This window comes from Setaria viridis, chromosome 1 (assembly GCF_005286985.2).
Source record: "Setaria viridis chromosome 1, Setaria_viridis_v4.0, whole genome shotgun sequence".
NCBI classification, from domain to species: Eukaryota; Viridiplantae; Streptophyta; class Magnoliopsida; order Poales; family Poaceae; genus Setaria; species Setaria viridis.
This window is the reverse complement of record NC_048263.2, coordinates 35,948,816-36,063,518: the sequence shown is the minus strand read 5'-3', so window position 1 is coordinate 36,063,518 and position 114,703 is coordinate 35,948,816. Positions and strand designations below refer to the sequence as shown.

General features: G+C 46.0%; 10 protein-coding genes and 3 pseudogenes across 19 annotated transcripts; 6 read left to right on the top strand and 7 right to left on the bottom strand.

Moving 5' to 3' along the window:
* The first annotated feature begins 6,221 nt into the window (after window positions 1–6,221).
* On the top strand, window positions 6,222–12,743 carry LOC117836045 (uncharacterized WD repeat-containing protein C2A9.03). 3 transcript variants are annotated; one of them, XM_034715415.2, is made up of 11 exons: window positions 6,234–6,382; window positions 6,500–6,579; window positions 6,946–7,125; window positions 7,886–8,044; window positions 8,124–8,210; window positions 9,230–9,364; window positions 9,456–9,566; window positions 9,960–10,051; window positions 10,133–10,238; window positions 11,932–12,018; window positions 12,139–12,743. In XM_034715415.2, the coding sequence occupies exons 3-11, from the start codon at window positions 7,033–7,035 to the stop codon at window positions 12,520–12,522; spliced, it is 1,254 nt and encodes a 417-aa protein (XP_034571306.1). In that variant the 5' UTR covers window positions 6,234–6,382; window positions 6,500–6,579; window positions 6,946–7,032; the 3' UTR covers window positions 12,523–12,743. The 3 variants fall into 3 exon arrangements, with proteins under 3 accessions (XP_034571298.1, XP_034571306.1, XP_034571313.1); XM_034715422.2 differs by having other exon boundaries at window positions 6,235–6,382; window positions 6,474–6,579; XM_034715407.2 differs by lacking the exon at window positions 6,500–6,579 and having other exon boundaries at window positions 6,222–6,382.
* A 979-nt stretch (window positions 12,744–13,722) lies between these two features.
* On the top strand, window positions 13,723–23,179 carry LOC117836037 (uncharacterized WD repeat-containing protein C2A9.03). The gene is made up of 10 exons (XM_034715395.2): window positions 13,723–13,883; window positions 14,239–14,417; window positions 18,954–19,121; window positions 19,202–19,288; window positions 20,070–20,204; window positions 20,305–20,415; window positions 21,120–21,211; window positions 21,297–21,402; window positions 22,343–22,429; window positions 22,539–23,179. Exons 2-10 carry the CDS (start codon window positions 14,259–14,261, stop codon window positions 22,950–22,952), a joined length of 1,359 nt encoding a protein of 452 aa, XP_034571286.1. The 5' UTR covers window positions 13,723–13,883; window positions 14,239–14,258; the 3' UTR covers window positions 22,953–23,179.
* Window positions 23,180–23,494: 315 nt separating this feature from the next.
* On the top strand, window positions 23,495–30,762 carry LOC117836068 (ubiquitin-conjugating enzyme E2 5A-like; annotated as a pseudogene).
* A 1,886-nt stretch (window positions 30,763–32,648) lies between these two features.
* LOC117856346 (ubiquitin-conjugating enzyme E2 28) lies at window positions 32,649–33,797 on the top strand. Its single transcript, XM_034738734.2, has 2 exons — window positions 32,649–32,945; window positions 33,098–33,797. Exons 1-2 carry the CDS (start codon window positions 32,658–32,660, stop codon window positions 33,473–33,475), a joined length of 666 nt encoding a protein of 221 aa, XP_034594625.1. The 5' UTR covers window positions 32,649–32,657; the 3' UTR covers window positions 33,476–33,797.
* A 2,916-nt stretch (window positions 33,798–36,713) lies between these two features.
* On the bottom strand, window positions 36,714–41,967 carry LOC117836030 (aspartyl protease family protein At5g10770). Its single transcript, XM_034715387.2, has 2 exons — window positions 41,787–41,967; window positions 36,714–38,565 (listed from the first exon to the last, which is right to left on the bottom strand). Exons 1-2 carry the CDS (start codon window positions 41,881–41,883, stop codon window positions 37,292–37,294), a joined length of 1,371 nt encoding a protein of 456 aa, XP_034571278.1. The 5' UTR covers window positions 41,884–41,967; the 3' UTR covers window positions 36,714–37,291.
* Window positions 41,968–52,175: 10,208 nt separating this feature from the next.
* LOC117836003 (chloride channel protein CLC-f) lies at window positions 52,176–57,413 on the top strand. 7 transcript variants are annotated; one of them, XR_004635993.2, is made up of 10 exons: window positions 52,176–52,808; window positions 53,285–53,687; window positions 54,061–54,255; window positions 54,606–55,060; window positions 55,129–55,233; window positions 55,407–55,637; window positions 55,788–56,003; window positions 56,415–56,644; window positions 56,762–56,954; window positions 57,043–57,413. XR_004635993.2 is itself a non-coding variant. In XM_034715352.2 (9 exons), exons 1-9 carry the CDS (start codon window positions 52,215–52,217, stop codon window positions 56,808–56,810), a joined length of 2,478 nt encoding a protein of 825 aa, XP_034571243.2. In that variant the 5' UTR covers window positions 52,176–52,214; the 3' UTR covers window positions 56,811–57,413. The 7 variants fall into 7 exon arrangements, 6 of the variants coding, with proteins under 6 accessions (XP_034571243.2, XP_034571257.2, XP_034571270.2 ...); XM_034715352.2 differs by having other exon boundaries at window positions 56,762–57,413; XM_034715366.2 differs by having other exon boundaries at window positions 55,788–56,016; window positions 56,497–56,644; window positions 56,762–57,413.
* Window positions 57,414–63,874: 6,461 nt separating this feature from the next.
* Window positions 63,875–65,655, top strand: LOC117843444 (aspartyl protease family protein At5g10770). Of its 2 annotated transcripts, none has more exons than XM_034724028.2 (2): window positions 63,875–64,098; window positions 64,209–65,655. In XM_034724028.2, exons 1-2 carry the CDS (start codon window positions 63,957–63,959, stop codon window positions 65,438–65,440), a joined length of 1,374 nt encoding a protein of 457 aa, XP_034579919.1. In that variant the 5' UTR covers window positions 63,875–63,956; the 3' UTR covers window positions 65,441–65,655. The 2 variants fall into 2 exon arrangements, with proteins under 2 accessions (XP_034579919.1, XP_034579927.1); XM_034724036.2 differs by having other exon boundaries at window positions 63,877–64,098; window positions 64,212–65,655.
* A 2,205-nt stretch (window positions 65,656–67,860) lies between these two features.
* Window positions 67,861–70,343, bottom strand: LOC117842152 (aspartyl protease family protein At5g10770). The gene is made up of 2 exons (XM_034722520.2): window positions 69,594–70,343; window positions 67,861–69,487 (listed from the first exon to the last, which is right to left on the bottom strand). The coding sequence occupies exons 1-2, from the start codon at window positions 69,769–69,771 to the stop codon at window positions 68,229–68,231; spliced, it is 1,437 nt and encodes a 478-aa protein (XP_034578411.1). The 5' UTR covers window positions 69,772–70,343; the 3' UTR covers window positions 67,861–68,228.
* Window positions 70,344–71,276: 933 nt separating this feature from the next.
* On the bottom strand, window positions 71,277–73,313 carry LOC117835954 (uncharacterized). The gene is made up of 2 exons (XM_034715294.2): window positions 72,296–73,313; window positions 71,277–72,103 (listed from the first exon to the last, which is right to left on the bottom strand). The coding sequence occupies exons 1-2, from the start codon at window positions 72,711–72,713 to the stop codon at window positions 71,580–71,582; spliced, it is 942 nt and encodes a 313-aa protein (XP_034571185.1). The 5' UTR covers window positions 72,714–73,313; the 3' UTR covers window positions 71,277–71,579.
* A 124-nt stretch (window positions 73,314–73,437) lies between these two features.
* LOC117835964 (protein-tyrosine-phosphatase IBR5) lies at window positions 73,438–76,829 on the bottom strand. The gene is made up of 5 exons (XM_034715305.2): window positions 76,448–76,829; window positions 75,319–75,418; window positions 74,792–74,849; window positions 74,593–74,699; window positions 73,438–73,999 (listed from the first exon to the last, which is right to left on the bottom strand). Exons 1-5 carry the CDS (start codon window positions 76,688–76,690, stop codon window positions 73,689–73,691), a joined length of 819 nt encoding a protein of 272 aa, XP_034571196.1. The 5' UTR covers window positions 76,691–76,829; the 3' UTR covers window positions 73,438–73,688.
* Window positions 76,830–77,357: 528 nt separating this feature from the next.
* On the bottom strand, window positions 77,358–81,828 carry LOC117835974 (protein-tyrosine-phosphatase IBR5-like; annotated as a pseudogene).
* Window positions 81,829–87,564: 5,736 nt separating this feature from the next.
* LOC117856320 (tyrosine--tRNA ligase 1, cytoplasmic-like) lies at window positions 87,565–91,380 on the bottom strand (annotated as a pseudogene).
* A 3,322-nt stretch (window positions 91,381–94,702) lies between these two features.
* On the bottom strand, window positions 94,703–101,771 carry LOC117855895 (tyrosine--tRNA ligase 1, cytoplasmic). The gene is made up of 11 exons (XM_034738326.2): window positions 101,444–101,771; window positions 101,192–101,296; window positions 100,961–101,120; window positions 99,287–99,570; window positions 99,070–99,163; window positions 98,842–98,947; window positions 98,588–98,670; window positions 97,878–98,023; window positions 97,537–97,642; window positions 96,164–96,223; window positions 94,703–94,932 (listed from the first exon to the last, which is right to left on the bottom strand). The coding sequence occupies exons 1-11, from the start codon at window positions 101,626–101,628 to the stop codon at window positions 94,912–94,914; spliced, it is 1,350 nt and encodes a 449-aa protein (XP_034594217.1). The 5' UTR covers window positions 101,629–101,771; the 3' UTR covers window positions 94,703–94,911.
* Between the last annotated feature and the right edge of the window lie 12,932 nt (window positions 101,772–114,703).

Genomic DNA, 114,703 nt, shown 5'->3' with positions numbered 1-114,703 from the left:
GCTGGCGCAACGCACGGGGTGGCCGAGCTGGCCAGCTGAGTCGCGCCACATGCTTGGTGCGACTCATTCGCATCAAGCAGCGTGGCGCGACTCAGCCCATTACACAACGGTCCCGCCGGCCCCTCCTTTCTTCCTTCTCACTTCCTCCCTTCCCCTCCTAGCCCTAACCCGAGCTCCCTCCCTCCCATGGCACCGCCCCCACTCCTGCCCCTCTAGATCCACTCCATCCTGTCGTATATACATCTATGGGTCCACCAGAAGGTTTGGACAGTCTTAAATATAGGGCTGGACACCGAGATGTATTTGATATGGAGACTAGGCATAGGATGGCGTAGTCTACATGGAAAGATAGGAACTAGTTGAGGATTAGAAAAAGTACTCATAGTAATAAGAGTAGAACTCGTTTACTCGAATCCGACTAGTTTTCTTGTAACCAACCGACATGTAACCCTACCCTCGACAATATAAGGTGAGGCAGGGACCCCCTCCAAAGCAATTCAATCCAACTAACACATAGGACGTAGGGTATTACGCTTTTCAGTGGCCCGAACCTGTCTAAATCGTGTGTCTGCATTTACCTTTGAGTTCCTGATCTCGGCAAACCCCACTAACCAAAACACTACCTCGGGCACCCCCCTCGGTAGGTTGCCGGGTTTAAACACCGACATCTGGCGGGCTAGGTAGGGGAACTCGCCAAGAATCCACTGGCGAACTCGATGACACAAAGCCATCATCAAACCAATTGTCGCGTTCAAAGCAGGCACGACGTTTGTCTTCGGCTCCTGGGTTTGCATCACAGACTGCGCTGTAAATTTCCACCGCCACATTGCGTCAACCCTGGAGAAGGAGCAACAAACCATGAAGGTCCAGCGCCAAGCTCTGGAGGATCTCGTTGAGAATTCTGGCGAATTTTCAATTTCCGACCTAGTCAAAGGCTGGGGGATAAGTCCGAATACAACTAGACTTCTTCCGCCGGTCGGATTGACCTGCACGAGCCGGCACATAAGCCATTGTACGAGTTGGACTACCACCCGAGCTGATTCCCGTTCGGACTCCGTGACACGACCACTAGTTATCAAGCCCAAAACGGATATGATCGAGGACCTCGACTACTACTCGGACCCGGACGAGGAGACTCCTTTATCAGGTCCGCAGCTGGGCCTGGTGATCACATCAACTTCCCAAGGCAGATTCGTCTACTGGCCCAACATGAAGCCACCTGCTCTTGCAAAAAACAACGATTCGCACCTCATCGTCTATCTCAACACTGTCCCATACTAGGAGGAAGCTCCTCTGTCGCCCATATATGCACCACGGAGGTCATCACTTCAAGCTCGGGAAGCTACTCTCCGGAACGAGAACTCTTCACCCTCATTATTGGACAAGAGGACGAAGAAGAAGAAGAAGAACGGGACAGAAACCCACAACATGAGTGTCACCCAGATGACGTCTCACTGGATGAACTCACTGCCAATATTGTGAGAGAAGAGACCGAAGCTCAAAGATACTGAACTCACTCACCCGATTCGAACGGGAAACGAAGGGAAATTGCTCCGGGAAGGTAACTCCCCTACTCTAACCAATTAGTTTTTCTCGATTTCGTCAATTTAGTTGGATTTGAGGTGGTTAGGTTTTGTGTATGATTTGAGTTGCATAGGTGGATTGAGCACGAATCGGCTATGATTAGGTGTGTTGTATCGTGCAAGTGGTCGATGGTAACCCCTTCCTATCGTGTCATTTCTCTTGCGTGGTAGGATTTCGAAGTGTTAATTGTGGGTAATTTTTTTTTCAAAATTCTTCGATAATGCTTTCAAGATATAGTTTTTGTATATATTTGGTAATGTAGAAGTCGCAAGGAAATAGGTGAAGGTCCATATAATTAATTTAATTTGGTGATTGTGTGTAGATGGATCATTTAATTCATTTTTTCTCGGGTGGCATGGTTGATGATAATGGAGAGTTTGTAAGAATGAGGCAACAAGTAGCAAGATTTGATAGTCCTCCAACATTTGATGATATCATTGGCCGAGTTAATTCTTTGTTCAAAGTTGGAAATGACGAAGAGGATTTAAAGATTCGTGGATGGTTTGATGCCGGTGACAAAAGATCTCACTATGTGTTGATGCCTCTTGCATATGATGATGATCGGTTATTTTACAAAGAGTTGGTGAAAGGTTCTCAAATTGCTTGTACCGAGTTAATTGTTGAGTTAATTGTTGATGTTTTTCCTCAGTGTATGCCTCTACATAGCGATGAGCCTATCGAACACTTAACTCAGGAAGATGTGTTACCGGCCAATGAGGTTGATGAGGAAGAGAATGATGAAGAGTCGTGCTAGGCCACGCGGTGCAGCTCCTATGTGAGCCGTGCCAAGTGAGACTCCCACCAGTATCACCAGTATTTATTTTTGACTCAACGTGTCGCGCCAAGGGCCTTGACACGGCTAACTGAAGAGTCGCGCTAAGCCACCCAGCGCGACACCTTGTGAAGAAAATGACTACCGGGAATACTGGTGGGAGTTTCCTTTGGCGCGGCTCGCAAGGTGTGGCGTCATGCGGCCTGGCGCGACTCCTGTATTAGTCGTGCCATAGGAACCTCCCACCAGTATTCCCGGTAGTTATTTTCCTCACAAGTGGTCGCGCCAGGAGGCCTTGCGCGACTAACTTTTTCACTTCGCTTCGACAAATCACTTCGCTCCTATACTTCTACACTAGAGTCTTGACATTTCACACAAGATACATAGTACAAACACATTTAGTTCATGAAATAGTTTATTTAAGGGACATGCACATCACTTAACATTGCACACATCGACACGAAGTCCATCACAAATACAATCACGTTAACATAGGACAACCATGAAATAATCCAAACACATTTAGTCCATAAAATAGGACCATGAAATAGTCCAAACACATTTAGTTCATCAAGTCCATGACATTTAGTTCGTTCTACTACATAAATAAGCCTAAACGATGAGTTTAGCCACTAGAACATGATTGATGCGGAGTGTACGGCTTCTTCGTCGCACGATGACGGCCCGGGTTGGTGGGAGGGGGGGGACGTTGACACTACCAGCATCTGTGCGATCCCGTCCCCATGCCTCCCTCTTAGGTGGTGGACTACCTTGTGTCGGGGTCGAAGCGCCTTGTAGTTGAGAGGGGCCAACCTCCTCTTGGCTGTACGTTGGGTCATCGTCCTCCGAGTTCGTAGTGTCATCAAAATCATTGGCACTATCTAGTTCAGGGGCACCTTGAGGGGAACCAATAACAAGCGCCGCTCTGTGACCACGTCTTCCTTATAAAATGGCAACCATGGAAAATTTAAATGTTGGCAAGATAAATGTGTCGACGTAATCCAAAACTACTATGTATGTCCTCACACCTCTAGATGTTACCCGACTTGTGCTCCTTGCCATGCTTGCACCTCTAGATGTTACCCGACTTGTGCTCCTTGCCATGCTTGAGGACGCACGATGCCTCGATGCTAAAGGTCCAACCTCATCAACGGCAGGTGCCGGTGCCGGTGCCGCAAAGCAATTCATCTTGAAGGCCATTTTCCTACATTCCATCTAAGCCTCTACACACATAAAAAAATAAAACATTTGCTCAAGACACAACCACCTTCACATAGACACACAAGTGACAAGGAAAAAAATGAACCTGCAAGAACCCCCTCAATACACTAGCCTCCTCCGAAGATCCTATTGGAACACTCAAAGCTTGTCCAACCCCATTAGCAAACCTTCCAAGTTGTTGACCCTGAACAAATTTGAATATATCATTATTAAAATAAAATGAATTGAACCAAAGATCCGTTGCATATGAACTTACAATGTAATTCTCAAAAGGACCACGTTCCAGCTGCCTACCACTTCTTGTGACTTCATCATACTTCGGGAAAACATCTTCCAAATCCAAAGGTAGGTCCTCAATTTTGGCAGCATCCATTGCAACCTTGAGCTTCAAGCGTGTGTTTTGTTTCAGCTAGTCCAAATATTGATTGAACGGTCCATCATGGTGTACAACCCCGCCATAATCCCTGTTGTTTGCTCATAAATCCCATGCGTTGATTGCGTGAGTGTGCTTCTCCTCCCAATTCTTGGCACCCCTTTGCTTGCAATGATCGACTCTACATTTATTTAGTAAACCAACAAGGTTAGATGGTTACAAATTAATCAATTTCAAGGATATTTACGGGAAAAAATACGTACCGGTGCAGGTCTTGGCCTGTGTTGTTATACTCTGGAGGGCAAGTTTGAAGTTTTCCAAATTGCCCAATCACCCTATTTGGAAGATGGTACTCGACAATATAGAAGCAAATTAGGGGGCAAACAGAACGTCGGTATTCTTCGTCGATCTTACACATAGGACTAAGCTCCATCTCTTCAACCTCATTCCTACTATACGACTGCCAAGTTACTATACGACTGCCAAGTTACTATCCGTGGCATTCTAGCCGATCTATTGGAAGGCGCTCCCACATCCACAATTGGAGAAAGTAGGCATACCCACCAAGATTAGAATTAGCCTCGGTCCTCCTGCTGGCATCACACATGTGACGATACAACCATGCAAGAGTTGCAATCCCCAGCTATAAGTTCGAATGTTCTCCCACTCTTGCCCAATGATTGGTAGCCACATCTAAGAAATGGTGTTCCCGCTAGAATCGGGGAATAGGAACTCAGACACCATATGCCACAACCATGCACCGTGGTACCTAGCAACAACTCCCTTATGAGTAGTAGCGGATGGGCGATGACCAAAGTGCTGGACCAGCCAAGTTGAACTCACTCCTATAGTTTTCCTATCCTTCACGTCTTGAGGAGGATCTTCAGATCGGACTCCAAGTAACAAATGCACCGTGTCCCTCCATCCAACTAGATTTATGTTCCCAATTACCGCTCGCCCGTCCACACGAAGTCCAAAAAGCATGGATATGTCCTCAAGTGTGATTATCATCTCACCGAAGGGAAGGTGGAATGTGTGTGTTTCCGACCTCCACCGGTCGACTAGCGCTGTTAGGGCAGCCCCGCCTTCACCAATGTTGTAAGCGAGAGGAAACCCACCCGTTGAAGGTACGGGGCGTACCTATCATCCCACTCTAGAGGAGTGTGAGTCCAGGTTGTAAAGGGTTCAAAACCTGCAAAGAAAAATTTATTGTCAACACATCATTAATATCAATTTTCCATGACAAGATTAACTACAACTTCTAAACTTAGAGCTCACATACTTCTACATGTGCTCATCGTAGAACATCTCAAGGAGTGGATACCGCAGATGGTGCCCCATTGTTTTAAATCAAATATCAAAATAAATTTTAGAAACAAAACTTCGACCATATGGCACAATTCATAACTTCTACATTTTCATTAATATCAACCAACCTATAATCACTTTAACCAATTCATAACTTCAAAATCTAAGCATTAATTTTATATGAAAACATGTGTAGTAAGCAATAAGTATTTCTAATATGCTACATCTTTATCAGCAAATAAACTCTCCCATTACTAACTTCTAAATTTTCATGAACATCAATCAACCATTTTTGAATTATGAATACATCCCCAAAGCTACATTTCATTTATTCATGACCATCAAAATTTAAACATGCGTTACAATCGATCAATGCAACGATACAACACACCTAACAATGCCCGATTCGTACTCAAACCACCATTCGAACCCAAAACCTAACCTAACCCTAGTCACTTCAAATCCTACAAAAATCACCAAATCTAGAAAAACTACTTGGTTAAAGTGGAGGAGGTACCTTCACGAAGCAATTTACCCCCGGTTTCCCCTCGAATCTGGTGAGGAATGGGGAGGATCTAGAGGGGAAGTGGGAGGGGCGGCGCCATGGGAAGGAGAGAGGGAGCTCGGGTCGCGCAGAGGGGAAGGGAAGAAATGGGGAGTTAGAAAGAAAGGGGCTGGCGAGCTCAGCTGTTATGTGCTGAGTCGCGCCACGCCGTCTGGCGCGACTTAGTCGCGCCAGAGCATGTGGCGCGACTCAATCATGGCAGCTCAGCTGATAGCACAGCCACCCCGCGCGCGCCGCGCCAGCGTGGAGGGCCGGTCGTGCCACATGCTCTAGTGCAACTCAATTATTAGTCGCGCAGGATCCTGCGGCGCGATCAAAGGGCTACTCGTTAGAATTTTAGCTTAGCCGAGGCTGTTTTTAAAATTTTAGATTCAAAGGGTTAAACTAAAAAAAATCGCCAGAAGGAGAGGAGAAACAAAAGGCAAAGAGGGAGGAGGAAAAGAGCGTGGCTCCCGTGTCTTCGTCTCTTCCGACTCTTCGATACCACCGGGAATCCGTTTCGTCTCGGTCCGGGCGGCGTCTGAGGCGCAAGGTTCCAGCTCCACTCCTCCGGCGGCAGGTTCGCCGCGTTCCTCGTCGACGTCCAGTCTTCTGTTCCCCGTGTTTTCGGGTGATTTCTTTCTTTTTTTAAAAAAATATTCCTGGTGCAGATTTTGGTGACGCGTGCTTAGTGCAGGGGTTAGGTCTAGATGATTGCGGAGGATTGCCGGATTGGTGATGTATTATGAAGCTGATTTGATGAAAAACCGCGTTTGTGTGAGGATTTACGGAAGTATTTTTTTTATGGCGATGATTGATCTTCTGCTTATGATGTGCTCTTAGATCTTTAGTTATGCTTCTGAATTCAGCTCCGTGTTGACTGTTACATTTTTGTGCGGATTTTGTCTCCATGTCAGAACTAGAAAATCGTATGCGCTCCCTGATTTGCGATTGGAATGTACTAGGATTGGGTAGGACAGTAGAGGTTGTAGAGGTGCTGCTGTCAAATTTGGGAGGGCGATCCTCACTGTGAACTGACCGTACCCCAAACCGACCGGCGGGCAAAGAAAGGGGGCGGGCCGGCCGGTCAGGGATAGTCGTTCACGGACTCGACTCATGGTGGTGCGTTGTTTCTATTTGCAGGCAGGGGACGATTCTCTCTCTCTCCTCTGAAGAGGATAAACGTGCAACTATCACGGCAACCACTTTGAAGAGGAGGAGGATTACGAAATGAAGGATGATCCAGCTGATGACATGGTTGGTGAGCACCACGAGCAAGGGGTTCTGGACTCCAATCCAGAGGATGGTGATTACTGGCAAGCGGTAGGTTTGGACTCCTTTTTTTTTTTAGAGTTACTTCTTTTGTTGCCTGTTGCAATCTGCACAAAGCTTTTATGATTCACAGTTCTATCGTGTGGGTAGAGTGTTATGTGGCTGATAACTAGAAATGTTTATTGTTATAAATGCTGCTCTAGCTTATCCCTTACATATCCCACATGCTACTTGTAATGGTAGCACTATATGCTGCAAATCAGTTGAGATCTTGAGATCTTTATTTATTCGTTGGTACCTAAAGCCACATCTGACATCTCTAGTAATAGCCTTCTCCATCATACTAGCGAAAAGAATGAATTGGGAAACATCTATATCCATCAAGAGTATCTTGTTGTCTCCACAATAATGGCAATGACTGCACAGCAGGCTTCATTAGTGTTCTTGATGAATCTATTGTACCGAGAGAAGGTTGGTACCACACTCTCCAGTTATCAAGCAACTTTGGTTCAGAAGTGAATATGGTCTGTTAATCGAGCCCATGAGAGGAGCTTGCACCAGAAATAAGCAAATGGTATTGGTCTTAAGGAAGAGGAGTAGGGCAGGTCTTGCTCGAGCAGTCACAATATAATGCATTGCAAAAAAATCGATCATGAACAATTTACACTAGAATTCATCCGAACAAAGCTTCACTTCACAGTGTACCATCTGCGTTTCAACTTGAAAATCGGTCCGGTTGCTTTACTGATTACTTCAATGCTCTAATGGCTGTATTCTTTTCTCTCTTTTTGTTTCTGCTCATAATGATAAGGTCCCAGATCCTTCATCAGCGGAGGCGAGAAAAGGAAAAGACATTCAAGGAATAGCCTGGGAGAGGCTAGCTATAACTCGTGAAAATTATAGGCTGGCCAGATTAGAAGAGTACAAAAATCATGAGAATGTACCCAACTCTAGTGAAGAAGCAATAAAGGTGTGCCTCCTAATCTTTTAGGAAGTTCGTCCTTGTAAAATTTTCTGTCTTAATGCGGTCGACACTTGTCATGGAACAGGATTGCAAGCCAACAGAGAAAGGTGGAATGTATTATGAGTTCAAACAAAATATTAGATCCATAAAATCAACTATTCTACATTATCAGGTGAGCTAATTCCCTTTCCCGTCATCTTTGGCCTTTGAGATAATATGCTACAGGTTAATTATCAGGTGCAGTTATTTGGATAAAAAGTTGACAGGTGTTACAACTTTCTGGATTTTTCCTCATGAGAGCATATTCTAAACTATCATAAAAACCAACTTCATACTTGCCAAGTTACTTTATCTCACAATATCTTTTATTTTTTCCTCTTATAATACATTTTGCCAAGCTTTTTTAATATTAACATAAGATGATAAGTTGCTAGATTTCCTCAAATTGTGGCTTTGTTGGTCTATTACAGTCAACTTCACTGTGTGTGATTACACATTCTCACTACTAATTCGTATAAAAAAGCTGCATATACATTGAGGCATGCTTTCAACTGTGTTGGTTCCTTGGATGTATACTAAGATGCTTTAAAGTTCCTAAAATATGAAAAGTTACCTGCACTTTTCATGAACAGTGACACTTATTCCTCATGGTTGCTTGTTGTCATGGTGGAAGGGAAGAGACCTACAGAAGCTGCTTGAATTTCTTCTTGGTGTGAGAAGCGTATTTAGGAGCAGATTTGTGACGGGAATCTGATATCATAGTCTGTCATGCTTACTATTCAACTTCACTTTAGGAGCAGATTTGAGACATTTAATTTTACAAATGCTATTGTACAAGATTGGATACTCTTAATTACTGCTGCAGTATAAAGTAGCACAAGGTACACGACTACGAATACACCTGATAACCATGTAAATGAGGATTGTGTTGCCTTTGGTACTAAGTCATCTCTTAATTTGGAGATGCTCTACTGAGGTAAAGACTCAATATGTTTAGGGACCGGGGGTTATCTGCATGGGCTGATTATGTGGTTCTGCCTATGTCCTTGTTTCAAAACTAAGCTAGATTGTGCTGCATTTGAGCTTACCTCTTGCAATCGGTGTCTAAGATCGATATCCTTCCTTTCTTATGTGGTTTTGATGTGTAAATGTGAAGAGTATAAAACAATGTGTCTGTTTTTGTGCATGCAGCTGAGAAATTTGGTGTGGGCTACTTCTAAGCATGATGTCTACTTTCTATCAAATTACTCAATTCATCACTGGTCGGCATTGAGCAGCGTGGATACTGAACTTATGAATGTCGAAGGACATGTGGCACCAACTGAGGTATGATGCATCAGCACATTTTTTTTCTGTATCAATCTCCCTATATTCTCTTGTTATTCAACTCATATCAGTATTGGCCATCATTGTACAGAAGCACCCGGGAAGTTTATTAGAGGGTTTTTCTAAGGTTCAAGTCAGTACCTTTGCAGTCAAAGACAATTTGCTGGTAGCTGGTGGTTTTCAAGGAGAGATAATCTGCAAAGTAAGTTATGCAAAATGTTCATTTGATCTGAGGTGCTGATGTGCTAACTATTGGCACTGCACTAGCTTTGGCATGACCCCATTATTTCTGCTCTTCAGCATGTATCGGTTTGCTCTTTTACTGGATGCTCACCTAAAGCTTGTAGTGCACTACTTATTCTTACCACTGGAATTTTCTCTTGTGGAAATTAGGATTTTATGGCGAATGCCAATATTAGACCATTCTAATAACTGATTTGGATATATATAAATGAACTATCCAATGACAATCATTTTACTACCAAAATAACAAACTGATGTTTCTTGTGCATGTGTTCACATGGTTATTCTGTTTATGTTTCCTAAATAATGATCTTTTGTTCAAGTCATTATCTTGTTTTGATGTGGATTGCAGCACCTTCATTGGGAAGGAATTAGTTTTTGCTGCCGAACAACTTATGATGACAATGCTATTACCAATGCAGTTGAGATATTCAATGCCTCTAGGTAACTTTCTATCTTTATCACTAAAGAAGCTTAGCTCATCGAATATATGTATTCACTTTTGTGCTGATTTTACACCCCCAGTGGCGCGGTTCACTTCATAGCATCAAGTAACGACTCTGGTGTGAGAGACTATGACATGGAGAGATTCCAACTCTGCAAACATTTTCAGTTCGAATGGCCAGTGAATGTATGTTCCTTTGGCTTCTTTTACCATGTGCTCTGTTTGGAACATCTCATGGATTCCATCACTACCATTGAATTAGAGATGCTTTTCCACATGTTCTCAACCCTATTCTTTACACAGTTTATTCCCTTTTCATGCCTATCCATGTTGATGTGCTTTTTTATGATCGTCTTGTTCTACATTCTCAGGCTTATTTCTGGCTTTTTTCTATCGGGGAATCTAGCAAGATTAGGATATGAACATAGAATTGGTCTATAGAGCAAATTCAAAATATCTTGCATTTTTTTATTAACAAAAGAAAGAATGGCATTTGACCCACTGGTACCCTTCAAGACACTTGCACATGCCAACAATAGAATCCTTTACTTTCCTCTTTCTTGTCACTGTCTCTAACATAGCGTTGAGAATAAATTTTTCCAACACCAATATTAACTTGATAGATAATAGGTCAAAATTCAGTGGAATCCTTCAGTATTTATTATTACTGTGCCAGTTCTTACTTGAGAAAATTCTCTATTTGACACTCAAAAAATGAGTGGTTCCTTCCTTGACCCTTTATAGTTTGAACTTCCTTATTTGACACTATGTGTGAATTTTGTTCCTAAAATGACACTCCTGTCAATTCTGTTAGTAATTTTTGTTAACCCTTGTAAGTTTTGACACACGTTGACTAAAATGCCCCTGGTTACGTGTGCCTGAATGAAGGAACAAAAACGTTCTACCCCAGTGTCTCCCACCGTTCATCTGTGTCTGCCTCCTCTCGCTCTCCCTCTCGCGAATCCAATCCAGCCCAGGCAAGCAATGGCGGCACAAGCAGGCCAGGTAGGCATGGCCCCACAATGCACTCAGGGGAGGCACAGGCGATGAAGGGTGCAGCTCTTTGCCATGGAAGCTGCACAGCGGCAGCGACAGCGGTTATGGACGGAGAGGGAGCGAAGGGTGCTGGTGCGCGTGACAACCTTGTTTGCTAATCCTCCTCGCCAGTCAACAGGCACTGCTTGATCCAGCCATGGCCTCTGGCACCGTACCACCTCGCCCGCCTTGCTGGTGCTTGCCGTCCTCTCGTGCCTGCATCTTGCAATCTCGCCCTCCTTGACGTGTCCCATCTCCCATCCCATGTCCCAGCCCTCTGTCTTTATGCGGGAATCGATGGCAGGAGGTGAGGCCGACGGCTATTTTTGGCCTGATTCCACGGAGCAGGAGCTGCAATGCCGGCTGTCGGGGTGAATTGCTTGTACGCCGGTGGATGCAGGAGCAGAGCACCACTCGTAGAGGTCCTGATCCGAGGTGCTATAGAATAAAAACAAAGTAGCTGCTAGTATGGATTTGTGAACCTGATGAGGCGTTCGCATAATTGGCTTGAAGTATTAACAAAATGAGCTGCTAGTATATTACCACACGGCCATACGGGGTCAACATAATAAGAAAAAAATGATGCAGAAACAATACTCTGAAAAGTTCCTGCTTTGGTCCTATATTATTTGTCATGCTAAGGGGTAAAATTGTCTTTTCACCCTCCACTTAATGGTGTTACTGCTGAAAAGAGATGGTAATGTCATTTTGGGAACCAAATTTGGGACTGGTGTCAAATAGGGAAGTTCAAAATTTCGAAGGCCAAGGAAGGAACCGCTCATTTCTTCAGTGTCAAATAGGGAATTTTCTCTTCTTACTATGTGGTTATACTTTATTGATGCAGCATACTTCATTGAGTCCTGACAGAAAGGTGGCCATTATTGTGGGAGATGACCCTAATTGTTTACTTATCGATGCCAAATCCGGAGAGGTATACCATTGTCATGAAGATGTTAACTAAGCTTGGATCAATTGACCCCTCATATTAAATTGCTGGTAGAGAGTAGAGATGCTTGATTAAGTCAGCTCACAATTTTATTTCTGGATGCAGATTCTTCATTCGATGAAAGGTCATCGGGACTACTCATTTGCATCGGCTTGGAGCCCAGATGGGCTAACATTTGCCACTGGCAACCAAGACAAGACGTGCCGGATTTGGGATGTGAGGAAGCTCTCAAAACCCGTCCATGTTTTGAGGGGTAACCTCGGAGCCATCCGGTCGATTCGCTTCACCTCGGATGGCCGGTTCATGTCTATGGCGGAACCAGCTGACTTTGTGCACGTCTTTGACGTGAAGAGTGACTACAACAGAAAGCAGGAGCTGGACTTCTTTGGTGAGATATCCGGCGCGTCTTTCAGCCCGGACACCGACGCACTTTTCGTCGGGGTCTCGGATAGAGCGTATGGCAGCCTGCTTCAGTTCGGCCGCCTGTAATTCCTAAAAAAATGGTGAGTTGTGACTGGTGAGGCTTGAGGTTGTTCGTTGCTTCTCAAAAAAATATGTAATTTATGACCTGTTGTATGATCTGGAATTCTACTTGTCAATTGTAATGTTGTAAATTCGTAGCTCCAGCTCAACTCAACGGTGTTATTGTACGTATTGTGACTGTTATATTACACTATGGCCGAGTTCATATCAATCATCATTTAGATTAACAGTTGCCTATGGTCAGAGGAACGAAACAGATGATTCACCAGCTTGTGTTCAACCGTCAAATGCTGTGCTTGTAACTTAGCAACAATTGTTGCCATCTTATTGTCGGAAAGTGATTCCACAGAGTTGCAGTTCTCCGGGAACTATTCTGTTTGACAAGGAAATTGCGAGGAGAAACGCGGAGGTATTCTCCTTCTCCACCGACAGTCACGGCAGCGTAATCTTTCAGTATTTTCCTATCGGTCACTAGGAAAATGCTGGGCCCGAAATGTCCTGGAATCCTTATCCCTGGCTGCTGGTTCGTGTGTGAATGTTATTGGCCACCAGGGACTCGCTGGTCACGTAGCTCTGTTGTGCGCATCCCCATCCCTGCCTAGCCGTGTTAGATTGCTGATACACTGCAAATGCCGTTTGGATAGAGATGTGAAAGAAATTGGATTATGAGGTTGGAAAAGTTACGATGGGTCCCTTTTCCATATTTTGGTTCACCTTGGTTTTGACTTTTGAGTTAGGATTGTATGATAGGACCCATAGAAAAATAAAAATAAAAACTATATCGAGTGGCTTCAGGGGGCCGTCGAGCGGGATGAGTTACGGATACGTCGGGTTGCACGATTAGACGATATGCGACTTCGGTAGACGCTGGATGCGGCAAGATGTGGTTTATGCTTCTAGCGTGACGCACGCAGGGTAGGCTGCGGCACCGCCGGCCGGCACGAACGAGTGCACTGTAACCCACAACCCAGAGCCCCGCACAGCCAGGCGAGCGGCGTCTCTTAAGCTCCGACGACATTTCTCACCCAAACTCATCCCCTCGTCAAAATAACATCGTTCAGATAGAAACTTTTATTTTTCATTCTCAATTTCAGAGCATATCTATTTCCCAATATCCAAATAAGAGTTTGGGTCACCTTATTTCCCGTTTCCCAAACGGCACCTGCCATAGAGCGTTCGAGACGGCCCGAGGCCCGAGCGCGTCGCTGCGTACGCGTTGCCTGCGGTGCGCCGCCCTCATCCTTTTTTTATTTCCCCCGTTCACTTTCTCCCTCTCTTTCGGCCTTCATATCCTGGCGGCGACGACTGGGCGAGCGGCGACGCCCGCGGCTTCGCTGGGCCCTTCGCCAGGGACGAGCGCCCACCAGGTATGCGCGCCCCTTCTCTTCCCTCTTCCCGCTGTGCGAAACGGAGCACCCCAATCCCCAAACCCTAACGTAAAGCTATTTGTATTCGGATCTGACCCAATTACAAGTATATGCATTTATTTTACCTACTAGCTTCGACTTTTTTCGCAAAAATTATTGGGGTCCGCCTCTGGTTACGTGCTATCAGAAACTTAGAAGAGCGCATATAGATTTTTATGATTGGAAAGTACTGTGGACTTGTGGAGTGGATTAGTTTAGGAGGTTGTAGAGATGCTTGCTCTAATGATATGCAAATATGCAATTTATGTCAGTGAGGGTATGGTTACTCATGGGGGTGTGTTGTTTCTGTTTGCAGGGAAGAGTCACATCTCTCCTATGAGAGGATCGATGTCCTACTATCACGACGACCACGCTGAAGAGATGGAGGATGATTATGATTACGACATGGATGATCCTGTTGATGACGTGGTCGATGAGCATCAAGATCGAGGTTTTATGGATTTTGATTCGGATGATGATAATTATGCCCACTCGGTATGTTTCCGTTCCTTTTTTCTTTTGTTGCCTGTAGCATGGGTGAATAGTCTGCAAAAAACTTTTGTGATGCACGCTTCTTATTGGGTGATTAGAATGTTATGCGGCTGACAACTTGAAATGCTTATTGTTACTAATAATGCTGCTTTATTGTATCCCTCATATAGCCCATGTACTACTTGTAGTGGAAGTACTGTGTGCCGTGAACCAATGAGATATTTAATTATTCTTTTGTTGCATGTTCAATCAATTTTATACAAAACTTTTTCTCAGACACTACTCTTATTGGCTGGGCTGAGTACAATAGGGTGCGTTTGTATGCTGGCCCTAGCTTGCCGAGCCAAATATTGGCCGTTGACTGACATTGGCCTAGGCGTTTGGTTCAGCGCCAAATTTTGGCGTGCCCTGACGTCGCAGTTGCCGCAGGGCTCAACGTACGCTGACGCACGGCCAAATTCTGCGCCAATATTTGGCCGGCCAACCTGTTGGCAGGGCAAGCCGGCGGCAGCATCCAAGCAGGCCCATAGTTCCAATGACAACTATAAACGCTTATCATCGTGAATACGCCGTGCTGTTTCACTGACGTAGGTAGGACTGAATGCTGCGAATCAATGATATCTTTCTTTTTTTGTCGCATGTTCAGTTAAGTCTATACAAAGTTTTTCTCATACACAATTTTTATTGTCTGAGTAGAGTAGTTCCAACAATGACAAGAAGCGCTTATTGTTAGTTAATTGCTCAGCTCATTGCTTCTCTCTTCCTTTTGCAAAGTCAATGGAGCAGGTAGAGCTCCTTGGCCGGCTGTATGGCCTGTATGGCCACTGCCTGCCGTATAAGGCAGCAGTGCCATGAGTAGTGGGCAGTAAGCCCTGTCATGTACATAGTACTAGTAGTTGGTAGTATAGTTGCTAGATACATTCATAGCTTTGTGTACTCTTCTTTGACTTTGTGCTCTATAAAGAGTAGATGAGCAGCTGCAGCTCAAGCAGTTCAGTAGCAACAGAGAGTTGTGTGTGTGTGTTGTGCTCCTTCTCATATTCTTCTACCTCTAGCTCTATGTGTGTGTGTGTGTGTGTGTGTGGAGAGTGAGCTCAGGGAGCTTACCTTGGCCATTGCCAACACTTATCATCTTAATTGCTGCTGGAGTGTTTCACTTATGTAGTCTACATGTTATTGGTGATGTAGCAATATATGGTGAGCATTGACCAGATGAGGAACCAGACGATCGTCGGGATGGCGCGCAGCATGCTCAAAGCCAAGAAGATGTTGGCGGCATTCTGGGGTGAGGTGGTGAGCACGGCGGTGTTCAATTTGAACCGCTCACCGACGAAGAGTTTGAAGGGGACGACGCCATTTGAAGCATGGCATGGGCGCAAGCCGGACGTCTCCTTCCTCCGGACCTTCGGCTGCGTCGGGCACGTGAAGGAGACAAAGTCGGGGCTGAAGAAGCTTGACGATAGGAGCAAGCCGATGGTGTTCCTAGGCTATGAGCAAGGAAGCAAGGCCTACAGGCTCTACAATCCTCAAGCACGGTGGGTCGTGGTATCGCGGGATGTCGTCTTTGACGAGGCGGCCAGCTGGGACTGGGAGTCCAGCGGAGGAGAAGTGGTGGGCGGTAGAGGCACCAACTTCACCATTGAGTATGAAGAACACGCCGGCGGTGAAGGAGGGGCGGCGGAAGATCGAAGAGTTTCCCCTGTTTCAGGAATAGGGGAAGCCACGCCGCCGTCTTCCCTAGCGGGATCCCTTGTTCCAGGAGAAGGGGAAGACGCAGGAGGGCAGGCGGAAGGAGGCGGCACACCAGGACACCCGCCGGAGGTGCACAATATGTCACTCCGGCGCCCGTGGTGTCCCCGCACATCGACGCTAGCTACGACGGTGAGCCGCTCCGATTCCGCTCCTTGGAAGACTACATCGGCGGCACGGATGCTCCTAGCTTGGCGACGCGCGAGCTAAAGGAGCAGGAGCTGCACTTGGGCAGCGCAGAAGAGTCGGCCACATTCAAGGAGGCAGAGCAAGATCCTCAGTGGCGGCGGGCGATGATTGAGGAGATGAATTCAATCGAGGAGAACGAGACTTGGGCGCTCGTCGATCCACCGGCAAATTGCTGGCCGATTAGGCTCAAATGGGTCTACAAGGTGAAGCACGACGAGCTGGGCAACGTCGTGAAGCACAAGGCGAGGCTGGTGGCGAAAGGATTCGTGCAGCACGAGGGGATCGACTTCGAGGGAGTTTTTTCCCCGGTGGCACGGATGGAGTCCGTGCGGCTGTTGTTGGCATTGGCGGTGACCAAGGACTGGTGAGTACATCACATGGATGTCAAATCCGCCTTCGTGAACGGCGAGCTCCAAGAGGAAGTCTTTGTGCAACAGCCGCCGGGGTTCGCCGTCGCCGGAGAAGAACACAAGGTGCTCCGCCTGCGCAAGGCGCTCTACGGCTTGCGGCAGGCCCCGTGCGCCTAGAACACCAAGCTCGATGAGAGCTTGACATCCCTCCGCTTCACCAAGTGCGCCACCGAGCATGTGCTCTACATCCGGCGGGCGGCGTGCAAGGCTTTGATCGTCGGCGTCTATGTCGATGGTCTTATCATCACCGGCCCGGAGCAAGAAGACATTGACGCGCTCAAGAGGGAGATGACGGCGATGTTCCGCATGAGTGATTTGGGCCTACTTAGCTACTATCTTGGAATCGAGGTAGAGCAGAGCAGCCACGCCATCACCCTCTGCCAGAGCGCCTACGCAAGGAAGCTCCTAGCCAATGGAGAAGCTGAAGCTGTCAAAGGACAGCATCGCGGAGAAGGTCGACGCCACATGACACCGCAGCATCGTGGGCGGGCTGAGGTACCTGACGCACATGCAGCCGGACATCTCCTTCGCCGTGGGCTATGTGAGCCGATTCATGGAGTGTTGCTGCTGGAGTGTTTCACTTATGTAGTCTACATGTTATTGGTGATGTAGCAATATATGGTGAGCATTGACCAGATAATGAACTAATGAGAGCCCTCTTCCAGTGGCAGTGACTTGCTTGGTTCACTTATTGAGGGTGCCTGTGTTTATACAGGATATATTAGATATTTTTCCCAGCCTATCCTGGCCTTGCTGGGCAAGGATGTGTTTTACCTTACTCGCAAAAAAAGGGATGTGTTTTAGCTGCCTTGAAAGGTTGCTTTGCTGGGCAAGCTAGCTTGTCAGGGCAAGGAAAACCTTGCCAAGGCAACTGAGCCATTTTGCTCCCGGCCTGGGCAAGGCAAGTTTGCACATCGATGGAGAACTACCCCTGCTAGGGAATAAGCTTTGAGTGCTAGACTGCTGCACACATGCGTCTCTAGTAAATGGACCTGGCATCTGTTGTCCTATTATCTAATTTTTTTTTGAGGACGTCCTATTATCTTATTTGAGATGCATGTCATGAATGTTTGGGTAGGAGTGCTCCAAGTTCCAAAATTCATTACCTGCTGCTGCTCTGGTTGAGGCACCAAGCAAGCTTGCTCACTCAGAAGAACAATCAAACAACTTAATTCTCTTGTCGCCTCACCTTCTCAGCTAGAATAGCCTAACCTTGCCCAGCTTGCCAGCTTAAGCAATAGAACCAAACATACGCTGAATCCATGGAATAGATCATTGACACAGTTTCTTACCGTATCTTATATGGTTGCACAATGTCCTTTGTCTGCTATCAGTTTTAATTCCGTAAGTTCTACTCCTGTATCTTCCCATAGCTTTTTCCTTAGTAACTTATAAAATTTGATATGTAAATATTTACGTTGTTTGATCTACTCTGTCCTACTACCAGATGTAACGATGTAAGTCACTGTTAATTTATTTGTTTTCTGAAATTGTAGTAGTATCTGAAATAATGCTTATGTCCAGTCTCAAATCTATAAGATTGCTCTTTTAGCTGTACTGACTTCTGTACAAATGTGGTTTTCTATTGTACCAATCATTGGGCATTTGATGTGATGGAATATTTAGGTGCTACTTAGTGCAAGGAAAAATAGTTTATTATCATCCAAATTTATATCCATGCTCAAGGGAAGCCTCTGCCATGGAGCAGAATTTGAGAATGGTTGGTACCTGAAGCCACATCTGACACGTCTATCCAGTAATACCAATTCATGTCTTACTAGCCCAGTAAAGAATACTTGGGAAACATCCGTATCCATCAAGAGGATCATGTTGTTTCCACAGTATGATGATGATTCCCTGGGAAACTTCATTAATACCCTTGATGAATTGATTGTATCAAGAGACAATAGGTACCACACTCTTTTGAGTTATCGATCAATTTTGGTGTGGTAATGAGTCCATGAGAGGAGCTTGGGGCAGAAATAAACATTAAGGAGCAGGAGTGGGGTCGGTCTCGTTCGACACAAAATGATGCATTGCAAGAAAATCGATCATCTACAGTTTGCACTAAATTTAATCTAAAAAATCCTTCGCATAGCATACCATTTGTGTTCAACTAGAACGTTAGTCCGGTTGCTTTACTAATCACTTCAATGCTCTTATGGTTGTCCTTTCTATTTTTTCTGTTCAGAATGATGATATCCCAGATACTTCATCAGCAGACGCGAGAAAAGGAAAAGACATGCAAGGAATACTCTGGGAGAGGCTACCTGTAACTCGTGAAAAATACAGACAGACCAGATTAGAACAGTACAAAAATTATGAGAATGTACCTAACTCTGGGGAAGAAGCAATAAAGGTGTGCCCCTTCTAATCTTTTAGGAGGTTCATTCCTGTAAAATATCCTCTCTCATGCGGTTGACACTAGTCATGGAACAGGATTGCAACCCAACAGAGAAAGGCGGCATGTATTATGAGTTCAGACAAAATACTAGATCAGTAAAATCAACTATTCTACATTTTCAGGTGAGCGAACTCCCTTTTCTTTCACTTTTGGCCTTTGAGATATGCTATATGGTAATTATCTGGTGCAATTGTTTAGATGTCGTGTTAATAGGTGGTACAATTTTCTGGATGTTTCCTCATGGGAGCATGTTCTAAAATTTCATAAAAACCATCTTCGGACTTGTCAATGTGCAATCTCTCAAATTTCTTTTCATTTTATTGTTATAGTGAATTTGCCGAGTGTTGAATATTAACATAACATAATAAGTTGCTAGATTTCTCAAATTGTGGCTTAGTCGGTCTATTTCAATCAACTTCACTGTATGTGATTCCACATTCTCACTACTAATTCATACACAAAAGCTGCATATACATTGAATCGTGCTTTTAACTGTGTTGGTTTTCTTGGATGTATAATGAGATACACAAAACTTATTGAAACATGAAAAAGTACTTAAAACTTTGCATGGATACTTGGAATTTGGCTACTGACACTTATTCCTTTTTGGAAAGGAATACTAGTTGCACCTGATAACTGTGTAAAGGATTGCGTTACCTTTTTTTATTAATTCGTCTCTATATTTTCTGGAGATGTTCTGCTGAGGTAAACAATCAATATATTCAGGGACCTGGGGCTATCTGCATGGTCTGATTTGCCTATGTTCTCTTTTCAAAACAAAACAAAGATTCCAGCTGACCTCTTGCCATTGGTGTTGAACTCCTTATTAAATCCATCCTCTCTTATGTGGTTCTGATGTGTAAATGTTGAGGGTAACCAATGTGTCTGATTTTGTGCCTGCAGCTGAGAAATTTGGTGTGGGCTACATCCAAGCATGATGTCTACTTTACGTCAAGTTACTCAATTCGTCACTGGTCAGCATTGAGTGGTATGAATACTGAACTTATGAATGTCGAAGGACATGTGGCACCAAGGGAGGTATGATACATTGTTACGTTGTTGCATTTCCCTTTTCTGTATAAGACTTAAGTTCATTCTTTTTAGACGACTTATATTATTAATGGTCATCCTTGTACAGAAATGCTCGGGAAGTTTATCCGAGGGTTTTTCTCAGACTCAAGTTAGTACCTTGGCTGTCAAGGACAATTTGCTTATAGCTGGTGGTTTTCAAGGAGAGCTAATCTGCAAAGTAAGTCATGCAAAATGTTTCAAGTTCATTTGAACCAAAGCCGCTGATGCACGAGCTATTGGCACACTACTAGCTTTGACATGATGCATTATTCTCTGCTATTCAGTAGTATCAATTTGCTCTTCTACTGGATGCTCATGGCACACTAAAAGGTTGTAGTGCACTACTTATTCTTACCACTGGAGTTTTCTCTCAGGACCCGTTTGGATCCCTTCATTTTGAAGGAATTGGAATCTACTTAATGGAGTAGGCTATTTGTCTTGGAATGTGGCATTCCACAACTTTCCAGAGTTTAGATATAAGTCTATCTTAAATTCATGGGGGTGGGAGATGGAAATTGATTCTATAGATCCTCATGCTATCTTTCTAATGTGCAACTTATAGCATGCTCTTCGACTCGCTTCCCTATAGCAGAAGTGCAGCACATAAGTATCTCTCCCATATGACAAACAATAATATACAAATATATTCCACATACAACTATATTAGCTTAATTAATTTGTGTCTAAATTATGATTATTAGAATGGAATTCAATTCCAAGGATCCAAACGGGGCCTCATGGAAATTGGGACCTTATGATGGATGCAAATATGAGACCAGTATAATAGCTGATTTTGATATGTTCATATGGCTAATCTGCTTGTTTGTTCTAAATAATGATCTTTTTGTTCAATTAATTATCTTCTATTGATGTGAATTGCAGCACCTTGATCGGGAAGGAATTAGTTTTTGCGGCCGAACAACTTATGATGACAACGCTATTACCAATGCAGTTGAGATATTCAATACCTCAAGGTAACTTCCTATTTGTGTTACTAAAGATGCTATCTGTGAATGCATAACACATGTATTCATTTGAGTTTTCATTTTACACCCCCAGTGGCGCCGTTCACTTCATAGCATCGAATAACGACTCTGGTGTGAGAGACTATGACATGGAGGGATTCCGACTCTGCAAGTATTTTCAGTTTGAATGGCCAGTGAATGTAAGCTCCTCTAGTTTCTTTTACCTTGTGCTCTGTTTGCAACATATCGTTGGTTGCTTCACTACTGTTGAATTGGAGATCCCTTTTTGCTCACATGTTGTCAACACAAATATTTACAATTTTTATTTATTGGAATAATTGGTTCTATGACACCCAAGCTGGTTTTAGAAATATACCATCAAACTGACATGGTAGCTTTGATGCCATTGCAAGGTCATGCCGTTCAGAAATATACCACACTGTCCACTCCCGTACAGTCTCTGTGCTTTTTTTTCAATTTTTCTTTTTAGGCTGGGAAAGGTGAAATGCTATCTTCCCCCTTGGAGATCTGTTATCATTTGAGAGGCCACAATCATTGAACCAGGCTACTCTTCTTGAATAAACTGCTGTATTGTTCCTACCACTGATGCCACCTCACAGAAGCTCCCCTCCTGAGTGTGGTTGCTTTAGATCAGAGTCAGCAACCTAAACCTGGTAGGCCGCATTGGCAGCTGAGAATGGTGACTTGGCAAGACCTTGGCAAGCATCGCAGCGGTTTGCGCCTGGCGGCAAGCCACGGGGACCACGAATCCATTCGCTCCGGCTGGAGCCTCTCACCCAGGCCCCAGATGAGAGGGGCAATGAGCGAGTGGACGGACATTGAGAAGAGAGGATGGATGGGGCTAACATGTCGGACCCACATGTACAGTCCATGTCAACATACAGTCATGCCACGCAGGCAGTTTAATACAAATTATGATAATTTGGACCTCACGTGATGCAATTAGCAAGTTTATGGACCTAAATCTGCATTTGGAAGTTTGGGGACCTAGATGACAACACACTCGAACAAGTTTAGGGACCGGCCATATATTTTACTCTAGGTTAAATATAGTGGAATGCTTCCATATTTTTATTTCTGTACCTGTTCTTACTGTGTATTTTTATTTTGTCGATGCAGCATACTTCATTGAGTCCTGACAGAAAGGTGGTTGTTATTGTGGGTGATGACCCTGATGGTTTACTTATTGATGCCAACTCTGGAAAGGTATTCGGTTGCCATGAGGATGCTAACTAAGCTCAGATCAACAGATCCTTGCATTAATTTGCTGGTAGGGTATATATGATTAAGAGAGCTCACCATTTTATCTTTGCAGACTCTTCATTCAATAAAAGGTCACCGGGACTTCTCATTTGCATCGGCTTGGAGCCCTGATGGGCGAACGTTTGCTACTGGCAACCAAGACAAGACATGCCGCATCTGGGACACGAGAAACCTCTCTAAAGCCGTCCATGTTCTGAGGGGTAACCTCGGAGCCATCAGGTCCATCCGCTTCACCTCGGATGGGCAGTTCATGTCGATGGCGGAACCTGCTGACTTTGTGCACGTCTACGACGTGAAGAGTGACTACAACAGAAGGCAAGAGCTGGACTTCTTTGGCGAGATATCCGGCACGTCCTTCAGCCCCGACACCGACATGCTCTTCGTCGGGGTCTGGGATAGAACGTATGGCAGTCTGCTCCAGTTCGGCCGCCTGCACAACTACTCGTACCTCGACTCCTTGTTTTGACGCGGAACCAAACGGGTGTCGGGCCTGATGTACCCGCAGCTTCGCCGAATGTTGTCAGCATAAAGTCCGGGTGGTTAATCGTTAAATCAGAACTCTAAGTTGACCTGATAATTGAATTAATAAGTGCTGTACCGTGCTCGTCGTGTATAAAAAGAAATGCACGGATGACTATATAGGTCCGCCTTCATGGGTATGAGGCGCACGTCAATGTGTTGGATTCCGGTGAATTGCGAGTCCTGTTGGCGTGACTGTAGTTCCTCAGATCAGATGCGAAGCTTCGGTGGCAACTGTACTCTTGCCCTCGTTGCCTCGCTCTGAGCTGTCCGGGTGAAGAAATGAATTTCGTGAGACGTGTGCTATGCTGGGATATAATTAAATCTGTTACATGTGAATTATCGGTTGTTACAATAGCATGCAGTAATCTGCAATGCACAGTGAGCCCACTAGAACCCACGGCCCGGACTGCGACGTGAAGACCGAGCAAGAAGACGTCGTACGCTGGCGGTGGACACCGGAGGGTTGTTACACAGCGAAATTGGCGTATCCAATGTTGCATCGGGGGGAAGAATGGCCTTTCAGGGGGCAGAACTTACCTGGAAGACATGGGCATCTTTTAGAGCGAAGTTCTTCTGGCTGGCATGCAGGCGACGCATCTGGATCGCGGCCCACGATACCTGCTTGGCTGCTTCCCTTGTGATCAGGACATTGAAACAACGGATCATTCTAAGTAACGTGCACGGTTGCGAAGGAAGTTTGGTGGTTGGCGTTCTCCTCTCCTGGGCGCGGTGCTCCTGTATCTTCGGCACAGCAACAACTACGCAGGACTGGTGGGAATACCTGATGTCGATCCAGCCAGCGGACAGGAGGAAAGGGGTGTCATCGCTCTTCATGCTCGTAGGCTGGCACCTGGAGTATGCAAGGAGCGAAACGCTCGTCTCTTCGACCAGCGCTCGGCGTGTATGTCCATCATTCTAAATGGGATCAGGCAGGATATTGATCTCTGGATCGCGGCCGGGGCGCGTAAACTAGGTAGACTGTTTGGTGAGTACTCCCTCCGTCCTAAGATAAGTGTTCGTTTAACCTTCAAATTTTGTCCCACAAAGAGTGTTCATTTAGCTCCTAGTGAGACTTATCTAATTAAAGCAACACTCACATCAATAAAAATAACATGTATTGAGAAGTGCATAGAGCCAATAAAATGATTAATTGATGCTTTTTCTCTTGTTACAATGCACATCCATTTATTCAGGATTTAGAAAACCAAAACGTATGCACATCTTTCAACCATAACTAATATGAGTAATTAGGGGTAGCATGGTCACTTCTCACAACTACTAATGTGTCCAAAATTTCCTAAACCAACACTTATTTTGGGACGGAGAGAGTAATCCGCATGAGAAACCGCACGGAGCGTGCTGTGTAATCAAACAATCTTCTGCCTAATACAAAGATACGCAGTGTCGAGTTCGAGAAAAAAAATGGTGGGAACGAACTTCTAATTACTAAAGTTTATCAGTGCCGAGTTATTTTTCCTTGGGCAAGTTCGGTGATTGCTGGCAAATGGTTGCTTGCTCGTTTCCGACATCGTACTCCGTACCTCTGAATCATACCCCACGTTCCTTTTTCCGTGTATCCAAAGTCGTCTCGCGAAAGAGGGACTCCACAAGTCGGAGTCGGACACGGAAGACCGCTTATATATTGATCTCGAGGGTTGGACGCCGTGGATTCCAGCGATCTCTCCAGCACTACCACGTTTGAATCAACAACGCAGACTTCGCCTCAACGAACAGGGATTCCCCGGTTCCCCCACAGGCGCAGGCGCGCAGCACCCGTGACACGGCGACTGATCAGATCAGAGCACACCTGGGAGGGAGGGAGGAAGGACGATGGGCTTGGAGCCGGACATACGACGGATCCGGAGCGAGCTCCGCAAGATATGGGTCGACCCGCCGGCGTTCTGCCGGCCCGGCGCGTCGCCGGTGACGGACCTCCTCCACTGGGAGGTGGTCATCGACGGCCCCGACGGCAGCCCCTACTTCGGAGGGACGTTCCCCGTAGACATCGACTTCAGCATTATATTTATCCCCTGAGTCCCCCAAAGATCACCTCAAAACCAAGGTACTTAATTACTCCAGCAATTGTTTCCAAAAAAAAATTACTCCAGCAATTTTATATGGATTAGTTCATCGTCTTTATCTCGCTTCTTTGCAATCAATTCCATGGTCTCTTACCGTGCCATTGCATCTGTTTCTACCCGCAGGTGTACCACCCGAACATCAACTCGGATAGGGAGATGACGCTGGGCATCTTGCACTACGAGGACTGGAGCCCGGCAACGACCATTCACGGGATCCCTCATCTTCATCGTCTCCGTGCTCTGCCACCCCATGCTCGACGGCCACCGGACCAACGACGAGGTCAACGACGTGTACGAGAGAGACATCGAGCTGTACGAGCAGCTGGCCATTGCGTGGACCTGGAAGTACTCGGCGCCGATCGTCTCCCACTACCCGACCGACGAATTAGACGAGCGGTGGCTGGACCACTGCGACGCCGTCGCCTTCCAAGCGTGCTGCCGACGAGGCGGAAGAGAGGCTGCGCCGCTACGAGGAAGAGAGGCGGCGCCACCAAGAGGAGGAAGAGGCATTGGAGCACCGCGCCGCCGCGTCGTCTTGGCCTGCCCGTGCAAGGAGGATCGCGTTGCTGCCCCGTGTGACGTGGAAACGGGTGGTGGCGTTTCTTCAGGGATGGTCCGTCGCCTTGCCGTTTGCTACCTCTATGAGGCGCTTTTCTTCTACCGTGCTGCTCCCTTTGTCCAATTATACTGGACGCGCTTGTTTTTAGAACAGAAACCAATTTATATGTTTATTAACGTGCATAAAAGTGGATTTGTATATATTTCAAGGACATCTCACATTGCTATTGTAACTATTATATTGCATGAGAAAATGATTGTCTAAATTTAGTCCTGACCATGTCAAAATAAAACACACTAATATATACTCCTTAGCCATATATGATGTTGAGTTTGTCTTAGACAATAATTACAAACTTTCCATTTTTTACTTGGATATTTGTAAATGATACCGGTGCACTTGTCTTGAAATGCATGTAGTTTTATAATGAGAGTGAAATATATCGATTGGTTGACAAACTTGCTCAACGTCATAAGCATGCACGCCCCCCCCCCAACCCCACCCTATTATTATACTTACTATCGTCATTCGAGAGAGAATGCTAAGAAGATGATGTTGTCACGACTCCTAAAATGCACATTGAAATTCCTATACTTACTAATTGGTTCACCTGATTATCCAGGTCCCCAAACTTCTAAAATGCACATTGAAATTCAAATCCCTATACTTGCTAATTGGTTCACCGGATATCCAAATCTTCATGACATGGGTTAAACTGCATGCGTGGCGGGGTGACTGGACAATGAGATGAACATGACGCGTGGATCCCACATGTTAGGCTAATCTCTTTTCTCCAATGCTCTCGTGGCCCACGTTTTCTGATTAAAGAAATAAGAAAAAAATATGTCACAGTATGAACTATGATTACCAAGGCCTTCTGCCCGCCGGCCTGCGACCATTGGCCGCCCGCGCCTAGCCTTGGCTGCCGCCGTCGTTCGCCCACACTAGCCGCCCCCGTCGTTTGCCGCGGACCCTGCTCGTCCTGGCGGCGACCACCGCCGTCTACCATGCTCCCTTTGTCCAACTATACTGGGTGCGCTTGTTTTTAGGAGTGAAACAAACTTTATATGTTTATTAGTGTGTAGTAGAAGATGTAAAGGTGGATTTGTATATATTTCGAGGAGATCGTACACTTTATTGGTATTGTAACTATTATATTGCATGAGAAAATGATTGTCTAAATTTAGTCCTGACCATATCAGAATAAAACATGCTAATGCATACTCCCTTCAGCCATGTTTGTCTTAAGATAATAATACAAACTTTGCATTTTTTTTAAAATTTGTGAAGCTTGGATATTTGTAAATGATACCGTCACACTTGTCTTGAAATTTACTCACTCCGTATTGAAATCTTTGTCGCCGTTGAATTTTTCTTATAACGTTTGACTGTTTGTTTTATTCAAAAATTTGTTGCAAATATAAAAAAGATAAGTCATGCTTCAAATACCTTTGATGGTAAAGTAAGTTACAAATGATACTTGCATAATTTTTTTAAATAAGAATGGTCAAACATCATGATTAGAAGTCAACAATAATAAATATTTTGATACGGAGGTAGCATGTAGTTTTATAAAGATTGAAGTGCATCGAGTGGTTATCAAACTTGCTCAAGAGTGTCATAAAGGTCCGTGCAAAGTTTGCGTGCATGCCGCCCCTCCCCTTTATTATTGATTGTGACGCTTGATGACCACGGCCTGGTTTGGTTCACTTGCTTAAATTTAAGCACCCGTCACATCGAATGTTTAGATACTAATTAGGAGTATTAAACGTAGACTATTTACAAAATCGATTACATAAGTGGAGGCTAAACGGCGAGACGAATCTATTAAACCTAATTAGTCCATGATTTGACAATGTGTTGCTACAGTAAACATTTGCTAATGATGGATTAATTAGGTTTAATAGATTCGTCTCGCTGTTTAGCCTCCACTTATGTAATGAGTTTTGTAAATAGTCTACGTTTAATACTCCTAATTAGTATCTAAATATTGATGTGACACTTGCTTAAAAATAAGCAAAGGGAACCAAACGGGCCCCACATATCACTAGTCAACAACTCAACATATACTTGCTCATGTGCCCTGCTACCATGGTCATCTGAGAGAGAATGCCAAGAAAGATGATGTTGTCACTGATATGTCGGAATTTTGAGGTGAAATGTATGTCACGTCGATGCCAAGAGCCAAGTAGTCTGGTCAACGCTAATTAGAGATGTTTGGACCTTGAGTGAAGCACTTGGCAAGTTTAGAAACCTAGATCGATAAACTAATATTTCATGAACCTAAGCGACAGCTTTGAATAAGTTTACGGATGATGGTGTATTTTACTCTTTCATAAAAGTGTGTTTTTACTATTGTTTTACAAGAATTGAGTACAATATGCATTGGGGGTTCTTTAACATTTCCAGGACTTTCATCTAGGTTAGTAGATCCTCCATCTGTGAGTTGGACCTAGCTGAGAATCCCAGTGTATTTTGCTGTTAACATTTTGGAGCTTTGTGTCGATGTCCAAATAAACGTCACTTGCGAATGGAGAGAGTATCCATTTACTGCAAATGCTATAAAAACTTGTTTTGGGACCCTGCCAAAAAATATTGGGAGGAAAAAAGACTCCTGCTCCAACAGTTCCCAAAATTAGTTCTAATAAAATAATTTAATTGCTCAATGCTTATCTGTTGATCAACGCCTTAGCCTCCATTAAAAAATGGCACGAGCAAAGAATACCGGATGAATTAACCATTAACCCTAAGCAGCCACGATATAATTCCCAAATTATCCTCACCTCTCACCCCTCCAATCCCACAAAGAAGCTGCCGCCGCTCTTCTCCATGACTCCATCCTCTCCTTTCTTCTCAACGAAGCAAATCGGCAATAGCTTGATCTTCCTCTCCTCCCAGCCGGCCAACACTACTCCCTTGTCCCTTCTCTATCAACCGAAGCACCCAATTGGCAGCTAGCAGCTATCCTCCAATCCTCCCTCTTTCCAATCCGAGCTCCACATCCATGCTCTCCATGCGCCACATCCGAGCACCATGCGCCACCTCTCTCATCCCTCCTCTCTCCGCTCGAGCAAAATAGGCAGCCAGCAGCGGTACTATTCAAGCTGCCCCTTTTCCACACCTACAAGCCGCGGTGGTCAACGCACCACCGTGCCAGCGTCGCCTGTGGAGGCCTGGAGGGCTTGGCGCCGTATGGATGGGGAAGAGGGAAAATGGCGCGAAGGAGAAGAAACCGCGCGGGAGGAAGAAAAATCGGCGGGCTCGGCTCAATCTTCGGCGATTGGAAGTGTGAGCGACGGGCGCAAAAATGGCTCGGATTTCCGTCTGAATTGTGCGCGCGGGAATATTGGGCAACGGATTGGACCACTGTTGGAGCAGGTATTCTTGAGTTTGTTCCCGCCGTATTCTTGAGTTTGTTTCCAAAACAAATTTTTGGAGTGAATTTTGGGTATTCTTGGAGATGCTCTAATAATACTAGCACAAGAAGAATTCAGCGATGGCAGCCCAAACATTCAGCGGGAAATAACAAATGGCAGACGCCTTTCCACGTCACACCAGGTCCATTGCTCGATGCTCGGCCCGAAAGCCCACAAGGCCACAAGCTCTGAACTCTGAATTGAACGAAACTACAACGCTACTAGTCAGTAGCCAAGACGGTGAGTCGGTGACCCACATGTCAGCCACGGCGGCCTCCACGGGGACGCGGTCGTCCATCTCCTTCGCCACCCGATCCCTCGAGCACTAGCAGTTATTTATACCGCGCAGCCTTTCCACCTGAGCAGAGCGCACAAGGGTTCAGACTTCAGAGCACAGCTGCGTGCAGGCGGGGCTCGGATGGGCGCCTCACCGTCGTCCCCGACCAAGGCGGAGCCGTCCTGCACGCGGCGGATCCGGAGGAGCTGTACCGGCTGTGGGTCGACCCGCCGGCGTTCTGCCGTCCTGGCCCGTCGCCGGTGACGGACCTCTCCACTGGGAGGTGATCATCGACGGCCCCGACGGCACCCCGTACGCCGGCGGGACGTTCCCCATCGACATCCGGTTCACCGCCGATCATCCCATAGAGCCCCCGAATATAGCCTTCAAGACGAAGGTATGAGTTCTAACTTCTAACCACTGTCCGCTCGATCCGCGATTTCTTGCACGAATCCAGCATTCTCATGTTCATTTCAATCGACCCCAACTTAACAAATTTCCCTCCATTTTACCCCGCTTCCTTAAATTTCAATCGAGATGCATCGATGATGAACTGCGCCATATCCACGCGCTGGTGTTCCACCCAAATATAAACTCGGAGGGGCAGATGGTCCTCGACATCTTCCGGGAGAAATGGAGCCCGGCCCTGACGATCGAGAAGCTCCTCCTCTCCATCGTCTCCGTTCTCCACGACCCCATGCTCGACCACCCGATCAACGGCCACATCGCGCGCCTTTTACAAGAGCGACATCAAGCTGTACGAGAGGAAGGCCAGGGCGTGGACCCGGAGGTACGCCTCCACGCCGGTCGCCTCCTACTACTTGGAGGAGAAGGGGGACGAGAACTGGGAGGACTACTGCGACGCCATCGCCGCTCACAACGCGGAGCTGGAGAAGAAAGAGAGGCGCCGGGAGGCGGACAGGCTCCGCGCCGCCGCCGCTGCTGCGTCGGCGGAGGCGCGCCGCCGCAAGGTCGCGTCGCCACGTGAGAAGGGAGTGAGCCTCCTGTGGAGGAGGACGGTGGCGTTTCTTCAGGGACGCCGGCCCGTCGCGTCGCCATCTACCGTCAAGGCCGTGTAGGAGAGTAGCAAAAGAGGGATCATTTCTGTCTAAGGTAGCTTGATGGTCTATAGCGTACGCAATTGAAGTTGAGAAGGAGACGATGGCTACTTCATAATTGTGTCTCGTTCAGTTGCAGATTCAAGCTGGTGTGCGTTTACTTCTGATTGGTATGGCACTATCATGAGATGTTGTCATGATTGGTATTATCTTGTCATATTTGGATGTTGAGATTTGTGATGATGACCTTTCCCAGGTTTGGGTTAGTGTATGTAGTGGTCAGTTATACAAGGCCAGCCGATTCCTAACATTCTACTAGACACGAAATCTATTTCGAGAGAATGATGTGAGGTTTTAGTGTTACTGTTACTTCTGGTCTACTGCCTACTAAATTGAGCTCCCTTTTTGTTGTTAATAAAGTTATTTGACTCTTGACACGGCATAAATTCTTCAGTTGAGACGGGATATTTTTGCAATTGTTTATCAGGTTAGAATTTTGTTTTGTTCATGAATGTTTATGATATCATGCTGTCCATGCTTACTTCATCTGGCTTATTAATTAGATGCAATTCTTCATTTGTAAATTCCTCATTTTTCTTACTCTTATCATCCAACTATGTGATCGAAATTACTCGTGTACTTGTTCTGCAACAATCGTAGCTTTAGCTAATCTTCAGGTTTTAAATTATGTCACCTCCATCTTGATCAGTGAGAGTATTTCTAGGATTGCATATGCATTGCTCTCAGATCGAATATATCCCTTTAATTTGATTTAAAGTTTATTTCGGTGCTTCAAATCCATCTACTTGTTGCTTCATAATTATGTCTCGTATTAGCTCTTGATGCTTCGAGGAGCCTTGGTGATAGTGTTCAGTTGTAGATTCATCAGATTGGCATGAATAATTGCTTTCATGATAGTGTTCAGTCATCACGTTATCCTGTCATATTTGGATGTTGAGACTTGTAACGATGGCTTTTCCAGGTTTATATTTGCAAGTACTAGTGGTTACCTTTTACTTATGTACGTACGTAGTTAGTGGTCAGTTATACAAGGCCAATTCCTTATATTCTAGTTTTAGACGAAACCTATTTCTAGAATGATGTGAGGTTTTAGTGTTACTACTGGTCCACGGCATACTAAATTGAGCTCCTTCTTAGAAATTTAGTTGTTACGGTTATTTGACACTTGGCACTGCGCAAACTCTTCAGTTGACATGGGATATTTTTGTGATTGTTTATTACCGAGTTGGAATTATTGTTCTGTTTGAGTTTGTATGCCCACCGTGCTGTCCATGATTACTTAGTTTATCTAACCTAGTTGGATGCAATTCTTCATGCGTAAATTCTACCCTTGATTTATGATTATACGTTGTGCTTTGACGTCCCTAATATAATATAAATATATGAATTATGATCGAAAAGCTATCAAACGAAATATGGCCGTACTTGTTCTTGCAACAATAGTAGCTTTAGCTAATACTCCCTTCGTTTCAAATTATAGGTCGTTTTGACTTTTCTAGATTCATAGTATTTTATATGTATGTAAACAAATATATATCTAGGTGCATAGCTGAAATTATGCATCTAGAAAAGTCAAAATGACCTATAATTTGGGACAGAGGGAGTATGTTTTATATATATTCTGTCACCGCCATCTTGATCATGAGAGTATTCTTAGAATTGCATATTCTCTCAGATCAATGTATCCCTTTGATTAAAAAAATATTGTTCGATCTGGTGCTTCGAATACATGTGGTACATTTCTTTATGCAGTACGCATGCCTATTCCATGAGTTCTAACATATAGTGGTATAGTGGTGTATTTGGGTATTGCATATAGTAAATGGTACTCCCTCCGTTCCAAAATGTAGTTTGTTTTGACTTTATTATATACATAAATTTTGCTTTGCATCTACATATAGGATTATGTCTAGATGCAAAGCAAAATCTATATTACTAGAAAAACCTCATGCAACTACTCGGATGGATCTGCGATCAATAGATGGATCGGATGAGTCTCCTCGGCCAATCACGGGATCACGGCGTGTCACCACGTACGCAGTGCTACCTAGCTAGAAGCCCACAAGGCCACAACTCACAACCACGGCCAGCGTAGCGTGTAAAAGGCCATCTCGCTCCATTCCTCCCTCTATATATGGGCATGGCCTCCTTTCACCGGAACCATCTCTAGGCTTCTGGTCGTTGACTCGCCACTCGCCAGCCCTGCAGCTAGTTAAGGCAAAGGCCAGCCGGCCATCATGGCTCCCGGCGGCGGCGCTCTCCGGCGAACGACGACCACGGGAGGCGCGCGGCCTGCAGACAAGTCCCGTCGCTGGGAGACGCGGCTCGAGAGGGAGCTCGAAGGGCTCTGGGCGGACCCGCCGGAGTGGTGCCTCCCCGGCGCCGACGCGACGGACCGCCTCCGTTGGCAGGTCGTCGTCGTCGGCCCCGAGGGAAGCCCCTACGACGGCGGGGTGTTCGCCGTCCGCCTCGAGTTCCCGCGCGACTACCCCTTCAAGGCTCCCAAGGTGTTCTTCGCCACAAAGGTTCGTACGCGCGATGCCCATGATCGTCTCGTCTCCTCCTGCTCCCTGCTGCAGCTTGATTGATCTCTCTGATGATTGCCGAATCCTTTTCGGTTTTGTGTTGACGCCTGCGTTCTCATGTCCTGCTGCTCTGAACCTGCGATTATACACAGGTTTACCACCCCAACGTGGATCCGAGGACTGGGCTGGTGTGCCTGGACTTCCTGACCGACAAGAACTGGTGGACGCCCGCGTGGTCGGTGGACAAGGTCCTGCTCGTCGTGGTCTCGCTTCTGCACGAGCCTGTCATGGACGGCGTCGCCATCAACCGGGAGGCCGCGTACCTCTACAAGAAGAAGAGGCTCGTGTACGAGGAGATCGCGAGGGCCAAGACCCGGGAGCACGCGTCGGCGTCGGCGTCGTCGACAGATGTGTCGTCGTCGTCTTCGTCAGATAATAAGGAGCGCCTGCGCCGCCCGTCGTCCCGGGGCGTTTCCCAGCTGTGCCGTCGTCTCACGAGGAGGGTGAAGTTTCTTCGGACTTCAGAATAGGTGGCAGGGGCCTGCAGCGCTGCAGGATGCCCTTTCCTGCTGAAAAAATTTCTGCGATCGATGCTGGCTGGAGCTGGACAAGTAGGTGACGAATTCTTCGTCTTGAGCATTGAGGCCGTTCTATGCTTACTACTAGGCTTACAATACATCATTCTAGTTCCATTAGTGTTCAGTTATGGAGAGATTTGTGCGTTCTTTGGATGGTTTAGAAAATGATTATTGTATAAATGGTGATAGACATGGATCAGCTTCTGCTTACTAAACGCTGTCAATGCCGATCGAGTCATTGTCCTTGTGCAAGTATGGTGCTTGCTATCTAGTATTCCGAATCAGATCCATTTTTTCTCATTCCAGTGCGTTACTTTCGCGAGGAGGATTTGTTGGGACTCGCGACAATGGACTGTGATGCAGTTATCTTTCGATCGTACGCAATTATCTTCGAGGCGACGTACTTGACCTGTTTTTTGAAAGGTGGAGAGGTCCAAATAAAACAGGTTGGGGATGTGCCCAAACGTGACGGTTGAAGTCAAGCTTTTTTTAGAATTCTAGTTATAGGTCAACCTTGTGCACTAAGTTTGCTCTAGTTTCTACTTTAGCAGTCCCTTTTAGGGAGAAAGATTGATGCCCAAAAACAATGGAGCTCCCCCTTGAGTCCCCCCTCCATTTTTTAGGATAAAGGAGGAGGAAGAAGATGGAGGAAGAGGGAGGAAGAAGAAGAGCTTCCCTAGGAATCATGGCTGGCTCCACCACTGATTAAGCTAGCACGTCGGTTGCTTACAGCTGGAAGGGCAGTTTGTGTTGAGTACTGCAACCTAACTTAGCCTTGTTTAGTTGCCAAAGTTTGGAGGTGCCAAATTACTGTTACAGCACTGTAGCACACTGTAGCGTTTCGTTTGTATTTGTGAATCATTGTCCAAACATTGACTAATTAGGCTCAAAAGATTCGTCTCGCAAAGTACAACAAAACTGTGCAATTAGTTTTTAATTTCGTCTACATTTAGTACTCCATGCATGTAACGCAAGTTTGATGTGATGGGGAATCTTCTTTTTGCATAGTGTCAAAGTTGGAAGTTGGAGGTGAACTAAACAAGGAGCTTAGGAAAAGGCAGGTGCAAAACGCGAAAGAAATAGTAATATAGCTTCATCCAGTAGTGACTGCCTCACGTTTGATGCAAACAGAAAGCAGCAGAATGGAGCTACGCGGGAAACACACGCAACTGCTGAAAATGGACCGTATGGGGCTATGGGCCTGATCAGAGAAAGCCAACGCCGGTTCTCTCGGAGCCCAAGAGCACCAACAGGCCTGTCTTTTTTGACAAGGCCCCGAGCCCCAGACCAACAACAGGCCGCGCGACTTCGGCCCTGGAAACGAACACCAACAGGCCTGTCTGACAACGCGTCCGTCCGCACCGACCGACCGACATCCAGTTGGTCCGCGCAAGTTTGTTCGCCGACATGGCGTAACGTACGCTGCACTTACAGCTGTGTGCACAGTACCCGCCGTTTTTCTCGCCGGCCGAACGATACGCACAGTATAGAAGAACGTTCACAGTGCGCACAGCTGAAAACGCCGTCATTCCGTCGATGACGTACCGACACCGACAGTCATGGCTGGCGCCTCCGCTCCGCTCGTCCTCTGATACCAAAACCGGCAATCGTACACCAGGATATTGATAAGCGCCCCCCGTACCGCCGTACCCAGGCCGTAGCCAGCTCCGGGTCCGGGACGAACGAATCCGACGGTCCCAACCTGCGAGGCAGGTCCACCCTGACGGAGCCGCGCCCCGCGACAAAATCCGGCGAACGGGCCTCCCCCGGCACCGCGTGAAGAAGCAGCAGGAGGTCGATGTCGATCGATCAACTCCGGGTCCCCGGCCGCCTCTTGCAGGTTAGCACACCTGGGTGGAGTGGACGGCCTTCAATGCGACTCCTTTCGGCACAGCTACGCAGATCGCCCCCGGGCCCGGGGGGGTCCTGCGGTGGGGCCCGGCGGGCATGGCGGGAGAAACTGACCCGCCGTGTCGTGCGCGGGCGTTTGCGCTGGACCAACCAGCGGACGCCGACGGAGTACCGAAAGAACTTGTGCGTCGACGAGACCGCGCGCAGCTAGCGCATCATCCGTCACCCCCCACTCCCCCCAGAAATACCATGAACTCATGATGAGTCCGCGCTGCGGCCCGTCGCGAACGAATCCCATGGCGAGCTCGACGCCGCTCGGCATGCCGCGGGCGCGCACCTCCCTGCCTGCCGCGTCACATCCGCACAGGCCATCGCCTCCCCCCGGCCGCTAGCACAGGCGTTGCTGTGCCTGCGCCGGCGAGAAGTGGGGGTAAGCATGCCCGTCGCGTTCCGAATGGGGCCACGTACCGCGCCCACCACCAGCAGCGGCACCGCCCAGATGCGGGGTGCTAAACCACAGAGTGCTAGTGTACAAGCTAAATAGCCGAGTACGTAGACGGCTCATCAGCCACCATTGGCACGGTTAGTTAAGAGAGGCGTCGTCTGCCACTTGAGTATTGAGGCCGACCCGGCCGGGCTTCTCGTAGTTCACCAGTCCACGTCGGAGAAACAGTCTATTAGAGCTAGCGCTCTACAGAAACGTCTCAAACTCTCAATGCGCACAACGATAAGCGTCTGTCGGTCTATCCCCACGTACCTACCGTAGCCTAACAGGTCCCTTCAGATGGACCACCCCAATGCAATTGCAACAGGAATACGGTGAGCAAGAAAGAGTGCGCAACTGTGCAGCACTCAGATCGGTGCACTTGCAACAAAAAATATCTTTTGAGATGTCCGAAGGAAATGGCCATCATCGTCACTTCGTCAGTGGGCAGTGGCCATGGCGGTGGCGCGAGGTAGTCTGGCTTGCAAAAGGTTCCTGAAGTGTGTCGCGGATGCGCGAGTCTGTCGTCCTCCCTGGAATCTCGAAAGGCAACCGAGATGAACATGCTTCGACGTAAAAGAATGTCACGTTCGGTATCTTTCCGGCTCATAACGGAAAAGCACTAGCGAAAGCCTACCCGGCCTCGCTTTTAATTTTTTGTGCTCCAATTATTGGAGACACAAACATTCGAACAACTAAAGCTTCTCTCTTTATTCTCCTACTGGTTGTACTACTGTAATCCGTACATCTTTTGCTAACCACTTGTTCGGCCGGCCCATGGCCGATCGTACATGGTGCAAAAAAAAAAGGTGCAGGGCAAATTTAACAATGATAATGATAATTCTTCCAAGGTAATAAAGTCAGGAACAAGATATTTTTCATTTTGTTAATATATCACAAAGTAAAATGCATACAGCGCATACATATCATATACCTCCCGGTTACAATATACTCCCACTGTGTACAAGGGAGGAATGATCCTTGGAAGTTGTAAGAAGGAAATCAGAAATATACATAGTCCTTTAATTTACCTACACAAAGTTTTTTTTTTTGCCAAAGAATCACATGCTACATGCTATCTGTTGGCTATTGTGCTTTTCACTTCTCACATACCTGGCCTGAACAATATCATAAATATCCTAGTGCTCCTGTAATACTGTTTTATGCGTTTCTTTTATGTAACGAAGAGGTAATTAATAAACATGTAATGTACACCAAGCTAGGTGCTTGAGCAACGCGTACTTCCTTTAATCAGCTTTCCTGTACCTCACCTTTCTCATGCGTGTATTTTATCCACGCCACATGCATGCACTGTAAGGAGCTGAGCTTGCGTGGTCGAAATGATGAGTTCAGACGAAAGCAAGCGGTAGATGCGCTGCTCATTAATTAATTTAGTTACCAGTGCGAGCCCGTCCGTGTGCGTAGCTTCCTTCTCAGCTGCAGCCGCCGGCGGCGAACCCGATCCTTTTGCTCTTGACGTCATAGACGACGCTGAAGGTCTGCTGCTGCGTGTTCCCGATGATGGCGGCGCTCCGTGCGGGCGCGAACGCCAGGCACGTCGTGGCGCTGTCCACGTCCACGAGCAGGTTCCGCGCCGCCAGCTTCAGGGCCGCGCCGCCGTCGAAGGCCATGCTGACCGCCGGCGCGCGCAGCCGCGACGCCTGGCCCTGGAAGCACGTGTCGAGGATGGAGAAGGCCGACGCGCGGGGGGTCCCCTTCATGGCCGCCGCAACGGCCTTGCTGAGCGCCGAGTACACCCCCGTGGGCAGGCGCGTGATCACCGTGCCGGAGTCGATGATGGTCGGCAGGCTGGAGTAGGCCGACGACGACACGGAGAGCGGCTTCCCCGCGACGGTGATCCCCGTCAGCTTGATGAAGTAGAGCGAGTCGTCCAGCGAGTTCGACGCCATGGGCGTGTACGAGTACTGCCCCGGGTTGTAGGAGCCGATGGACAGGTACCCGGACGACGACGACGACGTCGGCAGGCAGTAGGAGAAGGAGTAGCCCAGGGTGGGTGCGAGCTGGTACAGCAGCGACAGCTTGTTGCGCGCCAGGCCGATGAGCCCCGCCGAGCGGCCGAAGAGCCCCTCGTTGTCCTGCCCGCACCCATAGTAGAAGTTGGGCATGCTGCTGGAGCCCAGCGACACGGTGTCCTTGCTCAGGTACCCCATGGAGAAGGAGCTGTCCCCGTAGCTGGCCTGGTAGACGCAGACGTTGGAGGTGGAGCAGGCGGCGGGGTTGAGCGTGGCGGAGGTGAGGTCGCTGCACTGGGGCTCGGAGCAGGAGACGGAGGCGTAGGAGCTGGACGCCTTGGGGTTGAACACGGGGCCCGACTGGCGGTGGCACGACACCACGCAGGGGGAGCACTGGAGCCAGGTGAGGGAGGACCCCGTGTCCACGACCATGACGTAGGACTTGGCCGGCGTGCCGAGGCCCATGCGGGTGACGTAGTTGCCCACGCCCACCGAGGTGCCCGGGCCCAGCGGCACGGACGCGAGGGACTCGTCGGGAGACGACGACTCGTCGAGCGCGGTGGGCCGCGAGGACGGCGTCTTGGCGAGGCGCGCGGCGAGGGAGGCGATGCGCGCGTCGTCGTGGGTGAGCACCGCGGAGAAGGGGAGGTCGGCGGGGAGCGGCGCCGGCGAGCAGGGGCTCCGCGGGTGGTGCAGCGTCAGGTGGATCCCGGAGCTGTTGAGGTGCGGGAAATCTGTGCAGTTCATCAGCAACAAATTAACTTTTTTTTTTACCTCCGTCCGTGCCAAGTTAATTACTGCCACCGTTACAAAAGTTGTAACGTTTTTTACGTTCCTGCTGCATGTCACGCCTAGAAAAGAAAGGCAGCATGATCGCGGGCACGACACCCGAACACGTACGCACTGCACGCACTAAGCCTACCGCACCAGTTTTTTAGTGGTGCCATGATTAGATAGTGATGCATAACGTATTGACGTCTTACCAAACGTAGCAACGTGGCCAACATATATAAAAAAATCGATATGTGTACACATTTCCATGCTATTTTTATTTATTGTTTTTCTAATAAAGGCTTGTATTCGTGTGTTACTGTGAAGTGTGAACTTGGACTATATGTTTTAGACTGTCTTGGAACATGCACTGATGCGCAGCAGTCACCAGTGCTAACTTAAATTATTCCCAAGAGTTCTGGATCACATGATCAAACAAAAGCTTGCAAGAATACTTTTTATTTTACAGGTTGGGACGGCTTCGCGAGCGGCAATCACATGACGTGATTCAGCCATATACGGGGGTATGTGCACCATGTACACATCAAATGGTTGTAATCGTATTAAATTCCACCCAAGACGTGTTAGAGCCTTAGAGGTGGTTGGCAGAGAAGCTATTCGCTCTGTTCGCTTCAGCTTATCAACCACCGAATAATATTTTTCTCTCCCAACAAATCAGCCGTTTCAACTTTTCAGCCGGCTTATAAGTCCAGCCGAACAGGCGGATTATTGACATGGATTTAACAGTACGATCCATATGTTTCATGAGTAACAAGACATTAAATGTGTCTTAATATATTTTCACATGTACATGTACAAAGTGAGTCTATCTCAACTGGTTAAGTGGAGGTGTGGTCGTACATTCTAACCATCCAAGTTCGAATCTCTTCTTCTTAATGAAAAATCGCCTAGTTCCTATTGATCTAATTTTTTTTCACATGTTCATATGTACATGTAGAAACAGTAGCTTGGGGACAAATTGAGCAATCACGTGTTAAGCTTGAGCACATGCTCGATTCGTAGAACACATATTAGCTCTAGCCACCTACTAGAACAGTCAAGTTGTTGGTACTCTTTGGTAACTGAAGATTAAATTTTCACCTCGTTTGAGCGGATGTTTGGTTCCACGGACTAAAGTTTAGTCCCTGTCACATTAAATATTTAGATACTAATTAGGAGGACTAAATATGAGCTAATTATAAAACCAATTGCACATATGGAGGCTAATTCGCGAGACAAATCTATTAAGCCTAGTTACTCCATGATTTGACAATGTGATACTACAGTAAATATGTGCTAATCATGAATTAATTAGGCTTAATAGATTCGTCATCTCGAATTAGCCTCAATCTGTGCAATTGGTTTTGTAATTAGTCTATGTTTAATACTCCTAATTAGTATCTAAACATTTGATGTGACAGGGACTAAACATTAGTCCGTGGAACCAAACACGTGAAATTAGTCCATGGAACCAAACACCCCGTGAAATCAGCACTACCGAAAATGCAACACGAGAAAAAAAATCCGAAGCGAATGGGTTTAGTTGGTAGTTAGCAAGATATTAATGAGATCCTAACAGATAAAGAAATTTAAAACAATCCCGCAAAGAAAAAGGAAAAAATGTTATACTAAATTGCCAACACCAGGATAATTGGAGTGGTTGTCGGCTTGTCATCACAATGGACCATCCGTTTGGAAACGCTTTATGTGACTTTTGCGCCCAAGTACAAACCATCCAATCATATTGCACACCTCATAAATTTTTTTGTAAAAAAAACAGAAAACACCACCAGAAAGATATTTTCCCAAAAAGAAGGACGAAGACTGTGTGCTGCACCGTCACGCTAGACCATTGGAGGACCCATTTTAGCGGCTATTCTCGATCACTTGCAGGAGTATTTTCGAAAGGAAGCAGGGCCACTGCAACCCCAGGGACGGCTACTACGAGCACAGCACATTTCTGGCAGCCGTGATGCCGTGTGGGTACACGCAGGCACGGGGTCGTGGAGAGGAAAGGAGGACGGCATCTTCATCGCGATCGGCATTGAAAACCATGCCTGTCCGGCGGCATCTCTGGCGCGGAGCGAGTTGGCTGGCACGGCTGCCCATTTCCGCGGCCATCCTTCGCTTTGCGGACGTGATAGCTATGGTGGTTGGCGGTGGGAGAACGGTTTGATTGGTTTCACGGGGGAAGATGGAGGACACGCTTCATCTGAACCTGAACTCTGCAGTGCCGTGGATCGAGTGCAGACATCATACGAGCTATGGCAGTATGGCACTGAATGAATTGCCATCAATTCCACTGGGGGAGGCGATACTGAATCCAAGTCTAGATAGGCTTCATGTTGTCTCGTCTGAATTCAGGTCTAGATTTCATCATTTCAGTGCAAGTTGAAATGGCCAGTTGCCAGAGAACTTCTATGCATGTCGGCAGACGCAAACAAACCGGTTGATTAGCCTAGGAATGGTACCAAAGTCGGACGTACGGCGTGTCGTCTCCTCCACTGTTTTGAGTCAAAGAAGAGATCCTATATTCCTATGGTCTGTGACTCACACCAGCCAGGCTATCAGCAGCGGGCACAAAGGCTGAGAGCACCAATTGGCCGTCAGAAAAGGGAAAATACACGCACCTAGCTGGACGCTTTTTTCGTGCTGGTGGCGATGGAACCGTGAAAGTATTCATTCATAATCGATCTACGGATCGTATATATACGTGTACGGTGTACCTAACATGCTTTTATCCTGTTGCCGATGGTATTTTTTTTCCCCTGCGAGTTCTGGAAAGATTCGATCTACACCGCGAGTGTCCTTCGGCTCCCACCCTAGCTGTGTGTCACCTTTCATTCAGTTATTACTCACTTTATGCCTGTCGTGGACAAGGCAACAGGTTCAACCTCCCCTGCTTGAAATTAAAAAAAAATGTTTTGCTTGCACACGAAAAACTGAGCTCGAGCTACGATTTTCTGCCATCATAGTTTCAGGTTCTACGTAGAGATTATGAATCTGCTATTCGGGGGCGCTGGTAATTTTCCTTGGAAAGCTCAGTTACTGCTAGATGCTATCGTTATAAGCCCGATCGATCGATCGATCAGTTACACGCAGAAACCATAGCTGACTGATGTCAAGCAAAAAATATGAAATAATCAGCAAAGGTATATAACGAGTTTAAGGCCAGGAGCAGTACCCTTTACTTGAGACGAGCAAGCATCGGTGACATCCCTGATTGGAGTGGCCACAGCGAGGAGCAGCGAGAGGGCAAGAAGCCGAAGGAGCAACGCCATCTTATCTGAAAGGCAGCTTCCTCTCTCCTCCTTCCTTGGGTGTCTGTGGCCTGTGGCTCAGCTCTATAGCACTAAGCCCGGCCACCTCTCGGTCCTTTTATAGGGATCCCGACGGAGCGCCCTTCCTGCTTGGGAATCCCAGCGGACAGCGGTAGCTTTCAGTACTCTCGGGCTCTCGGCGGTTGAAACGCGATCGTTTTAATCCAGTCCAAGTGTCCAACAACCACCTGATCACTACCCTACCGCTGCTTCTATAACTATTTTTTTTTCCTGCTATAAGGCTGCGTACAGGGATTCAGGCATCAATTTCTTTTCAAAATTCCATTTCTTTTAATCTCTCTGCTTGAAAGAAGATTCAGATGTCGAGTGTGTACTTGTACTGGTATCGTTGCCTTCAGAATTAGGACTGTACGTTGCTCTCTGATGTATGCAGCCAGATGGTAAGGTAACCAAAGCCAAGGTAGGTGCACAATAATTGTGGAGCCGGCTTCTGCTAACCAGGGCCCGATTAAGCTGGCGGTTAAGCGCACCTGTCAATCTAAATTCCAAACAGAACTCCCGTCGACTATAAATGGCGGGCAGCATCAGTCGTACTATAGCTTTGACAAATGGTGGACCGATCGAGGTGGTTACCACTTACCAAACGGCAAATGATATGCGTTGTTATCTCTTGGTGCTGGATCGGTGCATGTTGTTCGTACATCAGAACCCTCCGTCCTCGCCTGATTGAATAGGCAGAGCTCCTACTCCTACCACATTCGTGTGGGATAGAAAAGAAGAGGAAGATGATGTAGCGATGTAGGTTTGCCACTAGCAGATGTACAGGCTTCCTGATGGTAGATAGCCACTTGGTTAGGGTTCCAGTTACTTATTCTCAGGGTCTGTTTGGCTCTCCCTAAACTTTAGCCGCTATCACATCGGATGTTTGATACTAATTAGAAGTATTGAACATAAGCTAATTATAAAACTAATTGCACAGATGGAGGCTAATTCGCGAGACGAATCTATTAATCTTAATTAATCCATGATTTAACAATGTGGTGCTACAGTAACCATTTGCTAATGATGGATTAATTAGGCTTTAATAGATTTGTCTCGCAAATTAGCCCAACGGTTCTGCAATTAGTTTTATAATTAGCTCATATTTAGTCCTTCTAATTAGCATCCGAATATTCGACGTGACAAGGGCTAAACTTTAACCTAGTATAGCCTCACTCTCGCTTCTTCAGAATCAGATCGAGGAATAAGAGAAAGTGACGTGCTAATCTTCATATACCGGCACAGCACATTATCATATCACGTCATGTCATCGTGTTATCATGTTCCTGCAGCACTAACCAAGTTTCATCTATCATAGGGGGTGTTTGGATCTTTAGTCCTGACTAAAATTTATGTCACATCAAATATTCGGAGACTAATTAGGAGGACTAAACATGAGCTAATTATAAAACTAATTACACAGATGAAGGCTAATTCACGAGACGAATCTATTAAGCCTAATTAATCCATCGTTAGCACATGTTTACTGTAGCATCACATTGTCAAATCATGGACTAATTAGGTTTAATAGATTCATCTCGCAAATTAGTCTCCATCTATGCAATTGGTTTTGTAACTAGCTTATGTTTAATACTCCTAATTAGTATCTAAATATTCGATGTGATAGGAATTTTAGGAGGTGCTAAAGAAACAAACAACCCCATAGAAGGGGGTGAAAAATAAAGAGAGAATCTAGCTAGCCAGTATCTGCATCTGATTAGCCGGTGATGGAATCTTTTTCCTCGGAAGCTTCAGCCTGACGCCTCCGATGGGGCAACACCACCACCACCAGCAGCAGCAGCACCCGAACGGCGGAACACGCTGCCTGCTGCCTGAAAATGATAGGGGAATGATTCGAAGCAGCAGAGCAGCAGGCAGGCACGCACCAACCGGCGACACGAGCACCAGCAACGGAAGCGGCCATCTCACCAACCACGTGAGCTGTTCCGCCGCGCGCGCGGGCGCGGCCTCACCGACCCATCCGCAGCGGCCGCTCGATCGGCCGGCGATAAATAAAGCCGTGCGCCGAAAATTCGTGGCCGCCCATCAAAGGCGAAGGAGAAAAGGGTTGCGTTTGATTATCTAAGCGCTGCTCCTTTTGGGAAAGAATCTGGGATTCTGAATACTCCTCTGGCTGGTACGGGCAATGATGAGAACTGAGAAAGCCGACGAGCTGCTTGCTCCATGCCTCCATTCGCGCGCGCGTACGTGAGGACATCGTCCTGAGTTTGATGAGGTGCGTGTAGTGCTGAGATGTTTGGGCATGGTTCAGATGAAGAAGAATGGAGGCGCGTGGGAAGAGAGGAAAAAACCCAGCTCTGTTTCTGCCTAGCTAGATTCAAGTAGCCTTCTTCAGTTCTTTTTTTTCTTTTTTGCTTGCTGAAGAGGGGGGAAAACCCAGCTCTGTTTCTGAGGAAAAATCAAATTCCAATGAGGCAATCAAAAGTTTGGGACGATTACCTTTTGGCCCAAACTTTCCGCCATTTGGGCTATTAGTACCTCTTTGTTTTTAGAGGACTCGGGCTATTACATCTACATAAAGGCCGAAAACTAGCTGGCCCTCTATATGAGCCGAACCACTTGGGCCCATTTAAGTATAAATAAGGCCTAGCAGCCAACCCCACAGTCTTGGCCCGTCTTGATCGATTGATCGTTTCTTTTCTTTGCGCCGACAGTTTGGAGTTGGTACTTTTGAATAACCAACCACCCCATGAATGTTTCTATTCTATATAGGCCCTCAGCTTTCAAAATTTTAAATATCCAAATATTTGGCGCCAGTGCCGATAGGGATGGATCTACTTTAGTAACTAGCTAACCTTTTCAAACGTTGTAATATCCATGGATCACTTCATGCCGACCGGTCCTTAGGCGCCATAGCCGCCCAACAAAAAGAACAAAAGAAACATTTTGGTTGCCGGGTGAGTGCCTGAGCGGTGGTGCAATTTTTTTATGAGAAAGGTGATGCAAAATTAATACCAAGAAGTACTACTAGTAGTTTCTCTTCTTTCTTTGATAATACTAATGACTGCTAGTAGTTCTCACGTAAGTTAACGACTCCCTCTCCCTAGGATTATTTTCCAGCAATCAACTCGCTGCCCTTTTTGTAATGTTGTTGTGGTCAGCGTTTGTCTCACGAGCGAACAGGATCAAACACAAACAAAGTTGTAGAGGAGTAAGGCGAGGGCGTGAGGCACACAAGATCCGGTCCGTTCCTTGCTGGGAATCTCACTCACATCGCCAGATTCACACACGCCGTCGCAGCTCGCCATGGGACGGGACGGCAGGCGCGGCGCGCAGTCTGCTGTCTCTGACTCCTCCGTTTCTGTGCGGTGCTTGACTGCTTGTGCTCGCGCTCGCACTCTGCCCCTCGTGGCCTCCTGCCTTCCCGCGTCGGCGTCGCCGCCGTGCGCCCTCCCTCTTGCTGCCCGGCGGCACGAGCCCGGCAAGGTATGACCATTTTCGTGCCGGGTCTGATCCGGCACTACCCCACTGTCGTGCCGTATCGTGCTGATTCACGAGCTGCACCAATGGTCTAAGCACGGACCCGCAATGTTTTTTTTGTGCCGACCTAGCCCGCAGAGCACGGCCAATTGCACGTGTCGTGCCAGCCCGCAGCCCGTGGATGGTAAAAATCCTTCACCAACTTCAAATTCAACATTGAGCTTAGATATAAAGATCAATTCAACAATCAGTTCATCACACAACACACATTCACAGAATCAAAGTTCATCACACATTCACATTTCACACAGAATGACAAAATTATATAGATAAAGCTGTTACTAATTCAACACGTGATCTATGTGATCAAGTGTTGGCTGCCTCATTAGAAATCTTTCTAGATAAAAACTCACACCTCGTAAGAAAATCCTAGGAAGAAAAAAAAAGTACAGCTAGCTCAGAAAAGTTCAATGGTCCAACTTCAACATTACATCACATGATCATAAAGGCACAAGATAAGATCAGTTGGCTTGCTCTTGATCAGTTGGCATTGGCAGGGGTAGTCCTAGGAATAAAACATTAATCATGTTAGTATGTTGCTCTAGTAGAAAGAATCAATAAATCATGATAGGCAATAAAAGAACAGAACTGAATATGCACACATCGTTTTCCACTAGCTTGCCCTTCATCTTGCTCTGGGTAGGGGCTGCTGAATATTTCCTCAAGTTCATTGATCTCATTCTCAACATCATGTTGTACCCTTGCATCTTCCAACTCCCCGTGCTTGCAGGTCAGCATCTCCACCGTCTCTGGCAACAACCGTCAGCGCCACTCCTCGATCACCCTGCCGGTAAGACTAAAGCAAGATTCCAAAGAAACAATGGAAACTGGAACAAACATCACATCTTTAGCTAGTATGGACAGAATATGATAGGATAGTTTGTGCTCGTGCCACCAACTAAGTATGTTGAAGTCATCCTCATAGCAAGTAACAATGTCACTGTCCAACAGCAGGTATAGGAGGTGTAGATGCAAGAATAGGAGAACTACCTGAACCAGATGGAGCACCAAAGATCTTAACCTATGCAGTTTTTTTCATACCAGTAGTTCTTGCAGTTTGAGAGAGTCTCTGCAACCTAACTGCACCAAACTTGTTTTCATACTTGTTAAACAGTTTATATAATTCAGTACTTACCTCACTGAAATAAGAAGAGTAATCAACACCAATTGTCTGAGAAAGAATCTGAAGAATATTATGAAAACCTCTCATTTTGGCTCTAGGATCCAAAATAAATGCAAAGGAATACAACAGAGATATGTTTTGACAATACTTGATGAACTTTAGCTTCATGGGAGCAATAATATTTTTGAGCAATGCCTCAGTCTCTTGACCATGCAAATGACCAGCAATCTCAATAATATGATGCAACATCAAAGGACTCGTTGGATAGTAAATACCAGATAAAACAACAGTCAAATCATAAAACATTTCAAGGAACTGCAAAATTTTCCCAGCAACTCTCCAATGGCCATCACTCAGTAGTGGCTGGCCATTGTGCAAACCATAATGACGTGAAATAAAGACAAAAAATATGCTCTTATATGGTAGTAGATGTTTGAGCATGAGATACATAGAATTCCATCTCACATTCATATCCGAACCAAACTTACGAGGGATACCCCCTTAATAATGGAGAAGTTATGGAAAGCAGCAATGCGTTGGTTAGAAGAGTTCAGAAAAAAGATTGCAGTCCTAAAACCATCAAGATGAGACTTGATTCTCTTCAAACCAGACTTGACAATAAGGTTAATAAGATGGCATGCACAGCGCTGATGCAAGAGACCACGCAATGCTTTTATCTTGTCATCCTTGTCAAGTGGTTCAGGGTCTGTACCAAGATAACCAACAAATTTGGAAATGAGTGTGACCATGGTAGAAGTGTTAGAAGAAGCATTATCAAGTGTGACAGAGAAAATCTTATCCTTCAAACCAAATTCAGAGATCACATCTTCAATACATTTAGCAATGTTAACACCAGAATGTGAGCAATCAATTAGTCTAAGGGCAATGACTCTCTTCTCTAATTCCCAATCAGGAGAAACAAAATGTGCAACAATACTAAGATAGTCTTCCTTAGCATTGCTAGACCAAATATCAGAAGTAAGACAGACAGAAGACTTCAAACATTCAACCAGGGAAGCACGACGCTCAGCAAAGTACTTGGTAAAATCTCTAGTAGTGGTTTTCCTAGAAACTTTATCAAAACGAGGATTATGAGCACGCTGAATGTACTCATCAAATGCCTCTGTCTTATTAAAGCCAAGAGGTAGATCAAGTCTACCAATTAAATGAAACAATCCTTACGAGCAACATCAGGTTTATATTCCCAATTATTGACCGAGCCATTAGAATTGAACTGAAGTCAAGACTGAACTAGAGTAGAATGATTTTGTTTAGCCAAGCATATCTTTTGGTGTTGGAGCAAATGCCCAGTACCAGCACAAGAATGCCCAGTGAGAATAGAAGAATAGTGAATGCACTTGGCAGCATATCTCACCTTCTTACCGTTGGCACCTTCCTGAAACAACTCCTCAAAGTTGTTCCATGCAGCAGATCTCCGCTTGGTACCCTTGTGGACGCTGGTGCCAGTTGAGGTAGTTGGCGTCGAAGATGGGATAGAAGCTGGCATCGGAGTCGCAGACCCGCCTCCGACAGCATCACTAGCAGAAGCACCAGTATCCACATTGATGGGAGCAGGGTCGGCCCTAGGGGGAGGAGGCAGGGTGTGCGGCCGCCCTAGGCCCCAAAATCCCAAGGGCCCCACCCCAGGTGTCAGGTGTGCTTATTGCCCAAATCGCAATTAGATCCAACTCCGTACTCTACCATCGCCCAAGGCCGCCACCGTGTTGTGGTGTCGTGCGCGTCGGCGACCTCAGGCTGTTCGACTGCGCCGGTATCCAGGTACGCTACTCGATCACTGTGTACGCGCATGCACATAGCCCCGACGATTGTTACCGAGCCGGGGCACGCGCTCCGTCGTCGTTTCCTGGAATCCTGGTCTTGACCAACCTGCGGTATGCGTGCATGCATGCAGTTGCACATGGTGAGTAACCACGAGGTGGTGTTCCTGAACGAGCGTGGAGAACCCCTGCGCGCTGCCGGTTCTCAGCTTGTGGCTTGCGGACCTTGCGGTTGGCGCCAATTCACTTTTGTGATCAGGTGATTCGATTGCCAATTCCCCAATTCTCCATACCATTAATTATTAATTCACTATCACAAGTTATTTAATCTCAACTGTTTTATAACTATTGTATATTTAGAATAATTTCAGCACTATGGGATACCATGTCGTCTAGGAAATATGAATCAGGTAACAAGAAAAGGAAAAGAAAAAGATATGTGGATGAGTTGGTAGAATCATCGAGAGGAGTTATGGATAAATTTTGCAAGAGTAATCAGGGCCTTGAAAGTAACACGGGCGCTTCAACGAACCCAGATGAGTTGGCAATAGTTATTGTGGATGAACCAACTAATGGGAATCAGGAAGAAAATGTTAACATCAACGTCGATGATAACAATGTAAGTGACTCTGAGAACACAGTAAATGCATCAGGTGCACATGCACAGTCTGCTAGTGTTGATGAGCAACCAATTTACACTTAAGATATTTATGATCCAAAAAATTAGGTTAATCTTGATAATAAAGCAAGAGATATATTAGTCGAGAAAGGGCCTGCAAGAGAAAAAAAATATCGAATTTCCTCTAGATGCTGCCTCAAGATATTTTTCATATGCTCATTATTCTAAAAATTTAAGCAATAGAGAGGTACATGATAGAAAATGGTTAGTTTATTCGAAGCATGTTGATAAAGTTTTTTGTTTTTGCTGTAAGATCTTCAAATCTGGCACTAGCAAGAGTCCTAGTTCTTTTGCAGGTGATGGGTTTAGAAAATAGTGTCGAGCATATTAGTAACATGAACAGTTGGAATGAATTGAGAGCTAGATTATGGAAAAAGGAAACAATTGATAAAGAATTACAGCAACAAATCACAAAGGAGAAAGAACGATTGAGGCAAGTTTTGTTAAGAATAACAACCATTATGAAATTTCTTGGTAAACGTATTTTGGCTTTCAGAGGAAGCAGTGAGCAGCTTTATAATGATAATAATGGTAATTTCTTAGCTTGTGCTGAGATGATTGCAGAATTTGACTTAGTAATGCAAGACCACCTTAGATGTATTCAGAACAAAGAAATTCAGTATCATTATCTTAGTCATAAAATTCAGAATGAGTTGATATCTCTTTTGGCTTCTGATATCACAAGTTTTATCATAAAGGTTGTTAAAGAGGCCAAGTATTTCTCCATTATCCTAGATTGTACCCCTGATGTCAGTCATCAAGAACAAATGACTTTATTAGTTCTATATGTTAATTTGTCTGATGTCAAGATAAAAATTGAGGAATACCTTTTGGAGTTCTTGAAGGTGGATGACACATCTGGTTTGGGACTTTTTAATGTATTGCTTGAATCTATGGAGTACTTTGGCCCAAATATTAGTGACATAAGGGGTCAAGGCTATGACAATGGTTCTAATATGAAAGGAAATCACCAAGGGGTATAAAAACGGTTAATTGATATCAATCCAAGAGCATTGCATATGTTATGTGTGTGCCATAGTCTAAATCTTACTCTTTGTGCTATGGCAAAATTTAGTGGGAAAGTTGTTTCATTTTTTGGAATTGTTCAATGCATATATGTATTATTTGTTGGTTCTACGAAAATGTGGAATGTTTTGCTTAAACATGTTCCTAGTTTAACTGTGAAATCATTGTCCAATACTCGTTGGGAGAGTCGAATCAAAAGTGTTACAACAATAAGATATCAAGCCACTGAGTTAAGATCTGCTTTGTGTGAGTTACATCATACTTATGAAATTTAACCTAAGGATAAAAATGATGCAAAAAAATTATTTGATGCACTTGGCAGCTTTGAGTTTCTACTTAGTATGGTTATCTGGTGTGATATTTTATTTGTTGTAAATAAAGTGAGCAAGAAGTTGCAATCATCAATAATGTGCATTGACTCTACTTTGAAGCAAATACAAGGTATAACACAATACTTTGAGAATTACAGAAATGAGGGATTTTTTTTCTAGTCTGATCACCACCAAAGGTATTGCAACATAAATGGGTGTAGAGGCATCATTTCTAGAAAAACATCGTGCTACGAGGAAGAAACAGTTTGATGGAAGTAATTGCCAAGAAGAAATTCTTGAAGCTGAAAAGGCTTTTGAAGTTAAATATTTTTTTTATTTTGGTTGATATGACAATCACTTCTTTGAACAACAGATTTGAAGAACTCATGGTGTTTAAAGATATATTCAGATTTTTATTGAGCTCAAGCACTTTGAAGTTATTAAATGATAATGAACTTGAAGAATGTTGTACTAAATTTGTAGAAACTTTTTCTTTTGATGGTTCATCTGATGTTGAGGTATATGATCTTATTTCTGAATTAAAGATTATGAAATTCACTTTGCCAAATGACGTAATGTCTGCTATGGATATTTTCGAGCATGTTAGAGATGTGGATTATTATCCTAATATTTCCATTCCTTACCGGCTCTATTTACTGTGCTTGTGACTATCGCATCGGCTGAAAGAAGCTTTTCAACGTTAAAGTTATTGAGGAACTATTTGAGGTCAACAATGACTCAGGAGATGTTAAATGGTTTGGCAACATTATGCATTGAGAAGAAATTGTTGGATGAGATTGACATCAACTCTATCATAAGTGACTTTGCATCGAGGAATGTTAGAAGAAATTTATAAGGTAATATGTATAAATAATTTGATATGAATATTGCTTTTAGATACATTTAATTATTTATTGGTAACATTTTATATATATTTATTATAATATTTATATTAAAGGACCTCGAGCTTTACTTTCGCCCCGGGCCTCCCAAATCTCAGGACCGACCCTGGATGGAAGTAGCAGAGCTACTGAAGATTGCTATAGCTCCGGCATCCAGGTCGTCCTCGTCGTCGCCTGGCAGCCCACAAGCCCTGAAGTTGTCGTTGATGGTGTAGTTCTCGTCCATCACGATGACCTCGTGTGGCAGGCTGCAGCCCTCCGGCATTGATATCGTCGCCTCAGCAGCTCCGTCCCTCAACGGCGCGCGGCCCCCATGGAGACTTGGAAGAACAAGAAGGAATGAGAGGATCATAACTCAGACACCGTAGATCTACGACTACGAGAAAAACATCAGGATTCGGGATCAAGATCTAGGGTTAGGGTTACGGGTTACCTGCGCAGCCGGAGCCCAGAGCCGGAGAGGATGACGGGACGAGATGCCGGAGGGAAGACTGTGAGAGGACGAAGACTAACGGTGGCAAGCGAGACCTCCACCGCTTCGTGGCGCGGAGGACGAGACAAGAGAGCAGGACCGGGAAGGGGAGGAGGAGGAGCTGAGGACCCGAAGATCTCACCGTCACCGGAGACGAGAGGGAGAGAGGTGAGAGCGAGAGCGGCGGGCGGGGGGTGGCGACGGAAGAGCTGAAGTCGAGAGCGAGTCAACGAGAGGTAAGGGAGGGTGGAGGCCGCTGGAAGGAGATGGGGGACCGGAGGGTAGGGTTGCGAGGGGGAGGCTGTCAGCCGGGGGAGTTATATATGACTCTCTCGACTAGGCTGGCGCCGCCGACCGTTGGTTTACGAGTCAGCTACGGGCTGACCATTGTATGCGGGTTGGGCCGTGCCGCCCGTCATGCCGAGGTGCCGGCCCACGCCCTGCACGAGCCACCGGGTCGGGCTAGGGCCGGGCTAAAGAAGGGCTCCGTGCCGGGCTGCATGGTCAACTATACCTCGTATAAGTGCCGCCACCTGAGCACGCGCGCCTTCGCACTCGTCAACCTCTCCACTTTGCCTCCCCGGCTCGCATTCGCAACCCCTCCCGGCCTCCAGATCTCGATGCGGCGCCCCCGCTCCCCTGACACCCGACCACGCCACGCCACCATGTCCGCCTGCGACGACGACCACGCCTCGCTCCTCAGATCCCACGCGCCGTCGCCGCCCTGCCCCTCGCCGCGCGGGGCCGGGCCGCAGCAGCACCACCACGCCGACGTCGAGGCGGACGAGGCCACCGTCACCGCCTCTCCGAGGCGCGCCAGCGGCGGCGGCGGCGTGCGCGGCCTCCTGCGCCACCTCGAGCGCCGCATGTCAGCGCGCGGATCCGGAGCCGGGCGACGCCAGCACCAGCACGGCTACCAGCAGCTCGACTGCTCCGTGGTGGTCGAGCAGCCGTCGCAGCGGCAGCGGGAGAGGGCGGAGGCGGGGGAGGACGACGAGCTCGGGGACGGCGCGCCGCCCGAGTGGGCGCTGCTGCTCATCGGCTGCCTCCTCGGTCTCGCCACCGGCATCTGCGTCGCCGCGTTCAACCGCGGGGTGAGTCGGCGCTTTCTACTCCTAATTGGGATGCTGGACATTGCAGTCGGAGTAGTACACTTACTGTAAGTTGGTTTTGGTTGCTTAGTCGTTGGGTGGGTGTAACATTTTAGCCTACTTTTGGAATGTGTAACTGCTATGGAAAAGTTAGATGATCAGGTTCACGACATGCTGCAAATTTGGTTCCATTTATGTCTGCCCAACAAACATTTCCGTGCATCTCACCAGATAAGATTGCTTTTTTTACTTTAGTAGTAGTACAAAGAAACTAATGTGGAATTAAGTGACTGTTATGGCGACTGAAGTGATGGATCTCCAAACACAACAAATTTTGTTTAAAACCCTACCACATCATGCTAATGTGGAATAATTATCTTATCTCTGACCCAAACACTTCAATTTGAAAATAGCCGATGCTTTGTGATTGCATCTTGAATAACTGATTCCATATACAGCTGCCTTAATGGCTTTGCTAGGTTCATGTCATCCATGAATGGGCATGGGCAGGTACTCCAAACGAAGGTGCAGCATGGCTCCGCCTGCAGAGGCTTGCAGATACCTGGCACAGGATACTGCTGATCCCGGTGACCGGAGGTGTGGTTGTAGGAATGATGCATGGGTTACTCGAGATATTTGAGCAGCTACAACTTGTGAAATCAGGGCAGAGGCAAGGAATCAACTTTCTTGGAGCCATCTTCCCAACCGTAAAGGCTGTCCAGGCTGCTGTTACTCTAGGGACTGGTTGTTCGTTGGGGCCTGAAGGTCCTAGTGTGGATATTGGCAAGTCGTGCGCTAATGCATGCTCAGAAATGATGGAGAATAACCGGGAAAGACGGATTGCCCTTGTTGCTGCTGGTGCTGCTGCTGGAATAGCTTCAGGTATAGTTTTCATTCAGTGACGGATCACAAAATTGCAGTGTAATGACCTGGTTGTTGGATATGGGGAAAGAGTTAGATGCTATTGACATGCCAACTTTTATTATTATTTTTATTTAAATCGCCTTTGATTATTCAACAACTATATTAAATATAGTAAACATAGCTTTGCAAGCATTGTAGCAAGAAACCCCCTAAAATGGAATAGCTAATGACCATCAGTCACAATCCCGTCCAATAGCCCTATCCCTCAGTTTTGACTTTAATCTATGATTCAACTCCTTTTTTTTCGAAACAGGTTATCCCTACAAATGATTTCATCTTTTTTGTGATATAAATTTTGCTAATATACTGCTCCTGGTGTGTGGCTTTTCAGGCTTCAATGCAGCAGTTGCTGGGTGCTTCTTTGCCATTGAAACTGTATTGAGGCCCCTTAAAGCAGAAAATTCACCTCCATTTACGACTGCAATGATAATATTGGCATCTGTTGTATCATCTACTGTATCAAATGTTTTGCTTGGAGCAAGACCAGCTTTTATAGTGCCAGCATATGAGCTAAAATCTGCTGCCGGTAGCTCCTCTAATCCTTTCTTACAGTACTTTTCGCAGCTATTCTTTTTTTATGAAGCTGCGGGGCCACCCTTGCTAATTCCTTTTTTTTCTGTTGTCAATTCATCAAGCCCAAATATGTGATTCCATTGTTCAGGTTACGGGTATACCGTCAAGAAATGATTTTCTCATAAGTTTCAGGATTAACCTTTGCTGTAAAAAATTCAAGTTCCCTTCAGAAATCTTAATGTTCTGTGATGTTGACCTGGGTTTTGAAAACTGCATAATATTGTTCTCATATTTTCATTTGCATGTGAAAATGTGTTCTTTTAATGTTGTCCTAAATTCTTTATATCTTCAACTTGTCTGCAGAGTTACCCCTGTATCTCATCTTAGGAATGCTCTGTGGAGTGGTCAGTGTGGTATTTGACCGACTGGTAGCATGGTTTTCAAGGTTATTTGGGCGCATAAAGGAAAAGTTTAATTTCCCTATTATAGTGTACCCTGCTTTGGGTGGGCTGGGAGCAGGCCTCATAGCTCTGAAATATCCAGGGATTTTATACTGGGGTTTCACAAATGTTGAAGAAATATTGCATACTGGAAAAAGTGCTTCTGCTCCTGGTATATGGTTGTTAACTCAACTCGCAGCTGCAAAGGTGGTTGCAACTGCCCTCTGCAAGGGCTCTGGCCTCGTGGGAGGGCTATATGCTCCTAGCCTGATGATTGGGGCTGCTGTTGGAGCTGTATTTGGAGGATCAGCTGCTTATTTAATAAATTCAGCTATACCTGGTAATGCTGCTGTTGCACAGCCACAAGCTTATGCTCTGGTAAGTTTTGCAACCCTTTTTTCTTATTGCTATAATAATGTGCACTAACACTGATTTTCTGAATGTAGGTTGGAATGGCTGCTACACTAGCTTCAGTCTGTTCAGTCCCATTGACTTCAGTGTTGCTTCTCTTCGAGCTGACAAAGGATTACAGGATTTTGCTTCCTCTCATGGTAAGTGCTGACTGTTGATGTGGTCTTTCTATATTTTCGTTACACAAGGTACAAACATAATTTTTTTTAGTTATTTCTGGTACCATTTTTATATAGTTGACATATAGGTCATTTCATCTCCTATTGCATGTTCGAACTAATGCACATTCTATTTCCTGGCAATCTTGTACCAGGGAGCAGTTGGGTTGGCAATATGGGTTCCTTCTGTAGTAAATCAACCAAATGACAGTGAGCCTTCTGGTTTTAGAACACCCAGACGAGGTTATTCTTCAATTTCATCAGAAGACAGAAATGGTAGCTCGAAGCGAGCTGATGGTGCGGATGACCTTGAGCTCAGTATTATACAAAGTGATGTTAATAATTATGGAACTTATAATGAAGAAATGCTTCTGGATGATTTGAAGGTTTGTCAACTTTTGTTATGGCAGCTTTTACCCATATCCAGTTCTTGTTATCATATATAGCATGCTTAATTGACTTACTCTATAATGCTTGAGAAATGCAAGTTTGTAATTGTGCCATTATTTATGTTTTTATCTGTACCTTTTAATCAGGTCTCCCAGGCCATGTCAAGGATTTATGTCAAAGTGTTACCATCTGCAACAGTAACAGAAGCTTTTCAGCTATTGCATGACAATCAGCAAAATTGTGCCCTTGTTGTGGACACTGAAGATTTCCTTGAAGGAATTATTACATTAGGGGATATTAGGCGCATGGGATTTGAATTACATGGGGAAAGCTTCATTGATGGAGACTGCCCCAAGACTGATGTATGTCTACATGGTGAAAGAAAATTCTTCCATCCCATTGAAATACTGCTATGCTTTTCAAAAATATGGCTGGATCACTGCTTTTTCGTTCATAAGGAATGGATTTTTTTCACAACATAAAATCCTTAGAGCGTAGATTTGGGCTAAGGTCAGCAATCAATGAGCTATGTTACTTTTTGCAATGAGATCAACTCAGAGTAACCAATTAGTAACAGTAAATACGGCTATGGTAACAAGTAACAGATTAGCGTGTGCCCTTTTTACTTGGTTTAACTTTCAAAACACCAAGTTGAAAAGTTACTGAGATTTTGATGCCTAATATATGTGCATTCATCCTAGCTTCTAAAGATAAAGAAATAATTTTCACACTTTCTGATGGGAAAAATATATTAACTCAAAGGTTATTTGCAGAACTCACCCTCCATTTCATCATGTGTTACTCGAGGTTTCCAGTACCGGGGGAGTGAACGCGGATTGTTAACATGCTTTCCAGATACTGATTTGACCACTGCGAAAAATCTTATGGAGGCCAAAGGGATAAAGCAGCTGCCTGTAGTTAAGCGTGGTGTTGGCCATAGAACTGCAGGAAAGCGCAAGCCGATTGCCCTTCTACATTATGATTCTATTGGTTGCTGCTTGCGGTTAGTCATAAGCTTATATGCTCTCTCTTAATCCTTGCATTTTCTTTGTTTTATTGAACTTTGCTTAGTAGTACTACTCATGTAAGCTAATACAGTTAATTTCATTTGCTTGACAAGGGAGGAAGTCGAGAACTGGAAGACCATATGCCAAAGAATGGCTTGTTAATAACACAACTCTGATGATATTTATTCATTCGATTGTCAAGGGAGGAAACTGTGAACTGAATACCATATGTCAGAGAAAAGAAATGACCCCCCTTTTATAGCAAATGGGCACTGAAAAATTACAGTGCCCTATTATACCACAGCAGTAAGTGACTACTTCTAGAGTTCTAGACATCTCAGTTTAATGCAGATATGCATAGTAATACACCAGCAGTTTAACTTGTATCGTTTAGATGCCACTGTAATCTTATGGGAAGCTGCACAGGCAAAGCCTGACAAATTTTGCAAAGACTCCCTGTTACAGCCAGTGTCTTGTGGTATCCCTGCCCGTACCAATTATTTGTTCTTGTTACGGGTGGACTTTGTACTTCACACGGGAGAAGGATGAGGTATGGGTGTAGAGTAAGAAGACGGTACTTTTCACCCTCGTACTGCTGTAAATTGTAAGCTGCACCTGTATTACAGCTTGATCACACCTTTTTTTTGTCCGTGAATCATATGCTGTAGTATGGCGACACGAGAAACTGCTTGTGCAGTAGAATCTCGTCGCCGCTGTTGTAAGCTGAAAAACCACATTTTGTATAATTTACCGTCATCTTGTTTATCTCCTCTGATGAGTGATGAACCTCTTGCGAATCTTGTTTATCTTATATGACAAGACTGTATGCTTGTACTAAGTTGTTCATTGATATTGGCCAAAACCGGCCCGGCTGATGGTTAAAGTTTTACAACAGAGTTTAGGCTGTTTAGCTAATGATCACATGCATTGCCGAAGTAAATAGCAAGCACCGCCCATCGGTAACGCGCGGACGGCCAGGCTTGAACCGGCATCCCCACAGCCTGGCCTCTTCCCTTGCAGAGAGTGTGTAGCACTTCTCTCAGAAACTGCCAGCAACACAGCAGAACGAAAGCTTCAGACTGGATTTCCGCGACATGCTCATGCTGGAGAAGCCCGTTCTGAACTGCTTGCTCGACAGTCAAATTGGTGCTCTTGCAGTGACTGAGAAGCGCAGGGTAGCGTTCCGCGAGGGGGTCATCTCCATCCCACGCATGAACCACCAATTTGCACAACCTCGTGAAAAAGTTGGTCGTCTCCGTCTCAATGTCAATGGGCCGAGGGCAACCGAATTGAAGCAACAAAGCAAAGACACTCGCAACGAATCTGCTTGAGCAATTACACCCGTCGATCCTAAAGGGTGAAACTATAGCCGATCGCTCCTCCAGACGCGAAAAGCTGCTAAGATAGTGAAAATTAGAAACACGCACGCATGCATGCTGAAATCAACCCGGGGCTAACAGAGTCGGCAATGGCATCAACCCCACCAACGACTTGGGCGGCGAGAACGGTTATTACAGACCATCAGCGAGTCCATCGCCAACATCCCCGACTGCAGCACCAAGCGCTACACCCTCCAGCTGCTCAAGCCCGGCGTCGTGTTCCGCGAGGAGGTGTTCTTGAGCAAGAGCAAGCCCTTCGTCACCTTCATGTCCGACCCCGGCAACCCCGGCGTCATCGTCTGGAACGACACCGCCACCACCCCGGGCAAGGACGGCAAGCCCCTCGGCACCGTCGGCAGCGCCACCGTCACGGTGGAGTCCGACTACTTCATCGCCTCCGGCCTCGTCTTCAAGAACGACGTGCCGCTGCCGAAGCCGGGCGCTAAGAAGGCCCAGGCGCCGGCGCTGCGGGTGCAGGGAACCAAGGCGACCTTCTACAACGCCACCGTCATCGGCGGCCAGGTCGCGCTGTATGACCAGAAGGGCCTGCACTACTTCAAGAACTGCACCATCAAGGGCGCTGTTGCAGATACGACGCAAGCTAGCTAGCTCCACTGTGCAGGAATCCTGACAAAAGCTGGCTGCGCACATGCCCAGGAGGCGAAATTAGCTGATCAGCGCGCGCACGGGAAACAGAAACCGTTTTCCCAGGACGCAGCCATCAGCCCATCGATCACACAGCAAGAGTAGATCGAGGAACACCATGGCAGGAACAGATTGTTGAGCCCGCTCGACCTACGTGCAAAGTCCATGGCGTTTCCACGCTGCGTTTCCTTGCCGAGAAGCAAATAAACGAGCGAGGGGAGAACGTCAGGCAGTTACCACGGGCTCCTACTCACTCACGCGTGACCATCAGTTGCCATAATCTACGTACGACGACCTCCTTTGATTTCCAACGGCCGGCAGGGCCGGCTCTAGGGGGAGGGCAGGCCGTGCGACCGCCCGGGGCCCACGAAGCCGGGGGTCCATGACAGATAGTTAGTATATATAATTTGATTGGTGCATTTTGTTTCAGCCTTATTAAATAGCATGTGTAATAATTGCTGCCTGCCTTCCATCCGTGCTAAATTGGACCTACCAAATTGCTTGTCAGGCCTGCCAAATACGCTTGGCCATGCCGCCGCGGATTCCGAATCAGAGCATCAAGCGATCAGAGCGAGCCAAGCCTGCCAAATTGAGTGTTGACGCCTGACGCCCTGACTCCGTATCTCCGACTCTCCGTATGCCTGCGTCGTATACGCTCCTGAGTCCCGACTCCATGCCGCCGCCCGACACCGATCCGATCGTCGCCTCATCGCGCGGGTCAGCGCCTCAGCGGGTGCAGAGGCGATCAGGCAAGCGCTGCGGCTCAACGTTTGGACTCTGGAGCGCCGAGCGCTGCGTTAGACCGTCAGGGCTGGATTGCCGAGCGCCGCTTCTGCCTTCTGGAGCAGTGGAGCACGTCTTGATCGCTTGGAGCACCGAGCACGTCAAAGGCGAGCGCTTCCATCTTTGTTTTCTTTTACGTCAATTTTGTTAAAAAGCAATTATCTAATTAATATTATTTTAGATCAACTATGTCATAAAAAAGATTAAATGGCTTGGCTATGTGCAGCATTGGAATGATGTTTTGGACGACATTAATCTTGATACCGTTATTGAAGTTTTTGCATCAAGAAATACCCGAAGTCGGTTTTTTACAAAGCACTGAAGCATTATATTTTTATTTGAGGTGATCATAATGGTTATTATTTTTAATTTTATATTTTATGAGCTATATATATTGCAAAATAATTTTTATTATTTGTACCGTATACTTAAGTTTCATATGAAAAATTAGTTCAACGAGCCCTTATTTTCATCCTTGCCGGGGGCCCTCGAAATTATAGAGCCGGCCCTGACGGCCGGCCGTTGGTTCAATCCAGTCCAGTAGTCTATTTGGAAACGAATTATTGGAGCCTTGCTTTGTCTTAACGTGTGGATGATTGTTAATTAACACAAGGAGTTTATCAGGGACTTTCCATTTGAAAGGACACATGCAGGAGACTGATCCATTATATTAGAGGGCGTGACGCCAAGAGATGCTACGACGACTCGGATGGCGAGCGACGCCGACGCGACGTGCTGCCGAACCGGCGGCCGAGACTTTCTACGAGTTGCGACCTGAGGAAGAAAACGCCATGACGCAACGGGACAAGAGAGAAAATGATGGGAATATAATCAGGGCCGGCTCTAAGGGGAGGGCAGGCCGTGCGACCACCCAGGGCTCACGAAGCCGGAGGGCCGTGACCATATAGATAGTTAGAATATATAATTTGATTGGTGCATTTTGTTTCGGCCTTATTAAATAGCACGTGTAATAATTACTGCCTGCCTTCCATCCGTGCTAAATTGGGCCTACCAAATTACTTGTCAGGCCTGCCAAATACGCTTGGCCATGCCGCCGCGGATTCCGAATCAGAGCATCAGGCGATCAGAGCGAGCCAAGCCTGCCAAATTGCGTGCTGACGCCTAACGCCCTCACTCCATGTCTCCGACTCTCCGTATGCCTGCATCGTATACGCTCCTGAGTCCTGACTCCATGCCGCCGCCCGACACCAATCCGATCGTCGCCTCATCGCGCGGGTCAGCACCTCAGCGTGTGCAGAGGCGATCAGGCGAGCGCTACGTTTCAGCGTTTGGACTCTGGAGCGCCGAGCGCCGCGTCAAACCGTCAGGGCGTCAGGGTTGGATTGCCGAGCGCCGCTTCTGCCTTCTGGAGCAGTGGAGCACGTCTTGATCGCTTGGAGCACCGAGCACGTCAAAGGTGAGCGCTTCCATCTTTGTTTTCTTTTACGTCAATTTTGTTAAAAAGCAGTTATCTAATTAATATTATTTTAGATCAACTATGTCATAAAAAAGATTGAATGGCTTGGCTATGTGCAGCATTGCAAATGATGTTTTGGACGACATTAATCTTGATACCGTTATTGAAGTTTTTGCATCAAGAAATACCCGAAGTCGGTTTTTTACAAAGCACTGAAGCATTATATTTTTATTTGAGGTGATCATAATGGTTATTATTTTTAGTTTTTTTACACTATTTTTATGTTTTATGAGCTATATATATTGCAAAATAATTTTTATTATTTGTACCGTATACTTAAGTTTTCATATTAAAAATTAGTTCAACGAGCCCTTATTTTCATCCTTGCCCGGGGGCCCTCGAAATTATAGAGCCGGCCCTGAATATAATGTAGTTTACCGATGGCCTGATGGCGGCTATAACAAGCTAGCGGATGAGCCCGGGTCGTCCGCTGTCCTAAACCACACCTGTTCTCACTTGAAAGCCCTATTTTTAAGCACATTGACTTCACAAAAAACAGACTAATATAATCTATCATTATCTTTAACAAACATAATGCGTAATTACTGTATCGACGTCGATGATGACTAGAGGCTTGATCGTTTCATGATGAATACCTCAACTGCCGAACAGGAATAAAATCCTTTATTTGTAAGAAAAAAAAAAGGAAATGCCAAGTTGACGTAATAAACAAGTCGTTTATAGTGACAGAACTTTAAAGTCGCAATCTATCTATGCTATGTTTTGTAAGCAGCCAGATGATTAACAATCTGGTTCACAACAAACTAAGTTTTACAACACATGTGCGGCCAATTTGGCTTTATACTTTCCCCGCCAATTTTTTTTTGAAAATTTGACTTTGTGCTCAAGGAGTGAAATAATCACGTTAGCACAAACAGACGAAAATATATCACAAAAGACAAAATAGTCAGCCATCGATTTATTTTGCTATAATAAATCATGTTGACAACATTAGAAAATGGACGTAATTTGCTTTAAATACCCCACCCCTTTGCTAGTTCGACTAACTATACATCCAAATTAACAATATCTATCATTATGAAAAATAATAAGCTGAAGTACATCATATACATACTTCTAAATTACCTACAACTATCATTATAAATATATAAGAAAAAATTAACTCAAAGTTTAAATCATGATGAATGGCACCATGCAAACCACACATGCATCCACACAAAAGGGGAACGATCTCCAAGGTTTATAACAAGAGAGATTTTAGAGTGATTGAAAAAAATAAGAGCTGTCCATCCCGAGAAATCGAACGGTGAAAATAACTAAAAAGAAGTACCAACATACAAAGATGTTCAATGGTGGTGGTTGAGGGAGGGTTGTAATTGTGACAAAAAAAAAACTAATGCGAGAGACAAATACTCGGTAGCCCAACTAGAGTAGTACAAATTTTTTTGAAAAATCAAAATTAATTAGACTCCAGTTTCTTAATGAATAGATTGGTAGTATATCATTTTTCTATATACCTCTATCTATTTCTAAATGCCTCAATTATTTTGTAACCGTATAACAGTTTGACTAATCCCTGTCTATACGCATTGCAACAAGACAATAATTCATCGTCTACTACAGTCCCAGAAAATGAAAGGCAACTTGAGAAATTTTTTTTGAAAGGCAACATCTTGCCTGTATACTGACTCTTGCAGTATATGTTTATATACAACAATCATTTTGCAGTCCTAAACTGGTCCAAATTAAATGTCTAAGTCAATTAGCCAGTTTCTATAGAAATGCTGTAAGTTAAACTGGCAAATGGAATACAAAATTTTGCAGTATAAGGATGGAGGATTAGGTAATAATGCGATTCCATTTGGTGTGATTCTTGTCCACAGTCGTAATCGCTAATCGTTTCCCCTGCTTTGATTGTTTCAGCTACTCCATTGTCTACTGGTGTCACGACGGTGCCTTTGCACCACCGGCACGGCCCATGCTCACCGGTGCCATCGAATAAGAAGATGCCAACCTTGGAGGAGAGGCCCCGGCGTGACCAGCTCCGGGCTGCCTACATCCAACGGAAGTTCTCTGGCGCCAAGGCCGGCGCTGGCGACGTCCAGCAGCACTCGGACCTTACTGTGCCGACCACGCTGGGTTTTTTCCTGCACACGTTGGAGTACGTGATCACCGTCGGCATCGGCTCGCCGGCCGTGACCCAGACCATGCTCATCGACTCCGGCAGCGACGTGCCATGGGTGCAGTGCAAACCGTGCTCGCAGTGCCACCCCCAGGTGGACCCGCTCTTCGACCCCAGCGCGTCGAGCACCTACTCCCCGTTCTCTTGCACCTCTGACACTTGCGTGCAGCTCGGCGTGGAGGGAAACGGATGATCGAGCTCCCAGCAGTGCCAGTACATTGTCAGGTACGGCGATGGCTCCAGCACGACGGGGACCTACAGCTCCGACACGCTCGTGCTGGGCTCCAACACCGTCACCAACTTCCAGTTCGGGTGCAACCAGGTGGAGTCGGGCTTCGACGACCAAACCGCCAGGCTCAGATTGTCGTGCTTTCTTTGTACTAATATCTGAATGGTCATTTTCCTCTGTAGTTCTATCTGTTTTTTTCCTGAAACAAATTCAATTATTATGTTATAACAATGGAACAATTTGAATAAACACCCATCATGAATTTCTAGTCCTAAACTTGTCCGCCAAAATTAAATTCCCGCAGTCCAAAGAGGCTTGTTTTGCTGAGGAAAGATGACGTTAGTACCTAACATTCGATCCGGAGGACGCCCAATCTTATCACGAAGAATTCAAAACCGTCACTTTTATGCGCTGATCAAGGCGGCAACATCGGTTAGAAGAAGACCACACGCCTTGGGTCCGATTGGGTCGTCCGCCCAAGTACGCACGCCACCGTTTCCTAGTCCACCACGAGTCTCCGTCGTGAAGAATGATTGCGTTCGTGCCCGGGCACTGTCCTCTATATAAGCAGGTTAGCATCCTGAAGCTGCAACTCACTGCATATCTCAGCTGCTACAGCAGTGCCTGTGAGTGGGAAGCAAGGAGCAGAGCCATGGCCTCTGTTCCAAAGCTTCTCCTCCTCCTCTTCTTTTGCAGCTGTCACTCTCTCATTGCTCACGCAGGAGATGATCGCAGCTACACGGTTCTGTCCCTTGACTCTCTGAAGTCTGACGCTGTATGCTCCGAGCGCAAAGGTACAGTACGGTACACTGTCCGTGCACGTATCTGCGGTTTCCACTTGGCGATCGATTCTGCGCACAGTTGTAAATTGCAACCGTTTCCCTTGCTTCGCTGATTGTTTCAGCAGCTCCGTTGCCCGGCGCCGCCACGGTGCCGTTGCACCACCGCCATGGCCCGTGCTCGCCGTTGAACATCACTAAGATGCCAACCTTGGAGGAGAGGCTCCGGCGTGACCAGCTCCGGGCTGCCTACATCCAACGGAAGTTCTCTGGCGCCAAGGCCGGCGCCGGCGACGTCCAGCAGCAGTCGGACCTTACTGTGCCGACCACGCTGGGTTTTTTCCTGCAGACGTTGGAGTACGTGATCACCGTCGGCATCGGCTCGCCGGCCGTGACCCAGACCATGCTCATCGACTCCGGCAGCGACGTGCCATGGGTGCAGTGCAAACCGTGCTCGCAGTGCCACCCCCAGGCGGACCCGCTCTTCGACCCCAGCGCGTCGAGCACCTACTCCCCGTTCTCTTGCACCTCTGACACTTGCGTGCAGCTCGGCGTGGAGGGAAACGGGTGCTCGAGCTCCCAGCAGTGCCAGTACATTGTCAGGTACGGCGATGGATCCAGCACGACGGGGACCTACAGCTCCGACGCGCTCGTGCTGGGCTCCAACACCGTCACCAACTTCCAGTTCGGGTGCAACCAGGTGGAGTCGGGCTTCGACGACCAAACCGCCGGGCTCATGGGGCTCGGCGGCGGCCCGCAATCGCTCGTGACGCAGACGGCGGGGACGTTCGGCAAGGCCTTCTCCTACTGCCTCCCGCGGACTTCGACCTCTTCCGGGTTCCTCACGCTCGGTGCTGGAACTGGAAGCTCGGGCTTCGTCAAGACGCCGATGCTCAGGATGAGGCAGGTCCCAACGTTCTACGGCGTGCGCCTTCAGGCCATCAGGGTGGGCGGGAGGCAGCTCAACATACCCACCTCGGTCTTCTCCGCCGGGTCGGTCATGGACTCCGGCACGGTCATCACGCGCTTGCCGCCGACGGCCTACTCGGCGCTGTCGTCGGCGTTCAAGGCCGGGATGAAGAAGTACAAGGCGGCACCGCCCAGCGGCCTCCTCGACACGTGCTTCGACTTCAGTGGCCAGTCCACAATCAGCATGCCGGCCGTCGCGCTGGTGTTCTCCGGGGGCGCAGTCGTCGACCTCGTCGGAGAAGGGATCATTCTGGGCAACTGCCTCGCCTTCGCGGCCACCAGCGACGACAGCGCCTTGGGCATCATCGGCAACGTGCAGCAGCGAACGTTCGAGGTGCTGTACGACGTCGGCGGGGGCGCTGTGGGCTTCAGGGCTGGGGCGTGCTGATCGGCGGTGCCCACGAGGGCGTTGACGCAAATGACACTGCGGGGAGGAAGCTACATAGCAGGCTTCTCTCGAGGTGCTTGTGGCTGCCATCAACTATAGTACTTCGATTTTAATCATTCTGCTGTGATTGAAACATGATGCGAGTGTGCGAACAACCAACCAAAAGAAAATTGTATTTTTCTCCTGATTGTTTATGAATAAAGTTTAATATATTATGTTGCCTTTCTCAATAATTGAGCTGATTTATTTATGATGATTATGTCTAGTCCATCAAACCGTGTCTCCGCACGGGCTAGTAATTTTGAGAAATATAAGTATTAAAAATTTATAAATAAAATACAACACGTAGCTAATAAAAAATTATTACCTTCCTCTCTCATTTGTTAAAATTTTTGACACAATATTATATAGATATGTACTTATCTTTATCCATTGTGATAGGATTTAGCTAGCAACTAATAGTCTACACTTTTTCATCCATTATGTGTTTAGTTGAATCCTTAGTTTGACTATGTATTTGACATGAAAATTTGCATTGCCGTTGCTTCATGCATATACAGGTATACACGTATAAATGGTGACACACATCATACATTGCTACCTAGTATTTTTCTTTATTAGCATTGGTAGAAAATTGGCAATTTAGAAGAATATATTATTTCATTATTTGGGGTGTTTTATTATCAAATATATGCAGATTTAATATACTTTAGATTATTTCTAGTAATAACATAGGTGAGTACTTTAAACTCCCAATTCCCAAACAAATAAAAAACCTATCTCTAAACTACAACTCGGATATGGGCCGAAACCAACCAGCCCACGGTCTAACTCTCTCTCCCCCCCCCCCCCCCTTCTTTTCTTCCGGCCCAGCCCAGCATTCGACTCGGCCCGTCATGCTTCCCTCCCCACGCCAACGGTAAAGACACTTCTTGTGGTGTTTTAGAAAATGTCAAGTACAATGCCTCAAAATAAAAGAGAAAATGTCAAGTACAGAGGCAGAGTTTTTTTTTTGTAAAACACCAATACAAGATTATGTACATAGACTTTTACTTGGACCTTATATCTCATAAAGACACTCGATACACGGAGTGAACTACCTCAACAAATATAGTGCAATTAGCAATATCTGATGTATGCATGTATACCTGTGCCTGCATGAGGTTGAGTTGGAGAATTGGTATGTACGGAAGTAAACACATTTTTTTCAATATATTGCTAGTGCAGCAAACAAATAGAGACATACCATGTGTTATGTCTTTGTGAATTGTCTCATGGAACTTAAAGACATTTGTCGTTAAGTAGTGTTTCTAAATGCTCGCTTGCGCTATAGGAGTATTTTTCTTTTGGAACCCACTATTTATGAGTTCTTTTAATATGTATGAGTATTTATGTGTCGGTTGTCGTTTCCGGCGTCTACAATGATGGTAAAAGAAGTTTCAAGTGTCTTGCTATGAGCTACTCGTACACCCCAAATTATAAATTATTTTAGCTTTTTAAGATTCATACCTTTTGCTATGCACATAAATATATTATATGTCTAGATATATAACAAAATCTATTAGTCAAAAAAACTAAATTAATCTATAATTTAAAATGGAGGGAAACATATGCTCCCACGAACTGCTGCTTCTTTTTGTTTACTGCAGCTAATACATACTCTCTCCGTCCCAAAAAGAATGAATTTATGGAATTTTTCAAACAGATTAGGGGTGAATGAAAAAGACGCATGCACCCTTAGTTAGTTCAGTTTAATATAGAAAATGGAGAAAATATGTTTCCATTTAATCATGCATGCACGAGGTCAACACGCCAAATTATCCATACATAAGATTTAAATCCTAAACATCATTCCTTTTTGATAAATTTTGAATGCTAAAACATTGTTCTTTTTTTACGGGGAGCACAGTCATTCATATATATGTGGTCGAATTTCCAACCTCTTTGGAGAATGGACCATGGATGTTCAACAAACAACTACAACATCCATCCGGATCATCCCCCTCAAAAATGCATTAAAAAAATAAAAAGCAACCGCTCATCTTTCTCGTGGGACTCAAGTCCACGATGACTTTGGTGCGCGTCATATCGCCACACAGTCCAAGTCCAATCTTACGGAGAGCAGCAGAGCCGCCGCTATCAAAAGAACACATCAAAGTGGGTCCACGCGCCCCTCCTAACACTGCACTATCAACGAACGAAAAGCACGCCGAATCAGCCGGAACGTGTCAAGTGTCAACGCGTTTACGTCTCTGATTAGCCCCTTCCATTCCACCAACAACGAAACAACTTTCTTTCACCGACGACGTGACCCATCCAGTCCCGTTTGGTAGAGCTTTGACTTCTCATAAAATGACTTCGGCTTCGGCTCCTTCGGTGGAGTGACTTTTTTAGTGAAGCTCAAGCCATTTTGCAAAACGTTCGGTAAAACGGCTTCTCAATAGCAATATATGTAATTTTATGATCACTTAATGCTTGGAGAGAGAGGAGAAGCCGGTGAAGCCACTTTTTTCGGCTTCTCCTCTCTAGTGTAAGCCGTTTTGCGGCTTCTCCCCGGCTTTGGTGGTGAAGCCGTTTTGAAATTGGTCCTTTGGTAGAGCTTCACCAAAAGCTGTTGGAGAAGCACTTTGAGAAGCCCTACCAAACGGGGCCTAAGTCTGTATGTGCTATCATGTACTATGCATGTATCTATATACTCTCGAACGTGTACGTACACGAGTACACGCATACCCTGTACTACTACTAGTTTGCAATCAGAAGCTAGTTAATCGACGAGGGAGCGGATGGATCAGCAGGAGCCGGGCTTGAACCCGACGGACTCGCCGTCGATGCGCACCTCGAACGACCGCTGCTGCACGTTCCCGAGGATGGCCATGCCACCGTCGCTGCCGCTGGGCGCGAACGCGAGGCACCCGAACGACAGGATCCCGTCGGCGCCCAGCGTCAGGGTGGCGCCGCTGCTGAACGTGAGCGCCACGTTGGGCAGCGTCACGCTGCCGTACCCGGCGAAGTTGTAGCACGTGTCTAGGATCCCGTTCGGCGGCGCCGCCGGGTACCCGTACGCCGCCATGCCGCTCCGGAACGCCGACCGCAGCGCCGCGTACGCCGCCGGGGGCAGCCGGGTCACCACCGTGCCCGTGTCCACCACCGTCCCGCCCGCGAACGCCGATTCCGGCACGCTCAGCGCCTGCCCGCCCACGCTCATGCCCGTCAGCATCACGATGTAGTACGTCGGCGCGCTCGGCAACGTCAGCAGCTGCGTCGTCGCGAACCCCGGCGCCGCGGCATTCGCACCGCCGCCCAGCGTCAGGTACCCCGTGGTGGACGGCTTCGTCGGGAGGCAGTAGGAGAAGGCACTGCCGTACACGCCCGCAGCCTGTCCCACCAGCGACACCGGCAGGCGGCCGAGACCGAGGAGCCCGTCGATGCCGGTGAACAGCCCTCTCTGCGCGTGCCCGCAGCCGAAGAGGAACCCCTCCACCGCGTCCGTCGCCGTCAGCGTCAGCGTGTCGGAGCTGTACACGCCCGTGGTGTTGGACCCGTCGCCGTAGCTGACCACGTACCCGCACTGCGCCGCCGAGCACCCGGACGCGTAGATGCCCAGCCCCGCGCACGCGGACCCGCCGCACGGCACGGCGGCGTACGACGACGACTGGGCGGGGTCGAAGAGCGGGTCCTTCTGGTTGTAGCACGACGACGCGCACGGCTTGCACTGCACCCACGACAGGTCGCTGCCGGTATCCACCTCCAGCGTCTGCGCCACGCCCGGCGTGCCGAGGCTCGCCGTCACCACGTAGTTGAACGTGCCGATGTCGTATCCCCAGTTCGCCGGCACCGTCGCCGCCGCCGCCGCCTCGGATCCTCCCAGCAGCTGCTGCGCGCCGGCGCCCGACACCCTCCTCAGGATGTACTCCGCGCGCCGCTGGTCCGCGCGTAGCGTCTCAGCGACCGACAGCGTCGCCAGCGAGGACGTCCGCGAGGGTGCGCACGGCCCGTGCCTGTGCGTCAGCCGCAGCACGGCCGACGTGCCGTTCCGCCGCGGCGCAGCTGAAAACCTCACCGAATCCCATCCCAGCCGACGAATCAGCACGCGCGCGCGCCATGACGAACTGAAATTAAACAACCGATGATCAGGTTGCCAGTATCCGCGTACCTGGGTCGGGCGCGCTGCACGTGGAGGCCGGCTCGAAGCTGGCGGCGGAGACGGTGACGTAGCCGGGCATCTCCCCCTCGGCAGCGCCATGACAGCGGGGCAAGAACCCGAGCGCGCCGGCGCACAGGAGCAGAGACACGAGCAGGCGCGCGCGGCGCGCCACGGGGGAGGATCTCATGGCGCCTCGGCTCGGCTCGGATGGGGCCAAAAGACGGTGCCTAAATAAGGAGGACCAATCGGGCCGCCGTCCCCGGCGGCGCGACGCGCGAGACGCGGGCGGGTGCGCCGGCGGGCGAGCGCATCACCTGTGGAATTCTCGGCCCCCTGTGGGCGGAGTCGCTGCCGCCCGAGTCTGATACGTTTTCCTCCCCACTTCTCCGTCCCACCGGCACGACCAGACCAGCTGTTGGGCACGAACGCACGATGCGAAACTGCGGTCCCCTTTCGGTACGCCGCTGCCAACACCGGGCGGCTTGACTAATCGATCCCAACCAGGTGCATAGAAGTATAGAACTGGCCGAGCTCAGCCGAATCGACCTGTGATCGAACGTAGCACCAGTCAAATTGGATGGACTTCGATCGGGTCAGTTTGATTGAAACTCGGCAGACCAGTGTGTACTCGGTCCTTGCAAGTTTCAGTAAAACTCCTCTTCCGGGTACGAACGAACTTGACAAACCAACCAACCAACCGATCAGATTCCTTTCCCATGAGGCCATGACATCCTCTTCGTCGAAGAAAAGGAGCCCAAAGCTGTGGCACACGATTCGTTACGGCACTTGGAGACCCTTGTTGTTCCCTCCCACTGACGGAGACCTTTATCTACCGCCCCCGGCCCGCCTCTTCCCAGAGCGCGCGGGTTTGGGATCTTGCTGGAGCCCGGCCGGGGCCAGCCAGGGCCGTCACCGTGACCGTGACAAGAGTGATGTGCCCGAAGGCGCCATCGCCTTGTAGTCACAGCATCTCCCGTGCTCCGCCTCCAGTCAGCGGACGCGCACTCCGCGTCCCTTTCGCCGGCGTCGCAAGCACCCCGCGCCCCCACCCGAACCTGATTGCTGGCAGCTGGCGTGCGCGCTGTCTCGGGCTGAGGCTGTGTCTCGGTGCCGAGGGCGGATTTGCCCGGACGATTCGGTGGTTTCGTGCGGCCATCCATTCAGGGAAAAAAAACATTTGCAGTGCGGAGTCCTTCTGCATGTGGTGGAGCGGGGCCGAACATGGCTGACGTGTTTGAGGATGATTTGCCTGGCCTTTCCTGGTAAGCAGGCTTGGTTGAAATGTCTTGTTCGTAGTGGAGCCGGCACTAGCTGATAGGAAGGCAGACAGGCACCCACGTTTTGTTTGGTGCTTACGAGTACGGGTGATCGGTCTGCAGAGAGACCAGCCCTTTTTTTCCCTCCAAAATCCCAACTTTGGCACTATCCAAAAAGAAGATTCCCATCACATCAAATTTACGGTACATGCATGGAGTACTAAATGTAGATGAAATCAAAAACTAATTGCACAGTTTTGTTGTACTTTACAACACGAATCTTTTGAGCCTAATTAGTCAATGTTTGGACAATAATTCACAAATACAAACGAAATGCTACAGTTGCGCATTTATAGCAAAATGTCAATTTTGCAACTTCCAAATTAGGAACTAAACAAGGCCGCAAGCTAGAAGAGTTCGGTTGCGTACTCGTGACGATGGATTTCCAAGTCAACTAGTAAAATACGTTTCTTGTTAGCGTGTCAAACCCTACACTAGGCCAGAGCCTACCATAGCACGTAGACACAGCCACACAGGTTGGAATTACCAACGAGCACAATCTTTTGTAAAGTTGCATTTCATTAAAAAATTGTACATACATCAATACTGTACAGTAAAATTCAATACGTCTTTTTTTTTATTTTCCTCCAGCCATACGAGTCGTGCAAATTGTGCACAATCCATGGCCCAAAAGAATATGCTGCTACCGTGCTACGCCGCGCAAACCCATGTCACAAACTCACAATCCTCTGAACGAGGGCCTCACGCTCACCAACGCCTCTCGTCCCATGGCCACCTCCCTTCGCCCCATCTCCATGCCGCAGTTCTTCCGCCCGGACGGCCGCCGGGCGTGCGCCGCCGCCCTCGCTCCTGCTTCCGGCAGTGGCCCCGCCGCGGCAGTCGGCGCCGGGGCTTCCACCCTCTCGAACCGGGCGGACCACTTGGCCAGCACGTACCGCGTGCGCCTCCACGGCGGCACGTGCATGCCCGCGCCGCGGATGGACTCCGCGGCCGTGGCGCACATTGCCGCGGCGAGTTCCTTCAGAGCCTCCGGCCTCGCCACGAGCACCGGCGGCAGGGACGAGAGGAGGTCCCGGTACTCGGCGCTAGGCCTCGCGATCTCGAACCCGGCCGCGACGTTCACCTCCACGATGTAGCGAGACGACGCCGACGACGGCGAGGAGCTCATTGTCACGTCGACGTACTCGTACGAGCCCGGCGCGGGGATGCTGCTGGTTCTTTCCCACGAGGATCTGCAGAGACCTGCATGGAGTACCCCCAAGCACAAGAGAGCTAAATGTTAAGGATCCGTGTCGCTTAACACGCTTCAAACAGTTTCTAATCTCGCGCTGTTAATGCATTGTGTCGATCTAGGAGTTCGAAACAAGAGTGCCAATTATGCTATTGATGAAAACTGAAGAGCATGAGGTATTGAGGTAGGAGTAGAATATTTACCGGCATTGAAACCCCTCGCCCGGAGCCGCTCCACGAGATGCTTCCTCATCCCGCCGCCGCCAACGACGACGGCCGGCCCGGCGTCTCGGACGATGCGCTCCGCCTCGGCGCGGATTCGTGCGGCTGCCGCGTCGGCCGCCGCGTCCGCCAGCGTCAGCCGCAGCGTTTCCTTCCACTCGGTACTCCGCGGCGCCACGGCGTGCTTGGCTACGACGCCGTCCGTGCCGTGCTCGCCGTATCCGTTGTAGAACTCGTTCACCAAACCCATCAGATCGTCGTCATCGTCGTCGGCATCCGCGCGCCGGGACGGCGCCGACGGGAGCGCGACGTTGCTGATGAACGGGCCCCGTAGTAGCCGAGCCCTCGCCGCCTCGTCTAGGGCCGCCGTTGCCTTCTTGTATGCACCCAACGATTCCATTGTCACCGTGCCGATGGCCGCGCTGATCTCGAAACCAAGGTGGGGGCGCCAAGAACAAATGATTTGGCCGTGGCGCCGCGCCGCCGATCGCGTGCGCCGGCGAGCAAGTTCCTCTTGTGGATGCCAATTGGCAGTGGCTGGCGTGTAGTTAGTTCCACGAGGGTGTTTATATATGTTTCGACGGGCGTGCAGAGGTAGAGCCGGATTGCTATTCTGCTAGTGCGTCCAGGTTCATTGTATAGTACGTCCAGATGCGATGAATCGGGCGCAACATGCGAAGTCTGTGTTGTGTAGTAGAGTAGGAGTATAGATGTATGAAGTCTCTACACGTACACTATCACTGTCAGGATTGCTTCGCCTCGAGGAAATTTGGGCGAACACTGTTCAATCTTCAATCAAACACCACCGCTCCTGGTCATCCATGTACGAAACTACAAATGGATCTTCCCGTGTTTACTCCACATCGGTCGACCATACGTCCAGATACATAGCGCGTCATGCATGATTGTTGCCGTAGAAATACTTGCATACTTCAACAATGCTCCACAGAACACAGTACGGAGTAGGATGGATCCTCATTGCCAATAATCTGTGCCTCCGCTTGATCAAATAACGATTCACGTGATCACGTCAGCAATCGGATGCACATGAACTGATTATGGGACTATCGACTACGCGTAACGCACCATTTTGTTTTGCATCAATAAAACACAACAAAACAAAATAGCATGAAAATCGCGGAAGTTGTATGTGAAAGTAACTGAGATATGAACCACCATCCAGATTTTCAAACATCATTTACTACGACTAATGCCATAGTCACTCTACAGCGCGGGTCAGTTGCCAGAACCATTTCTCAAGTGCACAAAAGGGCAAAATACCCCTCTGAAAGCTAAACACCCCCCCGATGAGTATTCGATACACCTAGTAGTAGGTTACTTCAGCAACCTGGAGATTCAATAGCCTGAAATCATCTTAAGAGCTGTCCATCGGGTTATCAGTCGAAGCTGGGTTGGCCTTGGCCCCACCATTGTCATTGTTATCTGGGTTGACCCCAGCTGTCCCCTCGGCTCCAAAAGCGAAATTCGGGGGAACATCATTTGGGCCGACTCGCTCAAAAATGGAGATGGATGGCGCGGTCATTTGGTTGAACGTAGGTGCTTGGGTGTCACCTGCTGGTTTTGGGTAGCCAAATCCAAGAGAAGCAAATGATTCAGTGGGAATCACAGGTTGAGAACTGGGTCCAAAAAGCTTCTGCTCGTACTCCAGAAGCTCATTCTGAGAAGCTGCACAAAAGAAGCATGTCACAGTTAGTTTAGGATGATATGTTTGAATCGATCACGAATCTACTTTACATGGAAATGGAAATGCGTCTGTGAGAATAGGAGGTTAAGCTTGAGCTAAACAAGGTACAATAGACTAATCAAATGGTCTTCTTTTCACTAAGGAATAAAAACAATCAAATGGTTCCCAAAATTCTAAGAACAGATACGCTCAGAACACTGTACACTATCTTAATAAGGGAAGGGAACAAATCCAGTTTATGTTGTACGTGTCAAATGCATCAAGCAGTCAGGGTAAGGTCATCCCATTGCCTCTAGTTAAACTTGCAATGCTCAGGATACATTAACTCAGCTCCTAAAATTTTGATAAAACACATACCATCTCATTAAACTAAATATGAAATCAATTGCTTCCATACTGTTTACCAGTGCCTATTTACTATCTACAGTTCCCATATACAGTAAAATGCACTATAATTACTTCAGGCAATAAAATTATGAATCATTCGCTAGCAAGGAACCATGGATATAATCATAAATGCATGACGGACGATATCTTTGATTACTCAACAAACTATAAAGATTATAGAGCTAACCATCTGTCAGTTGAACCTGCGGCCGCCGGTCTTTCACCCACTGGAAAGACTGAGCAAGTCTCCATCCTCTAGACTTCATCAAGAAGGCTGCAACAATAGCTGCTGACCTAATAAATGCGTTCCAAAGAAATATTTATCAATCAATGATAACAATGCTGACAGTGTCAATGCTAATGAAAACTTCTCCACAAGCAAGTACCTGTTTTTTCCAGTCATGCAATGAACAAGAACGCGTGATTTATCTCTTTCACATTGTTCTGAAATTGCAGAGAGGGAAATCAAAATTTCCTATTAGTGACAATAAAGAGGTCTCATAGCTCAGTACATGAGAAGTAAAATACAATCCATCCTTTCACAGGAAAGTAAACTTCAGAAAGAAGCTCTAGGGGAAAGGCAGTCGTGCAACATACAAAAAGAAAATAACCTAAAGAATGACAGTACACATACAAATGTTTGTTCCATCTTAACAGATGGATGAACCAAGTCGAATGGAAGCATCCATTCAAAAATCAAGTCCAAACAATTATATAATGAACCTATTACTACAATGGGTAGAGAGGAAATGGAATATGTTAGTATGACATGCAGACGATACCTACTCAAGTTCAACATCAGGTAGCAACATATTTTTCACAGGGGCAACTTTAAGTGAAGAAAAATGTAGTCCATGACTCAGTGTGCACTTAATTCCACACCAAAATGCAGAGAGAGCAAAATGAATAGTACCTAGAAACCGGTTTGCGTCATCAAAATCCAAAGGCCTGTCGCGCTGAAGACTGTGATATGTGAATGAATTCTTGTATAGATTGTGGCAATCAGGCACAGTCTGTTAAGCAATAAACATAGCAATTAATCTTCAACTATCACACTGAAGGATGCACTAAACAGTCAAGGGAAAAAGTTATTTTAACAGTCAATAGCAGGAGTACACTAAAAGTTGGCTGTCAAGTATATGTCAGTCTATAGATTCAAAAGAAAAACGATATTGAGAAATTAGCCTGAAAAAGCCATTGATGTGAACATGATCTATATGACAGCAACATAACTAATACTGAACCCAAACAGGCTACACACATATATCTACCATGAAGATTATTAGATGTTGAATTGACATAGCTATCACAACGTGCTTAAACAACTTTTATGGTACGAAGGATTGGTACCTATCTCTGTGTAACGAAAACTATTTAAGAACATTCCAGAAACCATACCTTTGGTATTCTCCAATAAGCACAATCATCTCAGCTAAACTATCAGATTTTATAATTTCCAGATCCCATAGGAACACTTAACCAGTTAAGAAACCAATTATGAGTAATAATCACCATGGTATACTCCTCTTCCATCAGGATTTGCTAGCTACCAATTAGGTCACTACTCCAATTATCACAAGTGAATCGATTTTCTTCTATCAGTTTCAACCAAGCTGCGGACATTCAGTTACCATATGCTCTGTTTGAGTTTCACTTCCAGTTCAAATGAATCCTCATGTTAATTGTCACCTGCACTTCACCACAGTTTCCTTATGAGAAAATAGGTACTGTACCACAACTAAACTAAACAAAAACATTAGCCGTTTGTTTCATATACACCTACCTAAATAACCTTAAATTGATAGCATGTAGCCTGTCCTATGGACGATAACAAACCACAGATTGACCAAAGATATCCTCAATAAACCATGAACTGTCACAAAGTACAAAACCCTAGATCGCGGCCAACGCCATCCCTCCTCAGCTTCTTAATTTTATTTTGACAGGGAATCATTTTCCAACGTTACCACGCGGGATCGAAAATCGCAAACGAGGAATCGAACGGGGGCCATCCAGAAAAGGGCGGGGGATGCATTACGTACGTTGAGGATGTGGGAGACGTTGAGCGTCTTGAGGACCTCGGAGCGGGAGGCGTTGTCGTAGCTCCCGAGGAAGAGGAAGTCCTTGAGCACCTCGGTGGGGAAGGCGGACTCGTGCTTCGCCGGGGTGCCCTCCCCGTCCGACGGCTTCCACCGGTGGCCGCACACCCCGCAGACCTCCCCCTCCTCGTACTTGTGGTAGTGCCCGCAGATCCCGCACGGGTTCTCCCGCTCCCGCTTCCTCATCCCGTCCCCTTCCTTCCGCTTCCCCCCGCCGCCGCGGCGCTGCTTGATCAAGCAGAGCAGGGAAGGCGATTCGAGGTTATTCCCAGATTTTTCGTGGGGTTGGGTTTGGATTGAATCGACGGGGGGATTGGGGTTTTGAGTTGGTTGTTCGGTTCGTGGCGACGCCCACGGACTCAGGCAGGGGGAGATATCAGCCGTTGATGGGGTTCTTGACGGCTGAGATCTTGTAGGTGGTCCTCTTGATGGGGCCGTCTAATGGGCTCTGTACAAGGTTGATGAGAATTGAAATTGCGTGCACAAGGAAACGTGGTTGGTTCGATAGGAATTCGCCAAAATAAAAAATCTCAAATCTTGGTGCTCAATTGGAGGTTCTAAAATAGGAAAGAGGAAGCATTGACGCCTGCCTTAGTGCTGAATTAGGGGTTCGTCGATGACGTGCTCCTACTCAGGCTCAAACTCGATGCTGATGTCTCGATCTTTGAGTGCAATTATGCAAACTTAAATTACAATGTCATATAGATGATGTAAATGATGCATTTATGCATACAAATAAAAATAATTAGCAAAATCTTAAGCACTTTAGTTTTAACTAAAACTTGGTTATCGTTCAAAATCAGTCCAATGGCAGAATTACAAATAAATCTAAAAATTCCTGACGACATCGATGTTGGCGATTCCAACCACGCCACTAATCAGTGGCGGAGAATTTTAAATTATACCAAATTTTGAAGAAAGTTTGCACTGTCGGCCTGTCCTAATAAAGAAAAAAAAAACGAGTTTCTAGCTCCACCATTGCCATTAATGGTCATCGCAAATGCTCTGGTCCTAACATCTAAGTAACCTTCTAGCACAACTATGCCTCTGTATACGTAAGAGATGTAGACATCAGATCCACCCCCAGTCAAGTGAATCGAACAGGGCACTGTGCCAGATCGTTGACGTCGTCGAGGAGGGATGGCATACGAGCTTGAAGCCAAGCACTATCCGCGGCTCCATCTTCAACACGCCTGGCGGCATCAATGATGCTTGCGCCAAGCACTTCAGCACCATCTTGCACGACCTTGCCGATGTCAGCGGCCTCCGCCAGGTGGCGAATGGTCCTCGCTGCATTCATCAACAGCAGCAGTGCTTCGACGTCGTCACAGTCATCGCGTAGCCGGGGCAGGAAGTCGCGCTGGATCCGCGAGAGCTCGAACCGGGGCAGCCCGAACGTCATCCTCGCGAGATCGGACAGACGGCCCATCATGGTGCACGACCAGGATCTCCGCCTGAGCAGAGCGAACATGAGCCTGTACGAGTCGCACGAGATGCTGACTGAGTCCAACTCAACCAACTTGAGCACCAGACCCTGCTCCTCCCCGTCCCGAGCCTCCAAGGCCTGTATGTGGTGTAGAGGCTCAGCACTACTGGATGTGGTGGCGGAAACCTGAATCTAGGCCAGCATGGTCCAAAGAGCTTCTGCTCGTACGCCAGAAGATCGTGCTCAAAAGCTACAGAATAAATAGATTACAGTTAGCTTAGGATAATATATTTGAATTGACCATGAATCCACAATAATATTTCGAAATGGAAATGGATATCAGTGAGAATTAAAAGGACAACTATGCCCTAAAAAAGGTGAGTTGATCACTATAAACTAAGAAGAATGATAATAACTATAAACTGGTTCCCAAAATCCTCAGAGCAGTTCCCTTTCATAACACTCTGCACACTATCTTAATAAGGGAAGGGAACTGATCACCAGTTCATGTTGTATGTGTAAATCATGTTGCAATCACAATCAGGGTAAGAGGTCATACAATTGCCTCCAGTGAAAGTTGCAATACTCGTGATACAATAACCTAGCTCCTAAATTTTTGATAAGACAAATACCATCTCAGTAAACTAAGCATGAAATCAATCTCTTTCATACTGTTTACCAGTGCTTATTCACTTTGTATTTGCCTCAGGTATAAAATTCTGAATCATTGGTTAGCAAGGACCCAAGGATACAATTACAAATACATGAGAGACAATATCTTTGATTGCTCAACAAACTTTAAAGGTTACAGGGCTAACCATCTGTCAGATGAACCTGGGGCCGCTGGTCTTTCACCCACTGGAAAGACTGAGCAAGTCCCCATCCTCTAGACTTCATCAAGAAGGCTGCAACAACATCTGTGACCTAACCAATGCGTTTATCAATCAGCAACACACTGCTGACAGTGTCAGTGCTAATGAAAAATTCTCCACAAGCAAGTACCTGCTGTTTCCAGTCATGCAATGAAAAGGAATGCGTGATTTATCTCTTTCACATTTTCCTGAAATTGCAGAGAAGGAAATGAAAATTTCCTATTCGTGACAAACGGCAATAAAGAGGTCTTGTAGCTCAAGTACACGAGAAGTAAAATAGAATCCCTTCACTTTTACATTTGTAAAAATTTCAGAAAGAAGCACTAGGGAAAAGGCTGTTGTGCAACATACAAACAGAAAATAACCTGGAGAAAGACAGTACACATACAAATGTTTATTCATCTTAACAGAGACATGAACCATGTTGAATGGAAGCATGCGCTCAAAAATCAAGTTCAAACAATTATATAATGAACCTATTACTACAATGGTAGAGAAGAAATGGAATATGTTAGTATGACAGGCAGAGGATACCTACTCAAGTTCAGCATCAGGTAGCAGCATATTTTTCGCAGGGGCAGCTTTATGTGGAGAAAAATGTAGTAGTCCATGGCTCAGTGTGTGCTTAATGCCACACCAAAAGTGCAGAGAGAGCAAAATGAACAGTACCTAGAAACCGGTTTGTGTCATCAAAATCCAAAGGCCTGTCACACTGAATACTGTGACACGTGATAGAATTCTTGTATAGATTGTGGCAATCAGGCACAGTCTGTTAAGCAATAAACATAGTGATTAATCTTCAACTATCGCACTGAAGGGTGCATGAAACAGTCAAGGGCAAAAATTGATTTTAACAGTCTAGCGGCAGGAGAGCCTAGATTGAGCTCTGGGTTTATCCTTGTATGATTTCCGCCAGCTCGCCATTGTTCTGCTCATACACTTGTGACACGTTCTTGGAAACTCAAAGAGCAAGGTTGAAGTCTACAAGCTGCGACCTGGTTGCTTCTAGGTTTACAGCCTCAGTTGCATTTTATGAAAGGTTATTCTGGGTTTTCTCTACTATTGTTTGCAGATATCAGCCCTGCACCTCAATTCTCATTCGCAGCTTGTTCTGCAACTGCATGTCGAAGGAAAATATAGTGGCTAAAGTTTTGTTTTCATGAGCTCATCACTGCAAAACTATGAAGTAGAGAAGTTTCAAAGGTTTTTTAATCTAACGTCAATCTGTGTGTGCAGTTTCCTTTGGATTTCATTTTGATACTTCAGTCCATTCGCATGACCACGAGTGGCGTTTATCTGATCCATGTTCTGAAATGGCAAGTCAAACAGAAATGACATCATGAAACTGAGATAAAAAGAATGCTCATAAAAGCTATATAAATCGAATATTCGGAAATTTTGAGCTAGTGATTTAGACCATATGCAACCAGACTAGCAAAACTTCTTAATTTTTTTTTGAAGTAAAGGTTTATTTCCATCTGCAACTTTGATATTGCTATCTGCTTCAACGGGGTGTCAGATTGAACTATTCGGTATTCCTGATTCGGCATTTCATTGGTATATTTTCATTACTAATTTCTTCTAGCCTCTAAGTTTTGAAAACACTCAACCAGTGATGACACCATATTCAAATCACTAGTATATGATATGTAACTTTCTTTATTGAATGAAGATAGTATTATCAATAGCTATGTGACACAAGAAATCTTATTTAAAATACTGATAATACGATCTATAGCAATCTGAATACTAAATGATACTAATAATTGGTTCTGTGCTACTTCATGTTCATTATGTTGTTTTGACAGCAAGTTTTCAATTCTACTGACACAACGTTATCAATCAGATAATTGTCAAACACCAATGTGGTGTCGTAAAACAGACATACATGAATCTGTGGCTGATGATAAAAGGAAGGAAGCAAGATAGGATGGTGACTACTTCTCACCTTGTATTGTTACTACCAGCTAAAGGAATGGTAGGAGGTAGTGCAGTGGAGAAAATTGATGCCTGGTGCAGCTAATGCTGTGAAAAGAGCAAAACGATGAAGGATTTGGAAGAGAAAATTTGGTGTCTTCCTATGTGCAGATAGAAAAATTACTGTCTTCCTATGTTCTGATTTTTCTTTCTGCACTTCATCACAGTTTTCATACGAGCAAACAGGTGCCATAAGTCCACCACTACACAAAACAAAAACGTTGGCCATTTGTTTGCTATACACTAAACCTACCTAAATAACCTTTCAGGCAACAACAGCACAAACTGCAAGCATGTAGCATGTTCTATGGATGATGACAAACCACAGATTCACCAAAGATATCCTCAATAAACCATGAATTGTCACAAATTACAAAAAAAAAAAAAACCCCTAGATGGCGCCAACACCGTTACTCTCCAACTTCTTTATTTCCATTTTGACGGGGAACCATTCTCCAACTTTACCACGCAGGATCAAAAATTGCAAACGAGGAATCAAACGGATGGGTAATCATTCTCCAACTTTACCACGCAGGATCAAAAATCGCAAACGAGGAATCAAACGGGGGCCATCCAGAAAAGGGCGGGGTGCGCAGTACGTACGCTGAGGATGTGGGAGATGCTGAGCGTCCAGATGACCTCGGAGCGGGAGTCGTTGTCGTAGCTCTTGAGGAAGAGGAAGTCCTTGAGCACCTCGGTGGGGAAGGCGGACTCGCCTCGCCGGGGTGCCCTCCCCCTCCGACGGCTTCCACCGGTGGCCGCACACCCCGCAGACCTCCCCCTCCTCGTCGTACTTGTGGTGGGGTCCGCAGACCCCGCACGTGTTCTCCCGATCCCGCTTCCTCATCTCGTCCCCTTCCTTTACCCGCCACCGCCGCCGCCGCCGCGCTGCTCGATCCCCGCGGGAGATCGCAGTGGGAGGGATCGCGTGTGTGCCTGGGCTGGGCTGGTTGATTTGGGGCTTTGATTTAATGGAATTGCTGATTCCTTTCAAGGCCAAATAAATTATCAATGCTGATCCGACGCCAAATAAATCGGTGGGAATTATTATAAAAGAAAGGAAAAGAAATCGTGGAAATTATTATCAATGCTGTCCAGGGTGGGACCTCATCAACAGTTAAACAAAAAAAAATCATCATCTAAAAGTAGCCACGCCTTTTCGGCCTCCCTCCCATGCTGGCACCTGTGGCCTCCTCCCACACTTCAAACCGGGGCCTCCTCCCCACGTTGGCAGTTCATCCCTCCCATTGGCGCTTGCGGCACCCCTCTCGTGCTCTCTTCTCCGACGGCTCCCCAACCATGTTCTCCGGCGTTCCTCGCCTCGCTCGCGTCGCGAGCGCCCTCGCGCACCGCAGGCATTACGTCGTCGCGGTGCTCCGAGGGGGCGATGGGGCAAAGCCAATTACGTTCAAGCTCTCACTCCCCTGGAAGAAAGCGCCGCTGCTCAAGCCCTGCGGCGAAGCCGCTAACCCTATCCTGAGAGTGCTGTCTCCGAGCGCGTCCAGTTGTAAGGACCATTCCCGGGTGACTATCACCCTGGCCGAGAATAGTGGGGTGATAGCGTCCGTGGAGCTGTTACCTAAGACACCGGAGGCCATGGTGGACATGTCAGAGGATGAGGAGAAGGAGGCCATGGCTAGCACAGAAGAGGACGAGGACGAGGAGTTCTGGGTCTACACATCATCAGAGGACGAAGATGAGGAGGACGAAATCTACCCTGCCATGGAGGAGTCTTCGGGGGATGCTTTGATGATGGATCTCTTCTACAAGGGAGGGGCCGCTGAGCGTGCCATGGAGGAGGCTGAATCGAAATACACGGTGCCTGATCGCAAATGCTCCGGGATCAGAAGGCCCCCATCCTCCTTCCTGATGGATTTCTCGTACTGGCCGCATGATTCGTTCGCGAGTGCTGTTGTTCTACAAACAGATGGTTTGCTTTTCATCTCTCATCCTTGTATAATTTGTTGCATCCACGTCCCTTTTTAGTGACAAAAAGCTTGAGGAATGAATAAAAAGTCCTACTAGTCAGACCATGTCCCTTGTTCAGTATTTCTACACGGTGCCTGATCACTATAATTTGTTTCATCTCTCAGCTACTAGTCATAAGATTGATGTGTTTATGTTTATTTTTTGCAGAGCAAGGTGATTGCATCTGGTAATCATCATGGAGCTTCAACGTGGAGACTGATTCTGTCAATGAAAATATATCAGACCCACGGGATGTACAAGGACCCATAGTGGTTAGTAGTATCTTCTATTATACATTTGCTACTAGCTAGTGTACTACTAATACTATCTGCTCATCATGGGTCCATGGTAAACCATTGCTTAGGCCTTGTCCCAGTATCATGATCAGCGTCTAGAGTACACAGGCGTCATTTGTGGCTCAATTCTTGAAAAGTTCAAGATCTCCTTCGATACTCATTATGAAGTGAAAGAGTTGCTCGGTAAGTTAGTAATTAAGCCATTCTTGAGGGATTGTCTCAGTCACATTTCATTATATAATCGGTGCAACTATGTTAGGAGCTGGAGCGGAAGGTGAGGTGCATAGGTGTGTATCTCTGGATAATTCACACAGCTGTGCCATAAAGTGTTCAGCTTATGAGCATGTAGATGAGGAGCCAAGGTTAGTGCATTGTATATTTTATATATGTATGTATGTTAGTTCATTGTATCTTTGGTTGTTAGGAACTTAGGATACCCTTCGATTCACTGTCTATATCTCAACAATTATGCATGTTGATATATAGTAATCTTCTATATTTAGGAACTAAACCCTTGAGGATTAATATGTGTGGCACCTGGTTGCTATGTGCAGTGTGCCTATTTTATACTAACTAGAATCCTATTTTGCTTGTTGACACAACTTAGGGCCTCCATCTGTCCTATTTAAACTAAAAATGGAGAAGAATACACAATTTAGGGCCTCCATCCGTCCGTCTATATTTTTCTTTTTTTAAAGACATTTCCATCTTTTTCTAAAGTGTCTTGTGAGGGTTATGTGGAGGCTCCAATTAGTAATAGTAAGATGAAACACAACAAACCTGCTTGTTGTATGCAGTATGCTTCTCATTTCCCTCTCAATTATTTCGATATGAAAACAAAAGTCTTTGTTTAATTTGTTAGTATGCAATACACTCCTCTTACCAGGGAGTCTATGACCATGAGGATGCTTTGTCACCCACATGTTAGAAGGATTTATTCTGCGTGGGCAGAGGACAAACCAGAAACAGGTGCAAAGGAGTACCCAGTTTTCTTAGCACAGGAATTCTTCAAATGGTGCGCAAAATGTACTTTTGTTTATACTAACTGTTGATCATCTATATTGACTCAATCATCTATATTGATTAATGCCTTCTTTTTAGTACCCTTGAGGACTATCTTGATGAAAATCCTGTTAAGTCAATTTGTGATCGAGTCAAGATCTTTACCCAAGCAGTTTCTGGACTAAGATATTTGCACTCAAAAGGTATTGTCCATCGGGACATCAAGCCCAACAACATATTTCTTGATGACCATGGTGATGCGAAGATTGGAGATTTCGGACACAGTAAGTATAATAACTAGATTGTTTACATTCGTGCAACTGAATATTATTTTAATTGTATCTATTTTTGTCAGGTGGGTTAATTTCTTCAGAATCATGTTCTCATGGGGGAAAATTGTATGGGACACGGCTATATGGGTCACCTGAGCTTCTGCTGATGCAAAAACATGGTGTAAAGGTACTTTCATCTTAGCATTCACGCAGCACATGAGGGTTCCATACATTGGCCAAGTGTTGGAATTTGATTTCTGTTCAATTTAGAGCGACGTCTTCAGCCTTGGCATGGTGTACGCCGAGCTCTTTGGACCATCGGCTGCAGCTGCCGAGCGCGCCGAATGGCTTCTCAAGCTCAGGATACTAGTTCTGTCTCCCCAATGGAAGAAGTACCCGTTTTCAACGTGGCGAAATTCGGAACTTTCCAAGGACTGGACTGGAGATGCGTCCCTTATGAAGATAATGTTGGAACCGTCACCTGAAGAGCGCCCATCATGCGAGGACATACTGGTACACTCAAAAGACCACCGGTTTCCGTAGGATTATATATGTTCTTGCTTCTCTTGTGTCTCATTGTTACTGCCATTTTTGCAGGACCTGCTGTGACTGTGAGGCCAGGAAGTTCTCTGCAGCGTGCTTTGAAGGTTCGGTTCAAAAGATCGCCATTCCCACCCGAGGATTGCAATTCGTTGGCTTATGTATCATAGTGCTTCCATTTTTTGCAGGCGATGCTTGCCCCAGTTGAATTTTGTAGTGATAGTTGAAGGCACCGAACAGGAGATGTGCAATGGAGGTCCAATATGTGTACAATATTAGTGAGCTTGTCGGTCTCTTGTTTTCTTTCTCCCTGTAACCATTTCCCCGGAGGCTGGACCCCCTGTTAACTACTACTACTAGTACTACTTACGGAGTAGCTGTTATGCATGGTAGAATCACATGTTCTTCGATGACCGGTGCTTTACTCTTACGCACATTAGTTATAACCTTCTTACCCATGCCTGCGTCACTGCGTGTTTTGTGTGCGCACCCTGGTCAGCTTGAGGCTATGGTGCTGGTGGTTCTTTTGCGCATGCTAGCCTTTGATAGTTGAGTTCCATGAAGTGATGGCGTATTGGTACATATTGCTGTAAAATAAATTTTGGTGCACAGCACGAACAGCTGAAAAGAGAAGTGGAGACAGATATGCATGATCGATTACATATATGTTGAAGAAGCTGGTGCTGAACAGTGATGGGCCAAGCACAACAGGCGAACTAGTTAGTACCAGGAAGGGCTGCCGCTGCGAAGGGTTTGTGGAATCGAGGCCTTTTTTTTTCAAGACAAAAGTTCAGAGGTGCAGCAGGCTATGCTTCAAATCTCGATCTGCTTCGTGTACATGTGGATGGTGTACGAGTTGAGCCGTTGTCTTGGTACGGAGTTCGCCTCTCCGTCCGGGTTGCATCGGCCGGCTCACACCAGCACCTCCGAATGCCTTGGAACTGCAAGGAAAACGGCAGCGCTTTCTGACATCCAGCGTAGTAGGTCGGTGCTTGGTATACGCGGATGACGCGATCCCAATCGGCCAGCCCACTTCTGCAGGTATATTTGCATTGGTCTCCAAAATCTACGTAGGTGCTCTGCTGCGACGATGAGCCCCTGCAGTGAGCAAATCCCTTCTCCGTTTGTTTGGGTGCCGTGCATCTTGATTCCACAATTCCTCCTGACTAGTTATCCTCTGGACGACCCCGCTCGTACTCGTGTTCAGTTCACTTGCTGCCAGCCTGCCGCCGCGTATCTGTGTATGCAAAGCCCAGCCACGACGCAAGGCCGGCTGGCCCCTACTTCTGTTGAGAAAGAAAGCATGCACGGTCCAGGCGAGAAAAGAAGGCACTTAACCGGCTGCAACCGTAGCTGCTTTTCTTGGCGAGCTGGGTCAGCAACGGGGGAAGACAAAAACAATTTTTCTTGCACGGCATTTTTAAAACGTCCGATTTCAGTTCTCGAGCTTCCGCCGAACAGAATGTCCCAAGTGCACATGTGTCTTCACGAGGATCTGAGGCTCTGAGCGAGAAATTATACTGTGGCAAACTGGTAACCCAGATTTTATATATAACACGCACATCTCAAATCTTTCATTACATGGCTAAGGTGACCACTGCTCGAGCGTAGCGTTCTACTATTCCTCTGCGGCCAAAATGTAGCCATCTCATCTATACTTTGCAGTGTAGTATTCCTGCCCCCAAAAAAATGAACACAGTGACAGGAGGGTTACATTATGGATAGAACTAATGCAAAACTACCTCCTTTCCTAAATATATGATGTTTAGGCAAATTAGATTATTTTTGAACTAGTTTGCTTGTTCCAAAAGATATATATTCGATCAACAACAGAGGTGTATATTAGTGTTTGCTTGTTCATAGTTTACTTCAGTTGGGGAACACGATACCGCGCATCAGTTGAGGGCTAAAAGCTCTTGCTCTCAATCTAATTTGTATTTATTCCCTAACTTTGTGTCTGGTTACGAATGAAAAAGTGGAATAAGGATTGAAAGATTGTATGGACACTTAAACCTGTCATGTGCTTAACATCGTTAAGAAATGCAGAGAGGTCGAGGGATTGGAAATTTTATAAGTCTTAAGTTGCAATTTGTTGGCGTTTTCTCTTTTCTAAAAAGGCCAATAGTTTTAAATGATCATAAATATCTGCTTTCCTCCTGCAGATCAATTTGGGTGGACCAAATTGAAGGTACATGCAGTGGAGATTAGTTATTACTGAAGGCAAATTAAATTAGCTTCAAAACCAACTGTATTATATTTTGTCTACAGTGCGGGTAATTTTCTTCATCTCTTCTTTTAATTATGCAACTATTTTAACACAGTATCCAGAGGTCATCACTATACTAAGGACCTCAAAACTAATGTTACTCGCCCTTATTTTTTGCATCTAGGTTCTCATTTACACCTCAAGTAATAATTGTTATACTTCTTTACCAAGGATTGCATCTTTTTAGAACCGACTCTGTTCAAATTATTTATGAAAAAGCATGTTGCCATTTGTCTCAGTACAACATAGGTTTAACTATATAAACGTGATTTACATGACATCATGTCGAATTTCCTTTTTCCATCCCACAGCAATGCACAGGGTTTTCACAAGTATTTTCGCAAAAAAAGGGGTTTTCACAAGTATAACAAATTTCTGTTAACAACAGTCACGACTTAACCTATATCCTAGAGAACCCAGCCCAACTCATATATAAACCCCTCAATCATCGACAAGATCATCTGTAGGCAGTAAGCTAAGAGTTTAAATAAGATGTTCCTTATACGAAACAATGCTCCAACTCTGTATGAAATGAAAAGGCAATAAAGGTCATTAAAATATACCTTAACGCCTTCCACTGCATTTTTTGCTTCAGGGTTGCTACTGAAGTGATCATGGACCAGCTTGAAACAAAAATAAAGGGTAAAACCAACTCAGAATAAAATATTATTTTGAGTAAGATCAAGGGCCGAGTGTACAGACGAAGAAATAAGTCCAAGAAAAAGGTAATGAGAAATGCTTGTGCATTCTCCTATTCAATGGCATACTACAATTAATTATATTCTTTTTGCATCATTAAAGTAGGATACATTATGGAAATATCTCAATAACTACACTTGTTTTACTATGGACAAATATTCTAAAGTGGCACCTCCTGAGAGAGGATAAATATTGTGAGACAGGGCATGTTATCACACAAAGATGCATTGTTCCATAATATTTTATTTCTTTCCTGTTAGAGCCACTTATCAAGAAATGTTAACATGGGTTATGTTTTTGAAACTTTATTAACATGGGTTATTGTCAGGAAAAGAATTACTGCATGGCAGTGGGCAGTGGAAGTGAGCCATGTTCTTGAGAAGTGAAAACAGATACTACTTAATTATTTTCCAGATTTGTTTGGTAGTAGTTACATTATATTTGGTGAGTGCTTCATTGTTAATGCATGCATTTTCTTGCTCCCTGCCTTGTGTAATTCCTGTCAGTATTTCAATCCACAATTTAACCTAGCCAGTGAGGTTGTTCATCCTGGGCGTCCCTATGCGAAGCATATTTCTGGTGTTAGCGCTAGGATATGTAATGGCAACGTATTGAGCATCTTCCAGTACCAGTCTCAAAATTTCAAGTCATAAGCAAATGCAGAGAAAAATGGTAGCACTCAGGCAAAGCAAAGAAGGATGACTGACAGGCAAGAGAGGAAAAGGATACCTGCAATATTTTGTTCAGTGACTTTGCAAGGGCTAGCTTCAAGTCACCAGGCTGCAGAGCACCACTTGCATAATCATTTGTAAGCTCCTCCATGCTCAGGAATGTCCTGTATATGATAGTCGATAGTAGTCGTACCAGATTTATAGCATGGTATATACACACGAATCTTCTGCGAATGAATTCACTTATTTGTAGCTTGTTAATGCCTTGCTACTTTTTTTAGTCATGATACAGACTGGATGAAATAAGGTCAATTACATGAATAGTGCTTGTCACGAAACATGCAGTAGTGACTTGCCAGAGAAACTTACTTATCACCACCATCCTCTTTCTTCCGAACCACCTCAAACTTTCCATGCCACGGTAAGATGATATATTTTATGTACTCCAAACACGGATTGCCTCCCACCAATTTTGGAGGGCAGAAAGCATGTATTATTTTTCAACTGATATCAACCTGCAATGCATCAAATGTCAGTATTGAACAATCCCATTTGTAAAACTATCAAAAATCAATGATTTCCCAAGACAAACATCAGCTAGTGAACAACATGAAGCAGCTGATTTTGATATCTCTATGGTTACACTGGTTGACACAAAACAAAATTTTACACAACATACAAGATAATTATTTTCACATATAGGATCAAGTAACAAAAGGACTAGTAAACAGGTTAATGACACTAGTTCCTTTCTTAAAGTGCATAAGAGAAAAGTCGCTTCTTCTGAATAAAGAATGAGTCCATGATAGAACTAATAACAGAAATCACATCTGTTTTCCCATCCTATTCAATATATATTTGCTTCCGACTGAGCCATGCGGACTGTAATGTCATACTCTTGCATAGCCCATAGGTACTGAAGTGAACTATTGTTACTCGTCTTCCCGAACCAAGATGGTTTTCTTTACACTATATGAAAATTGCGTGGAAAGTTAGATTGGATTGATGAGGGATAGATGTTACAATATATAGGGGTGAGGAGATCCTAAGCTTATGGAAACAGGGCCGGCTAAGGATCTCCTCCTATCTCTAATCAATCTATCGGGGGCCGGCCGGGCTATAAGCCACGGGAGCACAGGCCCATATACACACACGCACATACAACTTGCTAACACTATTGTTGTACTGCCCTATGAATAGCGCGCAAGAGTTGCAAAAATGACTGGCTCTTGTATCAAAATATTTGAAATAAAATTATGTTTGCTATACAAAAAATGCAAACAACTAGTGTCATCAACCTGTGTCAACAACTAGTACAGATATATATAGCAACGTTAGCATTACAGAGGTTCTAATATTACAGTGCAGACCTCATTATCTTCCATGTAGATAGCCAGCAACGAATTTCTCCTATGTTCTTCTTCAGGGTATTGTAACAAATTAGGAAGTATATCTGTAGGATGCGTGCCTGAGTATGCTTTAGTGCATGTATGTAGTGTGCATGTGTCTTTTGTCTTGACATAGATTACCATTATACAAGGATAAAATACCGAGGTATATCCACAATAAACAAACTGGAAGAACAACTAAATACAAAATCTAAAGATACTGTGTGACAACGCAATTGGCTTATTCCGCCTTTTTACACGCTTGCAGTATTCTCTAGCTAACAAGTTGGCCTCATGCTGACCCATGCCCAACAGCCATATGTCAACCTGCAACTTAGAATGTTTCCATAGATGTACATGAATAAATGTTTGTAAAATGTTCACTATAAAAGCTATACATGTCAGGCAAAGTATAGATGCATATTTTACATTACTGATTTATTACAGGATATTAGCAATCAGTCAAATCTCCTCTGATTTGATGGATACAGCAAATTTTGGTGTGTTGATATAAAACCTCATGGTGTTTAAGAATACGATAAAAGCATCCAAATCTCAAAAAACATTAGGAAAATTACAAACTGCAAGTTGGAGAAGATAAAAAAGAAGGATAAACTAATTATATTGCATCATTCTTGACTACCTTAATTTTAAAAATTCCAGCGTTTAAGGTGCGCATTAGATTGCTATTTCAGCAGTTATAAATAGATTAGCAGTCAAAGACAAAGTTAACTGACACATGCCATAGCGACGCATTTGTAAACAGAGATGTGACTAACAAATCTCCTAAGATTCAGGGGCAGGGCTAAGTTGTATTAGGGAGGCGCACAGCACATGCACCATGGTAAATCAAGATTTTGCTAGTAAATTTACTCATATCTGCCGCATGTTACTTTGAAATTGCATCTGTTTCTCAAGTGCACCACTGTCCTTTTGGTGCTATAGCTTTGCCCCTGCTAAGGTTGAAAGTTTTCAAAGAGGAAAAAAAATAACCTTCTGAAATAATATGGTAGCACACTGCAAGGAAGGGTAAAATGCATCAGCAGAAGTGAATTCTTCAAAGGGATCTCTACTCCCATAACATCTGCAGGTAAACAGAAATGAAATGACTTGCATGTTCAAATGAACCTCCATTTGATGCTCCAATTTAATGACTGCCAAGTGAAATACATATTAAATACTCAAATAATCCAAACAAGAATATACCTTTTTATTCTATGCAGTGTGGTCTTTCTTGAAACATCCATGGCGAGTGGCCAATATTCATCGGCATGTCGATTTATTTCATCTGACAACCACACTAGCTCTACCCTATCAAGAGCCATGCCAGCTGCTTTCCACATCTCAATATTGTACAAGCCAATAGTCTGCATTTTATTTAGGTTGCCACCAATATTACAGTTTATCCGGGCAAACCAGTCTGTCATTAAGATTTTGACTTTGCAACCAGATCTAACCATCTTATTAACACAGAGAGTCTTTATGATGCCCTGCAGCATGATAACAGATCAGTGCGAAACTAAGAGTGAACATCACGTTACAAACTCAAACAATCTGTTAATTTAATGGGCATCATGGCATCAATCAAAATAAAAACAGTTAAAAGAGTGCATCAAGATAGCAAATGAAATAAAAGTTAGCATTTGCCACACCCCATTAACCAACAATAACATTAGCACAAGAACCCGGCCGCCACCATGAAAGTTAACATCATCAAGAATAGTTATATGGAACTAAAGTATATTCACAGTTCACTAAATTTCACTTCAATACAATATATACCTATGGTCCAAGGGAATCCCTCCTAAATGTATTTGCATGAGATTCACGATAATGCCAACACGTAATAAAGAATCTAGTGCTGCTGGCTTCAACAGTGCACTCACAAAAACGAGAAATCATTCAGAAAAATGGTAATATCCTGAGCAAGATTGATCATGGAATGTAAAAAGGGTTTCACTAGAAAGTGTTCAAGGAAAGATATTCAAGGATTGCCCAGTACCATTGTATAGTTGTATAAGTGCCAAATTAACAAAGAAATAATGGCAGAACTTTTGGAATTAACTGAGAACAAAGGTTCGAAAAGTAAGTCATCTTCTAAGTTCTTAAGAACCCATGCGTATATGTCGTTAGAAAAACATAATACAAATTCAATACTAGCTACAAAATAGTAGCAAGTAACAGTATTTATCAACCAATTTGCTAAAAAAAAAGGATTTATCAACCAAGATATAGAGCATGTACCATCTTCGCTCTATGGTCTTGTCTATGATCTTTCTCAATTTTTAACTAATAGGAAGATTCAATAATGTTCTAGAATTGTTCTAATAATTATAAGATGCCCCCATATTTTTCAATGAAACATACTACTTCAACTTTACTCTCTGGATCCAGGTGGTGTACAAAAGAAAAGTTTTACAGTTCTTTGGAATTGTTCTGCAACCCAAATGATTGTAGATTTAGTTTCTTTTTCTCTCCAAAAAGGATTGTTCTCCGGAAGATAATACCAGTCCAAAACATATTGATGCATCATAGAGTTAAGTTTTAAAATCCATTACAGACTAAAGAGTATATATAGATCAAACTGCACCGTTCTTCCTTAGGAGCACTATGTTGATCATTCCTTCATAGATTGTTATCAATTGTAACATCCAGTGTTAGTAAAAACCTAAGAAGTTCATTAAGAGGTTAATGATGAAATTTTGATTAAAAGGAGGTATTATGGGCCAAAGTCAAATTTGAGTTAAATTTGACCAAAAATTCAAATTCAAGATTTAAATTTGGAAAAATTTGACAAAAATATGGAATCAAGCCTTGAAGGTATTTAGAATTCAAAGGAATCAAGTTTGAAGTCAAATTAAAGTCATAGACACCTCAAATGCATAGTCAAAGATGAATTGACTTAAGTTATTATTCATTGTCTGAAAATACAAGTTTGAGATTAGTAGCAATCAATCAACTTTGGATTTAAATTCTGCAAGAATTCTCATTGGATATGGGAGATGTTTTGGAGCACAACTGTACTATGCAATATATTGAATCTAATGGACATGTTTTTGGCCAGAGAAAATAGAGAATTCATATTTTAAATGAGGCTCAAAAAATTGAAAGTAGTGCAGTTTTTGGTTCAGCCACTGAAATCAGTTAAACTCTGAAAACCGTTAAGAATGACCAATTTTAAGCTTGAATTCTGAGAGATTTGATGTTAACAACTTGGATATTTTTGGAGCCTAAGTGTTCTTGAAGGTTTGTAGGCCAATTTGAAACAGTGGTTGGACAGGTAAAGAGAAGAATTCAAATTTTTATCAAAGCTCAAATTATGAAAGTTACACTGATAACGTGCCTGAGGAAACTGAATGGTGAAGTCCATTCAGTTCAAAAGAACAGTGCAATATGGCAAAATTTGAGCTCGAATTTTGAAATATTTGGTGTATAAGGGTTGGGATCTAAGATGCAAAATGGAATCCCTATCATGTGATTGACAGATTCCAGTAGTTGTTGGGCAACAAAAACCGATTTTGAATGGTTGAATTGGAGCTCAAAGATGGCACATCGAACTGTCGGGCGGAGTCTGATGAAACTGAACGAGGGAGAGGCGATTCAGTTAACTGACAGAACCCTAGCCCGACATTGGAGTTGAAATTCAAGGTGATGGAGTGATCTTTTGATCCCGATGCAAATCAATCAAATGGAGAACACATGATCCTCTCCAACTTTGCTTAAAGGAATTCTTGAAGTTTGACTTACAAAATGGGCACAATTTGATGCCTGAGTTTGGTGGAATTTGGGGAAAGAAAGGAAGAACAGAGGAGGCAGGGTGCAGCACAGCTGTGCGCCATTGACGTCCAGAGTGGCGCCGCCGTGCCACGCGCTGGCAAGAGCGAGCTCCCACGAAGGCAAGCAAGCAAGCAGGACGTGGCGGGCGAGAGGCGGTAATTTTTCATATAAATCACCGCTCCCGCCGCCAGCTCTATCGTTTTCACCGCGTTGCCGTTTTTCACCGTGCTCTGTTCTTCGTCCGCTTCGGTCGCCACCCAGCTCCACCGCCGTCCCGCCACCACCAGCGACTCTGCTCCGCTAGAACCACCGCCGTGAGCTCCTCAACCCGTCCCGCCAGTCATCGTCCAGTCCCATCCACCACCACCGCTGTCCCCGCCGTCTTCTTCTCCAGAACCGGCTGCCGCTCCGCCTGGTAAGGGCACCGCCGTGGAGGTCTAGGTTACCGGGGTCTCGGACGTTGTCTAGGTGTTTGGGGGTGTCACGTGTGAGCTAGGGAGTGTTGGGGTGGGTCTTGTTGGCTTAGAGTCCAGCCAGAGATCACCACTATAGTAAAGAGCTCGAAACTAATGTTACTCACCGTTATCCTTTGCTTCTAAATTGAGTTCTCATTTACACCTCAAGTAATACTTGTTATACTTTTCTATGGTAGTTTTTTGGTAGACAATTTCAAAAGAAAATGAAGGATTCAGAGTAGCAGAGAGAGGATTTGGGAGAAGTCCAATCCAACGTAGCAGCAGTTGTAGAGAAGACGCGCCTCGTTCACATCTTGTCTTGGACTGGTATTTGATTTCCAGTGCCCGCAACGTACCCACATTGTTTGGGAACGGTATGGGCTACGGTGCTCAAAACAAAATACACTTTGCTCCCTTCCGTTGTTGCGTTTCGGTGCTGCAACCGTATCTGCTTTTGTTGGCTAGCTTCAGTCAATAAGGAAAATTTCTTGCGCGTAAGCATTCGTAAAACGTCCGATTTCTAGTAGCCCCAAACAAAAGGAGAAAAGAATGTCCCAAGCGCACATGTTTTCACGAGGATCTTGGGCTCTGAGCGAGAAATCATCCTGTCGCTTCATCACTTACAGGTTGCAGCGGCAATATTTAAACTGGTGCTATTTTTCAAAAAATATTTAAACTGGTGCCACAGATTTTTTTTTAAAAAACTCATTGTTAATTACATGGATAATAATGTGTCCACTGCCAAGTGTACTGTTGCACGGTTCCCCTGCGACCCAAGTGTATGTAGCCATCTGATCCTCACTTTGGCTTGTAGTATTCCTGCCCAAAAAAAGAAGTGACAGGAGGGTTACATGACTGATACAACTAATATAGTATTTGCTTCTTTAAAGACACGACCGTTTTCATATAAAGCACCAGGGGGGAAATACTGCTGTCAACTTCAAACAGATCAACAGCACTTGCAAATTAGTGACTTTAGCGAAGATAACTCATAGGCACGTTAGATATCAAACCTTTGCCTCTCCTGTGCTATGTCCTGTGATTGCTTGCAGATTTTCGTAGTTTACTTCAGTTGGGAACACACGAGCAGTAAGTTGACAGAAAGGATTACTGCGCATCTGTGAGCACTAAAAGTTCTCTCCCTCTCAGAATCTAGTTTGTATTTATTCCTTAACGTTTTATCTGATTAAGAATGAAAAAGTGGAATAAAGAATTGAAAGATTGTATGGACAGTCAACCTGTCATATAATTTGCACCATTTTGCTCTTTCTATGAACTTCACGTGGTTAAGAAATGCAGATAGATCGAGGGATTGGAGATTGTATACATCTTAAGTTGTGATTTGTTGCCGTTTACTCTTTTCTAAAAGGGCCAATAGTGGTAATAATCATATATGTTCGATTTCCACTAGGACATCAATTTGAGAGCACCAAATTGAAGGTAATTAATATGCAGTGGCGGTTAGTTGTTACTGAAGGCAAATTAGCTTCAAAATCAGTTGTAGTATATTTTGTCATGGTGCCGCTAATTCTCTCTCTTTTCACTTATGCAACTGTTTTCACTCAGTATCCAGAGCTCATCACTATACTAAAGAGCTCGAAACTAATGTTACCCACTGTCATTCTTTGCTTCTAAATTGAGTTCTCATTTACACCTCAAATAATACTTGTTATACTTTTCTACCAAGGATTGAACCTTTTTAGAACCAACTATGTTCAAATTAATTATGGAAAGCATGTTGTCATTTGTCTACATATAACATAGGTTTAATTATACAAATGTGATTTGCATGGCATCATATCAAATTTCCTTTTTCTATCCCGCAGCAACGTTTTACTAGCATATTACATTTTTGGTTAACAACAATCACAACTTAACCTATATCCTAGAGAACCCAGCCCAACTCATATATAAACCCCTAAATCATCCAAAAGAACATCTGTAAGGCACTAAGCTAAGAGTTTAAATAAGATGTTTCTTAAAAACATAATTATACGAAACAGTGTTCCAACTCTGTACGAAATGAAAAACCAATAAAGCTGAAATATACCTTAATCCGTTCCACTGTATTCTCTGCTTCAGCATTGCTTCTGAAGTGACCACGGATCGGCTTGAAACAAAAAACATAAGGTAAAACCAACTCAGAATGAAATATTATTTTGACTAAGAACATGGGCCAGAAGAAATTAAGCTAACTCAAATTAACAGTTCCACCCATTTCATAATATTTTCTCCTTAATTGCCATGTGTACAGATGAAGTAATAAGTCAAAGAAAAAGGAAATGAGAAATGCCTGTGCATTCTCCTATTCATTGAAATACGATGCGTTCTTGGAATATCTCAATAATTACACTCTCATTTTACTCAATTGACAAATATTTTAAAATGGCACCTCTCCTGAGAGAAAAGGATAAATATTGTGAACAAGGACATGCTATCACACAAAGATGCATTGTTGACTGTTTCATCATATATATATTTATTTCATGTTAGAGCAACTTATCAAGAAATGTTAACATGGGTTACTGTCAGGAATAGAATTAGTGCACGGCATTAACACATTGGAAGTGAGCCATGTTTTGGAGAAGTGAAAACAAATACTACTTAAATTTTTCCAGTTTTCTTTGGTAGTCGTTAAAGTATACATGGTGAGTGCTTCACTGCTAATGCATGCATTTTCTTGCTTCTTCTGTATGCCATTCCTAGAAGAATTTCAATCTACCATTTAGTGTTTGGAGTCAGTGAAGTTGTTCATCTTGGACCTCCCTATGCGAAGCATTTTCTGGTGTTAGAGCTAGGATACGTAATACCTCCGTGTTGGGCATCTTCCAGTATCAGTCTCAAAATTGTAAGTCATAAGCAAATGCAGAGAAAGAAAATGAACAGTAATCTAGGGCGCTAGAGAGAGGGAGAGAGGGGGCGCCCGGTGCCCATGGGGGTACTGTTCACAACGTGAACAGTAATCTGGGGGGAAGGAGCCGAAGCCTGAGAGCTGGGGAGCTTTAGGGTTTTACCCCTTTACTTTTTTCTTACTTGCTTAATTTGGTACATTGCTTAATTTGGTACATGGGGCCTCTATCATACAGAGGAGACACGACTTAGCTCTCAAGGAACGCTAACTTACTTGGCTTGCAAGCCATCCTAATATCTAGACCCTTCCTAATTCCTAATCTATTATGCAAGATATGGGGCGGCTGCCTGGGGGCGCCGGTGCTACAGTACCCGCGGGCACTGTTCACGCGTTAACAGTGCCGCATGGCCCCCTGGCGCAGGGGCCCTGCTGGACCCATTGGGTCCATAGGGCCTGCCAGCCCAATTAGGCCCCTTTTTCCCCTGACGCCCAGTAGCCCCTCCAGGTCCCTAACAATAGCACTCAGGCAAAGGAAAGAAAGACGATTGCCAGACAAGGGAGAAAAAATGTACCTGCATTATTTTGTTTAATGACTTTGCAAGGGCCAGCTTCAAGTCATCAGGCTGCAGAGCCCCGCTTAAATAATCAGCTGTAAGCTCCTCCATGCTCAGGAACGTCCTGTATAATGATAGTGGATAGTAGTCATACACTCATACTTGTACTAGATTTATAGCATAGTATATACTAGCACATGAATCTTCTGCAAATGAATTCATTTATTTTTTGACCGTTAATGCCTTGCTACTTTTTGAGTAGGCATGATACAGGCTGGATGTAATAATTGTTCATTCTACTGGTCAATTACATGAATAGCGTTTATCAGGAAACATGCAGACTTAGCAGAGAATCTTACTTGTCACCACCATCCTCTATCTTCCGAACCACCTCAAACTTTCCGTACCATGGTAAGATGATATATTTTATGTACTCCAAACACGGGTTGCCTTCCACCAATTTTGGAGGGCAGAAAGCATGTATTATTTTTCTATTGATATCAAACTGCAATACATTAAATGTCAGTATTGAACAATCCCATTTGTAAAACTATCAAACACAGCTAGCAATGATTCCCCAAGATAAAGATCAGGCAGTGAACAACATGAAGCAGCTAATTCCCATATCTCTATGGTTACACTGGTTGACAAAAAAAATGTTACACAACATACAAGATAACTAATTTCACATATAGGCTCAAGCAACAAAAGGACCAACAAATCGGTTAATGACACTAGTTCTTTAAAGTGCATAAGGGAAAAGTCACTTCTTCTGAATAAAGAATGAGGAACTAATAACAGAAATCACATTTATTTTGCTACTGTATTCAATATATATTTGTTTCCAACTGAGCCGCAAACTGTAAAGTTATATTCTTGCATAGCCGATAGGTACTGAAAGTGAACTATTTTTACTCGTCTTCCTGAACCAAGATGGTTTCCCTTACACTATTGTTATACTGTTCTATGAATAGTGAGCAAGAGTTGCAAAAATGACTAGCTCTTGTATCAAAATATATGAAATAAAATTAGCATTACAGAGGCTGTGTACTAATATTACAGTACAAACCTCAATATCTCGCATGTAGATCGCCAGAAATTTATTCCTCCTATGTTCTTCTTCAGGGCGTAGTAATAAATTAGGAAGTATTTCTGTACTTTTAAGTTAAGGATGTGTGCCTGAGTATACTTTGGTCCATGTATGTCAAAGCGCGTATGTGTCTTGACATAAGTTACTAATACACAAGGACCAAATACCAAGTATACTCATATCCACATTAAAACAAACTGGGACATCAATTAGATAGAACATCAAAAAGATACTGTGTGACACCGCAATTGGCTTATTCCCCCGTCCTGCACGCTTGCGATATTCTCTAGCTAACAAGTTCGCCTCATGCTGAGCTTTGCCCAACAGCCATATGTCAACCTGCAATTTAGAATGTTTTCATAATGTACATGAATAAATACTTGTAGAATGTTTGCTACAAAAGCTATACATGTCAGCGAAAGTATAGATGCATATTTTGTTACTGCCATGTAAAAACAAACCTTCTGAAATAATATGGTAGCACACTGCAAAGAGGGGTAAAATACATCAGCAGCAGTGAATGGCTGAACCTCTGGATGTCTACTCCCATAAAACCTGCAGATAAACAGAAATGAAATGACTTGCATGTTCAAATGTTCCTCCATTTGATGCTCAAATTTAAAGGTTTCCAAGTGAAAGTACACATTGAACACTCGAATAATCCAAACCAGAATATACCCTTTTATTCTACGCAGAGTGGTTCTTCTTGAAACATCCATGGCGAGTGGCCAATATACATTGGCATGCTGATTTATTTCATCTGACAACCACACTAGCTCTACACTATCAAGAGCCATGCCAGCTGCTTTCCACACCTCAATATTGTACAAGCCAATAGCCCGCATTTTATTTAGACTGCCACCAATATAAGGGTTCATCCGGGCAAACCAGTCTGCCATTACGATTTTGACTTTGCAACCAGATTTAACCATTTTATTAACACAGAGAGTCTTTATGATGCCCTGCAGCATGAAAACAGATCAGTGCAAAACTAAGAGTGAACATCACATTGCAAACTCGAACAATCTGTTAATTTAAGGGGCATCATGGCATCATTGCTAAATAAAAACAGTTAAATGAGTGAATCAAGACAGCAAATGAATTAACTAAGTACCGCACAAATAAAAGTTAGCATTTGCCATAGCCATTAACCAACAATAACATTAGCACGAAAACTTGCTGCCATGAAAGCCAATACCATCAGGAATAGTTATAGGGAAATAAAGTATATTCACAGTTCATTAAATTTCACTCCAATACAATAGATATTTATGGTCTAAGGAATCCCCTCCTAGTTGTATTGGAGCTCGTCCTGTTTGCATGAGATTGATGATATAATAGTGTATGCCAACAGATAGTTATGAATCTAGTGCTGCTGGCTTCAGCAGTTCGCCCACAAAAAAGATGTTGGGCAATCATTCAGACAAACTTTAATCCTGACAGGAGGCTCTATTGATCATGGAATGTAAAAAGGTTTCACAAGAAAGAAAGTGGGTTTGTTAGGTCAGTCAAGTCCTTCATAAAGGTACCTCTTCAAAAAAAAATCAGAATAGCGTTCAAGGAAAGATATTTAATTCAGTGGTACAGAATGACTACATGAAGCCAGACCATGAGGATTGCCCAGTACCATTGCATAGTTATACAAGTGCCTAATTAACAAAGAAATAATGTCTAAACTTTTGGAAGTAATAAGACTGAGAAACAAAGGTGTGCAAGCAAGTCATCTTCTAAGTTCTTAAGGACCCCTGCGTATGTGCCGTTAGAAAACAACAATACAAATTTAATACTAGCTGCAGGAGAATAGCAAGTAACAGGACCATTTATCATCCAAGATATAGAGCATGTACCATCTTCGCCATGCGGTCTTGGCAGGCCGCTCCACCCTACAATCTTCTAAACATTTCACTAATAGGAAGATTCAAGAATGTTCTTGAAAAGTTCTGATAATTATAAGCCACCCCCATATTTTTCAATGAAACATACTACTTCAGCTTTACTCTCTGAATCCAAGTGGTGTACAAAAGCAAAATTTTACAGTTCTTTTGAATTGTTCTGCAACCCAAATGATTGTAGATTTAGTTTCTTTTTTCTCTCCAAACTTGAAGTCGTTACTGTTGTAGGGTTTGTTGGGCATTGAGGATTGCTCACTGGAAGATAAGAGTATAAGACCAGTCCAAAACATAATCATGCATCATAAGATTAAGTTTTAAAATGCATTACAGCCTAAAGAGTATATCTACATCAAACTGCCCCTGTTCTTCCTTAGGAGCACTACGTGGATAATTCCTCCATAGATTGCTATCAATTCAGTATGTAGCATTTAAAAGTTTTATGACAAAAAGGTTCATGTACCTCAGATATGTGCATCCAGGGGGAGGGATCACACCAAACATAGCAAATGGGGGCAGGTTTCTTCTTTAGCAATAACTCAAGCTCGCGGTCATTGACACGATCCTCCCCAATGCTCTTCAGTGTTGCAAACCTCTGGTCAAAACTCCCCTCAACAGCATCCCTGAATGTAAGCATGCTAACATTATTACAAAGCTTAGGCCAAGATTAAATTTTAGAATCGAGCAAGGTTACCTAATAGAGTCCACAGCAGCAACGGCTGAATTCTCCAGGTTGCCATTATCGGGCTGCTTGCTCCGGTTCTGTTCGTAGATATAATTCAGCATTGGCGGAGCTCCTCTGTAGCAAAAAATCAGGTTGCGGTTCGAAAAAATAACATGAGATTTAGCATTATTGTCGAACGTGAGTTCATCGGCTCCAACCACACACAAATTCGACCTAGTGGCGCATCTGTTCCAATCTAATAGGCAGAGCGGCAGATCTTACCCGCTATTGTTTTGTAGCGCGTTCTGTTCTTCAGGGAAATTTTCCGGTTGCGCCAGTCTGCTGTGGAGGTGGCAAAGCTGCGGTGACATGTGGGAGCAGCGGCGCGGCGAGATCGAGGCCTGGATGGATATATGCCGCGTTCGCTTCCATGCTTTGCCCACAACGCCAAACGCCCGCGCTAGCATTGCCAATCTAGGGCCGACCGGCTAATCTGGCCGGAGCCTCCGAGCCTGCTTTCGTCGAGGCGGCCGCCGCCGCCGCCGCCGCCGCCGCTGTTCAGGGGTTTGGCCGTTTGGGTCAGGGCGGATCGGGATTCAGGCGTACCTTGCGGGGGTATATATATCCGACGTCCAAACCCATCCCAACGGCTGCAGGCGTTTTCCTGCCCCAAGACTTATCTTTTCACCATGAGAAAGCAGAGTCCGTGGGCGGCCGGAAAATCAGAGCCGGCGGACTCCTCTCCCGCGCTTTACTGCCCCGGCGAAAAAGGAGACCTGCGGGTCCGCCTCCGTCACGTCGCGGGCGCCGACTTTTTTTTTTATTTTGGCCCTTTTCGCGAAAAAATCTCACAAATAGGTCCCTGGCGAAACCAATTTCGAAAATGGACCCTTAGTTGGCGCCAAGGTGCCCCACACGCGCCTCCGACGTGGCGCCGGCCCCCTGACGTGGCGCCATAGATCTTGGCGCCAAGGCTCGGCGCCAGTCTCCCTGGCGCCAAGCCTTTTACCTTAACGCCCGGCTCCTTCCTTTTGCGCATTTTGATTTCGCATCTATTCACCAACCCGCGCCGGCTCGCTCGAAGTACGCCGCCGCCGCCGCAGGCGCCCTCGCCGCCCGGCGCCCGCCCACCCCCGCCCGGCCGGAGCCGCCGCGCCCTGCCCGGCGCCCTGCCGCGCGCCCGCCCGGCGCCAGGAGCCGGCCCGCCGCGCGCCGCCTGGCCGCCCCGCCCGGCGCCTCGCCGCGCGCCCGCCCGGCGCCAGGAGCCGTCCCGCCGCGCGCCGCCCGGCCGCCCCGCCCGGCCTGAGCCGCGCTGCCCCGCCCCGCCGGTGCCCCCGGCCGGGCCCCAGCGCGTACCGTGGCCTGAGGCCGGCCGCCCACCACCCTCCCGGCCGGGCAGGCCGCCTCCTGTCCTGTTCCTGCTCCCACCACGACCGAAGGTAATTAGTTATAGTATAATTTAGATAGATAGGTTTAGATTAAATAGTTATATTGATAAATTAGAGTAGTTAGGTAGAATTGTTAGATAAAATAGGTAGATAGATAAATTGACAGATAGATAGAATTGTTAGATATGAAAACTAATATAATTTGGTAGCATAGTAAACTAGTTATTACGATATTAAGTTAAGTAGTTGTATAGTTAAGTACATATGTACATATTAGGTGACATAGTTAATATTAGGTGACATAGTTAGTTAGTATATGTGACATAGTTAGGGGGTGTTTGGATACTAGGTGCTAAACTTTAGCAGTGTCACATCGGATGTTCGGATGCTAATTAGTAGGACTAAACATGAGCTAATTATAAAACTAATTGCAGAACCCCTATGCTATTTCGCGAGACGAATCTATTAAGCCTAATTAATCCATCATTAGCAAATGGTTACTGTAGCACTACATTGTCAAATCATGGACTAATTAGGCTTAATAGATTCATCTCGCGAATTAGACTCCATCTGTGCAATTAGTTTTGTAATTAGCCTATATTTAATACTCCTAATTAGCTTCCAGACATCCGATGTGACATGTGCTAAACTTTAGCATGGGGTATCCAAACACCCCTTTAGTTAGTTGTATTTAGTAGTTAGTAGTCAATTGATACTATCTGATTTCATACTAGACTTAGAATGTTTGATTTATTATGGACTAAATGAATTGTGCGTCGTTATATTGATATACTAGATGGAGAACGTAGTGAGCATATATCACGGAGGCACCATGGAAAGGGATGAATATGGATGTGTTAAGTTTGTTGCCATGCAATGCGAGGTTGTCATATTCGATGAGAAACCATCGTTTAGTGAGTTGCTTGCAAGGGCTCGGGAGGAGTTACATTGTCATGAAGATGATGAAATCACAGTCGAGAGTATACTTCACCTAGGTTCCCCTCTCAACATTCAAAGGAAGATGGTCCCAATTCGGTGTGCAGGCCAGTGGGAAAAATATGTGAGGACGGTTATGAATGGTCATTCCCCAAGTGTTGAAGTGGTTGTTCGTCGGGTGGGAGTTGATCCAAATCCTCGTCGGTTTTCCCGACCAATGGGTCAACGGGCACACTTCGATCCTCCCGTCCCAGAACCTGTTATGGACGTGGATGTTGCACCTACTATTCCCGATGCTGAATCTGCCCCTAATGAAGTAGTTGGACATGGTTGTCAGATTGTTGATGATGTGGCGGACTCTCCTAATGAGTTTCTTTTCACTCAGAATGATTCGAGTAAGTGTCTTACCGGTTTCTATTGTTGAGAGATAATCCATTCGTTCCATCAAGTTAATCTTTACTCATATTTGTACTTGATGGCGCAGGAGATCTTCTAGAAAATGTGGATGTGCCTCTAATTGATGCGCAAGTGGAATGTGGAGATGGATTGCGTGGCTCTAATAGTGTTGAAATTTTGAATGATGAAGATGCATACGAGATGAGAGTGGATATGATCGTCCTGTTGGAGAGATGACAGAGAGTGATATTGAGATGTTCAGGCGTATCTTCCCTGGACGTCGTGATCCGATAGTTCACGAGTTTAGCGACCTGACTCTTTCCGATCAGGCGTTTGCAGAAGGACGTGATGATGAGCTCCTAGAAGCTCCTGAAGCTAGTCCTAGTATGGTTATTGAGGAGGGAAGGGTATTTGAGGACCTTCCCGCATTGAAGAGATGGTTGCAAGCTTTTGCAGTGATACGGAAAAGACCGTACAAAGTGTTGCATTCATATGCGGAGCGCCGTTACACAGTTGTGTGTGACAAGGAACGGTGCCCATGGAGGGTTTGTGCAAGAAAGCAAAAAATCACCGGGAAGTGGAAGATCACAAAAGTTGTCGGTCCACACAATTGTGCTGACCATGAGCTTACAGTGAGACATCCGCAGCTAACATCTACCCTCATTGCGAAGCGGTTGATGGGAATACTGAAGGAACAACCCAACATGAAAGTGAGAACAATTATCAGAACTGTTGAGGAGATTTATGGAGGTTATGTGATAACTTATGGTAAAGCTTGGAGGGCTAAGCAGTGAGCGTGGAGGATGATTTATGGGGATTGGGAGTCTGGGTACGAGCAGCTGCCAGTGCTTTTTAATGCAATTAAAGGGGTGAATCCAGGCATGCATTATGAGTACATCTGTTGGCGCTAGAAATCGGCTGATCGAATCCCCAGCGTTGGACACATGACCCGGGAGAATCTGCTTAGCTCCTGTTCGGGTGATCGCCCTGGTGCGGTTCGCGCGGCGTGCCAGCCAATCTGACCTGTTGATTGGCAAGGAAAGAAACGTGTCAGATCCCAGAGGTTGCAATCGGCTAAGGTTCCGATCTCGAGATAGCTTATCAGCGAATCTGCCGATTTGCTGTAATAAAGAAATCGGCTACAATGCAGCCGATTACTGGACAACGTTAATAAAGAAAACTGCTGGAGTAATCTAAACAACGCCACAGTAACAACACTAGGAATAGATCTAAATCGGCTATGCGTAAAATAATAGATTGAATAACGAAGCACAAGAAAGCCGAAAGTTCCAATTCCTAGCTGGATAACTGGTGATAAAACTAGAACAACAGGCAAAACCTAAGATTCTAGTGAATATCGATAACTAGTGAATAAATCTAAACGAAACGACAGCGATGCGCCCGAAGTTAAAGCTTAGATGTTACTCGGTAAACGGAACTTACAGAATCGGCCGGAGGTCAAGTTGATGCAGCCCTGCCAACCCGTACGAACTCGTGAGAAAGAAGAAAAGTATTGGCGAAGTCGCCTGCTCGAAAGTAAGTACGAGGAAATAGTAGTTTGTTGTATTGATTTGATGATGGTTACAAATCTATGAAGGTGGCTATTTATAGCCTGTTACAAACGACTTCTTAACCGACTAGAACTCTATCTCTAATTTTAAACGAAAATGAATATTTACAAGTACGACTCGTACTGGAGTTGATCATCATGCTCTCATGGGCTGACTCCCTCTTTATCTTCATAGTCCACTTTAAGCCCATACCGGCCCAATTGCTCCAACCTCCTAATTGGCCGATTTCTACCAACTCCATCAACAAAGGACAGCTGACTACTCCGACCCTAGGACCTAATATCAGGCGAGGCGGAGTTCCACCCCCGAAGGGTCGGGCGCCTCCGACTCTAGGACTCGGGGTCGGGCGAGGCGAAGTTCCACCCCCGGAGGGTAATCGGCCGATCCTCAACTGTAGCACCAATCAGCCGATTTCAAACCGTGACTTCTATGTCTTGCCACATCTCCTGATCTTTTCCTTTCCTGACGCCGATTTCATACGTGTCAAAATCTGACGTCAACACATGCCTCCCCAGTTTCGGAGTAAAACATAGTCTTTACTTCGAAATTCTTTTCAACTTCTCTTCCGAAACAAACGCATTGAAAACATCCTTCCGTTTCGCGGTCTCCAGCCTGATGATTGCAACCTTTTCGAAACGGGCGCCCACGACAACCACTCCTCCCGAAAAAATTGAAACGCCGGCGCGATAAAAATTCCGCTTTTACCCCTTCTCAGGCCACCTTTAAATATCAGAACGACCCGTACTCCTCCTCACGAGCTCACGTCTTCCTTCTTTAGCGCACTGACCTTCTTCTTCCTCCAGCGCCTTCTTTTAGCCTCCAGTTTTCCCTCGGCATCTCCCCCCATCTACGCTCCTCCCTACTTTCCCAATGGCGGCACCCTCAAGTACTTCACCAATGCTCGAAGCTCCGGAGATGGCTCCACCGGCAGAAATCCCAGCGGCAACGGCGGCGGCTCCATCGACGGGAGAAGGAGCTCCATCGGCGGGAGTTGAGGCTTCAACCGAAGTCCCATCAGTGGCTTCATCATCCGCAGCTCCACCAGCGATCCCGCCAACTACAATGAGCTTCATCCCGGAGGTCATTACCGAAACTTTCCTTAATAATGCATTTACTTTTAGATCCGTTTTTACTCCCGCACCCTCTTCTTTCCTTTTTAGGCGGTTAGGCATCAGATTACCATTCGTCTCACAGAAACTCCCAGCCTTATCTGTCTCGGTCCCATGGGAAACCCGGATCCAACTGACCTAATCAATCTGGAAACTCATAGGATCCCTTTTAAGCAATCAACCATGGACTTAGATCACTGGTCAGGTACCTTCAGGTCATGACCGAATGAAACCCCCGGCTGGAGAGAATGGTACCAACGGATAGCCGCCTCCAAGAGAGTCCAATGGGATGAGCGCAAAATCAGCTAGTGCATCAATCTATCTTTATCCCAAATGGAAAGAAACGAGCCATTAGTGATAGCAGCCTCTTATTTCTGGTCCGACGCTCTCAATGCATTCCTTTTCGGACACGGACCTATGACTCCCACCTTGGCCGATGTGGTCATGTTGACCGGCCTTGACATCTCCTCTCCAGATACCCCTTTTTCGCCTTTTGGCCACGACATCTCATCGGCTGGACACAAAGGGAATCGGCGGATGGAAGGGATTCATCAAATGCAACAGAAGGGCCGGATCAGTCGAGAACAGAGAGCACACGGCCTTCCTGATTATGTGGCTAGAGAAACATTTTTTCTGTGGGAGAGCAACCGGTCCATCCACCAACACGCAGGCTCTGGCTGAGGCATTATCGACAGGGGCCTCTGTTCCCCTTGGAAAGCACCTATTGGGAGCAGCCTATCATATGCTGCACCAAATCGGCGTTAAACTATCCCAAGGGGAGCCGATTGGAAACCCCGGTGGACCCTAGTGGTTTATCAACTTGTGGCTTAACCTACTGTAACAACCTCGGATGATAATCCTTTGCGTCAATCTTAATCCGAGTCCCTGATCACCTGTCTCCGTTTTTCCAAAGCCTAAGTGTTCAAACTCCAGATCTCCCGACCCCGTCGATCCGACCCCTCACCGTGTTGTCCCCGTTCCGACCCCGCCAACCCCCACCCCACCGTCAGATCTTCCTAAGCCATCACACAGCGTCGCCCTTCAGTTCAAGCCGTGGACCACCGAGACTGACTGGTGGGCCCACGAGATCTTTTCCCCCAGATCTCCCGCGACAGGCGCACTCGAGTTGCATGCCCGCTTCAGTTTTTCCCCGCCGCGTGGTTCAACTCCTCCGACGCCCGCCGCTCCGCCTCGTCTTTGGCCCACGACCGGATGGATTCTCGCGCCCCCTTCCCCAATCGCGGCGGAAGCTCCCCTGCTACCCTTTCTGCAGCACCTCGCTGCCCGCGCCCATCATCATATCGCCAGATCCCGGCCGCAGAGCCCGATGCCGCCCGTCTTTTCCGTCACCTCGCCACAGTTGCGCCGCCCCGGTCTTCGCTACACGACGATTCCTCCTCCGCCAACCCAGACCGCGGCAGCGACAGCTCCTTTTCCTGCCCTGTCAGAAGCCGCCCCGACAATCTGTTGCTCTGCGCTCGCCCGCGCGCCCGCAGCCGCCTGTCTTCTCACCTGTGCGCCCTCGATCCTAGCACCGTTTTCCCGGTCACTTCCATCAGATCCACCGCACGACGATGCCCACCTCCGCCAAATCTCAACCACCGGCGCCTGCGCCGCCATGACGTCAGTGCCCAATGACCGCCGACGTCATCCCCGAAGTCCTGCTCCACCGCCCTTATCGCTCAATCGCCGACCAGGCAGAGCACTCCATCGCTCTTTCCCGGCCTTCACGCCGCTCCCCCTTCTCACTCCCGCGCTGCTATAAAAGGGAATGCAGAAGCCCCGCCGGAGTTCCCCTCTGCCCCAGCTGCCATCTCTCTTACTCCCTGTTCGAGCTCACAGCGCCACCACCTAAGTCTGAGGAACTCTCCTCTCCGCGCAAACACCGCTTTCCCCGATCCGCCAGCCACTGCTTTCAGTGCTGCCCAAGAGCTTACTTGTGATCCACAAGAAGCACCGCCGCCACCGGACATCCTCGCCGCTGTCCCAAGCTCCTTAGTTCTTCCGCCCAAGCCTCCTCTGTAAGACGAAGGTAGGCTGCCGACCCTTGTTCGCTTCGCCCGACCCCTCTTATCCGCCCGACCCTGGTTCCGTCTCGCCCGACCCTGTCTGTTCCGCCGACCCTTCTCCGCCTCACCCGAGGGCTCGGCTGTATCTTTTTCTTTGAACTGAGGGTGTATGTGTAAAACTTGGGGACCTTTCAGCGTTGAGTCTGAGTACCCCTAGTACATCAAATCCTCTAGATTAAGAGTCAGATATAAGTTCCTTCCCTCTGACCCTTACCTCTTGATCTCCATCAACTCCATTGAACCTCCCCACCCTCCTGTAACTTGTCGCAAGTTTCTGGGCTCAGACTTGCAAGTGTTGCTGTTGAAATAACCATCTATGCTAACCAATGCATTGCATTCGTGTAGAGCTGCGTCTCGCCGACAGCTACTACGAGCTGCACCCGGTGCCAGAAGACGACGGTGAAGCTGAGCTCCTGCCCCCAGAAGCCGAAGGTTCCCCAGAAGTCGAGCAGTTCCCTTCCTCCTTGCTCGAAGGCAAGCCCCGGATGCATGAATCCCCTGTGTTTTACCAAACTTGTGCATGCCTTCTTTAACATGCTTGTGCATTTACGTATAGGAGTTGTTTGGAACCCTAGATGCATAACTTAGCTCCCTTGATCTGAACACTAGCTGTTGGACCGAGTAGATGCTTTGCTTAAATAGGAAACGGTAAAAGCCGAGTGATTTCCTGTCACTCGCGAGTTGTAGGAGTTGGATGCTTACCCTTCTGTTACAACTACAAGGACGATGGACGGGGCAGGGTTTTGGGTAACTCTTTGGTGGTCGGTTGATCGCCCCGTCTGTCTATGCAACTTGCTAAGGCCCGACAGTGGTGGTGTTCGTGATCAAGTGTTTGAAAGTACTAATCTCATACCTAGTATGGGATGGGGAAGCCTAGTACCCCTGTTGTCCCTGGAACGAGGTTCCCATGGTGCATCATGTGGGTGCAAGTGCGGTCACAGTACGGCAGAGGCCGGGACTGTGGAGCATTGCATGCCAAGGGAAGTTTGGACCTGACACGCGCTTGGGAATTGATGGGGACGGCCGACACAGGAAGCGGCCCTCGTGGTGCACGAATGTCGTGAGATTAGGTGCGCCATGCATGGTTAAGAAACTCGAATCGATTCGTCTACCTCTCACAGTTTGAGACTGCTTGATCGCTATGTCACCCTGAGTAAATAAGGAATCTGATGATGACATGGTTTTGTTGATGATGTATATACCTTTGGGTTGGTTCTATGTTTGCTTAGAATAGGTTGCAAAACTTAGACCGAATAATGAACTTAGAACCGGAGCTAAAACTTGAAAGTAGGGATCCATCTAGCGCTTTTGGCAAACAAACCCGTCAGCCAAGAAGCCTTGCATGTCTAGAAGAGGTAGTTTAGAGCGCTCCCTGTCGGTTAAGTCTTGTTGAGCTTAGTAGCTCAGCCTTGTTGTGGCTCTTTCTTTTCAGGTGAAGTTGCTGCCTCCGAGCCTCCTTCTGTTGGCACTTGGCCACCCCAACTCCCTCCGGGTTGGACGGTTGAGTGGGATCCCTCCTCGGACGGCGAGGAGAGGGATCATTGATGTCCCAGTTGGCCTCATTAGGGATGTCCGACCCCGACGAAGTAGCTTCCGCTTGTTGTTTTATCTTTTGTGGTTTTCTTTCAAACCTTGTAAACTCTGATGATGTTTTATAACCAAACTAGATGGTTAAATTGCTTAACTTAGTGGACTTGTTGTATTCTCTGGAACCGTTCACCCTCGTGTGGGTTTGCTATTCGGTCCTGTTCAAGTGGTTAAATCGGATGAAATCTGACGGCACTTCGTGTTTACTTGGTTAGGGCATAAGTGTCGCATATCAGGCGGCTTAATCATGTTTAATCAACCAAATTCGAAGTGGATCCGCCACAGCTGTACATGAGCAAGATCTCTCAGCAGCGAGTGGAGCACATGACATTCCCCAACATCGAATCGGCAGAGAATCCCACTGTCCGACGTCGATGTACGTCCTTCGGCGAAGCGGCATCGGCCTTTTCTGGTTGCTCATATTCTGCTACCAAGGTGGCCGAATACTTCAGGTGCTTTTATAATGGCTTCAGCGAAGATGCAACCAGCTGGTTCCCTTATCAGAGGGAGGACCCAATCTTTGAACTCCCTTCTTGTTTCAACTCAACCACTGGCCGATTCGATGAAGACCTCACAGATGAATTAATCAAACCGGGGATCTTACCGGCAAACTTTTTCTCGGGGAAAGATGCCCCTACTTATGGGTTCTACAACCCTTCCGTCGCAGCACGGCAATTCGGCCTAGGTCAATTGCCGATTTATGCATACTTCGCCGGCCGGGCAAAGTTCAGAGATGAACTCACCAAGGGTCTTGACTATAATCGGCTGCGTGATCGGATCCCAGACTCCAGCACCATAGATCTGACCGGTTGGATAGTAGCTCCTTTCGCCGTTCAACAGTTCAAGCTATGGTGGGCCGAATGGAAATAGTACCTGTTCTGCGCTTCTGCAGCAGTATACTGCAATCTCCTGGATCCAGCCAACATTGATCCGAACGCCGAGGTACTCTTCTTTTTCCCAGCCGATTTTCATTTCCCCTTATTTTTTACACATATATACTGACTCTTGCTGTTGACTCAGTCTGAAAGCCGCGCTCCCCCAAAATGCAGCCGGAGTGGTCGGCCGATAGAGGACCGTTATCCATACACAACATTCCCCCTCATCGGCTATCATGCCCCTTCTGTAGACGACATCGCCGGCCGAGCGAAACAGGCGCAGAAGAAAGTTGTCAAGAAGACCAGTCGTCGAGTGCGTGCCCGTACAGAATCGGCCGATCCACCCATGATCCCATCGGCAGAAACTTCGGCCGTGCCAACCCTTCCAACTGCTGAAGAGGTAGACGTTCAAGTCGCCACGGAAGCCAGAGCAGTCGCCGCGTCATTATTGGTGGAGGCTATATACAGGTAAACTTACTGTCCGATTTTCCCGATTGCTATTTCCATACTGATTCCTCTTATACTAGGCTGCAGAGACTGCCCTCGTAAATCCTCAGCAATCGGCAGCGTCCGAAGCAGCTGTTGAAACACCAGCGCCCCCTCCTGATCAACCAACGGTCACCCTTCAAGAAGCCGGCCCGAGCAGAGCACTGATTGTTGTTGAGTCCTCTTCTTCCGACGAGCCAATGGTGCCAGTCCCAGAGTCGAGGATGGCGGTCTCACAGATGCCGACGGAAGAAATCCACTTTAAAGAAGTAAGCAATCTTCCAACCTTTATTGGCCGATTTACTACCACCATCAGCTGATTTGTTTTTATTTTCATCTACCATTTTACAGAAACAGGACTCCCCTAATAACAGCCTCTTCTCGTTTGCGGTCGCGCTTTCTAATGATGAGGAGATCGCTTCCCGTCAGGTGAGTCCCAGAGGAAGCAGAAGAACCTTTGGCGCCGGCCGCTTACATCGAGTCAATGCGGATTCCGATCTTCAGAGCTCTGCGTCACATGGCCGATCGCGCCAAACTGACCAAAACTCGTGAAGAAGAAGATTCATACAAGCGTCAGGCTCAAGAGGTACATCAACCGATTCATTTTCTAGAGGACTCCCACCCTGGACTCGTCGGCATGATAGACCGCCTCAAACACCGAAGAGCAGAACTTGCCAAGGAGATGGAGCAAGTGACTAAGGAAATAGCCGCCGAAGAGAAGAGGCTTCAGGAGCTCCCCTCCGTCATCGCCGATTTAAAGCGGGAGAGGCAGCATCTGGCTCACGAAGCCTTTAGACTCCACCGCCACATGTCAGAAGTCCCGGGGTCGGCAGAGGATGACCAACGGGTCCTGGACTCGGCTGATCAGATCCGACGTCGAGCAATTGCGGCCATCAACGCTCTTCTGGGCGATCTGTAAAAGTACTGGTTGTTTTGTACGAACATTAATGCCTCTTTTGACCGTCCTTCACGGCGCTCTCTTATTTATTGCCCTTTTTACTTCTGATGGGACGCGTCTTACCAAACATCCACGCTTTCTCTACTTATAAATGCCAGTCTTGGTCTTGCTCTTGAGAGCGTCCGTTCTACTTGATTCCTTTTCCCTGACTTGTTTTTCGTCGGAGCGTTCTGCGGTCATGTCTTCTTCATCTTCCTTTTCCTCTATTAACCAGGTAAGAGATCTGCCCCCGCCTTATTTCAGTTCGATTCCCTTGAAACAGCTCATCTTAGGCGGTTATATGCTGTCTCTTTTCCCAGCCACGGCGCCTTAGTCCTGAACTCGAACGAGCCATCGGGCTCGTATATTCTGACGAACCATTATCGCAAGAAGACAAGGACCTAATTAGGGCTCACCGTGAAGAACTCAAGGAATACATCCCCGCCAACATCCAACGGATCTAGGACTTCCTCGAAGGTAACGACCATAGGCGACCTCGAGTTGACAGGAGCCACCCGCTTCCTCGTCAGGTTGCCTTTGAAGATGCCGCGGCAGGGACATCGTGCCCGGCAATGGACCGGAGTCATCCTCTTTCTTGTCAAGTTGAAGCGGAGGCCGCGATGAAAGACATAGAAGAACGACACATCCGTCTTCTGATAGAACTAGGCCGGGTTGAGAGAGAACTCAAGAAAAAGCGTGGTTGATTATTTTTTATTCTAAGGGCGACTTGTACTGTGTCGGCTGTGTAACCCACCGTCCATACCGAATGATAAATCGGCTGATTTGGATGATTATGTTTTCTCTTTAGGCGATTTTCTCTTGTATCGGCTGTGTGTTTGTTTATCATATTCTGCGGTCGATCCTTATGCTCCGACCCATATACTAGGGTAATACCTTTTCAAGTATCTCCCGTTCAAAGCCCTAGTAAACTCTTCTCCTTCGATCGTTTCCAAAATGTAAGCATTTCCCGGGGCACATCGGCCGATTTTATACGGCCCTTCCCACGTGGGAGACCACTTACCGAATTTAGGATCCTTTGACCCAATCGGCAGCACTAACTTCCATACCAGGTCCCCCTGAGAGAACTGCTTGACCTTGACCTTCTTGTCATACCATCTAGCCACTTTCTTCTTGTTTTCCTCGATACTGATCAAAGCTCTCAATCGTTGGCCTGCCAAGTCATCAAGTTCCCTTTTCATGAGTGAGGAGTAATCATCGGCCGTCAGCTGATCCTAAAGCAACGTGCGTCTCGATCCTGTCCTCAATTCCCACGGTAGTACTGCCTCGTGATCGTACACCAACTGATAAGGAGACATCTTGGTGGCCCCGTGGCAAGCCATCCTGTATGCCCATAGAGCCTCGGTCAGACATAAATGCCACTTTTTCGACTGTTCTTCTATCTTCCTCTTGATTAACTTAATTATCCCTTTATTGGAAGATTCGGCCTGACCATTAGCTTGGGCATAGTACGGAGAAGAGTTTACCAGTTTGATTCCCATATCGGCCGTGAACTCTTCGAATTCTCCTGATGTAAACATCGTTCCTTGATCGGTTGTGATAGTTTGGGGAATGCCGAAACGATAGACGATATGGTCCCTTACGAAATCAACCATGGCGGCCGATGTTACGGCCTTTACCGGAATCACCTCCACCCATTTGGTGAAATAATCTGTGGCTACTAGAATGAATTTATGTCCTTTGCTTGATGGAGGATAAACTTGTCCGATGAGGTCTATTCCCCAACCTCTGAACGGCCACGGTTTGATAATAGGATTCATGGCCGATGCGGGCGCACACTGAACATTCCCATATTTCTGACAATCCTGGCATCCTTTATAATATTTGAAGCAGTCTTCGAGGATTGTCGGCCAGTAGTACCCATTATTCCTAATCATCCATTTCATCCTATGTGCCGATTGGTGGGCTCCACACACTCCTTTGTGGATCTCTCCCATCAGAGTCTTCGCCTCCTCTGTTCCTAGGCACTTGAGTAGGACGCCATCAATCGTCTGGTAGAACAAGCCGTCTTCTAGTAACACATATTTTATGGCCTGAAATCATATTCGCCGATCCACTTTCTTGGACGATCTTTCAGATAATCGGCGATCTCTTTTCGCCAGTCGTCGGCCGCGAGCTCTAGAGCCACAGCGCCCTGAATCGGCCGATATCCGGACGTGTGTTGGGCAAG

Bases quoted from the DNA above. Each gene is read 5' to 3' on its own strand.
- LOC117836030 (XM_034715387.2), bottom strand. From the start codon at position 41,883: ATGGCGTTGCTCCTTCGGCTTCTTGCCCTCTCGCTGCTCCTCGCTGTG. The intron at 38,566-41,786 runs GTACTGCTCCTG...TGAACTGCACAG, and splicing joins TTGCTCGTCTCAAGTAAAGG to ATTTCCCGCACCTCAACAGC.
- LOC117843444 (XM_034724028.2), top strand. From the start codon at position 63,957: ATGGCCTCTGTTCCAAAGCTTCTCCTCCTCCTCTTCTTTTGCAGCTGT. The intron at 64,099-64,208 runs GTACAGTACGGT...TGATTGTTTCAG, and splicing joins TGTATGCTCCGAGCGCAAAG to CAGCTCCGTTGCCCGGCGCC.
- LOC117856346 (XM_034738734.2), top strand. From the start codon at position 32,658: ATGGCTCCCGGCGGCGGCGCTCTCCGGCGAACGACGACCACGGGAGGC. The intron at 32,946-33,097 runs GTTCGTACGCGC...GATTATACACAG, and splicing joins AGGTGTTCTTCGCCACAAAG to GTTTACCACCCCAACGTGGA.
- LOC117855895 (XM_034738326.2), bottom strand. From the start codon at position 101,628: ATGCTAGCGCGGGCGTTTGGCGTTGTGGGCAAAGCATGGAAGCGAACG. The intron at 101,297-101,443 runs GTAAGATCTGCC...TTTTTGCTACAG, and splicing joins GCGCTACAAAACAATAGCGG to AGGAGCTCCGCCAATGCTGA. The intron at 98,671-98,841 runs GTATCTTTTTGA...TTAAAAGTACAG, and splicing joins GCCAATTGCGGTGTCACACA to AAATACTTCCTAATTTATTA.
- LOC117842152 (XM_034722520.2), bottom strand. From the start codon at position 69,771: ATGAGATCCTCCCCCGTGGCGCGCCGCGCGCGCCTGCTCGTGTCTCTG. The intron at 69,488-69,593 runs GTACGCGGATAC...TGAGGTTTTCAG, and splicing joins GTGCAGCGCGCCCGACCCAG to CTGCGCCGCGGCGGAACGGC.
- LOC117836045 (XM_034715407.2), top strand. From the start codon at position 7,033: ATGAAGGATGATCCAGCTGATGACATGGTTGGTGAGCACCACGAGCAA. The intron at 9,365-9,455 runs GTATGATGCATC...ATCATTGTACAG, and splicing joins GACATGTGGCACCAACTGAG to AAGCACCCGGGAAGTTTATT. The intron at 12,019-12,138 runs GTATACCATTGT...TTCTGGATGCAG, and splicing joins TCGATGCCAAATCCGGAGAG to ATTCTTCATTCGATGAAAGG.
- LOC117836003 (XM_034715352.2), top strand. From the start codon at position 52,215: ATGGTCAACTATACCTCGTATAAGTGCCGCCACCTGAGCACGCGCGCC. The intron at 55,061-55,128 runs GTAAGTTTTGCA...TTCTGAATGTAG, and splicing joins AGCCACAAGCTTATGCTCTG to GTTGGAATGGCTGCTACACT. The intron at 55,234-55,406 runs GTAAGTGCTGAC...ATCTTGTACCAG, and splicing joins GGATTTTGCTTCCTCTCATG to GGAGCAGTTGGGTTGGCAAT.
- LOC117835964 (XM_034715305.2), bottom strand. From the start codon at position 76,690: ATGAGGAAGCGGGAGCGGGAGAACCCGTGCGGGATCTGCGGGCACTAC. The intron at 75,419-76,447 runs GTACGTAATGCA...ATTGCTTAACAG, and splicing joins ACGTCTCCCACATCCTCAAC to ACTGTGCCTGATTGCCACAA. The intron at 74,000-74,592 runs GTTAGCTCTATA...TCTTTTGTGCAG, and splicing joins GCAGGTTCAACTGACAGATG to CTTCTCAGAATGAGCTTCTG.
- LOC117835954 (XM_034715294.2), bottom strand. From the start codon at position 72,713: ATGGAATCGTTGGGTGCATACAAGAAGGCAACGGCGGCCCTAGACGAG. The intron at 72,104-72,295 runs GTAAATATTCTA...TACTCCATGCAG, and splicing joins GGCGAGGGGTTTCAATGCCG to GTCTCTGCAGATCCTCGTGG.
- LOC117836037 (XM_034715395.2), top strand. From the start codon at position 14,259: ATGAGAGGATCGATGTCCTACTATCACGACGACCACGCTGAAGAGATG. The intron at 20,205-20,304 runs GTATGATACATT...ATCCTTGTACAG, and splicing joins GACATGTGGCACCAAGGGAG to AAATGCTCGGGAAGTTTATC. The intron at 21,403-22,342 runs GTAAGCTCCTCT...TTGTCGATGCAG, and splicing joins AGTTTGAATGGCCAGTGAAT to CATACTTCATTGAGTCCTGA.